Genomic DNA, 141,821 nt, shown 5'->3' on the forward strand with positions numbered 1-141,821 from the left:
GAATCAGACAAATGGTTAAACAAATGGCCGGAACAGCTGAGCAATTAACAGCCAGCTAATAAATCACGAGACTCTATCCTCCCTAACTGAAATGCCTAATTGCAGATGGTTTAAATCACCAGTCAGGGAGGTAGGTAACGAAAACTCATTAGATCCAGACCAATCTAAGATAGAGGCAAAAGTTCTGACCAGAGAACAACCCCAAAGCACATTATACCATCATTATAATGACAATTGACACCACAAACAGAAAGGCCCCCATGCCAGGGGGATGACCGCCATAACACTTTTGAATGGGCCATTTTAGGAACAAGACCCTCTCCCAACCAGAAGGCGGGGTGAGAACTTGGTACCACAAAACTCAGCAACAACCTCCCACCCGCCCCACCACCACTTTGGAAACACTTAAGATCCCAAGAATTCACTGACCACGTGTGCAACTCACTAGTGACTTGGCCCACGTTCACTCACATGGAAGCTTTTGCTTTTTTCACAGCAGCGCCTGCACCCTGGCGTCCTTTTCTCTACCTGAATAAAACATGCTTTTTCTCCGACTAATCCTCGAAATTTTCCTGGAAAAGTAAAGAAACTGGAGGTCACCTGACATGAGAAAGGTCCTGGACCAGACTGTTCCCAGGCAGGGCCAGTAATAGTACTTACTATATTACTATCCTCATTTTACAAGTGAAGAAATTGGCTTACCTAGAAGTGATTCAGTCTACGGAAAACTCACCTCCACGTGTTTAACCTCTACTCTCAATACTTCACTACTACACCTTTTCACTCTGACACCAGTTGTCTGGGTCTTCCACACATCAAGCAATTCATTGATACCAGCTGGTTGTCCTACAATTTAAATTCTGACACTATCTAACTGGAGATATAGTGTCAGATCCACCTGGAGATAGTAGGTCAGTCTCACAAGTCCCCTCCCCACCCTGTCTCCACTTCAGATGCCAATCACAAGTCCAGGTTGTTACCTGCCTTCTGACCTACTGTCTATAAATTGGAGGTTCCCATGACCCCCCCTTGAGTTAAATGAATTTGTTAGTGTGGCTCACGGGACTCAGAAAAAACATTTTACTTATTAATTTACCAGTTTAGTATAAAAGAATATAATCCAGGAGCAGCCAGATGGAAGAAATGCATAGGGCAAGTTTTGTGGGAAGTCTGTCTGGAAACACCATTCTCCCCAAATCTCTATGTGTTCACCAATCTAGAAGTCCACCAAGCCCTGTTCTTTGAGATTTTATGGAGGCTTCACTACATAGGCTGGATTGATGAAATTACTGGCCATTGGTGATAGACCTAACATCCACTTCCTCTCCTCTTCCCTCTCCTCCCCAGAGGTGAGGGGTGAGACGGAAAGTTCCAGCCCTCTAATTACGTGCTTGGATTCTCCAGCAACCAGCCCCCATTCTTAGGAGTTTTCCAAAAGTCACCGCATTAACATAAACTCAGGTGTAGCTGAAAGGGGCTCGTTATGAATAAATAACAAGACAGTCCTTTAACCTTTATGGCTCTGGAGCTATTTCAGGGACCAAGGACAAAAGACCAAATACTGTAACAAAAGACATTCCCATTGCTCTTAGGAAATTCCAAAGGTTTTAGGAGCTCTATGCCAGAAACAAGATGAAGACCAAATATATATTTATCACAGATAATATCACACTCATTTTAGGCAAAAATAAGGGGTTGACTTTCAGGTCAGAGCCCACCCAACCTCTTGGCCACATGCAGGCTCCATGGTTCTGAGGTTTAGCAGTCTGTCATGCAGAGATTCCAAGTGCTGTTGTAACCAGACAACCAAGGGGTCTGGGCTGCCTATCACTACTTGAGCCAATTAAGCAGAGACAGGGTTGGATCATATCTGAGCGTTTATTCCAATACTGCCAGCAGCATGGGAGAGCAGCAGGTCATCCACAAAAATCTGCCCTGCACCCCACCATAAAACAGCTGTTAAAGGACAAAGATTACGTGGGGAAGTAGGAATCACAGGAATGGGAAAGTGGGCATGGGATCATCTTTACAGGTTACAAGTCATGCAGGCTGGGGTCGGGGGATGTCACAGAGGGCATGCGCCCCGGGCCCAGATTACAGGTAATAGGGGCTGGGGTTGTAAAGAGCAGGTGCCTCCTGGATTAGATTGTTTTGGCCACGAGGTTGTAAATCTTTCCATAATGATAGGCGGTTCTCGGGAAAGGAGGATGGACTGCATTCCGATGTTAGCTCCAATGTCCCAGGGCTTACAACTCTCAGCCAGGTTAGAATGTGCTTTCTCGAATCAGAACAGAACCATCATGGTTAACAGAGCATGGTTAATATTTCTTATTGTTAGAATTAGTTTCTAATATTCTATTTTTGCTCCTAACACCATCACTGCCATGACAGCAGCCCAGGACTGAAGGCTGCGGAGCCCCAGACAAGGAGGTCCCGTAGATGCACTTGCTGCTTGCCACCAGTAGAGATCCTTTTCCCGGAGGGCACCTTCCACCTGCTCAGGAGAGGGGCTGAGGATGCTAGGTGGGGGCTAAAGAGAGGTGTAGCTTTTGAGGGAAGCCACCACCAGGCTCAGCTCTGTTCAGTACATGCTGTGCGTCACTCCCCACAGCCCCTCCATTCTTAACACTGTGGACGAAAAGGGGCCACATATTAAACCTGACAAGCTCAGGGGAGGCCTGCAAGGCGGCCTTACAAACTCAGAGACCCAAAGGAGCCAGACAGATGCTTTAAAATTAAAACTTTTAACTAAAAGCAGTTCATGGCGGGTAGTGAGTCCTAAGGCAGTATTTTTCCCTAACAAAAGTCAATCTTTACCTTAATAGAGCCTGTCTATTGTCTTTTTGCATCTATGATAACATACCTTTGGAATGTTAAAGTAATTTCCTTTTTCTGGTCCCCTCAAAGCGCTGTCACCCTCTGCAGAGACCACAAATCCCCTCATTATTATTGTTATCATGTTAATTGTTGACTGTTAACTATACTGTATTCACCTGTGTAAAAGACATTTTACTTTTTATCCAATCCCAGAGGTTCCCTCCCCTTTACCTCCCCAACCCACTTTTCGTGTAACCCACTTACGGTTTCTCTCCCCTTTTTAAAAAAATTCTCACTGAGAACATGTTTCTATTGACTTTTTAGAGAGAGAGAGGGAGGATGTGAAAGAGAGAGAGAAACATCAATGTGAGAAAGAAACATCAGTTGGTTGCCTTCTGTACTCGTCGACTGGGGATCAAACCCATAATTTAGGTATGTGCCCTGACCAAGAATCAAACCAGCAACTTTTCTGTGTACGGGATGATGCTACAATGAACTGAGCCACTGGGCCAGGGCTACGTCTTCTCTCTCTCTCTCTCTCTTTTTTTTTTATTAATTTCAGAAAGAAGAAGGGAGAGGGAGAGAGGGATAAAAACATCAGTGATGAGAGAGAATCATTGACTGGCTGCCTCCTGCATGCTCACTACTGGGATTGAGCCTGGGCATGTGCCCTGACGGAAATCGAACCATGACCTCTTGGTTCATGGGTTGATGCTCAACCACTGAGCTACACCATCCTGGCTACGTCGTCTCTTTTGATTGTAATGTATAAAATAAGGTTCAAAACTGCCATTCTCTGGAGTATTTCCTCAATCCGTTGAGTTTTTGCTTCCTGGCAATTGTTGTCAGTTTGGCTCAAATAAACTCACAAAAATTCTCTACAGGTTTTAATGTTTCTTATATTGACAAGCCCAAGTGGTAACAATCTCCTTCTTTAAACTTTCAATGTTTTCCATTTCATTTTGAATAACATTCAAATTCAGTCCTTTGACGATTAAGGTTTTACCTGATCTGGCTTTTCTGATCCTATCTCCTACTATTCCAGCCTTCATTCAGCCATATGGACTTCCTTCAGTCTTTCAAACTTTACCAAGCACATTAAAAATAATATATTTCTGTTGGTTTCAGAGAGGAATGGAGAGGGAGAGATAGATAGAAACATCTATATGAGAGAGAGTCATTGATCAGCTGCCTCCTGCAGGCCCCACACTGGGGATTGAGCCCACAACTGGGGCATGTGCCCCATGATCGGGAATCGATCTGTGACCTCCTGGTTCATAGGACAATGCTCAGTCACTGAGCCACACCCGCTGGGCTACCAAGCACATTTTTTGCTTCAGAATCTTTCTCTTCCTTCTGTCCCCAGGTCTCTGCATATCTGTTAAATCCTTCATATGTGTTAAATTAATTAAGGAGGCCTTGCCCTAGCTCAGTGGTCGGCAAACTCATTAGTCAACAGAGCGGCAAACCGAGGCTCGCAAGCCACATGTGGCTCGTGAGCTGCAGTTTACCGACCACTGCCCTAGCTGACTTGGCTCAGTGGATAGAGGTTCAACCTGTGGACTGAAGGTTCCCAGGTTTGATTCCAGGCAAGAGCACATGCCTGGGTTTCAGGCTTGATCCCCAGTAGGGGACCGCAGGAGGCAGCCAATCAATGATTCTCTCTCATCATTGATGTTTCTATCTCTCCCTCTCCCTTCCTCTCTGAAATCAATAACGATATATTAAAAAAAAAAAAAAAAAGAAAGAAAGAAAGAAAAGAAAGAGAGAAAAAAAAGGAAGGAGGCCTTTAGACTGAGGTGGCTCTAATGTGTGGCTGCCTACAGAAGCAAACCAAAATCTAAGCCTGTAGGGCAAGTACTCACAAACCACCAATTAAGCTTCAAAGTATAGCCAATCAAATAATTTCCTTTCTTTGCTTCCACAGGTTCCCTATACTTCTCCTCTCCTCCCCCAACGTCCTGTCTGCAGAGTGCTCCTACTTCTGGTTTGGCGCTAGTGAGAAGGCTAAAAAGCGCTAATTCCAATGTAACCCTGATATTTGGAGGCTAGTGATCTGAATCCATGCCAGCAAGCTCAGTGTACATTCCCAATAACCTATAATTAAGTCACTACCTCTTTCCCAGATACTGGTCTTACAGAACTTGTTACTGTGAACAGTGCACTGCCCCGGAGGGAGGGTTATTAATGCTGGCGCCAGGCCAGACCATCAGATGTGGCCTGGAGACCTCCAACACCTGGGGGCCTTCTTGCAAGGCCCCCAAAAAGGACCGGAAGCATAATCCATATTTGCAGGACAAAGACCACAGGGAGATATAAAGGAAAGCCCCAGGCATGTTTCTTCACTCAGATTTGGAAAGCTGTTCCCTGAGTCCCCGGAGTATTAAACAGTGTCCCTCCTTTTCTTTGAAGCATCCTTGGTTTTTCTTTGGTCTTCTGCAACACTAGATCCCACACAAGCAAAAGTATGGGTACACCTCGGAGATGTTGCAGGTTCAATTCCAGACTACTGCAGTAAAGCAAGTACCACAATAAAACGAGTTGTTATTGAAAGGTTCGGGTTGGGCCGGGATCGCAAAGAACGGACTCAAGGCTCAGTGTAATCAAAGTAATATTTATTCCAGGCACCTGGGTGCAGGTGGTCTGACTTGAGAAAGAGACAGCGATGAATTGGGGAGGGAGCAGGCTTTTTATGTGCTCAGAGAGAGCTGCAGATGGGGCTTCAGCTTCACCCAGGTATCAGGACCATGCCCCCCATCATAGTTTTATTTATTTATTTTTAAATATATTGATTTTTTTACAGAGAGGAAGGGAGAGGGAGAGAGAGAGTTAGAAACATCCATGAGAGAGAAACATGGATCAACTGCCTCCTGCACACCCCCTACTGGGGATGTGCCCACAACCAAGGTACATGCCCTTGACCTGAATCGAACCTGGGGCCTTTCAGTCCACAGGCTGACTCTCCATCCACTGAGCCAAACAGGTTAGGCCTGTGGTCGGCAAACTGCGGCTCGCGAGCCACATGCGGCTCTTTGGCCCCTTGAGTGTGGCTCTTCCACAAAAATACCATGGCCTGGGCGAGTCTATTTTGAAGAAGTGGCGTTAGAAGAAGTTTAAGTTTAAAAAATTTGGCTCTCAAAAGAAATTTCAATCGTTGTACTGTTGATATTTGGCTCTGTTGACTAATGAGTTTGCCAACCACTGCCTTAGGGAAAAACACTTAAAAAACATTTTAATAATGTACGTCTTTAACCTGAAGTCAAAACTTCTGGGTAAGGGTAATGCCTTACAGCAGTGGTCGGCAAACTCATTAGTCAACTGAGTGGCAAAATGCGGCTAAGAGAACGAGCTTTCCCTTTGATATTTGTTAGATTTTGTAAGGCTCAAACCTAAACCTCAACACCTGTAAAACACAATAAAGCAAAGCACAATAAAACAATCACACCTGTAATCCCGCTTCATGGACCCCCTCCTGCCTCTCTTCCCAATCCTGTCTTATTTATAGTCTTCCTCTCTACATAGCTTTGTTTGTATATTTGTTTTCTATCTCTCATGCTAAATGTAAACTCCAAGAGAATGTTATTATTTGGCCTCAGGGTATTATTATTACTAATTTTCAAAATGTTTGTGATTTAATTACTTTATCTAAAAATCAGCAGTCTGTTTATGAGTTGGAAATTTGCCCCTCTTGTCCTTTTCTATTCTGGGCTCTAACTGCATACATGGGGACCCTTGACCTCTAACTTCTGGTTTGGATTGAAACTCTGAGAGGCACCAGTAGGAGAGCAAAAGGAGGAGGGAGAAGAGGTGAGCACATTTGCTCCCCAGCTCCCTCCTGACTGGGTTGCCACAGACTATGTCCTTTTACCGACCCAAAAGCCATAGCTCCTTTAAGTGGCCACTCCCTCCAGGGTTCGGTAACTACTCTCTCCCTACCCTTTTAGGCCCAGGAGAAGTAAGGGCTTCCTGCTATTGCTAGTCCCAGGTTATTGAACCATCCCTAACCCTGCTTTCCCTTCATTCTACCCATTCCTTCGTAAACAGCCTCTTTTTTAATATCTCCTTGTTTATCCTGTTTGAACTAGCCCAGTTTTCTCCTGCTTGGATCCTGAGAACCAAAGTTTTGCCACCCTGAGGCTGCCTTTTGGGGATATTGATTTTAAGCTGGTTATTCAGAAACACATTCAGAAAGAACCTTTGACCCTCCCACTTCTTGCCTAAGGGATTCAGATGGAAAGATCCTACTCCAGGCAGGGAAATCTTGGGAGGTTCTCCTTAGCTTGAATAGCCTAATTTGGATGAAGTATGGTAAATAGGAGGGCTTCAGGCAGGGACCTGTTCTAGTTAGTTACCCCATGTGTTCCATTGTTTCTGGGTTACCTAGCAAGAATTTGCCTGCCCTGTGTGTTCTGTTCTTCCTCAGCTACTTGTAATGGCCCATTTTCACTTTTGAAATCTAATACCTTGTTCCTGCCCACCCCCCGCCCACACACACACATTTCTCCTTTGTCCAAAAATGTCATTTATACCTTATATTGCCTCAGTGTTTTTGGAATTTTCATGTTTATGTGAATTCCCTATGCACATGTATTAACATTTTATTTTCTCCTGTTCATCTGTCTCTGTTAATTTGATTAGCCCAGCTAGAAGAATTTAGAAAATGGGAGGAAAAGTATTAATTTTTTTAGCCCTCACAATAGCCTAGAACTAAATTAAATCAAGGGGTTAGCCAATGGAAAACTTTAACAATGCACAAAATTCCATTGTAAATGGACCACAGCTGTTTTATTACTCGGCTGTAAAAAAGAAAGAAATTTTACCCCTTGCAATAGCATGGATGGACCTGGAGAGCATTATGCTAAGTGAAATAAGCCAGTCAGAGAAAGACAAGTACCATATGATTTCACTCATATGAGGCATCTAATGAACAAAATGAACTAATTAATAAGCAAAATGGAGACAGACTCATAGAGAACAGGCTGATAGTTGTGGGGGTGGGGCTGGGGAGAGGTGGAGGGATTGAGCACAAAAGAAAAAAAGAGAAAGAACTCATGGACATGGACAACAGTATGGTGATTGCCTGGGGAAGGGGTTGGGGGGAGGTGGAGAAGGGTATAGTGGGGATAAATTTTGATGGATGGCAAACTTGACTTGGGTTGGTGAACATACAATACAATTTACAGATAACATATTGTAGCATTTTGCACCTGAAGCCTGTATGTATAATTTTGTTAACCAGTGTCACCAATATAAATTTAATAAAAAGGGAAAAAACTTAGGGTAAGGTAAGTGGGGCTGGCATCAGTTTTAGGACAAGGAATTGGGAGGGGACATTGTCAGTTGGAAACAGGGAGAAATGGGCAGGGCTTGAAAAAACAAATAAATTAAATTAAGTTAAAAAAACAAATGCACAGGTATTCATGAGCATGGGCACTGTTGTTTCCAATTTAGAGTAAAACATAATATGAGATATAAAAACATTAAATAAAAAGAGCATGTGTTATTTTCACGTTGGCATGACTTAAGGGCACTCCACTTGGAAAGAACCTGTACATAGTAAATTATTGAGTAGTGGCTCATCTGGCTTACCTTTATCCTGTTATCTTCAGCCCTCTTTAGAGTTATAACCTAAAGTTCAGGATCGGGCCTAAACAGGCAGTCGGACATCCCTCTCACAATCCAGGACTGCTGGCTCCCAACTGCTCGCCTGCCTGCCTTCCTGATTGCCCTTAACTGCTTCTGCCTGCCAGCCTGATCACCCCCTAACCACTCCTCTGCCAGCCTGATTGCCCCTAACTGCCCTCCCTGCAGGCTTGATCACCCCCAACTGCCCTCCCTTGCAGGCCTGGTCCCTCCCAACTGCCCTCCCCTGCTGGCCTGATTGCCCACAGCTGCTGTGGAGCCTTGGGCCTTCTTTTGGAGGCTCTGGGGCTCTCTGAACCAGATGCAGTTTGTTAGGTTTTAGATTGCAAAAGGCCAGGCCATTCATATGCAAAAGCCTCTGTGCACAGCTTGGATGGGGTGGAGTCTCAGGGCGGAACAAATAGCAATGGCTGCCCGTCAGCCCTGCCCCAGAGAGGCCCCTGGGTCTCTGTGTCCCATGGCACCGTGCAGGAACAATGATTGCTGCAAGCAACTCTGAGAGAAAGCCGCCCTCGCCTTCTGGCCTGATGCCAGACAGTCCAGTTTCTCTCCGTATGAGTCTGGGTCCCCAGAGTCTCGCCCAGAACTGGAGTTCAGAGCAGTCGGGAGCTTGTTTCTCCCTCCCGATTGAAAAAGCCAGCCGTGTACCCAGTTGCCAGCCCCTTTCATGCGCGCCTCCGTACCTCCACACTTCCACACTTCTGCACCTCCTACCGGACTCAATGCGCTTTTCTCTTTCCTTCTAGTTGTAGAATTTCTACTCAGCCAGCCTTCCCGTTGTTCTAGATGATATTCATTTTGTCTTTTAGTTGTAGTTTTGATGTGGTTTGTGTGTGGCAGCAAGTTCAGGTGTTTACCTATGCCGCCATCTTGGTAGTCCTCTAGTCCCCTCTTTGCCAGAAGTCTTTTCTGAAAGAAAATAAACTTTTTCTGAAAGTTTTTCAAACTGCAAAATTAAGATGTTGGAATAAATTATAGCTAAGATATCCATTAGCTCTAAATCTTTGATATCTATATTTTGTATTTGTGAAGATAGTGAAGTTTTTATTTTAAAAATGTGGAGTCAGCAATATACATAGCCATGCTTAAGAATTCAGGTCTGCATCCTAATTGCTTGGTTTCAAATCCCAGCTCTACAACTGATTAGCCACATGGGCTTGGGGATGTGTCTTAATCTCATTGCATCTCCGTTTCCTCATCTGGAAAATGGGCAATAATGGTAAAAATACCTACCAATCAGGGTTGCTTTGAGGATTAAATAAGTTAGAACTTTGTAAAATGTTTACTGTGTGCAAGGCATTATTCTAACCACTCAATAAATGTCAATCATTGATGTTTCTATCTCTCTCCCTCTCCTTCCCTCTCTGAAATCAATTAAATATATATATATATATATATAAATACATATATATACATATATACATATATACATATATACATATATATACACATATATACATACATATATATATACATATATATATATACACATACATATATATGGTTGCCTTCTGATGCCCTCTACTGGGGATTGAGCCTGCATGTGCCCTGACTGGGAATTGAACTGTCACCTGATTCATAGGTCAATGCTCAACCAATGAGCAACACCAGCTGTGCTTATTATTCTTGTACTAGAGGCCTGGCGCACGAAATTAGTGCACAGGTACAGTCCCTAGGCCTGGCCTGTGATCAGGGCCATCTTCCCCGGCTGCTCGCAGCCGGCCCCGCCCCTAGCCACCACCCACCCCCAGTTCCCCGTTCGTCATCAGGTGATAGGAGCCTGCTGGCCCGGGGGAGGAACCGAGAGATTGGCTGTTTCACCCGCTCGCTGGCCCCACCCCTGCTGCAGGTTGCCCTCTGTGTGTCGGGTGAGTGGTGGGGTGGGGGCCTCAGCCTGGTACCACCTGTGTCCCCTGCCACCCACCCCCAGTTTCCCGTTTGCCATCAAGCGATCAGAGCCTGCTGGCTGGGGGAAGGGACCAACAGGTGGTCAGTGCACCTCATAGTGACTGGTTGAGCAGTCGTTCTGGTCATTCTGCCATTAGGGTCAATTTGCATATTACCCTTTTATTATATAGGATAACCTATCCAGAGGAACAAACTATAATAAAGTTTTCTTTATTTGGTGCCAGGGTAGAAAATGGAGAAGGTTCTGAGCTAGAGGAAACTACAGTAAAGTGGGCACAGCAAGCAAAATGAGAAAGGAAAAATGATATTCTGCCCTTAGCCTTGCCCTGTCCACAAGTCACTTGCCATGTACCAGAAGAGACTTTCACTCTTTATTTTTATTGATTTCAGAGAGGAAGTGAGAGGGAGAGATAGAAACATCAATGATGAGAGAGAATCATTGATTGGCTGCCTCCTGCATGCCCCCTACTGGGGATCAAGCCACAACCTGGGCATGTGCCCTTGACCGGAATCGAACCTGGGACCCTTCAGTCCGCAGGCCGATGCTCCATCCACTGAGCCAAACCAGCTAGGGTGAGACTTTCACTCTTAATAACCTTGCATTCCAAGATAAACCATGAATAACAGGAACTTCCTAAAAGCCTTGACTAACAGGAAATCCTAAAAGCTTTCTTCCCAAGATAAGCCACAAAAAATAATAACATCCTGTTTTCCTTACCAAAAGACAGGAACATCTTGTTCTTACCCAATCTGAACTGTCAACTGCCATATCTGGGCTATAAATATCTGTCATATCATGTGATCTACAAATTCTTCTTATCCTATTTGATGAGCCACTACTTTTGAAAATCTGGTTCCCTTTCACAGCTAGTAAAAATGTCTCCCTGTATGCATATTATCACTGAATTTTATTTTGATGGAGAGTTCCTGAGCAGTCAGTAGCTAGACCTGACTTTCTTTGTGAAGTCCTGAGCTTGGATGCACCAAGAGCCATCTTCATGGGTAGGCCACTTGTGTAGTTGCACAGGGCCCTGCCTTGTTTTTTTTTTGTGTGTGTGTGGTTTTTTTTTTTAATATGTTTTTATTGAATTTTAGAGAGGGAAGAAGAGAGACGGATAGAGACAGAAACATCAATGAGAAACATCATCATTTTAAAATGTTTTCTCGGAGAAACCAAGATGGCGGCATAGGTAAGCATCTAAACTGCTGCCCCACACAACAATTTCAAACTACAACTAAAAGATAGAACGGACACCATCCAGAACCACAGGAAAGCTGGCTGAGTGGAAATTCTACAACTAGAAGGAAAGAGGAAATCTCAGGGAGAAGGAGCGGCAAAGAGCAGAGGTACGGAGACACGCGCGCACAGAGAGGAAGGGCGGTGGAGTGCCTGGCTGGCTTTCTCTGGCGGAAGGGGGAAAGAAGCCCCCGACTGCACTGAACCCCAGTTCCGACTGCAGTGAACCTCAGTTCCGGGCGAAACCCTGTGGACCCAGGCTCATACAGGAGGAGTTTGGACTGTCAGGTAGAGAGAAAGGCACACGGAGACTCAGAGACTTGGGAGCCGCGGCGGCAGGGGCAGGGGTCTGGAGGCATGAGTGCACACAAAGACTGACTGTGGAGGTTGCCACGGGCTATCCCTGGCAGAGGGGAGTCAGAGGCTCCTGACTGCACTGAACCGCAGATCCGGGCGAGCCCCTGGGGACCCACGCTCTTACCAGGGAAATCTGGACTATAAGGAGGAAACTCAGGAAACTCGGGAACCTTGGAAGGCAGAGGTCTGGAGACCCGCCCAAGGGCAGGGCTGACGGGAAGCCAAAACTGTCTGCCCCGCCCTGAGACTCCACCCCTTCCAAGCTGAGCACAGAGGCTTTTGCAATCTGGCAAGGCTAATCCTATAAGGCTGTCTCCAGCACCGAACTTCTCCCAGCATAGACACAGCTGATCCTCACAGCCAACTGGCCTGCAGGTCAATTCCTCCCCGTGATACCAACAACAATCAAGACTTAACTACAACAAGGCTGTACACACAGTCCACAAAGGGGTGCACCAAGAGTGTCCACCTCAGGTTAACTGGGGAGGCTGACCCACTGGGCCATATAGGAAACCTAGCACACAAAGCTACTCTACCAACTCAGCAAAGCAGTGAAAAATGGGGAGACGAAGAAACAGATCACAAACGAAAGAAATGGAGGAAAACAAACGACTGGATATAGAATTCAAAACCACGGTTATAAGGCTCTTCAAGAATATCCTAGAAAAGGCCGATAAATACAACGAGACCCTCGAAGATATGAAAAAGGACCAACTAGAAATTAAATATACACTGACTGAAATAAAAAATATTATACAGAGACCCAACAGCAAACTAGAGGAATGCAAGAATCAAGTCAAAGATTTGAAATACAAAGAAGCAAAAAACACTCAACCGGAAAAGCAAAAAAAAGAAAAAAGAATTCAAAAAGTTGAAGATAGTGTAAGAAGCCTCTGGGACAACTTTAAGCGTACCAACATCAGAATTATGGGGGTGCCAGAAGAAGAGAGAGAGCAAGATACTGAAAACCTATTGGAAGAAATAATGACAGAAAACTTCCCCCACCTGGTGAAAGAAATAGACTTACAAGTCCAGGAAGCGCACAGAACCCCAAACAAAAGGAATCCAAAGAGGACCACACCAAGACACATCATAATTAAAATGCCAAGAGCAAAAGACAAAGAGAGAATATTAAAAGCAGCAAGAGAAAAACAGTTAATTACCTACAAGGGAGCACCCATACGACTGTCAGCTGATTTCTCAACAGAAACTATGCAGGCCAGACGGGAGTGGCAAGAAATATTCCAAGTGATGAATAGCAAGAACCTACAACCAAGACTACTCTACCCAGCAAAGCTATTATTCAGAATGGAAGGTCAGTTAAAGAGCTTCACAGATAAGAAAAAGCTAAAGGAGTTCATCACCACCAAACCAGTATTATATGAAATGCTGAAAGGTATTCTTTAAGATGAGGAAGAAGAAAAAAGTAAAGATAAAAATTATGAACAACAAATACATATCTATCAACAAGTGAACCTAAAAATCAAGTGAATTAAAAATTTGAGGAACAGAATAAACTGGTGAATATAATAAAATCAGGGGCATAGAAAGGGAGTGGACTGATAATTCTCAGGGGGAAAGGGGAATGGGGGGTGCAAGAAGAGACTGGACAAAAATCGTACACCTATGGATGAGGACAGTGTGGGGGGAGGTAAGGGCAAAGGGTGGGGTGGGAACCAGGTGGAGGGGAGCTATGGGGGGAAAAAGGAGAAACAATTGTAATTATCTGAACAATAAAGATTTATTAAATTTAAAAAAAAAATGAGAAACATCATCAACCGGCTGCCTCCTGCACACCCCTTATTGGGAATCCAGCCAAATGGGCACTTAACAGGTAGGCAGAGGGCTAGGGTCTTCAAAGGGCTTAATGATATGCAAAAGGACTGGGGTCTCAAAGGGCTGCCATTCTGGTTTCTGCAACAAGATTGTTAATCTTTTCATGATAATACAGTAGGTCCTCGGGTTACATCAGAGATCTGTTTCTATGGAGCACCTTTGTCACTCACATGGAGCACATACACAACAGTAATGAAGTGAAACAGTAAAAAAAATTTAAAAGAAAGATAGCAATTCCTGACCTTTACTTGTGGTAAATAATAAAAAACATAAAGCACGTATGTGCATATATTGAAATGATGGAACTTTTTTTTATATAAATAAATGGGAGATGGTGATGTAACCACAAAACAACGTACGTGGACTGTCTGTAGGCAGCTCCAAATGGGGAGGATGGGCTGTATTTCCGGGTGAGCTGCCAGGTCCCCTGTGCTTTCTTTATTCAGAACACAATAATCACGGTTAACAGAGCATGATGAATATTTCTTACAATTAGCTGCTCCCCAATATTCTATTTCTGCCCCTATCATATTGTCTTTGGCTGCATTTGAGATAAAAGTTGAGTAGTTGTGACTAAGCCAGTATGACCTACAAACTCTAAAATATTTACTATCTGGCCTTTTATAGAAAAAGTTTGCCAACCCCTGCTCTACACTTACCTCTCAGCATTCTCCATGTTGCCATCCCAAACTATCTGAAGTCCCTAACAGATCACCCTTTTCTCTTTGACCTGCTCAGCACACCCCTCCACGGATGCTGTCATAGAACTAACTCCATCTTAGCATTTAACTGTTACTTTGATTGTCCTTTTACTTGTCTGGTGCAAGTGTTCACTGCTGAATCCTCAGCCACCAGCACAACCCCTGCCCTCCTTCCGTGCTTCATAAACATGTTGTGATGAACGAGCAGCATCCTGAAGAGATGACAAGACTGGGTTCCAACTTTCAAGAGCTTACAAAGCTAGGACAGTAATATAAACAATAAATTAACCTACAAGGAAGAATGAAAAGGCACTAAAAAGTAGCATGTACTCTGCAGCATATCCAAGGAGAGATCATTCCACCTGGGGGAAGGTGTTCCTTCTTTATGAGAAACGAGTGAAGAAACAAAATGGAATCACCATGGTCAAGTTGCTAAATTTTAAAATCAAGTAGGCTGAGATATGACAAAGCAATTCTGTTCTTGCTTTAACTAGCTTGGGAACTTAAATTTTTGAACTTTTCAGATGTGCCTGGAGATATATATATATATATATATATATATATATATATATATATATATTGTTAATGATAGAATATCCAGTCTAAGAAAAAGTTTTTTTGAACCAAATAAGACAATTGCCGGGAAGCAAAATCCCAACAGATTGAGAAAACACCCCAGAGAATAGCACTTTTGCAGCTTATTTTATACATTAGACTCAAAGGAAAAGCCGTAAGGAAGGTTACAGGAAATTCATCTGTAGTACATTAGGGAGGCAGGAGAAAGCAAAGTGGGGGAAGTCTCTGAGATTAGATAAGAAGCAAAATGTACAGACACATACTTCTTTTACATTGGTTGGGTACAGGATGGTTAATAATGAACATTTACAGCTCATAGAGATGGTGAAAAGGAATTTTTGGACTGGAACCCCGATTCTTTGTTCGTCGGAGTCGAAGAATGAATCCACAGACAGAGGGTAGTATAGCAAAGGTGGAGATTTATTGAAGAACAAGTACAGACTCCCATATAGGGAGAGGGAAAGAGCCCCACAGAATGGACTCCCACGTGGGGAGGGGAAAGGGTCCCACTGACTTCCTGTTTCCATGGTTTATAAAGGCTACAGTTCCTATGATCTGACATACCCTCTGATAGGTCAATATTTCCTTTCCAATTGGTTACTATAGTGACTCCTGAGGCCCTCCTCCCTCATAGTCCTTCCATTCCTTCTCGGCTTTCTTCCTCCTTCTTCATTTTGTAAATATAGACCTTATTTGGCTACCTCCAGTTTTCTTGTCTTATGGAAATGTAACTGTGCCTGGCTTCCTTGTTTTATGGAAATGTACCTTCTCCCGATCTTTGCCCTATATTTTTTCCATGGACCCCAATTCTAAAAATTCCTTAAGCCTGCCTATATCCCCCCTAAAATTCCTGTTTCAATGGTATGCAGGGGAATAAGATAACCATGAGAGGTTCTGTGGTCTCATGCTCTGGTGCCTGGGGTGGTGCCTACAAAGGGGTCTGGAAAAACAAACTACTCTGACATTTCAAAGGTATGTTATCTTAGATGCACAAAGACAATAGACAATTCAAAAGGTAAAGACTGACCTTTGTCAAGGAAGCTACAGGCCTACAATGTGACTACCCGCCATGACCCGCTTTTCGTTAGGAATTTTTAAGTTCAGACCACCATGTGCGGTTGGCTACCTTCAGATTCTGTGTTTGTGAGGCCCGCAGGCCTCCCCTGAGCTTGTCTACGTTCAAACCCTCTGAAGAACAGGAAAGAATGTTTAGTCTCAGATCACCTGACATCTGGCTGATTACCATCTTGAACTAATCCAAATGCTGAGAATGCAGCATTGATTTTTCTCAGGAATGTGGCTTTTTATTATAAAAACTCTCAGCTTAAGATTGAAATAACTTGGCACAGTGACTGGTGGTTACTAGACTTAGTGTGGTGATCACATCATAAGATACATAAACGTCCCATCACTATCGTATGCCAACTATACTTTAATTTAAATAGTAATAATAAAAAAAGACACCTCTTAGCTTCTCTTCTTCGCAACACTATGGGTAGTCCCTAGTTTTGCTTCTGACCGGAACATCCTAAGATCCTTTAATAATGATTTGTCATTTATTTCTAGTCAAAGCCTCAGGACTGTGCTGGGTGGACATTTAGAATCCTTTATATTAACATAAAACCTCTACCTCCGTGATGAAATTCTTACGGAGCTTTTTTGGTTGTTGTTAGCATGTAATGCTCTCATCTGTAAAATAAGTCTCAATAATTCCAACTTCACAGGATTAATAAACACGGTTAATTATTGGAGGCACAGAGCGCAGTGCGCACATCACAGAAAGTGCTCGGTAAACCGCAGTTATCCCCGGATCCTCTAAAATGCTCCGTTTAACGGTAATGGAGCCCGTCTCCAAAGAGCTCTCCAGACTCTGCACCGCTAAATGTATGTCGCAGCATCAAATGCATCGCAGTAGTAAGCGCAGCAACCGCTCAGCGACGCGCGGCTAGAGGTGCACCGCGCTGGGCTGCGCGTGGGACTGCATCTCCCCGGGAAACCGCCAGGAGCTGGAGCCCGCGAGGTGGAAGAACTACAACTCCCATGGTGCTTCACGCGATCTTAGGGCTAGTCTATATTTTATCGCCCCAGCCCCTGCCGCAAAACTCTCAAAGACTACGCCCCAAGGGTTCTCCTCGCCTAGTCCGTCCCGAGTGTGGTCCTGTCGCAGGCTTCGGAAGACGCCGTGTGACGTCACGAGGTCCTACGTTTGTGTGGGGAGCAGGAGTTGAAGGACGGTCTCTGGCTGGGCTCGGGCGGCTCTGGGACCGCGGAAGAGGCTCTCGAGGGACCGCCGCGATGCTCCACCCGGAGCCGGTCAGTCAGCTCCTGGATCTGTGAGTCCACTCGGTCCCCGCCTCTTCCTCGCCCCGACCCAGCACCTCCCCCGCCCGGCCCGGTTCTGCGCTGCTCTCCCTCCCGCCCCCTTCCCACCACCGGACCCACGTAGAGGCCCCGCTGGTGTTTCTCCACTGGGTTCCTGATTTGTCTCTTCGTCGGTGGCAGTTGTGCCCAGTGGGCCGCTGGGCAGGGTGGCGCTCCGTCCGCTGCCCGGGACGTCCCCAGATGGGTGTCCGAATTCTCCGTCAGCCTTGACCGCTCCAGCCCGGGTTCCCGGCAGGGGCCTGTTTGGGACGAGGCTGGGAGCACTGGTAGAACAAAACACTGGCCGGGGCTGCCCGACGCCCTCCGCGCGGCTCCGCCCGGTTCCTGAGCCTGGGACGCAGTGGATTCTCGGGGCAGGATGACCCGCGCAGCGGCCGGCGCTGCCCGTCACCCGCTGTGTGGCCGGGGGCGAGTGACAGGCTCTCTCTGCGCCGAGTTCTTGATCTACAAAATTCTGTAACAGTGCCTGTCTCATGGGATTGTAGTGAGCAATGAACTTAACGCATGTAAAGGCCTTATTGCTCACTACAATAAGCCTCACTACAAGCCGTAGAAGGATGCGTAGTGTCAAAAGACATGTCAGAGAGCTTTACTTGATATGAGTATTTTATTTCAGAGGCCTGTGGTTAGGGAATCGGACACGAAGGAGTCCTGGTGCCCGTCGCTACCAGAGTCAAATAGGTAGAGACGAGGTTGAATCTTTGTGGTGCTTTTTATTATTCAGATGGCCAGCGATCTGAGAGAGTGACAGGTGTAATACCCCTAAACGACCGCTCTGACGTTTCATTTCAAGCCAGCGCTTATATACGGATAGGGGGTGGGGGTGGGGGGGAATTAAAACTAGTGAGTCCCCAGGGTCTGCTTCCTGTCATTGTCGCTGCAAAGATTAGCCCCGGAACGCTGTCTGCCTTTAGATAGGTGCTATCCTCAATCTGCGCTTAAAATGTATCTTTTCCGTGAGGAGCTCGTCTGGGCTTCAAGGCTGCCTTATCTTTAGGCCCTGTTCTTCTTGTAACAGGTCTAGTTTCCCAGGGTGTGTAAGAAAAATGTCTTTTCTGTGTGAATAGCTGTAAAACAACTGTTCTATTTATATTAAATGCACCTCCCCTATCCGTTAGGATGGCTTATAAAGTGAGAGTGATTAGTTAAAAGTGACTATCTTATACGATTTTAGGAAGACCATTTAAGTTGATTATCAAAGGCAAGAAACTAGAGGCCCAATGCACGAAATTCGTGCAAGAATAAGCCTTTCTTCCCTCAGCTGCCAGCACTGGCTTCCCTTCGGCACCCGGACGGGGCTGGCTTCCCTCCAGCCCCAGCTTTGTCAGGAAGGACATCCGGAAGACTTCCGGTCTAATTAGCATATTATCCTTTTATTATTATAGATAAGCAATCAGATATTTAATAGGCATTTCTATGGAACAAAAAAAGACAAAGAATCATAGTTGGAGCAATTATAAACTCAGTTTCTGAGTCTGGAGAGCAGCCAGTCAAGAATATGTCTGGATTTGAGCTTGAATCTTTATTTATTTATTTATTTATTTATTTATTTATTTATTTATTTATAAATATATTTTTATTGATTTCAGAGAGGAAGGGAGAAGGAGAGAGAGATAGAAACATCAATGATGAGAGGGAATCACTGATCGGCTGCCTCCTGCACTCCCCCTACTGGGGATCAAGCCTACAACCCGGGCATGTGCCCTTGGCTGGAATCGAACCTGAGACCCTTCAGTCCACAGGCTGATGCTCTATCCACTGGGCCAAACCAGCCAGGGCTGAGCTTGAATCTTTAGATGGTGGAATGAGGGTGGCAGTTTTAATCTGATGGATTTTCCTGGCTTGCAGTTTGAATGTCCTTGGTGATATCATTAGGTGTTCTGGTGACCTTTCTGAGTGGCCCACAGAGAAGTAGGTATGAATATTGTCTTCATGATCTGTTGTGGTCTCAGCTCTGCCATTATTGTGTGAAAGCAGCTATAGACAAAACATACATGACTGGACATGGCTGTGTTCCAAGAGAACTTTATTTATAAATGCAGGCAACAGGCCAGATTTGGCTGATGGGCCATAGTTTTCCTACCCCTGGTCTAATGTAAGGGTAACAGCTTTCATTCACACATTGCCGTGATCAGCCCATACTGCAGCCTATCTTCCAAAGTTCTGATTCAGCTGGACAGCTACTGACACGCAGTGAACACCATCAGCTTTCAACTGAGCAGAACCATCACTGAACCAGGCCCAGACACTTAGGGAAACTTCTGTGAACCAAGGGTCCCATTGAGCTAATGGCTTTGCTTCAGGTGGTCTGAGTGGCACATAACGTATCGCCCAAAGCTGTCACTTTTCCACAAAAAACAAAGATCCCTCTAGAGCCAGGCCAAATGTGATTTTTAAAAAAATTATAGTTGACATACATCATATTTGTCTCAGGTGTACAACACAGTGACTCGACACCTGTGTATCTTACAAAGTGACCACCGTGATAAATCTAGTAACCATTTGTCACTGTACAAAGTTCTTACTATAGCATTGACTGTATTCTCTATCCCTGTACATTATATCACTGTGACTTATTTATTTTATAACTAGAAGTTTGTACCTCTCAATCCCCTTCACCGTTTTTTCCTTCTCTTCTGGTAACTATCAGTTCGCTATATCTCTGAGTCTGTTTCTGTTTTATTTTGTTTATTCACTTTTTGTTTTATAAATTCCACTTATAAGTGAAATAATATAGTTTTTGTACTTCTCTGTCTGACTTATTTCACTTAGCATAATACCCTCTAGGTCCATCCATGTTGTTGCATGGCTAAGTAATACCTTTTTTATCCATTGATCTATCAATGGACACCTAGGTTACTTTCAGATCTTAGCTATTGTAAATAATGCTGCAATGAACATAGGGGGCATATATCTTTTCAAAATAGTGTTACTGTTTCTTTGTATAACTACCCTGAAGTGAAATTGCTGGGTTATATAGTAGTTTTATTTTTCATTTTTTAAGGACCTTCCATACTGTTTTCCATAGTGGCTGTACCAGTTTATCAATTTGAATATACCATTTCCATATGGTCAGCAAGGCCTTTGGGTCCTTCTCTTATAACTTATAACTTTAATTTACAAGAGTCCAAGTTGATCCATTCCAAAATAAGAATGTCAGACCATACAGTCAGTCACAAGGTCTCATGCTCAGGCATTCAGTTTCAACACGAGCTTATGAGCAGGTTAATAGCTGCTTAAAAAAAAAAAAAAAAAGAGTATGTGGTGGCAGCTGCATCAGGCAGGTAGTGATGTTGTACAGGTATGCCTCACTATTGTGTTTCATAATTTTTACACATCAAAGGTTTGTGGTAACTCTGGGTCAGGCAAGTCTATCGGTGCCATTTTTCCAATAGCATTTCCTCACATGGTATTTCTGTGTCACATTTTGTTCATTCTCCCAATATTACAAACTTTATTATTATTATTATTATTATTATTATTATTATTATTATGGTGATCTGTGGTCAGTGATATTTGATGTTACTATTGTAATTGTTTTGGGGCCCTGCAAACCACATCCATTTAAGAAGGCAAATTTAATTGATAAATGTGTATGGTCTGACTGCTCCACTGACTGGCTATTCCCCTGTTTCTTTCCTTTTCCTCAGGCCTCCCTGTTTCTTGATATCCAACAGTATTGACATCAGGCCACTTAATAACCCTACAATGGCCTCTAAGTATTGAAGTAAAAGGAAGAGTCACAGGTTTCTTTAAGTAAAAAACTAGAAATGATTAAACTTAGTGAAAAAAGCATGTCAAAAGCCAGGATAGGTCAAAAGATAGGTCTCTTGCTCCAAACAACCAAGTTATGAATACAAAGGAAAAGTTCTTGAATAAAATGTAAAGTGCTACTCCAGTGAATATATGAATGATAAGAGATGAAACAGCCTTATTGATGATATGAAGAAAGTTTTAGTGGTCTGGATAGAAGATCAAACTAGCCACCACATTCACCTATGCCAAAGCCATTAATCCAGAGCAAGGCTCTAACTCTCTTCAATTCTATGAAGGCTGACAGGTGAGAAATCTGCAGAAGAAAAGTTTGAAGCTAGCAGAGGTTGGTTCAGGAGGTTTCAGGAAAGAAACCAAATTCATAACAGAAAAATGCAAGGTAACTAGCAGCAAGTGCTTATGTAGAAGCTACAACAAGTTATCCAGAAGATCTAGCTAAGGTAATTAATGAAGGTGGCTACACTAAACAACAGGTTTTCAATGTAGACAAAACAGCCTTCTATTGGAAGAAGGTGCCACCTAGAACTTTCATAGCTGCAGAATAAAAGGCAATGCCTGACTTCAAAACTTCAAAGGATAGGCTGACTCTCTTACTAGGGGCTAATGCAACTGGTGATTCCAAGTTGAAGCCAATGCTCATTTACCATTCCAAAAATTTTAGGGTCCTTAAGGATTATGTTCAGTTTACTCTGCCTGTGCTCTATAACCAGAACAAGAAAGCCTGGATGACAGCATATCTGTTTACAGTGGGGTTTACTGAATATTTTAAGCCCTCTATTGAGACCTATTGCTCAGAAAAAAAGATTCCTTTAAAAATATTACTGCTCACTGACAATGTACCTGGTCACCCAAAAGCTCTGATGGAGATGTACATGAGATTAATATTTTAAACCCTGCTAACACAACATCCATTCTGCAGCCTATGGGTCAGTAGTAATTCTGACTCTCAAGTCTTATTTAAGCAATGCATTTTGTAAGGCTATAGCAGCCATGGATAGTGATGGTAGATTATAGTGATGGATCTGGGCAAATTAAATTGAAAACCTTCTGGAAATGATTCACCATTCTAGATGTCATTCATGATTCATGGGAAGAAGTAAAAATATCAACATTAACAGGCATTTGGAAGAAGTTGATGGATGACTTCAAGGGGTTCAAGTGGAGGAAGTCACTGCAGGTGGGGTGGAAATAGGAAAAGAACTAGAATTTTAAGTGGAGCCTGAATACATGACTGAATTGCTGCAATCTCATTAAAAAACTTCAGCAGATGAGGAGTTACTTCTTTTATGGATGAGCAGAGGACGTGGTTTCTTGAGATGGAATTGAGTTCTGGTGAAGATTTTTTGACAACAAAGGATTCAGAATATTACATAAACTTAGTTAAAGCAGCAGCAGGGTTTGAAAGGATTGACTCCAATTATTTTTTCACTCCAATTTTAAAAAGTTTTACAGTGGATAAAATGCTATTAAATGGCCCTGGCCAGTGTGGCTCAGTTGGTTGGGTGTTGCCCCGTGCACCAAGACGTTGCTGGTTCGATTCTTGGTAAATTCTTTTTTTTGTTAATACTCACCCAAGGAAATTTTTCCATTGATTTTTAGAGAGAGTAGAAGGGAAGGGGGAGAGACAGAGAGGAGCATCGATGTGAGAGAGACCCTTGATTGGTTGCCTCCTGCATATGCCCAGCCTAGGACCCATTAGTTCACAGGCCGATGCTCTATCCACTGAGCCAAACCGACTAAGGCATAAAACTGTACTTGATGCTTTAAAGAATTTCTTACGATATTGAATAAAATAAGGTATAGAAAAATGAGTATAGAATGCTGACATTTTAGGAAACTATGATCCTCCTCTCACCCTTTAAGTATAAGTGTGAGTATGTGCATGTCTATACAAGCACAGAGAAAAATATGAAAGAATGTACACTAATTTAGCATGAAGAATTAAACTAGTGAAAGAGGGAAGGATAAGAGGGAAAGACAGAGGCTACCCAAAGAGGAAAAGAAAAAATAGATTGCACTAAAAAAAACTCAAGTGAATGACCACATTTATTCATGAATGTAACATTATGTATATGTGGGAGTATGTGTAGGCAGAAATTAAATAAGATTTATATTTATTTGTTTAAAGTATGGGTTCCTCATATAGTTGGAATTTCACATGGGTCTTGGTGGTTGCCTGCTCTGATAACTCGAAGCATATACAACTCTGGCACTAAGTTTGTTTTCTATATAATTTGTACTATTTGTGGAATCTTTGTGGTTATAGTTTCTCTAATGATTTCATTATCTGCATAATTTTTAAGAAAAATAGTGAAAACAAGCTTGATGGATTAACAGATAAAACTTTTCAATTAGTAGGCCCTGGTTTAATGCTTACTTAGGAATATGGGACTGAAATCTTGTATCTTAGGAATTAGAGAGACTGACTTAGAAAAAACACTATTTTTGGCCATTTCAAATGCATTTTAGTAAATGAGGTGTGCAAGAGAAAAAGTTAAAAATCACTGCAGTTAAAAATCACTTTTCTAAGATGAAGAAAAACTTGCCCATCACTGAGCACAGACTAAGCTTTGGAATCTTGTGAAGCTTAAGCTGTAAATATTAGTATAAGATATACATTCTCTTCAACAGTGTTGTAATAGCTATGTATGGAGCCGGGGGAGTATTGGAAATATTGGGGGGGACACTTTGTAAAGTATGTAATTATCTAACCACTTTGCTATACACTTGAAATCAATACAAAATAATGTTAAATGTAAACTGTAATTGAAAAATAAAATTTTAAAATATTATCTCTTTATGAAAGGACTAAGTGCTAATAAACAGCATTAAATAAATGTTAAGACTCAGTACTGGTACAGTATAATTTACTATATCACATTTGTATTTCAGATGCCTTTGGTGCTTCACGAAGAATATTTCCAGATATATCACAGACATTAAACCTTTGCCTCCCAACATAAAAGATAGATTGATTAGAATGATGAGCCTGCAGGGACAGATAACAGATTCAAATATAAGTGAGGTAAGAGTATATACAACTATAAAGCAAGCATATTATATTTTACTGTTTGGATATGGTTTTAGATTTCTGGAGCAATGGTATATAGTAGGATTAATAATACTTTTAAGATATAATAAAGCATCAGTGTTCTTTTTTTCTCCAGAAAACCAGAATGTTCATGTGTAATAGTTCTAAAAAATCTCTCCTACCATTTTTCAGTTACTTCCCTTGTCTTCATAGTACCAGCACCTTGATCTCCATGTTTTTTAAAAGTTTTAAACTTTTTGATCAATTATACCATAATAAAGCTGGAAAGAGTAAAACATTAAATGCAGGGTAAATAAATAAGTAAGTGGTAAAAAAAAAAAAAAAAAAAAAAAAGATCCACACTAAGAAATATGTTACATCGTGACTCTAGTACACAAACCACACTTACCTGTGACAGTACAGCAGGCCCTCCAATAACATCATTTAGTTATAATGTTGATGAGATGCGATAGGAACTTAACTCTTGTTTATATCAATTAGCCTATAAAATTGATTTCAGTGTATGTCATTTGGCTTAAAGTCACAGGACCTATCAATACCGTGTGCATTACACTTGGATATTCTCTATTTTATTCTGTTATCTCTTATTTCCTTTAAAAATGTTGACCACAGCCTACTAAATTGATTTTATCCATTCATGGATAACAACCAGCAGTTAAAGGTCACTGTTCTAAACTCTTCTCATTTCTCTTCTGGATACCCCACTCCTCCTAATTTATACTTACTCCCCTCCCTACAACTAAGCTAAAATTGACTGTTCCTTAAGGTAGTAAATATAGTAAGGGTCTACAACCTGAATTAAAATTCTAGCATTGCCACTCTTTCTGACATTGAGCCTCAGGTGTGTGTGTGTGTGTGTGTGTGTGTGTGTGTGTGTGTGTGTGTGTGTGTGTGTGTGTTTGGGTGGGGGAGGGGGGTCTTTTTAAGAGAACTTTACTTTGCCCAGCCGGCATGGCTCAGTGGTTGAGAATCAGCCTATGAACCAGGTTGTGGGCTTGATCCCTGGTGTGGGGCATGCAGGAGGCAGCCAATCAATGATTCTCTCTCATCATTGATGTTTCCATCTCTCTCTCCCTCTCTCTTCCTCTCTGAAATCAATAAAAATATATTTAAACAAAAAAGAGAACTTTATTATTATTTTAATTAGGGAAGAAAAGAGAAAGAGGAAAAGAAAGAAGGCAGATAAGAACCAAAACAGGAAAGATACTGAAAAAAAAAGTTCCCCTCCCCTACCTTCCTTCCCCAGGGCAGTTTTCCAAAGTCCCTTATGTGTTTGTGTATGTGTGTGTGTGTGTGTGTGTGTGTGTGTGTGGTGGGAGTGGGGGGGTGGGGGGGCAGGGGGGCGGTAAGTGAGACTTTCTGGGGTTGTAACCATCATCACTGTGTACAGAGACTAGAACTACAGTAGTCCCTCTATCTGTGGAGAATACATTCCAAGATTCCCAATGGATGCCTGAAACTGTGGATAGTACTGAAACTTGTATATACCATGTTTTGCCATATATGTATATACCTTTTCACATAAAGGGAGCACTTTATGGCTTCTCTTTGGCATATCTGATTGGCCAGCTACACTATTCTTGGGTTTGGGGCCATTATTAAGTAAAATAAGGGTTACTTGAACCAAGCACTGCAACACCATGGCAATCATTTTGATCACTGAGGTGGCTACCAAGTAACTAACGGGCAGGTAGTGTATACAGTGTGGATAACGCTCGACAAAGGGATGATTCACATCCCAGGCAGGATGGAGTAGGACAGTGCAGGGTTTCATCATGCTACTTAGGACGGCGCACAACTTAAAACTTAGGAATTCTTTATTTCTGGAATTTTCCATTTAATATTTTTGGACCATGGAAGACCACGGGTACCTGCAACTATGGCAAGTGAAACTGCAGATATGGGGCACTACTGTACAAATTGATGTCTTTACCACACATTCTCCCCCCAGCCTGTGATCAAAAGGAAGCAAACTCTGATGTTAGCACTCCAGCATACGACTGGGACTTCACATTGTAACTGTGCTTCAGTGTGTCTTAGTATTTCTTCTGCATCAACCTGATGTACTTTTAATGCTTTATTTTCTTTGTGTTAGCTTGCATTTGAACAAAGACATTTTCGTGTTGTAGTCTACTTGACTCTATGGAGGTAGAATAACATCAAGTTCTTACCGTTGATGGTTCTGTGGGATATATAATTTATGTGTGGCTCTCAGATGAAACATTATGACTCTACAGAAAACTGGTGAGATTCCTCTCTTCCCCACCATCCCCATTTTGTTCTATTCCTTTCATCTATATTTCACTGACTTACATTTTTATGGCAGTCTTTAATATACAGTTAAACTTAATTTCACCTGAATAAAAATGGGCTAAGGAGATGAATGAGAGAGTAAAAACAAAAGTATGATTTTCCTTGGTGCTCTCCACTATTCCCCATCCTTGTAAGAGTCCTGCTCATGAAACTAGATCTAACTTTTATTGCAAAGTTGCACATATCTTTGGATAGCTCTTTTTGAAATAGTTTCTGAATCTTTTTATAGTTCCTGGAGGGAGAAGGTCTTTGTTAACATGGCACTGTGAAATAAAAACAGCAAAATGGGGTTGATATTGTCAAGAGAGCAATCTAAAATGGAGCCAGAGGCTTCCAGGAAGCTGAACTAACACAACCCCTCCATATGAAGTTGAACTTTTGAAGTGGGCTAAACCACAAATGGCTGCATCCTGCTACAGTTTCTGGAACTGGCTCTGTATCACTGAACTCCCTATTAAGAAATAAAATTTTCATTTAAGGAAAGACATCAGCAATCAATTATGCATAGCACAGTATAAGTTCGCTTGCCAATACCAGTCATAGCTCTTTCAAAACAATTTGCATAATCCCTTTGAAGTCCCCCTTTTTCAGTGTTTATAAACTCTCTCTCTTTCTTTCCCCCTTGGAACACAATTGGGTTTCTACCCAAATCTGTGTGTCCAGAATTGCAATTTCTAAAGACTCCAAGTAAAGTTTCTGTTTGCTTTGCAGTTCTTGGTCAAAATTAATTGACATTACATGGTGTCAAAAAGTGGGATTCAGAGTGACTTACCTCTCCTTTCAGTGCCTACATGGATTTGAGTAAGGTACCAAAAAGAGCCCACTGCACTCTGTCGTCTTCCCAGTGGACCCGGATCATTGTAGCAAGTCCTCCTAGATCAGAATCTCCCACCTTGGTTGAGGTTCAGGCTCTATTTGGGCCTTCTCTCTTACGGGCTTCCCCCCCACCCCCCCGCCCATGGGATATAAAGTGCCTATCTAGTGAGGGCTTATTTTTTGAAAAAATGGGAAGTTCAGCTGCTGAATACCTGCCTTCTGGAACTTGTGCTGAAGCTGTGTATGAAATTACAGGCCCTCCGCATCTTACAAAGTTCTGTCTTGCTGGACCATAATTACCTGGGATAATTTACAGTTAAACTGGCCAAGTTGGGGCATTTTTAAATCCCTAATTTAGTCTATTTGCATGGTAAATTGGGAAAGGCTCCAAAACTAAGCACCCTTATAGGACAGCAATTTTCTTTTTTTTTTTTTTTTTTTTTTTTTTTTTTTAATATATTTTATTGATATTTTACAGAGAGGGATAGAGAGTTAGAAACATCCATGAGAGAGAAACATCCATCAGCTGCCTCCTGCACACCTCCCACTGGGGATGTGCCTGCAACCAAGGCACATGCCCTTGACCGGAATTGAACCCGGGACCCTTCAGTAGGACAGCAATTTTCAACGAGTGCACCACAGAATTTTTAAAACATGCAATACCTGATTAATCAGGGGCCCTTACCACTTTCCCCTTAGATTATCAAATAAAAAGATGACAACAGCCAATACAACAATAGCTTTGGGTATGAATGAATCAAAATTATACCTATTATTTTAGTCAGATTGGCAAAAAAATATATATTTTGGTGTGCTGCAGAATTTTAGTAATTAGTTTATATGTGCTATGAGATGAAAAAGGTTGAAAATCGCTATTATAGGAAGTAATGAGACCTCCAAACATACAGGTGATTCAAAAAATGCTTCTCTTCAAAACTTAAATTCTAAATCAACAATGCAAATTCTGAGTTATCTCAGAGACTTACTAAACTTAAAGAAACTTTTAGATGTTCTTCTAATGTCTCATCTACACTGTGTGCTCCTTTGCTGCCTGCCTTTCCTTTCCCTCTTTATCCTTCACTCGCTGATCTCCCTTTTCATAATGATGAAACTGAGTCTCCATTAGATGCACCCCCTGCTCCTACCACCCCATTTAAAGTTAAGCCATTGGATGAGTTGGCCCAGGATGACAGATCTTTATTTCTTATATCCCATGGACTAAAGCTGAGCTCCATACCATTACTAAAATTTTTTCTTATCCCAAAGAAAGCCCCATTGGGTTTGCTAGAGAATTTCTGCTTACTATCCAAACATATGAGCCAGGGTTCTGTGACCTATGCCAGCTTATCCACATGCTAGTAGGAGAAGGACATACTAGAGAATGGATAAACAAGGTGGATGAAAAGACCTTATGAACGACTTCCCCCATCTAGGATAAGAGGCCATGCATGAAGTCTCAAAGCTGGCTAAACAACTTCATGAAAAGATACCGATGCTTTTCCTCGAGTTGCTGATTGAAAGAAAAATTTTAAATGTGTTAAAAAACACGATGAAATGGTTTTTTATCATTATGATAGATTTGAAAAAGTTTTACGCAATACTCCAGCATAGATGAAGCCAATGAAGATACCTCAGTGCTTTTATATTCATCTTTTGTTTGTTTTTTAATTTTTATTTTAGAGAGGGAGAGAGAGAGAGAAACATCGATGATGAGAGAGAATCATTAATCTGCTGCCTCCTGCACACCCCACATGGGACCGAGTCCGCAACCCGGGCATGTGCCCTGACCAGGAATCGAACCCGTGACCTCTGGGTTCATAGGTTGATGCTCAACCACTGAGCCATGCTGACCAAGCAAAAGTGGTTTTTAATTATTGTAAAAAGCCTAGTTATTGGAAAAAAGATTGTTTGGAGCTCAAAAGGCCTATAGCCCATAGAATTTGTGAATCCCCATCAGGGATTCAATCAAAGTTTTCTTGGCAGTAGTGCTGCTCTAATGATCAAAGAAGGGTTTTCCCCATGCTCTTAACTGATTCCTTAGGAAAAATTGATCTATTGGGAATGAAGAAACTAGGGCCGTGGTGGATATGGAAGCCACCTTATCAGTTTTTAACCCTACTAGCCTCCATTTCTCTTTCTTGGAGTACCGAAACCATGCAAATGGTGGAAGTTTCCAGTCGATCTATGACTGTCTCCCAATTCCTTCCAATTCCTTTTCAAGTTGGACCTTTTCAAGGAACTCATCAGTTTCTTTTAGTTTCTTCTGCCCCTATTCATCTCCTAGAACAAGATTTTCTTAAGCTCATAAAGCCCATATTTTCTTCTTTCAAAAGGGGGAAATATTCTTACATCTTAAGCTTCTAACTAACGACTTTCAAGAGGACTTGTCTATGGACTCATCCATAACTATGCCGGTTTTTTCAGTCACCTTAATTGACCCAAACCCTCTTTTAGATTCCATTCCAAGTGAACTTTGATCAAAAAATGCCACTGACATCAGTTGCATTGGTCAATTTCAAAATGGACTAACAGGATAATAAAAACTCAAAATGACACCCTGGCCGGTCACTCAGTTGATTAGGGCATTGTCCCAATATGCCAAGGTTGTGGGTTTGATCTCTAGTCAGGACACATACAAGAATCAACCAATGAGCCCTAGCTGGTTTGGCTCAGTGGATACAGTGTCTGCCTGCGGACTGAAGGGTCCCAGGTTCAGTTTCAGTCAAGGGCACATGCCCAGGTTGTGGGCTCCATCCCCGTGTGGGATGTGCAGGAGTCAGCTGATCAATGATTCTCTCTCATCATTGATATTTCTATCTCTCCCTCTCCCTTCCTCTCTGAAATCAGTAAAAATATATTTTAAAGAACACACAAAAGAATCACTGTTTAAAAAAAAGTATCAACCAATGAATAAGGGGAACAATAAATTGGTATTTCTCTCTAAAAAATCAATAAAATAGGGGAGAAACCAAGATGGCGGCATAGGTAAGCACCTAAACTGCTGCCTCTCACAACAATTTCAAAACTACAACTAAAAGACAAAACGGACATCATCCAGAACCACAGGAAAGCTGGCTGAGTGGAAATTCTACAACTAGAAGGAAAGAGAAAAGCTCACAGAGAATTGGAGGTACGGCAAAGGGTCTTTATGCGCGCAGAGAGGAAGGGCGGCTGAGAGCCTGGCTGACTTTCTCTGGCGGAAGGGGGACGGAAGCCCCCGACCGCACTGAACCCCAGTTCTGACTGCACTGAACCCCAGTTCCGGGCGAGCCCCTGGGGACCCTCGCTCTTACCGGGGCAGTCTGGACTCTCGGGCGGAGACTCGGGGGCCGGGGAAGGAGGAGGACTGAAAGCGTGCGTGCCAGTGCGCACAAAGGCTGCGGAGGTTGCCACAGGCTTTCCCTAGGGGAAGGGAGTCGGAGGTTCCTGAATCCACTGGGCCCCAGTTCTGACTGCACTGAACCCCGGTTCCAGGCGAGCCCCTGGGGACCCACGCTCTTGTGGGGGGAGTCTGGACTCTCGGGCGGAGACTCGGGAGCCGGGGAAGGCGGAGGACTGAAAGCGTGCGTGCCAGTGTGCACAAAGGCTGCGGAGGTTGCCACAGGCTTTCCCTAGTGGAAGGGAGTCGGAGGTTCCTGACTGCACTGAACCCCGGTTCCAGGCGAGCCCCTGGGGACCCACGCTCTTGTGGGGGGAGTCTGGACTCTCGGGCAGAGACTCAGAAGCCAGGGAAGGTGGAGGTCTGAAGGCGCACACGTGCATGCAAGGGTAAGGCTGACAGGAAGCCAAGACTGAGACTCCACCCCATCCAAGCTGAGCACAGAGGCTATTGCAATTTGGCAAGTCTAATCCTATAAGGCTGTCTCCAGCACCGAACTTCTCCCAGCATAGACACAGCTGATCCTTACAGCCAACTGGCCTGGAGGTCAATTCTTCCCAGTGATACCAACAACAATAAAGACTTAATTACAACAAGGCTGTACACACAGTCCACAAAGGGGTGCACCAAGAGTGTCCACCTCAGGTTAACTGGGGAGGCAGACCCACTGGGCCATATTGGAAACCTAGCACACAAATATACCGTACCAACTCAGGGAAGCAGTGAACATGCGGCGTCAAAGAATCAGATCACAAACGAAAGAAATGGAGGAAAACAAACGACTGGATATAGAATTCAAAACCACGGTTATAAGGCTTTTTAAGAATATCCTAGAAAAGGCCGATAAATATAACGAGACCCTCGAAGATATGAAAAAGGACCAACTAGAAATTAAACATACACTGACTGAAATAAAAAATATTATACAGAGACCCAAAAACAGACAAGAGGAACACAAAAATCAAGTCAAAGAATTGAAATACAAAGAAGCAAAAAACACTCAACCGAAAAAGCAAAAAGCAAACAAAAAAATCCAAAAAGTTGAAGATAGTGTAAGAAGACTCTGGGACAACTTCAAGCGTACCAACATCAGAATTATGGGGGTGCCAGAAGAAGAGAGAGAGCAAGATACTGAAAACCTATTTGAAGAAATAATGATCGAAAACTTTCCCCACCTGGTGAAAGAAATAAACTTACAAGTCCAGGAAGCGCACAGAACCCCAAACAAAAGGAATCCAAAGAGGACCACACCAAGACACATCATAATTAAAATGCCAAGAGCAAAAGACAAAGAGAGAATATTAAAAGCAGCAAGAGAAAAACAGTTAATTACCTACAAGGGAGCACCCATACGACTGTCAGCTGATTTCTCAACAGAAACTATGCAGGCCAGACGGGAGTGGCAAGAAATTTTCAATGTGATGAATAGCAAGAACCTACAACCAAGATTACTCTACCCAGCAAAGCTTTCATTCAGAATTGAAGGGCAGATAAAGAGCTTCACAGATAAGAAAAAGCTAAAGGAGTTCATCACCACCAAACCAGTATTATATGAAATGCTGAAAGGTATTCTTTAAGAAGAGGAAGAAGAAAAAAGTAAAGAGAAAAATTATGAACAACAAATACATACCTATCAACAAGTGAACCTAAAAACCAAGTGAATTAAAAACCTGAGGAACAGAATAATCTGGTGAATATAATAGAATCAGGGGCATAGAAAGGGAGTGGACTGATAATTCTCAGAGGGAAAGGGGTATGGGGGGTTCATGAAGTGACTGGACAAAAATCACACACCTATGGATGAGGACAGTGGGGGGGGAGGTAAGGGCAGAAGGTGGGGTGGGAACTGGGTGGAGGGGAGCTATGAGGGGGAAAAGGAGAAATAATTGTAATCTGAATAAAGATTTATTTAAAAAAAATAAAAAATCAATAAAATAAAATTTAAAAACCTCAAAATGGCAAAACTTATAGAGACTTTTAATATTCCTTGGCATAACGCTCTCCTTTGATATTGTTCAACCTAAGGTCTACTCCCTTCGGCAAACATAGACTGTCTCATTTTGAAATTATTATTGGCAGACCCATAAAATTAGGTCAATGAATGTATGCATCAGCCAAAAGGAGACCTGGTCTACTGTAGGAACTTATAGGGCTCTTAAGAATAACAACTCATAAAGCAAAATTTCCATAGTGTGCTCCCAGGAGAAGATCTACAACATCATTATCTCCAACTCAGGGATTATGTCTATTGAAAATGCCATCTCTATAAAGATGCCCTTCACACCCAGTGGAAAGGAGCATATCAGGTTAGTAATGCAGCACAATTTTTACTAATTCTTGTGCTGCTGAACTTAAGGGTATTGACTCATGGATTCATGTTACTTATTTAAAAAAAACATCCACACCTGAGTGGTCCTCTCAGCCTATTGGAGATCTTAAGCTGAAAATTCTTAAATAATCCAAAACCACAACTAGAATTTTCATTCTGGATTGAAACAGATGTAGATACTCTTCCAAGACCCTGGACCAGGCCTTGAAAGCTTACAAAATCTAACTGGACATATGGATTATTTAACCTTCCTGTAGCCAAATCTATCTGTAAGGTCTTCCGTACCTACAAGGGAATACCCATAAATACAATCTTGACTTACAACTTGTCTAACTATTTTGAAAATATAAATGGTTCAGGCAGAATACTGGGTTTGCCCCTTTAAAAATGTACAACTTCAGTCTTTTGCATGATTCAGATGACCATGAGTTCACACGTTGATGAGGCTTAAGTGACTACAATGTTACTTCTTACAATGTCTCTCTAATATGGGGAAATTCAGGAAATAATACCACTCAAACCTGAAAATCATATATCCTTTCACTCTTGGGGTCAAGATAAAAAAAAAAAAATCTGGTATTTGGTGGAAAATAACTAGGAACAACCAAATCCATGAGAATCTTTCAATTCTGACACAAATATGTAGAAACCTCAGTTGCTCTTTTAATTATTCTTATGTATGATGACTTTAATGTCTTCTGCATTAATGACTATTATGATTATCCAACATACAAAGGATATGCAGTCCCTGTCTCAGAAATAGAACTTAATTCTCCCCTCAGATCTGGGTTGAAGGGCCTAATTACATGCTCTCACTTGAGGGCACTGGATGTTTCTTATGTGGGACCCAATATATGTCACCTTGCCAACTCAATGGTGAAGTGGATATGATATTGTTATGTTAGTACCTGATGCTGTCACCAGGAAGATGCTGTCTTCATTTTTCTGCCATTATCCCCAATCTAGGCTCTTTTGTCTATAAACTTAGACCAAAACAAACCAAATAGAACTGGGATTTGGGGTACTCTCTCCCCCTGAAACCCATAATAGATAAGTGAGGCTTTGGGCATTCCTGTGCTAGAGCTTTCTTCCCTTAGTTTGGAGTAGCTGAGTTAGAAACCTATCAGAAACTTTTATATTTTTGTAGCACAATGTAGAACACTACTGTAATTGCCCTTGAAAAACAACAAGAAATGATTGACAGTCTGGGGAGGTAGTACTACAAAACCAGGGCCCTAGATGTCTTAGCCACCCCACAAGGTGGTACTTGTGGGCTATTGGGAGAAGAATGTTGTTTCTATGTCAGCAAATCAGGTGAAGTGATACAACAGCTTGAGGTTCTGAAAAAATATGTAAAATCCTCAAATAGGCAGAACATTACCCTATAAACTGAGATTAGACAGACTTATCTAGTGGCCTGCAGGAATAGGAGCCTGGATTTGTTCTATATTTCAGGCCTTGACCATATTGGTTTTGTGATTATACTGTTCACTACCTTAATTAGGTATCTTTTTGGGTGCCTTGAACAATAACTAATAGCTACTACCAGAATAATAGTAGCCCAATGCCCAGAGATGTTACAACAAATAAATCCTGACCAAGACCACCTCTACAAAGAACTTTTAATCTGAAGAATATGTGACTTAGCTCAGTTTCCAATTAGCCTCCTTGTTGCTCAAATGTGGCCATAAACTCTTCTATTGTACACTCAGGAAACTACTTTTTCTCCTATATGGGACATGACATACCAGGATCCATGTTGCTTTTTCAATGATGGACCAGGGATGCTTCCTAATGATTGATCATTGATACTTTATAAGGAAAAATCTCGATCTAAAGAGGAAACTGGTGAAAGAAAAATAGCAAAATGGAGTTGATATTGTCAAGAGAGCCATCTAAAGGTCTCTAGGAAGCTGAGCTAACACCCCCCCCCCCCCACACACACACACACACACGTGAAAAGGAACGTTTGAACTGGGCTAAACCACAAATGGAACTGGCTCTGCATCACTGAACTCTCTATTAAGAAATAAAATTTTCACCTAGCAAAAGACAAGGCAACAATCATGTATACAGTAGATGGCATAGTGTAAGTCTGCTTAACAGCACCAATCACAGCTCTTTTAAAACAACTGTGTCACCCCTTTGGCAGTGCCACTCTTTCTGTCTTCATAAATTCTCTCTTTTCCCCTCAGAACACAGTTGAATTTCTACTCAAATTTGTAGTACCAGAATTGCAATTCCTAAGGACCCCAAATAAAACTTTTTTGCTTTGCAGTTCTTGGTCAAATCACTAAAGTTAGAAACCAAGAAGAAAAAGATCTATGTATTTGATTACATCAAAATATGATCTTCTTTATGACAAAAAGAAAAAAAAGCAAAGTCACATAACTAGGAAAAATATTTGCAATATGTATGAAATTCTATTATTTTTTAACATAAAGAATCCCCACAAACCAATAAGAAAAATCAAAACAAATTCTAAAATAGAAGAATCATAAAATACTCAAAGGAAAGAAATATAAATCACTAATAGCAAGTAAAAGGATATTTAAACTCATTAGAAATAAAAGTCATACAGTTTGTCTTTCAGTTTGGCAGAAACTTAAAATAGTAATACCCAGTGTTGGCAATATGTGGGGAACTGTCACTTTTATCTTCTGCTGATGAGAGTGGAAATGATAAAAGCCTTTTAGGAGGACAGTTTAGCACTATCAAAAGTCCTAAAATTTTGCTTACCATTGATGCAACAATTTTACTTCTGGTATGTTTTTAATCTGAGATATAATTAATATATAATGTCATGTAAATTTAAAGTGTGAAACACGTGCTGATTTGATACACTTATTTATTGCAAAATGAGTTCCACAATAGGGTTAGTTAGTATTTCTATCACCTCACATAATTTGCCTCTGGTATTAATCTCAAGGAAATAATAATCAGGAAAGCATACAAGTATGCTCATCATAACCTAAAAAGTCAACAATCATATACAGCACTAGAGGCCTGGTGCACAAAATTCGTGCACGGGAAGGGGGTCCCCTCAGCTCGGCCTGCACACTCTCCAATCTGGGACCCCTCAGAACTCTGGCTCCTAACCGCTTACCTGCCTGCCGGCCTGATCCCCCTAACTGCTCTTCCCTGCTGGCCTGATCCCCCTAACTGCTCTCCCCTGCTGGCCTGATCCCCCTAACTGCTCTCCCCTGACAGCCTGTTCCCCCTAAATGCTCTCCCCTACTAGCCTGATCCCCCTAACTGCTCTTCCCTGCCTGCCTGATCACCTCTAACCTCCTCTACCTTGGCCCCGCCAACATGGCTTTGTCCGGAAGGACATCTGGAAGGTCGTCCGGAAGATGTTCAGTCTAATTAGCATATTACCCTTTTATTAGTATAGATGCCACCTTGTCCTAAAAATGCAGGTTGTCCCCAGGTTTTCCTATCGTGGAAGGGGAGCCCGCAGTAGCATCCTGGGTTCTGACCAGAGCTTATGCGCTTGTGCTTTATCTCAGCGGATGTGATTCCTAGAAGAAGACTCTTGGATGTACCTTGAACATTTCTATTGAATTTGCCAAATCATCCTCCAAAAATGTTGAACCACTTTAAACTCCCACCAGCAACCATGCGTGTGCCCTCTGTCCCACCTTGATGCCAATATCATTGATTTCTCCCTAGAAGCTTCCCTCCCATCAGCTGGGACTGCTTGGTACTTGAGCCAACCTCATTGTTCAGCTGGGGACTTGATTTCCCGAGATAGAATTATGGAGGAGGAAAATAGTTTTCCTCTACCTCTCTAAGTTCTTAGTGGAAGCCCCTGTAATGAAAGACAGATCACCAAGAGAAAAACAAAAGTTCATTAACATTTGTACCTCGTGTATATGTGGGAGATCCCAGGGAAAAATGAGTAACTCCCCAGGGTGGCTTAGAATGCAGATTTAAATACCTTCTTTCTAGGGAAAGGGGACAGGAGATGAAGGCCTCTTAGAGGAGAGTAAATGATTTTTAGGAAAGATGAATGGGGGAAGGGGGAGAATAGTTTGTAACAAAGTTTGTGTGTGATGTCAACTTCTACTCCCCTGTCTTGTGACAGGAGTCAGTCTTTTCTTCCTGATGACACTTCTCCCGTCAAGGGGACTTATGACATTTAATCTCCTTTTGGGGGGGTCTGATTTTAGGCAGATCAGGAGACTTCAGTGAAAGCCTCTGCATGAATTTGCTGTTTTTCAAGCATCTGCAGCTCAAGATTATCAATATAACAACACAGCATATGTTGGGGTGGCATGTTCTCTGACCTTCAGAATAAACCCAACAAAAGCTTGTTTCCTCTCTTAGATGATTTGCCACAGTAGCGTTATTCCCTGGAGACGGTATTCTGACCAGACCTTCCTGAGAGTGGTCATAACATACCCTGTGCTTGTAGAAAGGTGTGGGCCACTTCACTAAATAAACCAGGGTCAGTTTTCTCATCTTGTGGAAAGAGAGATAAATTTATGATAGTTTATCTCCCTTTCCACAGGTTTCTTGCAGGTTTGTGTCTCCGATCCGGCCCCCAGCAGCCCCAGCGCCGTGGTGGCAGGCCTTAGGGCTGCTGGGTGCCAGGCCTGCAGGTTTGTGTCTCCAATCCGGCCCCCAGCAGCCCCAGCATCGCCTGACCGCTATGGGCATCACCATCTTTGTTGGGTTAATTTGCATACTCACTCCTGATTGGCTGGTAGTGTAGCGGAGTGATGGTCAATTTGCATGTTTCTATTTTATTAGTGTAGATATATAAACAAAGTAACTTTATTGCTTCCTAAATCAGCCTAAATGTTCAACTTAGCATTTTGCCATATAAGATGCATTTAATGAGCTATGGAATAGTATGCAACCATAATTATTTTTGTAAAAAGTGCTCATAAGTATATATGATCTGAGCTCATTTTTCCTCAAAGGCTTTTTTTTTTTTACTCAAAAAACATGAAAACTACTCTTATGTTTTTCTTTGGGTATTGGTACTATGGGTAACTTTAGTTGTAGTGGTTAGAAACATGGCCTTTGGAATTAGGAAGAACTGGTTTCCAAACCTAGCTCTGCTCCTTTTTTGCTTGTGTAGTTTGTGTTGCTGTTTAAGCTCTGAATGCCTCAATTCCCTCGTTAATAAAAGGGCAATGACCAGTCTCTCAAGGGTATGTGTATATGTGGGTGTGTGTGAGAGAGAACAAGAGACAGAATATTAAGTGACAATGTATACAGCACACTTAGTACCCTTCCTGGTAAGAGTCCAATAAATAGAAATACTTATTCTTATCATTTGTATAATTTTTCTAAATTGTCTGAATGTTTCACAATAATAACACATTACTTTTATATTCAGAAAAGTAAAGCCATTTCTATTTTGGAAAAAAGTAAAGGAAAATATTTCCGGAGAGAGAGCTCACAATGCTTTGAAATGAATCTGCTATTTGTTGCCCTCACGTGAATATTCAGTAATACTGGATATGTTTGTACTAGGTCCCAAAAATAAGAATGAAGGAGGTAAATGTTCCAGATAAGCAGTATTAGTACTCTATAAGTATTTGGTATGTGAGAGACGCATAGCTAGAATGTCTAATAACAGGCTGGAACTACTGTAAGAGAATAAGCATCTCCACCATGCGGATTCTGCTTCTCAGGTCTAGTGGGACTTTGTACCCACCCCTGTATTCTCAGCAGTACTTTTTGTTCCTATGAAGACATTAGAAGCACTAGAAGGTGCGCCTCCAGTGGAAAATAGGCTTGTTTTTTTTCTCCTGCTTTATGTATCTATCTTCACACAGACATGGTCTGTATTCCTTGCTGTATTTTCCATCCTCCAGTTGTCTGTTATGACCCCCAAAACACTGAATATGGAATAGACGTTTATATTTGTAGGAAAAATTTGTTTTTCAAAATCATGTACTTGTTCCAGATTTTACATCCTGAAGTCCAGACTCTAGATCTACAGAGCTGTGATATTTCAGATACTGCTCTGCTGCACCTGGGTAACTGCAGAAAACTGAAGAAATTAAATTTAAATTCCTCAAAAGAAAACAGAGTTTCTATAACTACAGAAGGTATGTTTATTAACATTGAATGAATTGGCAGATTAATATTCACCATCTGGTATAATTTAGGAACAAAAAAGGGGGGAAATATGTCAAAAGAAAGTATGAAACTATGTTTATCAACAAAAATATTCAAACTAAGATAAAGAATCCAAATTAGAATTCTTGCTTATACGCAGTGCTGAAAGATAAGGAACACACTGGGCAAGTCACTATTTGAGAAATTTTAAAATAAACATGGGTGGATACCTCTATATTTTAAATATTTTGCCTGATACAGTAGAAGAAGAAATGACCAGTTCATACTTTGTTAAGGCTTTTTGGATGCAATATTACAACAGAAAATTAAATTATCATAAGTTTAAACTTACCAGGCAACTCTCCTATCAGTCTGTACAATGCATAGCTTTTAACTATAGCCAGACAACTGCATTTTTCAGTGTCATTATTACATGAATTAGTGGATTTTTCAGAGAGATGAATTGGTGGATTTTTATAATTTTTTTCAAAATAGGATTTTTTACCTTTTTCTTTCCTATAAGAAAGAGGGACTTATTTGGTTAAGTTTCTGGAAAATTTTGTGGGTTGATTATTTTGTTGACTATATTTTGCTATCATCTCAGTTAGCAAGTTAGGATTATCACAATATTGCAAAGAAGCATAAGTTTTTAAATGTTTATACAAATAATGACTCATTAAAAAGAACTTTTATTCTGTACAATGATGAATAAAAGAAAAGTTCTTTCTTAAGATATGAAAACAATAAAAATGACCTATACATACATTTACCATCTTTTATTTTGTGTATTTTGCCCATAAAGTTATCTTTTCACAGTGGACTGAAGGGCCCAAGATCCTGAAGTACTCTTTTATTTATGTGGCACATTATCATGTACCAGTCTCCAGTGTGTATTTGCATCAGTTTAATTAGTAAGATTGGTCCAGGCTAACAGAGAAGGAGCGTGGTGGTAGAAAAGGGCAGAGTCAAAGAGGGGGAGAGGGAATGCATAGACAGGTATGATTCCTAAGGATAAGCATAGAAACATTACTTAAGACATTTGGGCAATTTAACTTTGATTTTTCTTCAGAGGCCACAAGAAAATTGACTTTATTACTTTAAAACTTTTGTTTTAACAAAAAGGAGAATCATGTACTATTTAATTACTTAATATGGTTCTGAATGGCTTGGATATATCCTAAAAGCAAATCCGCTCTCTAATCATAAACAATAAAAGCTGACCATTAATGGCAGATATTCTGAAGAATATACTACAGGCTGTGTAGAGAATTCCTGAAACAGTCCAAAGACTTTTAAGTAATGGCAGCGTCACTGATAAATAAGTATATCCTCACAGATGAACTATTTTGAAAGGGCTGTCATACAAGTAGATATATCATATAGTACTAGTGATCAGTTAAATGAAAATCATTCATATTTCTCATCTATATACCATTTATAGCTCATTGATACATAATTGTGTTTTCCCCAGGAATAAAAGCTGTGGCTTCATCTTGTGCATACCTGCATGAAGCTTCTTTGAAAAGATGCTGCAGTCTCACTGATGAAGGAGTCCTTGCTCTTGCGCGCAATTGCCGGCTGCTAAAGGTCATTGATTTAGGTGGCTGCTTAGGTATTACTGATGTGTCCTTACATGCATTAGGAGAAAACTGCTTTTTCCTGCAGTCTGTCGATTTTTCAGCTACGCAGGTAAATGAAATATAGACTTGAAATATAGAGGTTGCATGTGTTTTCCCAATGTACTTTCAGTGACTCATTAGAAGAGCATAATTACTTTTATTGAAATTGTTGACTACTTCATGCTTTGGTGGTTAAATAATTGCAGTATAATTTGGCACATTCTGCTCAGTTATTTTAAGTAAGGGTGGAGGGTATATGTAGCTAAAACACATATTTGCTGAATGGGAGGCAGTAAAGTTATATCTAAATGATTAACAATTTTTAGAAAATTTTACTTTGTCCCATTTATGTGCTGTGTTGCTTTTTCTCTTTGCTTAGGTATCTGACAATGGTGTGATTGCGCTTGTTAGTGGACCTTGTGCCAAGAAATTAGAGGTAACGTAAAAATATCTATAAAGATGATGCTAATAAACTGCTTATATCCTCAGAAATTATTTTTTCAACCTAGCAGACAACCATTTTCAATTAGGTATTTCCATGAATTTTTGGGTTCTCTAACTCTTTCTTCCCAGAGTAAAGAAAAATTGGTAAAGTAGGAGATAAAGTGTATTTTAAAATAAAAACCTATTGCCCTGGCCAGTGTGGTTCATTTGGTTAGGCGTTGTCCCATGCACCAAAAGGTTGCTGGTTTGATTCCCATTCAGGGAACATGCCCAGGTTGTGGGTTGAATCTCTAGTAGGGGACATGCAGGAGGCAGCCGCCAATGCATATTACGCTCTTACATTGATGTTTCTATCTCCCTCCCTCTCTCTTCCTTTCTAAAAAAGTCAATAAAAAATCTTTAAAAAAACAAACAAACACCCATTTTACTTCTAATGAAACATCTTACTTTCCAGAAGTTTTAGCTTCTAACATATTTAAGGATAGTCTTATTTTAGATGAAGACTGAAAATTTATCAATATAAACTAATAGTCTTTAGAATTTTCATATCTGACTGATATTTCTACCAGGACTACTTATTCTCTTGCCTTCATATTTTTCTGGATCTTTGAAGGGATCCATAAAGGACACCACCATGGCATAAAATTATTTGTAGCTGAAGATTTTTGAGAACCAACCAATGTGAAAAAAAATAAAAAATAAAAGCTTTGAACTACCACCCTCCTCCCATCTGCCTGAAAGCAGAGCTTCTAAAGGGATTCACTTGCCATCAAACCCCCTTCAAGGAAGACTTCCCATACTGCAGAGGTCACTCCTATCACTGGAGAAGTCAGATGAGAAATTGCATAAACAAAAATTGTCACAAGACTATCATACCTCTTGTTTTTCTCGAAGTGTCCTTTCTTCCCCCACCCCTGCCCTTCCCTTATTAAGATGGTATATAAACTCTAAATTCTAGCCTTTTCTTTTTTTTCTTTTTTCTTTTTTTTGAGCCACTTTGTCTGTAAATATGAGCATGCCTCTGAATAAACTTTGTCTTTTTTCTCTCTTGCTAATCTGTGTTTTGTCAGTTTAATTTTCAGGCCTCCAAAAATAGAATGTAACAGGAACAAAGAAAAGGTTTCACCTCCCCAGTAACCACATTGTACAGCCATTTAAAAAGATCTTGGATTAGTGTTCAGTCTTTGGATTCAATAACCTGTTTCTAAATATATTTAGAAGCCTTTTGTCCTAGGATTTGGGGATCTTCTTTCCCAGTTTATAGTTTTTTTAAGTTTTTGTTTTTTATTTTATTGATTTTAGAGAGGAGAGGGAGAGAAAGATATAAACATCAATGATGAGAGAGAATCATCAGTTGACTGCCTCTTGTTCACTCCTTACTAGGGATAGAGCCCACAGCCAAGGCATGTGCCCTGTCCAGGAATCGAACTGTGACCTCCTGGTTCATAGGTCAATGCTCAACCACTGAACCACACTGGCTCATAGGTCAATGCTCAACCACTGAACCACACTTTAAAAAAATTATATATCTAAATTTCCTCCCTCACTTATTCCTGCTTTCTTCCTTCAGAGGTAACCAGTATTCTGAAGATCCCTGTGTATATTTCCTTGTGTATTTGGGTACTTTATCTTTCTCTCTCTGTAATATTGTTTTAAAATTTTACATGGTAGTTTCATAATGTATGTGCTCTTTTAACAGTTTGCTTTTGTATTCAAATTTATTTTTTAAAGTTTTCAAGTTTTATTGAGGTATAATTTACATACAATAAAATTCACCCATTTTAAGTATACAGTTTGATGAATTTTGGTAATTGTTATACATCCCTGTAACCATAATTAAGATTATAACATTTTTGCCCTAGCTGGTTTGGCTCAGTGGATAGAGCGTCATCCTGTGGACTGAAGGGTCCCAGGTTTGATTCTGGTCAAGGGCATGCTCAGGTTGTGGGCTCAATCTGCAGTAGAGGGCATGCAGGAGGCAGCCGATGAATGATTCTCTCTCAGCATTGTTGTTTCTATCTCTTTCTCCTCCCTTCCTCTCTGAAAGCAATCCTATATAATAAAAGCCTAATATGCTAAGTGTCCAGTCGACTAGTCAGCTGTTCAACCAATCAAAGCGTAATATGCTAATGATATGCTAAGGCCGCTCAAACGCTCACTATGACATGCACTGACCACCAGGGGGCAGACATTTGACCAGTCGACCAGTTGCTATGATGTGCACTGGCCACCAGGGGTTAGATGCTCCAACCAGTAGGTTAGCTTGCTGCTGGGGTCTGGCCAATCGGGACTGAGCAAGACAGGCCAGACACGCTCTGGAGCCCTCCTGTAGTCCCTCCAGGGCTGGCCAACTTCCCACGTCCCTCCCCAGCCCCGATCATGCACCAGTGGGGTCCCTTGGCCTGGCCTTCACCTTGTCGCAATCTGGGACCCCTCGGGGGATATCAGAGAGCCGATTTCAGCCCGATCTGGCAGGCCAGCCCGAGGGACCCTGATGATGCACGAATTCATGCACTGGGCCTCTAGTAAAAATATATTTTTTAAAAAGATTAGAACATTTGCGTCACTGTAGTCAGCCTCCTGCCATAGCCCTTCCCCCAAGCAACCACTGATTTACTTTGTCATTATAGTTTAACCTTTTCCAGAATTTTATATAATCAAGAAGTATATAGTCTTTTGGGTTTTTTACTCCCTTCTTTTACTTCTTTCACTTAGCATAATGATTTTGAGATTCACCCATCCTGTTGATTGCATTAATATTTCATTCCTTCTAATTTTTTTCTAAGTAGTATTCTGTGTCTCGATATGACACAATTTGTTTTTACATTGACCATTTGGTGGACATTTGGGTTGTTTCAATTTGCACTATTATAAATACTGCTGTGGACATTTGCATACAAGTCTTTTTTAAAAAATAAATCTTTATTGTTCAGATTATTACAGTTGTTACTCTTTTTTCCCCCCATAGCTCCTCTCCACCCAGTTCTCACCCCACCCTCTGCCCTTACCCCCTCCCACTGTCCTCATCCATAGGTGTACGATTTTTGTCCAGTCTCTTCCCGCAGCCCCCACACCCCTTTCCCCCCGAGAATTGTCAGTCCACTCCCTTTCTATGCCCCTGATTCTATTGTATTCACCAGTTTATTCTGTTCATCAGATTTTTTATTCCCTTGATTTTTAGATTCACTTGTTGATAGACATGTATTTGTTGTTCATAATTTTTATCTTTACCTTTTTCTTCTTCCTCCTCTTCTTATAGAATACCTTTCAGCATTGTATATAATACTGGTTTGGTGTTGATGAACTCCTTTAGCTTTTTCTTATCTGTGAAGCTCTTTATCTGCCCTTCAATTCTGAATGATAGCTTTGCTGGGTAGAGTAATCTTGGTTGTAGGTTCTTGCTATTCATCACTTTGAATATTTCTTGCCACTCCCTTCTGGCCTGCATAGTTTCTGTTGAAAAATCAGCTGGCAATCATATGGGTACTCCCTTATAGGTAACTAACTGTTTTTCTCTTGCAGCTTTTAATTTTCTCTCTTTGTCTTTTGCTCTTGAAACTTTAATTATGATGTGTCTTGGTGTGGTCCTCTTTGGATTCCTTTTGTTTGGGGTTCTGTGCACTTCCTGGACTTGTAAGTCTATTTCTTTCACCAGGTAGGGGAAGTTTTCGGTCATTATTTCTTCAAGTAGGTTTTCAGTATCTTGCTCTCTCTCTTCTTCTGGCACCTCCATAATTCGGATGTTGGTACACTTGAAGTTGTCCCAGAGGCTCCTTACACTATCTTCATATTTTTGGATTCTTTTTTCTTTTTGCTTTTCCGGTTGGGTGTTTTTTGCTTCTTTGTATTTCAAATCTTTGATTTGATTCTTGCGATCCTCTAGTCTGCTGTTGGATCTCTGTATATTATTTTTTATTTCAGTCAGTGTATGCTTAATTTCTAGTTGGACCTTTTTCATATCCTCGAGGGTCTCACTAAATTTATCGGCAGTTTCTAGAAAATTCTTGAAAAACCTTATAACCATGCTTTTGAACTCTATATCCTCCATTTCTTTCATTTGTGACCTGTTTCTTTGTCTCCGCATTTTGGCTGCTTCCCTGTGTTAATAGAGTGGCTTTGTGTGCTAGGTGTCCTATAGGGCCCAGTGGCTCAGCCTCCCCAGTTACCTGAGGTGAACACTCTTGGTGCACCCCTTTGTGGGCTGTGTGCACAGTCTTGTTGTAGTTAAGCCTTGATTGTTGTTGGTATCACTGGGAGGAATTGACCTCCAGGCCAATTGGTTGTGAGGATCAGCTGTGTCTATGATGGGAGAACTTCTGTGCTGGAGACACCCTTATGAGGCAAGACTTGCTTCAGTGGGGCTTTGATGCTCACTGAGTCTTCCCCCTGAGTGTGTCCCTTATGGATCTGAGGAGTTGTAATCTGGATGGTCCCACTCTGACCACTGCGTACACTGGCTCTTGGATCTCCAAGGAGGTGCTAATTTAGCCTCTGCCTCAGGCCACCCAGCAGGAGCTATGGAGAGATCTGCAGATTCCTCTTCTTTGTTTGGGTTTTGGAGGTGCCCAGATGAGGCCCAGCTGTGAAGCAGTGCAAGCTACTGTGGGGCCTTGGGCCTTCTTTTGGATGTTCTGGGTCTCTCTGACTCAGCTGCAGTTTGTTAGGTAAGTTTAGATTTCAAAGGACCAGGCCATTCATATGCAAAAGCCTCTGTGCACAGCTTGGGTGGGGCGGGGTCTCAGGGCGGAGCAAACAGCCATGGCTGACCGTCAGCCCTGCCCTAAGAGGCCCCCAGGTCTCAGTGTCCCTTGGTAATTGCTGCAAGCACCTCTGAGAGAAAACCACCCTCAAGTTCCGTCCGATGCCAGACAGTCCAGTTCCTCCCTGTATGAGTCTGGGTCCCCAGAGTCTCACCCGGAACTGGAGTTTAGAGCAGTCAGGAGCTTGCATCTCCCTCCTGATTGAGAAAGATAGCCGCGTACTCAGTTGCCAGTCCTCTCCGCGCGCGCACCTCCGTACCTCTGCACTTTACTTTCGCACTTCCTCTGAGTCTCAATGTGCTTTTCTCTTCCCTTCTAGTTGTAGAATTTCCACTCAGCCAGCCTTCCTGTGGTTCTGGATGATGTCTGTTTTGTCTTTTAGTTGTAGTTTTGAAGTGGTTGTGCGAGGCAGCAATTTCAGGTATTTACCTATGCCGCCATCTTGGTTTCTCCTCCTGCATTACAAGTCTTTATGTAGACACATGTTTTTCTTTTTCTTGGGTAAACACCTGAGAATGGAACTATTGGGTCATATAGTACACACATGGTTAGCTTTGTAAGATACTACCATACTTTTTTCCAAAGAGTCTGAACTAACATTATGTTTGAGATGTATGTCTGTTAATGGTATTTTTATCTTATTCTATTATATTAATGAACCACCATTTATTTACCCAGTCACCACTTCTTTACCATTATAAATAATATTGCAGTGGGCATATTTATAAATTGTTTCCTTGTACACATGTACAAGAGTTTCTCTCTATAAAATGGACATCAGCAGTTGGAATTGCTGGGTTCTAGGGTATACTCATCTTTAGCTTTGATAGATACTGCCAAATAGCTTTATAAAATGGTTGGGCATTTAACTTAAAAAGCTGCTATACCTTACAAGTTACTGCAGACTTACATAGTTCTTTCTATAAGACTTTTTCTTACAAGTTGACATTTGGTTCTTTTTGTATCAGAGTATGGCCCAAGCTTTTTCATACTGTTATTATAAACCTATTTTTTTCTTTTGATTACCCTTCATTTTTAAATAGGAGATTCATATGGGACATTGTGTGAATCTGACTGATGAGTCTGTAGAAGCTGTCCTTACTCGCTGTCCTCAGATACATATATTACTGTTCCATGGATGCCCCCTGATAACAGGTTGGTATGATAGACTGCTTGGACTCAAATCCTGCTTTCATCTTTTAATAAGTGTGTGACCTGGAGTAAATTATTTTACCCATTCCGTTATTCCGTGTCCTCATCTGTAACATGGGTATAATGACAGTACCTACCTCAAAAACTTGGTCACGATGATTATCTGACAACACTTTACATGGTGCTAATATAAGGACTCAGTAAATGTTAGTCATGGTGGTGGTGATAAGTGTTAATGGTAATTGTTATGAGGATGAGAATGGTGGTAGTGGCCATGATACTAAACAATGCTTTAGACAATAAAAGAACTTATAATATCACATCTATCAACTATGCTAAATGACCTGTTATCTATACTTTCATCAGGCTGTAGCCATTGAGGTTCAGAATAATTTGTAATGTGATACTTGACTGAAGAAGAACAAAGTAGTCACAACCCATTTGGCCTGTATAAGAGCCACGATACCACCATGCTTCTGAAAACGCAGCACCTCACCTCTTTTGTATTATCCAGACCCATGCTACCCTTCCCTCTGGCCATCACCATACTGTTGTCTGTGTCTATGCGTTATACATATATGTTCTTTGGCTAATCCCTTCACCTTCTTTCATTCATCCAGTCCCGCCCCCTCTGACAGCTGTCAGTCTGTTTCATGTATCCATGCCCCTGTTTCTATTTTGTTCGTTAGATTCTACATAGGAGTGAGATCATAAGATACTTGTCTTTCTTTGACTGACTTATTACACTTAGCAAAATACTCTCCAGGTCCCTCCATACTGTCTCAAATGGTAAGAGATCCTTCTTTTTTACAGCTGCATAGTACTCCATTGTGTAAATGTACCACAGCTTTTTATTCACTCATCTACTGATGGGGCACCTGGGTTGTTTACAGATCTTGGCTATTGTAAATAACACTGCTATGAACATCGAGGTACATATATTCTTTCAAATTGGTGTTTTGGGATTCTTAGGATATATTCCCAGAAATGGGATCGCTGGGTCAAAAGGCAGTTCTATTTTTAATTTTTTGAGGAAAGTCCATACTGTTTTCTGCAGTGGCTGCACTAGGATTCCCTTTTCTCCACATCCTCACCAGCACTATTGTTTGTTGAGTTATAGATGGTTGCCATTCTGGCAGGTGTGATATCTCATTATGGCTTTCATTTCCTTTTCTCTGATGTTTGTGACATTGAGCATTTTTTCATATGTCTATTGGCCATCTGTCCTCTTCGGAAGTGTTTATTTAGGTCCTTTGCCCATTTTTTAAATTTGATTGTTTGTCTTCATGGTGTTAAGTATGTAAGTTCTTTATATAATTTGGAAATTAACCCCTTATTAGATGTATTATTGGTAAATACATTCTCCCATACAGTGTGTTCCCTTTTCATTTTGTTGATCATTTCTTTTGCTATGCAAAAGCTTTTTAGTTTGATGTAATCTCATTTATTTACTTTTTCCTTTGTTTTCTTTGCCCTAGGAGACATATTGGCAAAAATATTGCTATGAGAGATGTGTGAGATTTTACTGCCTATGTTTTCTGCTAGCATTTTTATGGTTTCTTATTTTTAAATCTTTAATCCATTTTGAGTTTATTCTTATGTATGGTGTGAGTTGGTGGACTAATTTCATTTTTTTGCATGTACCTGTCCTATTTTTCTAGCACCATTTATTGAAGAGACTGTCTTTACCCCATTGTATGCTCTTGCCTCCTTTGTCAAACATTAATTGACCATATAGGCATTGGTTGATTTCTGGGCTCCCTGTTCTGTTCCATTGATCTATATACCTGTTCTTATGCCAGTACCAGGCTGCTTTGATTACAATGGCCTTGTAGTATAGCTTGATATCTAGTATTGCGATACTTCCAACTTTGTTCTTCTTTCTAAGGAAAAGGATATAAATATAAATTTTTAGAATATTTGTTCTAGATATGTGAAATACACCATTGGTATTTTAATAGGAATTGCATTGAACTATTGATTGCTTTGGGTAGTAGGGATGGTAACTGATTCCAACATTTACCTCCTGAATTACTGTTATATCAATGAGCTAAAGAGGGCCTTTATATATTGGCCCGATATTGTTTACTTCTTCATAGCCGGCTGCTACTATTAGCTCAAAAGGCCTCTGGCACCAAACTCAAATTTTTACTCATCCAATTGTTTCAAATATTACCTAAATAAGTAGATTTAAATTTATTCATATAGAGCTGTCTGCTTTGCATACCCTGAAAAACTGTACTCAACATTTACTACTTACAGATAAGATAAAACCCAGGGCCTCAAGCCACTCTTTTTTTGTTGTTAATCCTCACCTGAGGATATTTTTTAAATTTGATTATAAAAAAATATATATATTTTTTATTGATTTCAGAGAGGATGGGAGAGGGAGAGAGAGAAAGAAACATCAATGATGAGAGAAAATCATTGATCGGCTGCCCCCTGCACATCCCACACTAGAGATTGAGACCTCAACCCCGGCATGTGCCCTTGACCAGAATCAAACCAATCAAACCCAGGACCTTTCAGTCTGCAGGTCAGTGCTCTACCTACTGAGCCAAACCGGCTAGGGCTTCCATTGATTTTTTTAGGAAGAACGAGAGAGAGAGAGAGAGAGAGAGAGAGAGAGAGAGAGAAACATCGATGTGAGAGAGTCACGGATTGTTTGCCTCCTGCATGCTCACCAACCAGGAGCATGCTCTTGACCAGGAATAGAACCTGGGACCCTTTAGTGGGCGGGCTGGTACTCTCACCACTGAGCACGTCATCCAGGGCCCTAAGCCACTCTTGATCTTGGGGCTCTCTAACTCCAAGACTCCTTATCTGCTGCTCAGTGACATCATGACACATAAACCCTCTCCTCAGGCCTATGGGAATTCCCTTATCCTACTCTCCTACTCCCCTTTTGCATATATGCACACACCCCTTTGAAGGGGCTCATGTTGTGAGGGACTTCCTTTGCATGCGTATCTATCCAAGTGTGGCTCAAATAAAGCTTATAGTGTCCTACTGCCACCTTGTGGTCACGTATTTTTCCTTGCTTTATCCCTAAATTCCTTGAATTCACTAACTACAGATAACATGGTATGGTGTTCTAGAAGGCACCAGAGGTATAGCATAAAACAAAAAATGTTTATATGTCAAAAAAAGTTTGCAAAATGCAACACTCCACTATAATAAATATTAATTTATCAAAGGTTCTGGAAAATATAGCTAAGAAACATTTTTTTTATCCAAGCGTTTCTTAAAATTCTCTTAGCAGAGAATACTACGTATATTATTTTTCTGATTGCTGACTTCATAGAATAGAAAAATGTAATACTGAAATGGTATCTGCCCATTGTTTTTAATAATAGTGCCAAGATTAAAACTAAAATCTCAAGATGTAGTGAAATGAGCCCCTCTCCCATATCCTACCATCTCTCCAGACATTGAATAATTTATCTTTTATGGACCTCAACTTTCCCTTATGTGTAACTGTCAAGTCATACAATTAAGGAATCTGATAAAAATGCCAGAGTTTATACACAATGATTTTTTTTTTTAATCCTTACCTGAGGATATTTTTCCATTGATTTTCAGAGAGAGTGGAAGAGAGAGAGAAAGACAGAGAGAAACATCGATTGGTTGCCTCCGGCATGCGCCTGGGCCAGGGTCCAAGCCCGGGCTGGGGAGGAGTCTGCAACCTAGGTACATGCTTTTGACAGGAATCAAACCAGGGAGCCTTTGGTCCACAGGCCAATCCTCTAACCACTGAGCCAAACCGGCTAAGGTCACAATGATTTTTATTGATGAAGTTTCTTAAAGAGAAAAAGCTGAAGTTTTTCAACCACCCAGATCATCTGTCCTCTTCCTCCTTTCCCATCACCACTGCTACATGTATATTTTTGCTACCATCAATGAATAAAAATAGATAAGGGAACAGAGCCTTGGCTAGGTGGCTCAGTTGGTTAGAGTGTCATTCAGTACATTCAGGCAAATATAATCACCTTATATTTAATTTTTACTTTTTTTCTCTAAAGAAGATAAATACCTTTTTCCCCCTGAAAAATGTTTTTTCTTCTTTCATGACATGTTATATAACATGTCTGCCCCCCCCTTTTTAGATTTATTCCCAAGTACTTTATTTTCTCTGATAATATTTTTATCATGTTTCCCCTTACATATATTCATGTGATTGCTCACATATGATATTTAAGACAATACAATTTATATTCTATAAAAAGAATATATATATATGTGTGTGTGGACTAATTTCATATATATATATATATATATATATATATATATATATATGGACTAATTTCATATATATACACACACACACACACACACACACACACACACATGTTTGTACAGTTCTAATATTAAGTTATCCTCACAGCAACTTGATCCCCATATTGGCAGTGCCCACTGTAGTTAGCCATCAGGTTACCTGAATTAACAGGCTTATCTTCTCTATTATATTTGTAAATATTTATTAAATTTCCTAACCTTACTGTCAGACTATAAGAGAACTCCATGTTATAAATTAGATCTTGAAACTGTTAGAAGCACTCTGATTTTATTTCTGCCAAAGAGAAAAAAACTAAGCTGCTATTTTAAAATATTGTAAATCAGGAAAAGAATTTTTAAACTTATTAAGCTTTAATTTAATTATATCTGCAGTGATTATCACCAAGTGCAACTCATATACTTTTGTTAATCTCCTACAGTGTACAGGTATTTCAGTTTCTCTTAACTACTTAAACATATTTCATAATATTCATAGGCACTTAGGTTTAGATTTTAGAAGGGCAATAAAGCAATTAGATAGTACCAGTGTCTTTATGTTTACATTGAAACGGAGAAAATCCAACAGGAAATCTGCTTTAAATTGGAATTGTAGTGATATCTGAGGATTTGTTTCAGCATGGTTACTTTACAAGCAAGTTCCCTAGATTCCTAGATGATAACATTGTCAAGATTTACCACAAGGAGGCAAAACAAAAGTATTTTAAGACCCAAGTAGTTTGCTTCCGTTTCTCTGTTACCTCATCCTTATTTATTCATTCATTATTAATCCAACACAACAGGACTTCTTTATGAAGCATTAGAACTCTAATCATTGTTGTAAAAATGTGCCCAGCCTCACTTTTTCCACTGCGTATTCTACAAACATGTCTAAATTACATTTTCCTTGATCATTTGAAAAAGTTAGTTTATTAATTTATATTTCCCTTTGTTTCTTTCTCTTGGTGCTTCAAAAGCCCTTGCCATGAAACTCTTTCAAAAATTGGTCTCCAGCCCAGCCAGTGTGGTTCAGTGGTTGAACATCAACCTATGAACAAGGAGGTCACGGTTGGATTCCTGGATTCCTGGTCAGGGCACATGCCTGGTCAGGGCACATGCCTGGGGGGGTGGGGGGCGGGGGGCGTCTGAAGCAGCCGATCAGTGATTCTCTCTCATCATTGATGTTTCTATCTCTCTCTTCCGCTCCCTTCCTCTCTGAATTCAATAAAAAGTATATCTTTTTTTAAAAAGTTGTCTCCATCTATGTTAGTCATAGATTTTTAGAGAGGTGGTAAAAGGTTCCTTATAAGTGATGTAAACAATTCTCTTGTCTTAAAGATAAGGGAACGGAGCCCTGGCTGGGTGGCTCAGTTGGTTGGAGTGTCGTCCAGTACACCGAAAAGGTTGTGGGTTCCATTCCCCATCAGGGCACATACATAGGTTTCAGGGTCAATCACCGATCAGGGCGCATATGGGTTGCAACCAATTGATGTTTCTCTCTCACATCAATGTTTATATCTCTATCCCTTCCTCTCTCTCTAAAAATCAATAAAAACATATCCTTGGGTGAGGATTACAAAAAAAAAAAAAAAAAAAAATGGAACTGGAAGTCAAAACCTAAGTCACCTGATCCACAATCTCTAATTCTTTCCCCAATAGAGCAGTTTCCTAAACCCTACAGTGATCTTCCTATGGTATAATAAACTAACAGACATTGAATATTCCTACTAGTCAAACTCACAGTCCTAAATACTCTGTTTTTTCATGGAGAAAAGCTGTCTGAGGAGAGTGAGTAATGTAATACTGCCATCTACCGTAGCATCAAAATATTTTAATTACATAAAATTACATCATATGCTTACTATTGGAGGGACAGTATCTTCCTATTTATGTTCAATAATAAATTCCTACAGAAGAGTGATGTAAATAGAGTCAAAAGGCAATTACATACAATATTTGATAACATATTCATAACTAATAAAAATACCAAAATACGTAATCCTAGAAACACCAGCTAAAATGAAATTCTTCTTTTCCGAGTTTATTCTTTTTCAAAATTGTATTGGTTCTTCTGGGTCCGTTGAATTCCCATATAAATATTAGGATCATCTTGTCAAATTTTTTTAAAGGGAGGATTTTGGAGAGATTGCACTGAATCTGTAGACTTGGGGGGTATTGCTATCTTAATATTAAGTCTTCTGATACATGAACATGGATGTCTTTCCATTTATTTAAATCTAATTTTTTCAACAATGTTTTCTAATTTTTAGAGTATAAGTTTTGCACTTTTCAAATTTATTTATAAATATTTTTTCTTTTTTGATAATATAAATGGAATTATTTTCATTACATTCTTGTATTCATTTCTGGTGTGTAGAAACATATTTGAATTTTATATATTGATCTTTTATCCTGCAGCCTTGCTGACCTCATTTATTACTTCTAATCTTTTAGAGGATTCCTTAGGACATTTTATACCCAATATTACATAATCTAAAAATATAGTTTTACTTCTTCCTTTCCAACATAAATGCCTTTAGTTCCTTTTTTCTTCCCTAATTTCCAGGGCTGGAACCTCCAGTCCAATGTTGAATAGAAGCGGCAAGGGCAGACATCCTTGTCTTTTTCCTCTTTTCAGGGGAAAGACATTCAGTGTTTCACCATTAAGTATATTAGCTGTGGGTTTTCCGTAGGGGCCCTTTATCACGTTGAGGAAGTTCCTTTCTATTCCTAGATTGTTGAATGGTTTTATCATGAGTATTGGATTTTTCAAATGCTTTTTCTGTGTCTATTGAGATGATTATGTGAGTTTTGTCCTTTATTCTATAGATATGCCACTACCCAGAGATGTGCATGTTCTAATGCCCAGAACCTATATGTATGTTATGTTATATAAGGTTGCAGATGGAATGGAATTTAAAAGTTATTTATCAGGCCTCGCTGGTGTGGCTCAGTGGTTGAGAGTTGACCTATGAACCAGGAGGTCACGGTTCAATTGCCAGTCAGGGCATATGCCTCAGTTGCAGGCTTGATCCCCAGTGTGGGATGTGCAGGAGGCAGCTGATCAATGATTCTCTCTCATTATTGATGTTTCTCTCTTTCCCTCTCTCTCCCTTCCTCTCTAAAATCAATAAAAATATATTTCAAAAAAATTAATAAAAGTTGTTTATCAGTTGACCTTAAAATAGAGAAATTATCTCTGACTATCCAGTTGGGCCCAATATAATCATAAATCATTACAAGTACAGGAGGGAGGCAAAAATAGGGAATCATCGAGATGAGAGCTGTCCAATGCTGTTCACTTTAAATATGGGAGAATGCAAGGAATGTGGTGGCCTCTACAAGCAGGAAAGTCAAGGAGGTGGGTTTGTCCCTAGAGTCTCCAAAAAGAAATGCTGACCTGCTAAAACCTGATCTTAGCCCAGTGAGACCCATTTTGGAATTCTGATCTCTAAAACTGCAATAATAAATTTGTGGTGTTTTAAGCCATTAAGGTTGAGGTAACTTATTACAACAACAATAGGAAATTAATGCAATGTATTATATGAATTAATTTTCAGATGTTAAATCAGTCTTGTATAGCTGAGATCAGTCCCAATAGATGATGGCATATAGTCCTTTTTATATGTTGTTATATTCGGTTTGCTCGTGTTTTGTTGAGGACTTTTGAGTACACATTTATAAAAGGTAGGTGTGTGTGTGTGTGTGTGTGTGTGTGTGTGTGTGTGTGTGATATCTTTGGCTTTGGTGTCAAGGTAATACTGGCCTCAGAATGAGTTGGGAAGTGGTATTTCCTCTTCTATTAGTATAGCCACTCTATCTTCATTATAGTTGTGTGCATGGTATATCTGTCCATCCTTTTACTGTCAACCAATTAGAAACCTGTCTTTAATCTAGATTTCCTATATAATGTCAAGTTGTCCTGTTCCAGTAACTGTTCCGTCCCCTAACCTTTTACCTGTTGGCTTTCTTTAATCCTGTTCACTCCTTTGTAAATAGTTGCTTCATTAAACCCTGTTCAAACACCCCACTTTAGTGCATCATCTATTTCCTGCCAAGAGCTTAAGAAAGACTATACACAGGTTAATGGTAAAATTACACCATTATTCTTTGGTTGGTGAAATTACAGAGAAAACAATATATGCCTGATTTTTAGAAGTATTACTATGATATGTGCACTGCAGCTAATAATTGTGAGGGTTACCATTAATTAAATGTATTGTTAGTTGTAGATTATCCTTAAATATCATCTTATTTAATCCTTTAAATAACCCTATTGTTACAGAAGACCGGAAAAAAACCAAGCCATGCTCAGAGAAAGGGAGTTACATTTTATTAAGTGCAGGGCCAGAGAAAAATGTGTCTTTCAAATTCTGGGCCACCCCACATGGAGGAAACCTTTTCTATTTATACTTTCCCTAGCTCTTTTGTCTCCCAAATTTGGAATGAGACTTCCGGGCCTTCTGGGAAAGAAGGCCTACGTGCTGGGAAGGGGCCATGAGACCATATTCAAGGCCTGGCCTGGTGTCAGCACTGACAACTCTGTCTGGGGCATAGTCCATGGCCTCTCTGGAATGGGAGTAGTCTTATTTTCCTTATTATTTAAGCAAGCAAGCGTTTACAGAAGCCAAAATAGCAGGGTTAATATTTCAAACAGCAGTTTTTATATAAGATGGATGCTTCACTGTGAGATATAATAATTATCATCATCCTCAGTTTATACATAAAGACACATGAAATATCTCTGATTACTGTGAATTAATGTATTGTCAATGTTTTCTTTTGTAGATCATTCACGAGAAGTCTTGGAGCAATTAGTAGGCCCAAACAAATTAAAGCAAGTAACATGGACTGCTTATTGATGCTTATCCAAGTTATGCTCTTCATACTGTCAGGAAATGATGGTCTTAGAGATTGGCTTTCCAACATGTAATATGGTTTGTGACTTATCAGACTCTTAAATGCTTTAATAGTGCTATCATTCTTTGTTTGTTTAATGAGTCATTGTCTTAGAATTTTAATCCTAGCATGCCCTTCTGATAGATTTGGGGGTAGGAGGAGAGAGCACTGTGTTTGTTTCTTAAATAACAAAGATTTTAAATTACCTGTTTTCCCTGGAGATTTCCTTTTCCTACCTAAATATTTGAGCTGTTGTAAAAGAAATGTACCAATGTGGATAAATTTTAAGTAAAGGTATTTCTAAAAGTATAACTACCTTTCTAGCTATTTTCTGGCTCCTGCCTTCCTGAAATATTTAAATGCCCATTGGCCAAAAGCTAAGCTGAACACTGACCTATAAATTCTGTATAGAATTTAATATTTCAATGAAACAAAGAAACATAACAGTTAATGTCATACACCTTAGCCATTCAGCATATGAATGTTACTGAGGCCCTTGCCCAGTCACTTATTTCATTGATTTTTATGGCTATTTTCTCTGAAAATAGTTCCCAGACCCAATTCCAACATGGGGTGGGGAGATAGAATCAGATTCTATTCTGTTCTGGAGGTAGAAACAGATTCTACAGGTCAAGGGTCCAGTCCTACAAGACTGCCCTCCTTCTGTCCCTGCCCACCCAACACACTTCAGACACCAGTTGCAAGTCCAGGTTGTTACTTGTGTTTGATCAACTGGCTACAAATTGGAGGTACCAAGGATCCCTTCCTTGAGTTAGATTAGTTTCCTAGAAGGATCACAGAACTCAGGAAAACGTGTTTACTCACTAAATTACCAGTTTGTTATAAAGAATATTAAAGGATAAGAATCAACATCCTGGTGAAGAGATACACAGAGAGGTCACAAAAAAAGGAGCCTTCTATCCTCACAGAGCTCAGGCCCAGAGTGGTGGCAGGTGGAAGGCTTCTGGAAGCTCACCACACCGCTCCTTGTGGGTTTTTATGGAGGCCTCATTACGTAGGCAGGGTTGATTTATTCACTGGCCATTTGTGATTGATTCAACCTCTAGTCTAGTCCCTCTCACCTCCCCAGAAAATAGGGTGGAACTGAAAATTTCAATCTTGTATTCATGGTTGGTTCGGGACAACCAGCCCCCATTCTTAGGTGTTTTTCAAAAGTCACCTTAATTAACATCACATGAATAACAAGACACCCTTTCACCTTTATGGCTCTGGGTTCAGGAACTGAGGACAAGAGACCAAATTTATAATAAAAGATGCTCCATTGCTCTTATTGTTTAGAAAATTCCAAAAGTTGGGGAGCTGTGAGCCAGGAACTACGGATGAAGACCAAATACATTGGAGAAATATATTTTGGTCATCTGAATGATCAAATATATATATTTATTTATAGAATATATATACACACACACATATAAGAGATATGTAGGTATCTCCTATAAATCATATTACATTTCCCAAATATGTGCTCTCCAGTTATGAATTTTCTTCCTTAAAACTGCATTCAGGAATATGTAAGAATGAGTAAATACAAGCCATCATTACAGAGGTTGTATTTTGAAGCTCTCTTGGTTTCACATTATAACGTAAACAGTACAGGTCTTACTTTTCAAAAGAAAAGTAGTACTCATCTATAATCACAAAATTCTCTGAAGTATGCTATGCTTACCTACCCCAAATTCAGCATATTCCTTGTACCGTAAGCCTCTCAGTGGTACTTCTTAAAGATTTCCTACTTTAACTTTGATGCAGTAAAAAACAAGGAAAGTAACATCAAAATTACAACTAAACTACAGAACAACCATCATTCAGAACTGCCTGAAACTGCGCACAGACTTACTCAGACTCACTCCCTCTGAGCTCCAGCACTGGGGCAGCAGCTCGAAAGGCACTAGAGACATAAGGGGGGTCTGGTATCAGGGTGGGAACTTGGGGGGACAGCTTTCTCCCAGACAAAAGTGCTGGCAGAGGCCCTTGTTTCTTTGATGAGCCCTCCCCCCACAGACCCAGCACCGTATCTGAGTTTTCTGTGTGTGTGTGTGTCCCCCTCCCTGACCCCCAACCCCAGTTATTCCCTGCAGACCTGCCCCACCCAACTTTCAGGCTCACCCAAGCTGTTTCCAGTGCCTTTTCCATAGGAATGGCCTGTCTTGGTTCATGCTTCAGATTTTCCTAAAATCTCTCAAACAAGCAGCATCTGGCCTCAATGAGTTTCATACCTCTTTTTAAATGGTCATAGGCCTGACACTAGCAGCACCTGGCCTTGGTTCACAGGTTGGCCTCACATGGGTAACTCCAAGCCCAGCACAAGTAACTGCCATCTGCAGATCACTTTGTAGCTTATGTCAGGTGGCCCCAGGCAGAACACAGGACTGACCTTGGACTGTACCTCCCTGGAGGCCCCAGAGCCAGCATACAGCTTCAAACCATGTCAAAGCACTAGCACACAACCATCTCCACAATGACACACTCAAGGGATGGACTTAGCAGGCACCAGAGCCTCCTGAAGCAAGTCTTGTTCTGTGGGGTAGTCCCCTGCATAGCTGATCCTCCACGGTGTTCAGTGGTCAGTGTTTGCAGCCAGTCATTGCAGCTGATGAGCTTGGAGTGTATTTCCCTCCCACTTAGGTGCCAACAGCACTCAAGGCTCAAGTTCAAGAGGAAGGTTCACATGGGGGCGGGGGTGCACCTCAAGCACCCAGCTTGGGTGATTGGGGAGTCTGCGCCACTGGATCCTACAGAACACCTACTGCATAGGTCTACTCTACCAAGCCCATGAGGGGTAGCAACTGTCCCTAATACATAGAAACCAACACAGGGAGGCTGCCAAAATGAGGAGACAAAAAAACCACAAACATGTCCCAAATGAAAAAAGAACAAAACTCCAAAAAATAAACAAGATGGAGACAAGCAATCTACTAGATGCAGAGTTCAAGACACTGGTTATAAGGATGCTCAATGAATGTAGGGGAAGAGTAGATGAACTTAGTGAGAACTTCAACAAAGAGATAGGAAACATAAAAATGGAGCTAAAAAACAAAAAAGAACCAGGCTATATTTTATACTTGACATGTAGCATATACAGTAGTGGTGTTTACCACAGTTTTAAATTAGAGAATATGAAATACAGTACATATAATTAGTACAAAATTAGAAGATCCAAAAGTAAAAACTAGGTCTTCTTCCCACCCTAGTCTACCAGCTATCTTGTACCCTTTCAGAAGGCAACCATTTTTACCAGTTTCTTATTTATCTTTCCAGGGATAGTCTATATATATATTGCAAGCAAATATGTATTTTATACACATATATACATATGTAAGTATTGTCAAACTCAGAAAGTGTCTGGAGGCTTTCCTAGAAAAAAAAATGACAAATATTTATTCAAGGGTCCTAGAGTTTGCATACTGGAAACACAGCTAGGCAAAAACCCCGAATTATATTCTGAAGAAAAAAAGTTAAGAGTTCTTATAGTAAAAGTCACATCCTTGAGAATGATGAACCCTGCATTCTTAGCTATAGGATTGGTCCAGGACGGTTATTAGCTAGATGTCAGTGGTCTGGATGCTGGATGCCAGGGTGTCTAGAGGATGGGCACCAGGAGGTCTGGCCATATCCTGAGTCCTTGGGGGGTAGTCAGAGGGTTATCCAAAGGTAAATAAATGTCCAGGCATTGATATAGGATGGGAAAATTCAAAAGTTTAAGTTCCTAGGCTAGTTAAGACAAGAATTATTGTCTCACCTTATGCCTCACCTTCATACTGTTAAAGTGACTCCATTTTGTATTTTTCCTATCTTCATTCTTTTTTTTAAACCACTTAAATTTTTTTAAAATATATTTTATTGATATTTTACAGAGAGGAAGGGAGAGGGATAGAGAGCTAGAAACATCGATGAGAGAGAAACATCGATCAGCTGCCTCCTGCACACCTCCCACTGGGGATGTGCCTGCAACCAAGGTACATGCCCTTGACCGGAATCGAACCCGGGACCCTTCAGTCCACAGGCTGATGCTCTATCCACTGAGCCAAACCAGTTAGGCTGCATAGTGGTATTCTATACACATTCTCCTTCACATTGTTCCTCTCTCATATCATAGGTTTTTTTAAAAAATATATAAGATTCTAAAAACCTGGGATGTGTAGTGGTGGCATAACCAATTTCTAACTAACCTTAGTAAGCCATGAAGAGGCATATGGTGTCTGTACAGAGTATGTTGGAAATTCTAAAATCTTTTATCTTCAAGTACAGAAACCGACTCAGCTACAATATCTAATTATCTCCCCAATTTACTTGTTGCTACCATTGGGCACTGCCTTCTATAATTATATTCCTACTAAAGGCCCAGCGCACGAAATCGCTCGAGACCTAGACCCGGCACACCGCGGGACCCAGCATCAAGTTCCGCCAGTGCCGCGGTACCCATCAATGTACCTCCTGGTGACCGGTCTTTGATTGTTACGGCATTATGACCACTGGGTTTTTATTATATAGATAGCAGTAAAACTAGAAAAAAAATTACAGATAAAGAATTGTATATTTGGCGTAATACAGAACTAGTTACATGACAAAAGTCTAAATCTTCATATTTTGAAAATAAGATTTGCCATTTCACAGGAACTGCATTCTTCAAACTGGAAAGTCTTCTAGGGTTGAACCCAAACATAGGTCAATCCATACTTGGAAGCATTTTGACAATTCAAGGCTGGAAATCCCACACTGCGCTTGTTGTCAGTCCATTGTTTTCCTGCCTAGTAGGTTCTGGAAGTGAATATTCTACCACTTTGTGCAGCTGATGCTGAATGCTGTGTCCTCTGAACTGGGGCCGGCCAGGGTCACCGATCAGTACTTGAGTTTTGTGAGTCCAAAAGCAATCCTTCAGCCATCGATGAAGACTATCTGCAAGGTCTTCATCATAAAACATATCTCCAAGCACAACAAGGTCCCACTTATCTTGTTCCAAATCCAAAATGTTTTTGGTTAAAATGGGAAAAGGTTTCAGTTGGTTCAATTCACAATTTAGTGTGATAGCCATTCCTGCAACTTTAGAAAAAAACATGATGAATTGGTAATACACTAGACTGTTTGAATTCCCTATTGATTAATTTAGTTTATAGTATCTCTTCACAATGTTTTCTCCCTTTAAAAAATCCTTTTTAAATATATTTTTATTGATTTTTTTTAGAAAGAGAGGAAGGGAAAAGGAAAGAGAAACATTGATGTGAGAGTGAAACATCTATTGGCTGCCTCCTGCATGCTCCTACCAGGAATTGAGCCTGCAACCCAGGCATGTGCCCTGACCAAGAATCAAACTGGCAACCTTTTGGTACACAGGATGACCCAACCAACTGAGCCACACTGGCCAGGGAAAAGGTGTGTGTGTGTGTGTGTGTGTGTGTGTGTGTGTGTGTGTTTTAATTGCTTTAAAGAGGAAAGGAGAGTGAGTGAGAGAGAGAAAGAGAAACATTCTATCAGTTGCCTCCTGCATGCGCCCTGACCAGGGATCAAAGCTGCAACCTGGGTATGTGCCCTGACTGGGAATCAAACAGGCCACCCTTCAGAGTACAGGATGAAACTCCAACCAACTGAGCTATACCGGCCAGATTTCCTTTTTTTGTTGAAAGATGTTTTTAGGTAAGAAAGCCTAAAGTTTATGCCAATGTAAGCTGTTTATTGTGATTTTCAAATATATGAATGGATATCCTGAATACAAAACAAACAAAAATACACCTGGAAATGTTGGAGTTTAAGCAACATTTATTGATCTCAATAACTACAAAGTCTGGTTTGTTACAGGAGACAGGGAAACAAGCCTTGGGCTTGAGCAAGATGGCAAGTTAAAACTGAGCCCCCTGTATAAAATAAGGATCTTCAAGGACTAGATCCTCAGTGAAAGGGAAGACTAGAAGAAAATCAGATAAAATTAATACTTATGTCTGGTATAGGCTATCATATTGAGGCATCATAGATATTTATCCTGGAAGGGAAAAAACAGGATGAGCTTTACCGATTTTTAAATATGAAATCCTTACTAGGATCTATGTCGTTGGCCAAGATCCTTGATGCCCCACTCATCTTAGCAGCGATAGCCGTAGCTCCGCATCCACTCCCGAGATCTAACACAGATTTTCCTCTGACAACATCAGGATTATCCAAAAGATACCTAAGTTAGAAAAAATGGGGAAAGCATGGGAGAAATTCAGTAGAGCTGTTCAAAAAGAAAATAATTTCTTTGGGTTCAATGAACAAAGAAATAATAGAACTTAGCAGAAGAATTTGGTCTGATCTTGGCAAGTTTGGCCTGACCAAAGTAAGACAAAATGTCAATCTTAAGAGCTGGACAAAGGTGGCAGAGAGCGGACCTAGTCATTTGATTACTCTTCAGCATATGTAAAGAACAGTACCACACAGTTACTAATCAGCTGCTTCAAGTCAACTGTTTAAAAGTTTTGAACACTTACTGTGATACAGAAATGATCAAGAACTAAGAATCCAGACTGACAAAATACTACTATAATCAGGACTCAGTACACTAGAGCCAAAATCCACCATCTCCTTTTCATTGTTCATCAGCGTGGTTTTTCCTACTGCTTGAATTGTCTTATAATGACCATCAAAGTCCAGTTCAACCAAAGAATTTGGACCAGGGCTAAGTAGTTACCAAACAATTGAAGATGAGTGGGGAACACTGAAATAATGAATTTCAATGGACACTTGATCTTAGTATTAGAATAATGAAGAATAGCAGGGACTATGGCAAAGTAGAGGTGTGCATGCCATGTCTAAAGGGACAGCTGCTACCCATCTTCAGGTAATTGTTGCCACACAGAAATCCCATGTTATCAGAGATGATTCCTGTTTTTCAAATTAATGCATATTTTTACATGAAATCTCTCAGGTTTTAAAAGTTAGCAACTGATTTTTAAAAAGAAGTGTGTTGAGAAGCCAGAGCTGGTGTATTGATTTAAAAATATGCAGAGTGCCAAAACCGGTTTGGCTCAGCGAATAGAGCGTCGGCCTGCGGACTGAAAGGTCCCAGGTTCGATTCCGGTCAAGGGCACGTAACTTGGTTGCGGGCACATCCCCAGTGGGAGGTGTGCAGGAGGCAGCTGATCGATGTTTCTCGCTCATCGATGTTTCTAACTCTCTATCCCTCTTCCTTCCTCTCTGTAAAAAATCAATAAAATATATTTTAAAAAAAATAAAAAATAAAAAAAATAAATAAAAATATGCAGAGTATGGGCCGGTGAATGAAGAGACCCAAGCCATCCACACCAGAGCAGCAGGTGGCTAGCTCCCTCTGCGGGAAGGTGGAAACACGGGTCATTTTGATTGAAGGTGGTTTCAATACACCCACAAAGGAAACAGAATCACAGGATTTATACTTCCAGATCCCAGAAGCAAGGAGGTACAATAAGCTGAGGGGAGGGCAGTCTTCTGTTCCAGGTCACAAGCTGGAGATAGAGAGGGCAATACATAGGTGAATTGGGCAGAGGTCACTAACTTTTCGAGGACTTAACTCTAAGTGGTTATTCTAAAAGGTTACCTGGGAAAAGCAAATCGGGAACTTATAGCAGGCATCCTAAACTCAGACCCTTATAAAAATGCCCAGATTCAGTGTAAGCAGGGTTATCACACTGTAAAACACGTAGGCAGCAACTCTACTCATCACAGTAAGTAAAAGCGAAACAAAACACATCTGTGGGTCACCAGTTTGTATTCTCTGATTCATACAGTCTCTTAAGGATCTGACTGTATATTTGGAGTTGATAAACAATAACTTTAATAGAAAACAGTCACTTATAATGCCACTACTTTTTAAATATGATGTGAGCAGTAAAGCTTGGAAATTTGGCAACACAACAATCAGAAAATTGAAATTGTTTGATACCACCTGGAAAGCTTTCCATCCTCAGTATTCTCCCAAAAGCTATGTTTGCATTTTGCTTTTCATTTAAGACTACATATAACATTAACTCTGTTTGGCCATACCATTCATGTGAAAGAGAAGTCCTTATCCTTTTTGTTTTCCAGCTCTGTAACCTCAAGGTATAAACAGACAAAAACATTTACCAATCCAAGAGCAAAGGCTGGATGGAAAGCTGAAAGTTCTAGTCTTTGTTTCAGCGGCTGTGTTTTAAAAAAAGCATAGTGTGAATGTGAGCAAATTTCCTAAAGAGCTCTGCAGTGTGGAGAGGTGGAAGGAGGGGCCTTACAATGCAGATTCAAGTCGAGAGTTCACCTGAGATGTCAATAAACCAGCCTTGGGCAAACTACGGGCCGGATCCAGCTGTTCTATCCGGTTCTCTTGCTCCCCTCCGCTCCTTTACTTTGAATTTATATTAGTTTACACAAACCATCCATGCTTTTGTTCCGGCCCTCTGGTCCAGTTTAAGAACCCATTGTGGCCCTCGAGTCAAAAAGTTTGCCCACCCCTGCAATAAACCCCTAGCGAAGAGGGAGTCCTTGAGCAGCCCATTCACTCACGTCTCCTTTCCTTAGGACACTGAAGAGGCAATGATGGAGGGGTGTGAGGCTTCAGGAGCAACAATGACAGGGTTAGTCTGGGAGAGCTGAAGGACTGGGGCCTTAGGTTCTATCTGGGACCCCTGCACTGGCCATACATTATGAACCATGAACCTGAGAACAGTGTAAGGTCTGGATATTTATAGCTACCTCTGGTCTTGATGGCTGACCCTAGGACTTCTCTTGGGAAAAGAACTGTATTTGGGGAAATACCTTGATAAGCTTGGAGTAGAAGGTAAAACTATGTAACAAAGCAACCAAAAAAAAAAAAAGCTTAACCTGCTCGAAATTAAGAATGTGGGTTTTTCTCTGTGTGTGATGGGAGGGAGGGAGCGGGTGAGGGGAGGGGGAAATGCAGAGTTGAAATGGCTGAAAAAAGAAAGGACTGTTGCAAACTTAAAGGTTCTCATTTCAGTTAGGGCAGTACCTAGACAGGGCTTGGCCTCCTGGCCAGTAGATTGCCCAGTAAGGATCGCTGTGGGGCCACAGGTCAGCTCTTTCCCACCAAAACTTGCATCTGGGGGTCAAAAGCCGCAACCGGATTTCAGGGGTGAGGCTGCCACAGCTGGTGACTTCAGTGTTCTCCTCCAAGAAGGCTTTCATCTCAGGGTCCAGAAAGCTCCCATTCCCTCTCCAGGGACAGTGGCCCCAGGGAAACAAGGAAAGACCGCTGCTTCTCACGGCCTTCTGAAAGACACCACAGGGGTTCACTGGAAACAGAGCCAACGTCCTCCAACCTGGGCTCAAAGCCATCAGTCCTTTTCCAAACCACAGGTTCTGTCACCGCCGCTGGTAAGAGCTGCTCCTCAGGGGCAAAGTATAAGGATCTGGCTGCCAACTTGATCCCAACTGGAATCTCTACACTTCTAAAAACAGAAATAATACTGAAAATTCCAAGGCTCACCGACACTTCCATATCCTATTATGTAGTAAGAAAATATTACCAGTGTAGGCTCTGTAAGCTCTGTAGCAGATGATCCACAAGTACAAGTTCATTTTATTTTATTTTTTTAATGTATTGATTTTGAGAGAGAGAGAGGAAGGGAGAGAGAGCAAGAGAGAAACTGATTTGTTGTTCTACTTATTTATGCATTCGTTGGTTGATTCTTACATGCTCTGACTGGGGATGGAACCTGCAGCCTTGGCATATGGGGCGACACTCTAACCCACTGGGCAGTACACGTTCATTTAGATGAAAGCATTGGTACATCAATTTAGGAAAACCCGATCTTTTAAAAGCATGCCTTTTCACAACAGAATCATTTTAGTAATTTCAAATGACAAATGTACAAGCATTTGATTTTGAGAGAAATCTTCAGGAACAATGCCTGTTACATAAAATAAGATATACCTTTAAAGTTCTTTCATACATAACCTAGCCAGTTTAGCTCAGTGGACAGAGCATCGGCCTGTGGACTGAAGGGTCCTGGGTTCGATTACGGTCAAGGGCACGAACCTTGGTTGCAGGCTCCTCCCTGGCCTAGGCCCTGGTCGGGGCTCATGCAAGAGGCAACCAATCCATGTGTTTCTCTCACATTGATATTTCTCTCTGTCTTTCCCTCTCTCTTCCACTCTCTCTAAAAATCAATGGAAAAATATCCTTGAGTGAGGATTAAGAAAGAAAGAAAGAAAAGAAAGAACGAAAGAAAGAGTAATTAAAAAAAACACACAAAAAACCCTAGCTGCTTTGGCTCAGTGGATAGAGTGTCAGCCTGTGGACTGAAGGGTCCCTGGTTCAATTCAGGTCAAGGGCACATGCCTGGGTTACAGGCTTGATCCCCAGTAGGGGGAGTATGCAGAAGGCAGCCAATCAATGATTCTCTCTCATCATTGATGTTTCTATCTCTCTCTCCCCCTTCCTCTCTGAAATCAATAAAAATATATTTTAAAAAAATAATAAAGTTCTTTCATACATTTAATCACCTTTAAGCAGGCACTGTGCTTGGCAACTCTGAACAAAATAAAAGTCTAAGAACCTTACATTCTAGGTGGGATAAGCCTAATGAACAGGCAAACACAGTCTTGCCTTTATGAAGTCTAGCCAAGAGTTATGGAGGCTAATGAAGCATAATTTTCTATAGGCAGAGGTGTACAAATTATACTGACCACACTATTTCAATAATGATTGTCATAGCATAAAACATCTATGTAAACAGATTCAGGTCTTTTTCCCTAAAAAAAAAAAAAAACTAAAAAAAAAACAAAAAACATTAAGGATTTCATTGTAATAAAAGAATATCAACTCCCAAATCTCTTTGCATACATATGTGATGATTCATCGTTACCAAGCCTGGGTTGAAAAGACTTGTTCCAAAAGAAAACCACCTTGAAAAGAAAAAGTAGGAATGAGAAAGGGCAGTTTTATTTTTTTCAACTTATTTCATTAAAAATTTATTTTTAGATCTCATGAGTAAATTTCAAAATAGCAATACAGAAAATGTTAATATTTCTTTCTACTCAACATTCTATCTTTGTTTTGCTTTCTATAAATATACTAGATTAAAACAACAATACTCTTACACCTAAGTTCAATGCTGAGTACTTTCAATTATCTATTTTGAGCACATAATAATGCAGAGACAATTAATTTTCTTGAGCATGTTATTTCCAGTCAGAGCTTAGCAATTACTTTAGCTTCACATTATTCTGTCACAAATGATAACCCAATGGCCTAAGTAGCTAAAATCATAAAGCTATTTTAAGCCAAGTCAATGGTATGTATAAAATTAATATAAAATAACAATTATACTGGTTCACATTTGTTTTGCACCTACTAGAAATGTGCCAAAATACTAAGATTTATTAAAGAATGAGGACCTTGGGCAAAGGGGAAAGAGGAGTCATATAATCAAAAATTATTAGAAAAACATCATAGGTAAAAAGAAATCTGCCTACAATTTAACCAAATCAAGAAGGAAAGGGGAGTACATAATTAGGGTTGATGTCATTCAGGAAAATACGTTTACCATTCCACCACAAGCCTGTTCACTGCAAGAGCTCAGCATCAGGCTCTCCACTCTATTCTTCTCCCACTAACTTTCTTTACATGGAACATAAACCTACATTTATGATAACAACAGAACACTACACTGCTATTTAATCTGATAGCAAACAATAGGAAAACAATGAAAAGGTTAGGGCTGGACTGACTTTTGGCTATCTCAATACCCCTGAAAAATAGGGGCAAAATGAGTCATTAAGAAACAGTATTCAAAGAGCACTGTATTATGTAATGTGATTTATAAAACAGGTAAAATTCTCTGTCAATGGAAAAAGCCATATTTGAAAATGAGGAATGTTTTGATCCTGAATTTTTACCAAAATGGTACCCCAAGCCACGTACGTTGGAACAAATTACAAACTCACACTTAACTTGCATCACCTCAGTTTAATAATCCAATACATGACAAAAAAAGACAAACAATGAAACAGCACCATATAGCACATCAGCTTTGTTTGGCTCCCTCTGGACAAAATCTTCAGTTTTTCCATAGTTCTACCTAGAAATCCAGTTGTAGAATCAAATTGTGAATCCATTTCAGCTAATAATTTGAGTTTTAACTTCCTGGCCTATCTCAATGGAAAGATTATAGCCCTTACTTTGCGTCTCAGACTTTCAGTGTTTATTTTCTTCTTCACGGGCACTATATCCACTATTAGCACGGCCATAGTTCCCATAGTTGCCAGAAGGTACACCTTCCCCCAGGCCTGCGCGGCTCATCCTGGCAGAAGACAGAGGGAAAAGGCAGGCGGAGGGGAGGCAGGAAGGGGCCAGGGGTCACCGGACCTGTCTTAGGGACCAGGGCCCGGCGAATCACCAACTTCTTCCCCGGTAGCGCCACGACAGAAAGAGCAGTTTTTAACACAAATTATACACATAGTTGTTTGGGACCTCTGCTCTGTTCTGCAAAAATGTTTTAAATAGTCTAATATTCACCCAAGTCAGCCATTTTCAACTGGCGTACCTCAAGAATTTTTAAAGCATGCAATACCTGACCTCTTTTCCTTAGATTGTCAAATTTAAAAAATGACAACAGCCAACACAAAAATAGCAGTCTGGTGTGAATGAATCAAAATTATACCTATTTTTTGGTCAGACTGGCAAAACATTTTTTCTTTTTCTTTTTTTTTTTTTGTGCCTAAAACTTCTAGTAATTAGCTTATATGTGCCAGGAGATGAAAAAGGTCGAAAGTCGCCGACCTAAGTATTCAGGGCAGGGCCGCAACTCAAATGCCTACCAGGAGCCTGGCTGGCGCTGAATGAGGGGTGCAGGCGGAGTGTGGGGTGACAGAGGGGCTGTGGCCAAGTGGAGACGGCTTCCCAACCCTGGTCCACAGAGGGCAGCAAGCCTTGCCAGGTCTCCCATTTCTCAAATAACCCAGATATTTATGCACAAGCTCCCCCTGTTAAACGTTTGCGATTAATTAGGATGGCAGACCACCAGGCAGGACAAAATGCCTGTGGGGCCTCCAGCCGGCGAATTGAGGCTACACTTCCGAGGGGGGAGCTAGACCTAAGGATCTATCCGGGGAGGCGCTCGCGGCCTGAGGTCCCGTTGGACTAATTCTGTTCCGAAGGGTCGGGTTAGCCCTTGAAGGGCACCAGCCCAAGGTTTCCAGAGAGCAAATGAGAGACGGTTTTGGCGTGGACACCTGCCCCTCCCACCCCAGCACCGATCGGTTAGGAATTTGTGCTCAGGTGGACGACACTTACAGCACGAGGACTAACTGATCGGGAGGTACGACGCGTTCACAAGGGCAAGTTCCCAAAGTGTTTGTGACCACGTGTGTCCCTCCAGGGAGGGCAGCGCAGTCTTCCCCGCCGCCTCACCTGGCTTTGCCCACCGCGCCCTGGAAGCTAGCGCGCAGGGCACGTCTGTCACTCGCCGTGGCGCGTCTTTTCCTGCACTTTTCCCGGCGGCGCGCGGGCCCCGCGACGGCGACCCGGGCGGCGGTGACCCCGGTGTGGGCGCCGCCCTCCTTCCCAGCAGCGCTTCCGCTCACCGGCCCTGCGCTTTCTTAAAGGGGCAGGAGGGGCGAAACCAGAGGGCGCCCTGACCTCGCGTTGGAAGTAAGGGAACGCCAAGTTCTGATTTCTAAAATATTCGTTATGAAGCCATTTAGGATACTGTGTGCCAATCACACTTCTGGGCGCCAGAGTGGCTTGCAAAATAGAGTATGCACCCTTGATGATGCTTACAATGAACTGCGTTTAAACCATGATGGTAATGTTAATAAATGTATGATCTAAATCTGTTTGCAATGTAAATCAGTCAAGTTCTGGACCCAGATGTCTATTTCCCAACAGGGCTCAGGTATCCCACTGGCCCCTGAATTCAGCACATTCCAAAATTAACTCACCATCTCACCTGATAACAAGTAAAACTTGCTTCGTGCCAGCCAAAGGGGGGACAATTTGTCCCAAACCAAGAACTAGGCAGCCACCTGTCGCTTGGGTTCTGCTTCTTACTTGGTAGTTTCAGAAATGAACTGGCAGCCACCTGTCGCTTGGGTTCTCCGCTTCTGCCTCTAGATGGGGTCTCTGCTTCCCCTGCAAACAGAATGAAACTACTATGCCTATTAACAGTCCCAGGTGCATTCTGATCATCTGCTTCTTGGATGGCATATGTATTAGGGATAGGCTACACACGTGGTATTTCAGAGTATTCTGCTCTCCATTTCCTTTATAATTACCAGTTTGGTGTTTTTATGACTGTGAGTAAAACTGTTTATGACTGTTCATTAATTTAGTAGCTGCTTTTTTAAAAAAATTGCTGCTGATGTAAATCTTTGTTTTCTCAACCATAAGTCCTCATTTCCATATATTCACCAACTAGAGGCAGAGTACACTAAATTCATGCACTGGTAGGGCAGCTGCGGCTGCCTCCCCGGTACTCCCTCCCCCCCCCCCCCCCCCCCCCGCTGCTGCCGCCGCCCCCCTCCCCTGCCACTGCTGGCTCCCAGGTGCTGAGGGAGCCAGGCAGTGGCCCCACCCCTGCCACTGCTGCTGCTGGTTCCCCTGCTATCAGATCTGTGGGTCAATCGGCCCCGCCAGGCAACCAGTGGCTCGCACCCACGTTGGCCTGGTGCCACCCACTCACCTGCTCCACCATCCCACCCTGGTCCCCACTCTCATCAGGACCCATAGGGGCCAGCAGTGCCTCCACTGCTGCCAGCGCCCAGTCGCCAATGCCTGCCTTAGTCCGCGCCGCCCCCTGGTGGTCTGCACACGTCATAGCAAGTGGTCAAACTCCCTGCAGAACTCCTGATCGAGGGGACAATTTGCATATTAGGCTTTTATTATATAGATTCTCTTGCAAGCAATAAACTGTAATACATATTCAAGATCAATCTGCCTAAGAATTGTTTTTAACCAGCTTGTGTTCTATCCCAGTAAATGGCAGGAACATTGAGTTATTGCCCAAGAAACCAGAGAGAGGAGGCAGGTCTAACAATTCAACAAAAGAGTATTTCCAATAAAAGTTTTGGTGCTCATCACTGAAGATGAATTTAATAATGTGAAGACACCTTATCTAAAACTTGGAACTAGACTAAAAAGATTGCTAGATATCCTTCTCCCTCCTTTCTAGTTTTTTCATTGATTCACTGTCAATCTCCCCTCCCCCCGCCACACACACACTCTGTGCCATTGTCTTATTTCCTCCTTGTGAGAGCTTGCCTGAATTCCTGTATCTGGTCTCCCTCTTCAATCCTGCCTTCCTAACACATGCTTCTTTTTTTTTTTTAATATATATTTTATTGATTTTTTACAGAGAGGAATGGAGAGGGAGAGGAATAGAGAGTTAGAAACATCAATGAGAGAGAAACATCGATTCAGCTGCCTCCTACACACTCCCCACTGGGGATGTGCCCGCAACCAAGGTACATGCCCTTGACCGGAATCGAACCCGGGACCCTTCAGTCCGCAGGCCGACGCTCTATCCACTGAGCCAAACTGGCCAGGGCTCTAACACATGCTTTATACTGAAGCTCAAATGTTGTGTGTGTGTTTCTGAATTTACATTTTTACAGTTCAAAAAGGGCCTGACATTCCTACAGTCCCAAATAAGCCGTGAAAAAGACACCTGGGATTCTGTTGTTTAGTGTTGGTGTATTGCTGTTTTTAATTGAAATAAAATTTTAATTGCTTTTATCAAAATTGACCTAAATGCAATGAAGCAGACTTATTACCTGATCATTTGAGCTATCTTCTGACCTTGTGATTGTGGGGGTCCAAGAGGAATCACCCCAAGTCCCTCTGTGGTATGCATATTGTTTTGAGCTAAAGGCAACTTTAGCCACAGGCTCAAGAGAAACTTCTTAATTGCTGAAGAATTTGAATTAGGGGCCTTGCCCATAAGAGATTATCATAGATAACTTCCTTTGACTTATCTATAGGGCAGGCAAACTATTTACTAAAGGCCTGCTGTTCTTATCCTCCTGCAATGACCTTTTGAAGCCCCCAAGGCCCCTTACCTCATCCCTACTTCAGGATGTCATGTATTCACGTTTCCTTTCTATGACTGGACCTCTCATGCATGTGGGGTCTCTGATTCTCTTCTGTATGCGGGGTTCCTGTTCTTTTTTTTGTTTGTTTGTTAATCCTCACCAGAGGATATTTTTCCACTGATTTTCAGAGAGAGTGGAAGGGAGGGGGAGAGACAGAGAGAGAGAGAAACATCGATGTGGATGTGAGAGAGACACATTGATTGGTTGCCTCCCGCACACACTCTGACCAGGGCCAGGGATCCAGCCTGCAGCCGAGATAACATGCCTTGACCAGAATCAAACCCAGGACCCTTCAGTTCTCGGGCCAAGACTCTATCCACTGAGCAAACCGGCCAGGGCCCATTCTTACGTGTGTATTAGATTTGGTTATTTCCTTTTGCTAAACTGGCTCACGTCTATTTGATGATTAGACCAGCTGGAAGGACCTTGAGGGTAGAGGAAAGCTTGTTCCCTTCCCCACATGATTTTTGCCTTTAAACATCAGCCTATATTTTTGTTCAGAGAGCCAGTTCTCTGATAACTGATCTCTCTTGCAAGTGCAAGTAAAAATTTTATTTCATACTCAACTTTTTCTTTAAAGGTTTTTTTGGAGGAGGGGACAAGTTATTCAATTATACTTATTAGCCGTATAACCTCAAGTACATTATTAAACCTTCCTACTTTGGCATAAGAATTATTTTGAACTGAAGACATTTGAGTTCCTGAAATCTCTTATCTGCCTAAAACAGGGCCTCCCAAAAGAATTCAGTTGTCGTAACCCTTCTGTCCAGGAGCAACTCTTATCTTGTTGACTTGAAAAGTAGGTACCACACCCAAACAGACATCTTCACAGGACTATCTCCCATCTATTCTCCTAAGGAAGAACTTATCGTTTTCTCCATTTATCTTTTCAAAAAGTCATTCCCATAAATGCCTTTTCTCCTCTTCCCCATTACCTACTAAGTTAGGTATATAAGCCAAATTCTGACTACCCCTTTGAATTACTCATCACTAAATCTTCTGTATGTATGTGTGTTGCCTGTGAAAATTCTGGTTTTTCCCTCATAAATCTGTCTTTTGTCAGTTTAATTCACATGTCCCAGACACTGAACATAAGAGGGTAGAGGAAACTTTTTCCTCCCCCTACACTAAAAATCAATTTTCTTGTCTGTAAAATAGTGATGATGATGATGATGATGTATTGGAGAATTTAATGAGACAAAAGTAAAATGCCTAGCACAGTTCCTGGCAGACAGCACATGCTTGATAAGTGCACTATTGTTGTGATTATCATGATTGGAATTATGGAGATATTGTTGGTTAAGGAGCAAGACTGGAGGCTGAAGATCAGGTTTTCAACTGAGAGGATCAGATTTGAGTTTGGGAAAAATATTTTAAGCTGCAGATAGCAAATAGTTTAAAGAGAGGCAGGACTGAAGACAGGGAGACCACCAGTTCAAGGATACTGTGGTAATCCAAGCAAGGAACAATGAGGATCAGAACAGTTACCAGGGAACCCCTGGGTGGGCGCAGGCTGCCTGTTGCAATGTCCACTAATGGAGGCAGGGTTGAATCATGTAAGGCGTTTTTGAGAAGGCCAGCCAACCAAGAAGATAGGGAGCTTACAAACATCCAAAACCTGTCTTACAGCAGGTGCAGGGGACAGGATTATATAGGAAAAATGGACTGGGGTGAGGCTGGGAACAGAATGAGATTACATGCAGTCCTGGAGGTCAGCAGAATCCAACCATTGTTCTTGCTTGTCAGGCGATGAGATGATGGCTTGGCTCCTGGTGGGGTTGGCCTGATCATGTTTAATGGTCCTGCTTGCTTGCTGGGTACAGTAGACATGGTCTGAAGCAGAATCACCTCCTCAAACACTTTGTTGCAGGTGTACCAGCCTGAGAAAGGAAACTTAGGAAAGAAAAACTTAACCCTCTGTTCCCATATAAGAAACTTAACCCTCAACCCTCTGTTTCCATACATATATGTACTTTAGGATTTCAAAATATGATTATTTTTTTCAGATTAATCCAGGTGCTCTATCTATCAGATTGTAAGTCCCCCTCTATTAGAACGAAGGCAATTGCAGTCCAGATGGAAAGAACTGGACACATCTGTAAATGATGCAGGAGAAGCTACCAGCAGGCATTGGAGACTGATTAAATATGCTTGCTTAACTGCAATGATAGACAACCTAAGGGCAAGATGTCAGTTTTTGCCGAGACCGGTTTGGCTCAGTGGATAGAGCGTCGGCCTGCAGACTGAAGGGTCCCGGGTTCGGTTCCGGTCAAGGGCGTGTACCTTGGTTGCGGGCACATCCCCAGTGGGGAGTGTGCGGGAGGCAGCTGATCGATGTCTCTCTCTCATCGATGTTTCTAGCTCTCTGTCCCTCTCCCTTCCTCTCTGTAAAATATCAATAAAATTAAAAAAAAAAAAAAAAGATGTCAGTTTTTCTTTTTCAACTTTACCTACCTGTGCTCTTAACCGCCATGCTATCTGATTATGTTCCGCCTTGCTTAAAATCCTCCCTAGCTCCCCAGGCCTTCAATATCAGAGCCAAATTCCTAATCACAGTTTCCCAGGCTCTTAGTGATCATTGCCTACTTACCCATCTTGCCTTGTTTCAAAACCCTCCTCTCTCCCCTACAATTTACTTTTTTTTTTTTTTTTGCACAGGACCTGTTCTGTCACCCAGTCCTTGCTTAAGACAGACAGTTGCCACCACCTCTCATACACACCCTTCCTCATTGCCCCTAACCGCCTTCTTATCCTTCAGGACATAGCTCAGGCTTCAGGTCCTCTGCAAAGCCTTCTCCAACCCACAAAATGGTCTTGACATTTTCTTAGTGTCCTATGGGTGTCTTCAACAAGGATATCAGGCAGAACTATCATTGCCTGACTCCTGGACTGGCTTAGAGACAGACCATCTCATTGTATCTTCTGACTTCATTGGACACTCAATGAATTATGTTAAATGAAAGAAAAAGCACATGAATGAATAAATTGACAAGTATCACACATCAGTGTCTCATTTAAAAACTTTAACAGCTTTACTGAGGGTTTAATTGACATACAATGAACTTCACAAATTTAAAGTGTACAATTTAATGTTTTAAAAAAAACATTATTGAAGAGGCACTGGGACCAAGGCCGGGCTGCCCTGGGACTGACAGTCTGGAACGTGTAAACCATTTGCTCCTAAGTGTCCTTGGTTAGGGATGATAAGCCTTGTGATTTATTAGCCGGCTGTAAATTGCTCAAATTGTCTGGCCTTGTCTAATTATTTTGTCTCAGATTCCCTTATTCCACTTGTCAAGGAATTTCCCTAGTTTCTCACTGCCCTGCCTCCTTAGTAGGCATGAAGCAATGTCTCATTCTCATCATGGTTTTAGTATGCATTTCCCCAATGACTACAACATTTGGGCATTTTTACGTGGGCTCTTTTGCCATCCATCCATCTTTTATTTGAATTGTGTCTCATTTTAAATCCAAATTGTTGCATTATTTTTCTGATCTTACATAATTCAGGTACTTTAAAAAAGTAAGGGCTTTGCTTTTCCTAAGTGCTGGGAGAAAAAACAACAAACTAATGGGAATTATCTGGAATGATGAAAAAAAAGTTTCCTTACCACTTTTGGAGAATATTACTTATAAATATAATGTAATTTATAAATGGTTATAAATATAAATCCTAAATAAAATTGTTAATATATTTCTGATAATAGTGCCACTTCAGTTAGTTTTCAAATCAGCATTGAGAGGCAAACAACGGATAAATTGTACCCAAGCAAGTGTGACTTGCCCCTGCAACCTCAGAATGTGTTTATCCTCAGATTTTTTTTTCAATTAAAAAAAAATTTAAAAAAATATATATTGACTTCAGAGAGGGAGATAGAAACATCAATGATGAGAGAGAATCATGGATCAGATGCCTCCTGCAAGCCCCCTGCTGGGGATTAAGCCTGCAACCCAGGCAAGGGCCCTGACCAGGAATTGAACTCTGACCTCCTGTTTCATAGGTCAACGCTCTGCCACTGAGCCACACCAGTGGGGCTGTCCTCAGACTTTTGAATCAAGTTTGAAGTTTTGTGTTTTCTAGAGCTGCAGCTTCCTTCTAGCTTTTTCTTTTCATCAAACTGCCCTTGCAACAAATCTGTAGTGCCATGTCTGAGTGAACTTGTAGGTTTCCTATTTTTGATTTCTTATCTGCTATTTACAGCTGAGTTCCTCACTAGGCGATTACACGTCTCCAAGTCAGGCCTGAAAATCCTGATTTCTGGCCCCTTCAGACCAGTTTGCTATAAAAGCCATTGAGCTCCCACAAACTAAAGCTATACTGCCATCTAGTGATATTTTAGCTTACCATTGTCCAGGTGTGTCTGTAAAATGGTTAAAAAAAAAAAAAGAAAAAAGTGAAACTGTGAAATAGACTTAGTTATGTGTAAAGAGCAAAGACTTACCCACCGTGTTACCACGCACTCCCATGCTTGTTTTTGTTTGTTTGTTTTAACTTCTTTTATTTGTTTGTTAATCCTCATCCGAGGATATTTTCTCTATGGATTTTCAGAGAGTGGAAAGGAGAGACAGAGAGAAAAAAACATAGATGTGAGAGAAACACATCAATTTGTTGTGAGAGAAACACATCAATTTGCTGCCTCCCACCCAATCCCTGACTGAGGCAAGGATCGAACCTGCAACCCAGGTATGTGCCCTTAACTGGAATTGAACCTGGGACCTTTCAGTCTGTGGGCTGATGCTCTAGCCACTGAGCCAAACTGGCTAGGGCCTGGCCTGCTTGTTTGTTTTTTTTTTTTAAAAAATGTATATATTTAAAGTTACTATTTACATTCAATATTATTTTGTACTAGAGGCCCGGTGCACGAAATTCGTGCCCGGGGGTGTGTGTCCCTCAGCCCAGCCTGCACCCTCTCCAATATGGGACCCCTTGAGGGATGTCCGACTGCACGGTGGGATCGGGCCTAAACGGGCAGTCGGACATCCCTCTCACAATCCAGGACTGCTGACTCCCAAGTTCTTGCCTGCCTGCCTTCCTGATTGCCCCTAACCGCTTCTGCCTGCCAGCCTGATCACCCCTAACTGCCCTCCCCTGCAGGCCTGGTCACCCCCAACTACCCTCCCCTGCAGGCTTGATCGCGCCCAACTGCCCTCCCTTGCAGGCCTGGTCCCTCCCAACTGCCCTCCCTTGCTGGCCATCTTGTGGTGGTCATCTTGTGTCCACATGGGGGCAGGATCTTTGACCACATGGGGGCAGCCATCTTGTGTGTTGGAGTAATGGTCAATTTGCATATTACTCTTTTATTAGATAGGATTGGTTTCAGGTGTACAGTGGATGCTTGTTTTTAATATATGGTGTAAATACTTATCATTGATAATAGTTAAAGCCTAATGTTTAAGAAAGATTTGGTATCATTTGTGACATATTCTGTCTGTCTCTGTCTCCTTCTCTCTCTCTCTCTACCTTTACCATTTATCCAGAATCTGCCCACTGCTCACCACCTGCACTGCTTCCCTCCAGTACAAGACCACCTCAGCCTGGATCATTGCAATAATCTCCTAACTGACCTCTCGATTTCTATCCCTGCTCACCTGTGGTCTATTCACAGCAGAAAAGCCAGAGGGATCCTTTTACAAGGAAGCAGGTCATGTCCATCCTCCACTGAAAAACCTCCAGTTGCATCCATCGCGCCTTTCCATCACATCTCCGACTTCTACTCCCACTACTCCTGACAACAAGTTTTCACACATTCTGGGCCCCCGTCATGTTGTTTCACAAACACATCTGGCTGTTTCCTGCTTCGGAGTCTTTTACGAATGTTCTTCCCTCAGACACGTGCACGACTAACCCCGTCTCCCCTTTAATTTTGTCAAATGCTTTTTCTGCGTCAATTGAGATGACCATGTGGTATTTGTCCCTTTATACTGTTCTTACACTGATGAATTTTCGTATGTTGACTCATCCTTGCCTCCCAGGAATAATTCCACTGAATCATGATATAACCCTTTTGATATGCTGCTGAACGTGGTTTTCTAGTATTTCATTGCAGACTTTTACCCCTCATCTCCTTTAAGTCTTTGTTCAAATGCTACCATCTCAACGAGGTCTAACCATCTCATTTACTAGTAAAGTCACAGCCCTTCCTTTCCCCACCTTCCTTTCCTCCATAGACATTCATCACTTGTTTTGCCTATTGAACTCTCATGAGGACAGGGACTTGCCATGAGGAGAGGGATTTGTTTCCTTCCCCCCCTCCTCCCTAATTCACATACACAGAAATGCACAAATCTTAAGTGATTTGTCACATGAGAGGTTTTGGGTTTTTTTAATGTTTTTATTGATTTCAGAGAGAGAGAGAAAGGGACAAGGATAGAGAGATAAAAACATCGATAACAGAGAAACATCAATTGGCTGACTCCTACACGCCTCCTACTGGGGACTGAACCTGCAATCTGGGCATGTGCTCTGACCAGGAATCGGACCAGTGACCTCTTGGTTCATAGATCAATACTCAACCACTGAGCCACACCAATGCAGCAAAAAAGTGAGAACTTTTAATAAAATTTATGTAACTGATTAGAAATGATTCTTGGGTTTTTATTTTCTCCATGAGCACTTACTTAATATGCTCAGAAGTCTTAAAGTATAATGACTGATAAGTGCATGAACTTTCATATGAACTATTAACTTATTTAATAAAGAAAAATTAGTCTGGGGATAGAGATATTAACTATAAGGATCTCTGTGGTTAGAAATTCTGTCTGTGGTTGTGGGGAAATTTTTATGCTTCAGTGGAAAACTATGCATTGTTTAACATTCTCCCCCAAACCCCCAGGTCCTCTGATCTCTGGGAACTGTTTTTACAAGTTTGTAAATTGTAGCTAGCTAACAGCAATCCTAAATAAATCCTGACTATCGGCATGCAAATTCCTTCTCTCCTGCTCTGTAGCAAACAATGCTACTTTGGCCTCCATTTGCTGATTCATTACAATATTCCTGATCTATGAATGAATCTGTTGGCATCCCCTTTGAACTGGTTGTAGCAGCTGACCAGTTTGCAAAGAAAATTCAGAGAGCTCCGCTTGATAGGAATATTTTATTGATCAAGAAACAAACTTCACAAACTGGGAGACTTCAAAACCACAAGCAGTAAGCAGCTCAGCTTCAGCAGTTACAGCTCCGTATGTAAAGCATGCATGAGGAAGTGCCCTGTTTTCTGTTGTGATTGGTTACTAGAAGCTCACATTCCTAAGAGGAGCAGCATCACTAAGCTTCCTTGTTTGTGGCTGATTGGCTAGGAAGCTGCATAGTCATGCTGACTTGAAAAAAGCTTAAGGGGTTTTTTTTGTTTAAGGTCAGCGTGAGCATTTGGGGGAGATCAGGACAGTTGAAGTTTTGGTTATGTGGCTATGGATGGTTGGCTCAAGGGTATACTCAAACTGTGGCCTTCATTTTGGTTTTTCTTTAACACATGATTTTTAAAAAATCTTTAACATGTTTTTTTTTTTCATATCTACATGGGAGTAATGATTTTACCCTTAATTATCCTTTAATTGAATAATTGGTCAATCAATTAAAGAAGTAGTTAACCATACCAGAAGGCTTATTAATTAAGTGCTAAGTGGTACACTTAGGTGTATTATTAACAGAAAGAGGATCTTTAGTAAGAGGTGTGGGTTAGTATAGCCAGAATTCGTTTTATTGTCCTCCCTCTCCCCAACATACACATACTTACCGATTGATCAAGCTGGTCAGATTGTGAATAGATAATTGAGGTGATATTTGATCAGAAACTTGGTCTTCAATAGTCATGGCCTCATGTCTTTTAATAATTTTTAAAATTGATTTCAAGGAGGAAGGGAGAGGGAGAGAGAGAAATATCAACTATGGGAGAGACTCATTGATTGCTGTCTTCTGCACGCCCCACACTGGGGATCAAGCCCACAACCTGGGCAAATGCCCTTTTTGGGAATCAAACAGTGACCTCCTGGTTCATGGGTCGACACTCAACCACTGAGCCATGCAGGCCAGGCTGCCCCCAAACCTTGCTTACTCCCACTTCAGTTTTCTTTCCAAAGCAGCGCTTTATCTTTGCCTATTTCCAATTTTCTCATCAGCAAAAACTGTTGTTCAAATGCAATATTACCCAGAACTCAAGAGGGCGTCACCACAGGTGCCCTTGCCTCCCGCTGGAGGGAGCCCGCGCTTGTCCTACACTGGGAACCAGATTCGAAACACCTGCACCTCTCAGTACCGCAAGACAGTGTCCCTCAAACCCTCGCCTAGGATCTGGGTAAAAGTCGGGTGGGATCATGGTGGTGCCCGAGAGTCTGCATTTCTGACAAGCGCCCAGGGAAGGCAGTGCAGTCAGTGGGTACCATCTGAAGAGAGTTTCCGCATTACACAAGCACACCCCTCACTACATGTTCAGGTGCAGAATCTTCAGAGCGAAAGGCGGGAGCTGTCATTTAAAAAGATCCAAGCGCCAGTTCTGTGTACGAAGTTCTAGGGCAGTGTATTCCCAACTCCCTGATGAGAAGAACTTAAGCCACTTAATTAAATTCCAGCTCCCAGGTAGTGACTGGAAGATGCTGATTTAGTAGTTTGGGGATGCAACCCTGAAATCTATTTTACAAGGAACATATGACTAGCAGCCCCAAGGTTTGGCAGACAACGGCCCTTAAACACAATTTGACAGCCATTCTATTCCACATTCCGGCTCTAAGATGTCTTCATTCTTGCATTCATTGGACCTCAGTGTTAGCTTTTGCACAATCTCCTCCAGGACTTGAGCAACTGCTCTGCTTCTTTATCTTCATCTTCATCCAACTTTCAGGTGACTCTGAAAGGTCCCCGCCCCAGGCAACTGTGACCAAGTTAAGTTCCTCTGGTCATTTTACAAGTTATCATTTATTCTTTCAACTTTCTCTGAGGGCTGAGGACACTTAGGGCCGCTGAGGTCGTGAGCGACAGAGCCTTGGAGAGTTCCTTCATCACTCTTTAGGTGAATTGGGTTCCTCTATCACTACCCAAGTTGGCGGATTTTTCCAGAAGCAGAGAACTAAGTTTCTTCAGAGCAGTTGTTTTACAGCAAGAGAAGGCCTCTGCCCAGCCAGAAAACAAGGAGTAGTAAAAACATATTAACAACCCCACGAGGAAGAAACCCAATTAAATCCCTTTGCAGAGACTTTAAAAAGGACATAAAAATGTTGGCTCCTATCAATGTTTTATCTTTATCGTTTTCCCAGGACTGCAGTTCAGACGGTTCAGATGGATGGATCGCAGTCCAGAGATATCCTCTGGACTCTGAAGAAAGGTGTTTCACAAAGGCTTGTTAAAGACGTTGACATAATAAAAAATATTTACTTGGTCTTTGTCCTTGCGTCAGGGCGTGCCTGCACCCCATCTGGCAAAACTGGGGCCAACAGTGATGTGGCTGTGAGGCAGGATAGTAAGAAGCTAGGAAAATGCCTGGGCAGGGGGAATGGGGAAACTGAGACAAGAAAATTAACCAAGGCCAAACTGTTTGGGGAGCTTGCAGCCAGCTCGTAAACAACAAGCCATTATCTTCCCCAGCCTAGGACAATTGAGAGCCACAGGCTCAATCCCTCTTCTCACTGAAGAATGCGGGAAGGGAAGGGGGAGAGAGGGGGAATCTTAATGCCCCTTCTCTCTCTGACCGGAGAAAACATAGTGTAAATCACCCTGGAACTGCTAAGGCAGCAAGGGGGAAGGAAAGAAGAGGGAGGTTAAAAGCTTGTCTCGCCGAAACCGGTTTGGCTCAGTGGATGGAGCGTCGGCCTGCGGACTGGGGGGTCCCAGGTTCGATTCCGGTCAGGGGCATGTGCCTTGGTTGCGGGCGCGTCCCCAGTGGGGGGTGTGCGGGAGGCAGCTGATCGATGTTTCTCTCTCGTCGATGTTTCTAACTCTCTATCCCTTTCCCTTCTCTCTGTAACAAATCAATAAAATATATTTAAAAAAAAAAAAAGCTTGTCTCACTAAACAAAGAAGTCAGCCCTTTGGGGAAAGGAAAAAAAGTTGGGGGATGGGAGGGAGCAGTTTTATTTCACTCCCTAAACGGAGAAGGCAGCAGTCTTGGGCCTTGGCAAGATACAATTACCAGGTGCTTCTCATAATTCTGGGAAAGCCATAGCAAATAAACAGGGAGACCTTCAGAGGTGCCCGATGTTAGGCCTGTAGGGCAGTACAATCCTGAATGGCCATGTGTAGGTTTCCCCCCACGGGAGAACAAAGGGCCAGGAAAAACTTGCTGGACACCAGGAGGCAGACCATACAGGGAATGGAAACTTCCTGGAGGCACCTGATCGCACACCTGCATTCCATCCGCATTCCAAGCTCACCAGCCCAGCCCCCAGACCCACTGCCCACAAAACTTACCCGCCAAGGACTGCAAAGGAGGATGACACTCAGCTCCTGGGGCCGCCCTCATCCTCCCTGTGTCCCCTGGCTCGGAGCTGTGCAGCCCTTCCCTTCGTTTGTTTTTCCAAACGGATTTTATTTTATTTATTTTATTTATTTAAGTACATTTTTATTGATTTCAGAGAGGAAGGGAGAGGGAGAGAGAGATAGAAACATCAGTGATAAAAGAGAATCATGGATTGGCTGCCTCCTGCACGCCCCCTACTGGGGATCGAGCCCACAACCAGGGCATGTGCCCTTTTTTTTTTTTTAATATATCTTATTGATTTTTTACAGAGAGGAAGGGAAGGGAGAGGGATAGAGAGTTAGAAACATCGATGAGAGAGAAACATCGATCAGCCGCCTCCTGCACACCTCCTACTGGGGGTGTGCCTGCAACCAAGGTACATGCCCTTGACCGGAATCGAACCCAGGACCCTTCAGTCCGCAGGCCGATGCTCTATCCACTGAGCCAAACCAGCTAGGGCTCAAATACGTTTTAACCTACCTACCTATTTTAATCTATATAAGATTTCACTTAACCTAGAATATCTATAATAATAAAAATGTAATATGCTAATTAGACCAGACAACCTTCCAGATGACCTTCTGACGAAGCCAGGGCTGTGAGGGAAGCCCGGGTCCCGGGTGCCAGAGGGAAGCCAGTGCCTGCAGCCGGAGGAAGGAAGGCCTACTCTTGCATGAATTTCATGCATCAGGCCTCTAGTTCTAATTATAAAGCACTCTCCATAGAGGGATGAACACTGACCCTATCCCCCCTTACCCACCATTCCCATGTTACAGTTAGAACCTATAACCACTCGTAGGGTCTTGCTTCTCTCCACAGTTGCAAAGACTTAACATACACAGGAAGAACATTAAACTAGAGTAATGTTCCCAAGTTCCTGACATAATCTTTGGGATTCAGGAAGGAAAAATCAGAATTCCCAAGAATTCCAGAAGCATTAAGTTCCTTTTAAAAATACTGCCAACATTCTTTCTACTCTTTATTCATTGTTATGGATATCTGAAACAAATTTGTTTAGTGATGAATAAATATTAAGTTTGGAAATAGTACAAACAACTGTAGCCTATAGAGAATAGTCAGACCCTGAGAAACCATGAATGAACATTTGTAAGTAGTATTTGAATAATGTAACATGCAGATATAGCAGCAAGATTAACAGCCCTATCAGAAATCACAGAGAAATTGCCAACTTGAGCATTTATCTTGCTCCCCAAATGTGTTATTTCTTATAACACTGCACACAGGACTTGCACAAGGTAGAGCATGCATGTAAGCGTGTTGATATTTATTTTATCAATACGTTTGGGGCCATGAATACGCAGCTATAAAACAGAACAGCTGCAGTCAACACTGACTGATTAGATGGTGACCGCTTCTCTCTAAGTGCTGATGTCAACCTTCAGCTCCATGTGTCAGCGAAACGTGGAAAGGGATTCCGGCACAGACACAGTTAAGTGGGGGCAAATGCAATAACTCCTGCCTCAGGACCAGCAGCAGCTCACCCTCATGGCTTCCCAGGCCCCTGCCTGCTGGGGCTGAACTTGGAAGAGCCCTTTGCCTTTTATCTTCTTCCCAGTATTAACTAGCTTCTGCTTCCTTTCTGAGACCTCCGGAATTCCGAATGCTGCTTCCCTGTCATGATCTCTAGCTGCTTCTTCGCACACCCATTTCCCTGCCTCTCATACTGCCTACCGCCTGCTTGACTCCCAGACCTGAGACTGCCAGCCCCCACTCCTGTGAATGCCCTGGTGACACGCGGACGCTGATAAGCTCATCTTACCTAGGTGGGCCTTAAAGAGAAATACATCTATAAAAATAAAAATAACTTAAACCCATAGAGATAAAATACTTCATAGATCATCTCAGTCTCATGGCATCTCTGAGAGGCTAAGAAGATGGCAGAAATTACTTTCTCCACCTGAAGGTGAGAAAAACGGATGCATATGCAAAGTGCGATAAATGTATCAACATTTAGTAAGGCTGGACTGGGACCAGTGTTTCTATTTTATTCTTCGGATAGATCTGTGAGTGCCCGCTGGGTGCCAGGCCTCTAATGCAGCTCTGAGGTCACTGCTCCATATTCCCCAGGAGGGAGTGCACTTACATTAGCAGGGAAGAGCAGCTTTCTGCCAGTGAGGTTATTGCAAACTGATATCCATAGCAAGAGGTTACCGAGGAAGAGGCTGTGCTGGTGGTATGCTGTTTAGAAAGCATTCATCATGTCTGGGTACTCTCATTAATTGTTTCTTAATAATTGATGCTAAGAGCTAATCCATCCACTTTCACAGCCCAGAGAGAAATGCATGGGGCACAAGGCAGAGGCCGCCGGGAAGTGCGTTCCAGTTTACAAAGTGCTTTCACTGTCATGTCTTCTAATATAATGCTGTGAAGGAGCGGGGCCAGGATGACCCTCAGCACACAGATGAAACCCGGGCGGGGGCGGAAAATGAGCTCCGAGGACTAGTCAGCTCTTTCACTCTTGATACATTCAAACTGAGTTTGGAGAACCCATGTGGGGGTCAGGAATGTGGCAAGAAAGTGACTTTGATAGAATATTTAATTTTAGCCCTAACTGGTTTGGCTCAGTGGATAGAGCATCGGCCTGTGGACTGAAGGGTCCCCGGTTTGATTCCAGTCAAGGGCATGTGCTTTGGTTGCAGGCACATCCCCAGTTGGGGGTGTGCAGGAGGCAGCTGATCAATGTTTCTCTCTATCCTTAAAAAAAAAAAAAAAAAAGTAAATTAAAAAAGAATATTTAATTTTACCCAAATGACAAACTAAGATAAATCTTGTGCTGTCATTGAGCAATCCACCCGTTTTATTTTGTTATTTTTATTGATTTCAGAGAGGGAGAGAAAGACAGAAACATCAGTGATGAGAGAGAATCATTGATCGGTTGCCTCCTGCACGCCCTACACTGGGGATGGAGCCCACAATCTGGGCATGCGCGCTGACTGGGAATCAAACCATGACCTCCTGGTTCATAGGTCGAAGTTCAACCACTGAGCCACGCCGCCAGCTGGGTCCCAGTTTTTGACAACGCATACAGGCTGAGACTGGCTGCCTCTGTAGCTTCAAGCTAGCAGCTCCTCTCACTGCGTTCCTGTTGTTTATTCCCAACAGCCCAGGTTCAGCTGCACCAAGTTGCTGTCTCATGAGCCACCACTGAATGCTACATGGAGTGCATGCCGTGCACGCAGCTCCTGTGCTTAGCGAACCAAAAAGCAGCTGGGGGGATATAAGCTTGCCAACGAGAGGCAGTACAATACAGTGGCTGAGAGTTTGGGACCCTGGATGCAGCTTGAGTTCAAAATCTGGCTTTGTAATTTGCCAGGGGTGCAACTTGAACCCTTTCGTTACCTCCTCTGTGATTCCGGCTCCTCGTTTGTAAATGGGTAAACATTGGCACCAGCCTCAAACGTTGTGAAGATGAGGGGTGGCAGAATATGTCACCCCAAACAGGCCCCTGGGACATAAGGATTATTTTGAGCTAAGGCATTTACAAACACGGCAGGTGCAAGAAGGGTGCTCCGAATCTACACCTTTTCTTCCTAAAAAGCAGGAGATAAAACCCCCATCTGGAAAAAACAACCCAGGAGGAAGGTGTCCTTCCTACACCAAGATGAAAGCAACCTTCTTATCATATAGGGCAGGAAACTGAAAGGTGAGAGAACTTTGTACAAACGGACCTTGATAAAATAATCCGTATCTTCCTCTATCTGGCCTTTCCCACCATTGCCTCTCCTTGTTCAACCCAGTATAAAAGCACGTAGGTCTGGCCACTTCTTTGGGTCTTCATTTCCTTATGAGGGCTTCCGTGTCACATGAAACTTTCATTACATAAATGTGTATGCTTTTCTCCCGTTAATCTGTTTTATGTCAATTTAATCCTCAGGCCCAGATGAAAGGCTGAAGGTAAATGTAAAACGTTGCTTCCTGTATGAGGATTAAGTAAGATAACAATGTACCTGAAACACATCAATACAGAGAAATGTTTATCAATACCTTCTACATATATGTGCATTAGTATGAATGTAAATGCAAAAAAAAAATCTGGAAGAACACAAAACTGACAATAGTGGTTATTCTAGGGGAGTGAGATTTGGAGGGAGGGATTGGGAATGATGGGTAACTATCCCATTTACTGTTCACTTCTGGATTTTATATTTTTACAATAAGAATGTATTGATCAATGTAGTATTTGTGGAATTTTAACAGTGATGTATAGATATGGATGGTCATTGCAGCACTCTTAGAAAATATCCCATTATAGTAGTATATTAAAAATACCTATCATTTCATAAAGTAATACAAGATTTGTACTTTTTTTTTAGAAATCAACTTTATTTTTGTTTGTTTGTTTGTTTGTTTTATTAATCCTTACCTGAGGATTTTAGAGAGAGTATAAGGGAGTGAGAGAGACACACAGAGAGAAACATCTATGTGAGAGAGACCCATCGATTGGTTGTGTCCCGAAGGTGCCCCACCCAAGGCCACGGACAAGTTTGCAACCGAGGTATGTGCTCTTGACCAGAATCGAACCCCAGACCCTTCAGTTTATGGCCAATGCTCTATCCACTGAGCCACAGCTCCTAGGGTCAGGTTTTGTATTTTCTAGAAAAAAGATACAAATCTGATTTTTAAGATCATATTGGTTTTGCCACGGGAAATTGTTGCTCTAGGAAATGACTAGAGCAGTGTCATAGAAACACACTAATGTGCTCTCACCGCATCATCCTAGAAATCTCAGGTGCTGTAATTATAACAGGAGGTACGTGCACGGCAATGCTATCTATTTTCATTACCACGCTGCCCCGTAGACTGGTTATTGCCTTTAGCCTGGGGCAGTCATACCATGTATATCTGAGTTTCCACATCATAAACGTACATTCACGTGACCAAAAAGAAGTCCCCAATGTGTGCTGCCGTTAATATTCCATCAGGGCCACAGCCCTAAGTTATGTAGGATGTGTCAATGGATAAGAAAAGGAAGTTACAACTAAAATAAACTTGTAAATTTAGAGTTTATGTTCGGCCCACTGGTGATGAATTTTTTTCTGACTTTTGTGGTTAGTGTTTGGGAATATTAAGAAGAACGATACTTGAGCTGTTTGAACAGTTTTACCCTTCATTTCAAGGGCATAAACGTTGGGAGGAGGAGCCAGAGTACAGAGCTTCTGGAGTTTTTATTCCCACAGATAGAACCTAATTTTCCCATCAGAGGTCTCCACTGACCCCTCTCCTCCAGGGTCAGGTGTACTGACAAACCATGGGGTGCGTTAAGGCGGAGGCTTGAGGTTCCCCAGCCGGTGACATTGAGTTGAAGATAATTTGGACATCTCTTCAGTATGGTAGACCATTTACACTACCCCAAAAGGAAAAAAGCCGTTTCCAGGGAAAGGTGGGAGCTGGAGAGGAGGGGGAGGGAGTGGATAAGAAGGGAGGGGCTGAGTGTTAAGCAAAAAGGGGCTAACAACCCCAGGATGTGGTCTTTCCAGAATCAGCCCCGGTAGAAGCTCCTGCTGTTACAATATATAACCACCAGGTGGCGCATAAGAAAGCATCACATTTAAATCTGAACTACAGGCTTGTGTTAGCTCACCAGTCCGCTGGGTCAAATACAGAAAGCGTGACTATACACCCTCGGGAACTGCGCGGCATCCCGAGAAGAGGAAATTAGACGGGGCTTATCATAGGATAGGGTTCCTGTTGGATGGTTTTGAAAAGGTTCGGCGGAGTGAGGATTGCTCTGAATTGGATGCTGTCAGAAAGTGGGCGTCATTTGGAGACAATTTTTACTGAGGAGCGGGCAGGAATGGGATAAAGAAGCAGCAGTTGGCCCTCCTAACCGGTTTGGCTCAGTGGATAGAGCTTTGGCCTGCGGACTGAAGGGTCCCCGGTTCGATTCTGGTGAAGGGCATGTACCTTGGTTGCGGCCACATCCCCAGTAGGGGGTGCGCAGGAGCAGCTGATCGATGTTTCTAACTCTCTATCCTTCTCCCTTCCTATCTGTAAAAAAATTAATAAAATATATATTAAAAAAAGAAGCAGTTGCTCAGGTTAGCCAGGAGAGGGAGATGTTTGGTCATCTCTGAGGGTCACACAGTGTTCTTGTTCTTGGGCTAAGACAGGAATGACAAGTGGTCTCTTCTAAGTCTCGCTCCGTGGCGGCCAGAGTGAGCTCACTCGGCTTTTCTTTCCTTTAAAACATATTTTTACTGATTTCAGAGAGGAAGGGAGAGGAAGAGAGAGATAGAAACATCAATGATGAGAGAGAATCATTGATCGGCTGCCTCCTGCACACCCCCTACTAGGGATTGAACCCGCAACCCGGGCATGTGCCCTTGACCAGAATTGAACCCAGGACCCTTCAATCCGCAGGCCAACGCTCTGTCCACTGAGCCACACCGACTAGGGCTCACTAGGCGTTTCTGTTCTGTGAAGTGGCTTGTGTTTGTGCCAGACCAGTTCCAGGCTGACAGCTGTCAGAACTCTTACTCGTTCTCCCCTGCTTCCTATCCACAAGTAGGAGGAGCAAGCACGAGAGGGAGCACCCCAGGAAGCCACCCTCAGGAAAGCCCTAGCATGGTGATTAGATTCCCACGCTGTGACCTTGGCCTGGCCGGACCGGACTTTGCATCCCAGCTCTGCCTCTCACTGGCTATGTGGCTTTGAGTAAGGTATTTACCTTCTCTGTGTCTGCTTCCTCATTCTTAAAACAGAGCTAAAACCATGGAAACTGGGAAAATGAAGTGACATAACATATGTAAACCACTTAAAACAGTGCCTGTCGCATAATAAGCATTTCACTCAGGCCCTCTACCCTGTTCACCCTTTGTCAGAAGTCACCTTGTCTTGGCAAACCACAACACTCCGGAAACCCAGCCCTGGGTTTGAATGATCAAACAATATTTGATTCCAATAAAACTTGTTTTGATAGAAGGAGCTCAGAAAAGGAGCTGATGGGTTGTCTTTCATTTCTGGTTTGTCAAATTTTCTAAAAAATATATATTTTTATTGATTTCCGAGAGGAAGGGAGAGGGAGAGAGATACAGAAACATCAATGAGGAGAGAATAATTGATCAGCTGCCTCCTTGCACACCCCACACTGGGGTTCGAGCCTGCAATTCAGATATGTGCCCTGACCGGGAAGGGAACCATGACCTCCTGGTTCGTAGGTCAACACTCAACCACTGAACCACACCGCTAGGGAAAGATTGCCAAACTTTAAAAAAAAAACATTCCAGACTTGGTAAGAAGAGACTTGCATTCAAAAGGATTATCACAAGGGGGGAGGGGAGCTATCGCAACAGGAGAAAGCTGTGACCTGAAGGTCTGCAAGCACCTCAAGAGTTAGGCAGAAAGTTTTCCTGTTGTAGACAAGAGTACGCAAGGCTTGGGAGACTCAGACCTGGGCAAGGGGGATGCACAAGGGGCATGATCAACAGTGGATCAGAGAAGGCCTGCCCCTGAGGCCCAGCTGTTCTCAGAAGGGGCTGGGTGCTGACTCGGGCTGAGGGAAGGGTGGGTCCAAGCTCAGGGGCTGGACGAGGAAGGACAGAAATTTAATCAAAGTTGAGTTAACAGCATATTGTGGGAACTGATCAGAGGGCAAGCAGTTCAGTTAATCATTTATGAAGCAAAGAAAAGGATTTGAGGGTCTGCGTCTAGCGCTAGCCTCACACCGGTAAACTCGGGTGGGTGTTACCTAAACCACCTGGGAAAGGTGCGGCCTTGCAGGAAGCCCTTTTCCAGCACACCAGGGGTTGGGGGATTCAGCCCGGTTACTATTTTCCAGGATCCCTGGGCTCAGGTAAGAGTCCACATTGTCCGGTTGCAAAGTGCATGTTTTCTGTTTCTCAAATTGTTGTTTTTCCGATAAAGGATGAGATTTGGGCTTTAACGTGACCTGAGAGGTTCTGGGATCTCGTACGGAGGCGCAGGTCCTGAGGGAGCGGGGCTGGGGCTTGTTTGCAGCCCCGTTGGCAAACCGGACTGGAGGGCACATACTGTGTAGCTCTCGCATTTCTTCTGACTTACACGTGAACCAAGGAGAAATCAAACTTAAAACGAAGCAACGTGCCTGGCTCGTGTGGCTCAGTGGTTGAATGTCAGCCCATGAACCAAGAGGTCAACAGATCGATTCCCAGTCAGGGCACATGCCCAGGTTACAGGCTTGATCCCCGTAGTGGCGGGGGAGGGGGGGGGGAGGGGGTGGTGTGGTGCAGGAGGCAGCCAATTGAGGTTCCTATCTCTCTACCCCCTCTCCCTCTCTCTCTCCCTAAAATCAATAAAAATGTATTTTAAAAAATAAATATAATGAAGCAACATCGGCACAAATGCTGAGACCACACTTTAGTTCAACCCCTTTGACAGCCTCACTCTTTCTGGGATGCAAGAGCTCAGCCCCGAAACGCTGCTCACGGGCCTGCTTCCCCTGCAGAGTTCCTGCTGTCTCCCGCAGGAGGCTGGACGGCTTCCTGTGTTGCTTACTTTGCTTCCCTTCAAAGAATTCAGATGCTTTGCTGGCGTGTCAGGGCTTTCTAAACCAGTTTGCACATGTAACACCGCCCTCTTTCCTTTGTCCCTCTCCTTTTCATAGCCTCCTGTCCTGTAATTCCTGCCTGCTAACTGTCCTGGGAAGCCAGCCTGGATCTGAACTTGACCCTGAGCAATAGCCTCGGGTCCTCAAGCCTGTTCCCTCCCCTCGATGGACATCTGTAGTAAATGTTCCTGCCCGATTCTGAGCCATCCATCAAGCTTTGCTTTGCTTTCCTTTTCTAGAGCCGAGGGAATAAGGCTGTCAGGTTTAAGCTGATGAGCTGAACCAATTCTGAGGACTGGTGGGAAGGCTCAGAATCCTAGAGGGAAACCAGGAGCAACAGTTTGACAACCACAACTGGGAAATGGGTGCTGTGTGTCCTTCCTGCCCTCCCCGCACCCCCCCCAGCCCCTTTCCTCTTTGCTGAAGAGGCTCCTCTCTCCCCAATCCAATGCCCTCTCCCATTCTTACAGATAAAACCAAAAACTGCCTGTTGGGGGAAGAAAGGATGTGAATCATCAAATCCTCTAACTAGAGGGAACTTGAGTGAGTTTCTACTCCAACTCCTTCGTTTTGTTAAATATTGTCACAAAGAAAGAAAGAAAGAGAGAGAGATAGAGAGAGAGAGAGAGAGGGAGGGAGGGAGGGAGGGAGGGAGGAAGGAAGGAAGGAAGGAAGGAAGGAAGGAAGGAAGGAAGGAAGGAAGGAAGAAAAAAAGAAAGAAAGAAGAAATACTGTCCCTCCACATTTGGAAATCCAGCTCTAGCCATTTTCCTTTACATCTTGGAAGCTTCTAGCTATGCATTTCCCCAGGAGCGGAAGGAAAGTAGTAACTTTTCACCTGTTGGCCTCCTTCCTTCCCCTAAAGGCTGCGGCTTCTGGAAGAGAAGGGTATTGTGTGGCACCTCTGAGGAGAAACGACAAAACATTTAGAAATATCATTGTATCCAGGGCAAAAAAAGAAAGGCAGAGTATGAGCTTCAGGTATGGCTGTAACACTCTTAGAGGGAGGCACTGATTACACTGGGGTGGGAATGAGCAGAAGACTTGGTCAAACAAGGTTGTGTACTGCTACTCTCAAAGACACCATCATGTCTGCAGAGGACTCCGGCAAAGAGCAGGAGAAGACAGGAGGGTGTGATGTTTGCAGCTCCATCTTGGACGGAGCACTCCTACTTCCCCTGCCGCCTCTCAGTCACTGTGCTCTCGATGACACTCAGCACCAGGGATGGAACAAGTGGCCCAGCCTAAGCCAATCAGCACATTCTCCTCCCCCAGGCCACTGTGATTGGTTCAGAAATTAGTGCAAGATCCAAGATGGTCCAATGGTTGGATCCCAGGACTTGTGTGGCAGCTCCCTGGAAGAATGTCTCTCTCCCTCTCATTGAACTTGAACCTAACAGACAGTGAGGCTGGAGCTGCTGCTTCTTTTTTTAAAAATATGTTTTTTATTGATTTTAGACAGAGAGGAAGAGAAACATCAATGAGAGAGAAACATTCATCTGCTGCCTTCTGCATGTCCCCTAAAGGGGATCAAGTCCGCACCTAGGCATGTGCCCTGACTGGGAACCAGCCATCTTTTGGTGCAAGGGACAATGCTCAACCAACTGAGCCACACCGGCCAGGGCCAGAGCTGCTTCTTCAACCAACTACTCGGAGCCAGAGAACAGAACCAGCACGCCGAGGAAGGCAGAGTCAGCTAAGAAATAGAAATCTCTTTCTCTTTCACATTGTTTGAGCCCTGAGTCAGTCCTCTCCTGAAATGAGTTCTCAATTCTGTGTGCCAATAAATTCCCATTCACCTCAATCCAATTTGAATTAGTTTTTATCACTGGATACTCAGAGTCCTACCTGAGAGAATAAATATTACTACTACACTAGAGGCCCAGTGCATGAATTTGTGCACTAGTGGGGTCCCTTGGGCTGGCCTGGAGGATTGGGCTGAAACTGGCTCTCTGACATACCCCGAGGGGTCCCGGATTGTGAGAGAGCACAGGCCAGGCCGAGGGACCCCACCAGTGCACAATCAGGGCCGGGTAAGGACAAAGGAGGTTGGTCAGCCGGGGAGGGGCCACGAGAGGGCTCCAGGGTATGTCTGGCCCGTCTCGCTCAGTTCAGATCGGCTGGACCCCAGCAACAAGCTAACCTACCAGTCGGAGTGTCTGCCCCCTGGTGGTCAGTGCACATCATAGTGAGTGGTTGAGTGGCCTTAGCATATCATTAGCATATTATGCTTTGATAGGTTGAATGGCTGACTGGGTGACTGAACACTTAGCATATTGGGCTTTTATTATATAGGATAATAGGAGCACAAAAAGGTTTTGGAATCAATTTATGAATCAAGTGAAGGGGTTCAGAACAGGCCACCCCAAGATGAGCCACTTAAGTATGTGGATTATTTTGAGCTGAAGGTGATCAAGACCCTGTGGGTTCAAGAGAAACTTTTACCCCTCCCTTAAAGAATTTATATTTGGGACCTTGCCCACAATAAGAGTTATCAGTAGAAATAACTTTTATGACCTATCTATAGGGCAGGGCACACTTCTAATTACACCAACCTGTCAATGACCCTCCTCTCTGAAACCTCAAGGTGACTTAGCTCAGCCTGTCATATACACCTCATGTTACCTTTGTGTCTCTGACCCTCTCATGTATATGGGGTTCCAGTACATGCACGTGAGTTAAATTTGATTCTTTTCTCTTGTTAATCTGTCACCTGTCAATTTGATTATTAGACCAGCTGGAAGAACCTAGAAGGGGAGAGGAAAATTTCTTCCTCCTCACGAGCATCTGCTTTTAATGTACCATGCAGGTATCCACACACATTTCAGTCCTTGGCTCCTTTCTTCAAGTGAGTTCAAAGAGCTTCATGCATTTCAATTCAAAGTAGGTGAGTAGTAGATATTATTTCTGCTTGAAGATGAGCAGAGTTAAAGTTCCAACTAGAAATATGAAGAAGGAAGAAGGAAGCAAACTAGAGATAATGAGGATAAAAAAAGTTGGTGGAGGACTTCCAAAATGAGTCATTACCTTCTCAGAAGAGAGGCAAAATAAAAATCCCTCCAAGGAGTTGGATGCTATTGATCTCTCTTAAGTGAAGAAATTTAGAAACAGTCCAGAAAGCAAAATCCTTATAAGGCTTGCATCTCGAAAAGCATAGACTTTTAAGACACTGCAAATTGTATGAACTGATTCAATCCCATTAGAATTGCTTTTGCCAGCATTTGTGGGAAATTTTTCATTTTTGACTCATGTTTCAAATACTTATTACTAAGTAACTATCACAAAACCTGGTGGTTTAATAAATTTATTTTTGCATGTGGTCTTGTGGCTAAAAAATTTTGGGAGGGCTGCACTGGGCCATTTGTCCACCTGGCTTCATGTGGGCAGCCAGGTCGAGATGATACACTTCCAAGTGGCATCTTTGCTCACATGTCTGGTATCGCAGAGCTTCTGGTACTTTCTTGTTCTCCACCTGGGGCCTCAGACCTCAGGGCATCTTCGTGTGCTCGGTATTTCTCACAGCACAGTGGTCTCAGGATAGCAGTCCTTTCTTGAAGCAAGAAATAGATGCTATCAGGCCAATTAAAGGTTCTACCTGAAACAGTGCCTATTGCCACACACTACTGGTCAGATCAGTCACAGAGCGCACACAGGTTCAAGGGGGAGTGTAAAGGTCGTGTTGCAGAAGAGCAATGAGATTGGAAGAGAAGCTGTTATGGTCATCTTTAGAACATATAATCTGCCACAGCCCATAATCTTTTCCTTAGGAATTTATGGCATGGAAATAATGCCAAAGAAGGTATAACACAGAGAAGTTCATTACAGCTTTTGTAACATCACCCACAAAAAAAGTGGAAGCAACCTACATGTCTACTAATAGATAAAGGACCAAGTAAATTACCACATAATAACACACATGTTCCAACTAGAAATATGAAGCCACTATAATTAAGAAGATTATGAAGCAACATGAACAAATGTTGCTATAAAAGGAGAAAGGGCAACATTAAAAAGCATGTGCACTCGATGATAATTACCTGAAAACCTGCCTGCATCTGGACAAAGTCTGGAAGGAAATATACAGAAATGAAAATAATTGCATTAAAGTGGTAAGATTATGAATGCCTTCCATTTCCCTCTTTATTGTTAGAGCTTCACACACAAAAAAAGTGAAAATTAGATGAAAGTAAGAGAACTGTAGCTTTGTCAGTGCTCAGAACCTGGCAAGAACATGCACTGAAGAAACACAGGGGAGAAAAGGGAACCCATAGTTCTCCCTATAATTCACTCAGATTCAGACAGACTGCCAGGTCAGGGGGTCCACAGATATTCTCATCCATAATTCACCTTCTGCTTTGACCCCCTCATCTTTGGAATGTTGATTTTCATGGAAACAATAATTGTTGTATTAGTCTTTCTCTGTGCTTGAGGCTGTTCATGATATAACACTGAAAAAACTTTAGGAAACATAAGGTGATATTTTAATCTTTTTCAAAATGAGTCCATCTTCTCCATGGTTTCTAAAATTGTCTTTGGCCATTTGGCCTGGGAATTTACCCTAGAATGCTGTAGTGAGAACTAGATGAACTCTAGGCCCCCTGTTCACAGCCTCCATTTGCCTGGGAACTCTGTTTTGTAGGTGAAGAAGCTGTGGGGTCTGAAATAGTCTATCCCAGTGGTCGGCAAACTCATTAGTCAACAGAGCCAAATATCAACAGTACAACGATTGAAATTTCTTCTGAGAGCCAAATTTTAAATATATATATATATATATATATTTTTTATTGATTTTTTACAGAGAGGAAGGAAGAGTGATAGTCAGAAACATCGATGAGAGAGAAACATCGATCAGCTGCCTCTTGCACACCTCCTACTGGGGATGTGCCCGCAACCAAGTTACATGCCCTTGACTGGAATCGAACCCGGGACCTTTCAGTCCGCAGGCTGATGCTCTATCCACTGAGCCAAACCGGTTTTGGCTGAGAGCCAAATTTTTTAAACTTAAACTTTTTCTAACGCCACTTCTTCAAAATAGACTCACCCAGGCCATGGTATTTTGTGGAAGAGCCACACTCAAGGGACCAAAGAGCCGCATGTGGCTCGCAAGCCGTGGTTTGCCGACCACTGGTCTATCCTAATTAAACAGCAAGCAGAATTCCTGAAATAGCCTTGTATTTAACCTGGGTCCCAAGACCAAGGACCAGCCCTCATGGGACTATGACGCTCCTCGCTATGGGTGACCTTCAGCCCTTCACCGTCAAACCCAACCTTTGAACAGCATTGCTTTCTAATATTACTTTAACTTGTTAGTCATTATTGTGTCTTTTTTTTTTTTGCAGGAGTTTTAAAAAGTTATTAAGGAAGGTGAAAGAAAGTTCAATAAAGCTCAAAGTCTTAAGAAATTCTGATTAAATAATTGCAAAAATAATTTTTTTTTTTAAAAAAGAGCTATTTGGTTAGTTGGCATGACCACTGGTTGTGTTTATACAGTTAATGATTGGAGAAAACCTGGAGGAGGGAAGGGTTTAGATAATGTCTGGTAAATTATTTTGATTTAGTTCAATTGCCTTTTTGCAAGTTAAAAAAAAAAAGAGTATATCTACTCTTTATAAATGCAACCACTGATGTTATTAGAATTACTGTTTCTGCCCAGCCAGAGTGGCTCAGTAGTTGGGCATCAACCCATGAACCAGGAGGTGATGGTTCATTTCCCAGTCAGGGCATATGCCCAAGTTGCGGGCTTGATCCCCAATGTGCAGCCTGCAGGAGGCAGCCAATCAATGATTCTCTTTCATCATTGATGTTTCTATCTCTCCTTCTCCCCTCCTCTCTGAAATAAAAAAAATAAAAAAAGAATTAATGTTTTCATATTTCCCCCCTTGAAATTAGTTTTTATTTAACAAAGGCTTACCTACTAGTCATTATGTGGCCTTTCCTGTACTTTGTAGGTATTAACAAACTTAATTCTCATTCATAGGTACTATTATCACCAGTCTCGTTTTCCAGATGAGGAGATGGGAGAACAAAGAAGTCAAGAAACTTGTGTAATATCGCCAGCTAGTAAGCAGCCTAGTCAGGACTCGAACCCAAGCAGTCAGGCCCCAGAGTCCTGTACTTAACCACTAGACTGTGCTCCCTGGGTTAGCACGCCATTAGCATTCCATTAGATATAGCCACAAAGAGTCTTTTTAATTTATTAGCTCAGTGACATTTATTTCTGCCTTTGATCTGAGTTTGTTTTTCTGCTCTTCCACAAAGAGTCTTTAATAAAATACTGCCATATCTATGTATACGCTTTTTGATCAAGTGGCAGCAAACAGTCCAATACTCAAAGTAATTCATAAGCTTTCTCTGACCTTGTTCATATCACTCTACATTAAAAAGGAGTTCCATAATTTGCAACACAGCCAAAACCTTTAGAGGATTTCCTCCCTCTCCAGCTACCAGACAGTCAGGATAACAAGCGGTAAAGTATACTGAGCCTTTGCATGGTGTGCTTGTCCATTTCATTGGTTGCCTCCTGGGGACCCATACCCATGGAACACTCCTGTTGGTCTTCATGCCCTCCCCCCTCCCCGCCGCCCGCGCCCCCGCCCCCGCCCCCGCCCCCTTGAATCTGGGCTGGCCCTGTTGACCAGTAGAATATGGTAGAAATGATGCTGTGCTTATTCCAGGCTCATGTCTTGAAAGGACAGTAGCTTCTACTTTTTTCTCTTGGAAGCCCTTTGCTGCCATGTAAGAAATCCAGCTGCCTTGCTGTGGAGACCATGCAGGGGCCATGTAGAGAGGGAGAGGGCCCAGCCCAAATAACCATTTTTTTTTAAATCACTGTTTTGGGATAGTGTGTAATGCAGCAACAGAACACCGGGGCACCAGGTGACTTTGCCTTTTTTAATGCACTCACTCCAAAATATGTACTGAATATCTACTGTGCGCCTATTCTAGGAACTGGATATGTGCTGAAAGTTAACGATTAGCCAAATAAGTAAACAATGTTTACTCTGAATAAAATACAGCTAGTTAAAGAGCGCTTGATGCCAGCGGCTATTTTAGATCAGGGGGTCAAGAAAGGCCCTTCTCAGGATGTTCCATTCAAGTTGAGATCTGAATGATCTAGAACAGTGGTTCTCAACCTTCCTAATGCCGTGAGACTTTAATACAGTTCCTCATGTTGTGGTGACCCCCAACCATAAAATTATTTTCATTGCTACTTCATAACTGTAATTTTGCTACTGTTATGGATCGTAATGTAAATATCTGATATGCAGGATGTATTTTCATTGTTACAAATTGAACATAATTAAAGCATAGTGATTAATCACAAAAACAATATGTAATTATATATTGTGAAATATTTATTTCTAATTTCAAATAAATGAAATTTTGTCTTGAAGCATGGTGTAGCATGGGTAATAGTCTTAATATAACAACAGTAAACTACATTGCTACATTTTGCGACAGTATTTGTAAAAAGCCAACGTCAGTGGGAAGGTTGAGATTGCTTCTTTCTCACCAGATCAGAAATTCTCGGGGCAGTCTTTGCAAGAGCACAACGAAGGTCATCTTCCACAACAAGTCTACTTCTGTATTTAGACTTGATAACCAACAAGCTGGAAAACCCTGTTTCACAAAGATATGTTGTTGGAAATGGAAGAAGAAGGCACAACACAGTCTCAGACAGAACAGGATATGACTGCAAACACTTGATCTAGAATTTTGTAACTGGCATTGTAGAGAAATCAGTTCTCGCTGCATCGCTTAAGTTCAATGAACTCCTCTTGTGCTGTCTCAGGAACATCTTCAACTTTGACTGTGAATGGGCTTCTGGCAAGTGCAAATGAGGTGTCAGGTAGATTTGGAAAGTACGATGAAATTTCGTCTGTGAGCATGTGCAAGTGTTCTTTCACAGAAATTATCATCGTAATCCTTTCGTCTGGTTCAATGTCATGTTCCTCAAAGAAAGCAGGTAAGGTAGGCAACATGTAAATTTTATTTTCGTCCAATTTTTTTTGCCAAAGCTGAAGTTTCATTTGCAATGATCAAATCTTTTCAGACAAATCGAGGCATGTTGCATTTGGTCCTTGCAGTGATAAATTTAACTCATTCAAGATGGCAAAGATATCAACCAAGTAAGCTATTTTCTGCAGCTCACTTTTATCGCTGAAAAGTGCTTCGAACTGCGGTCTTGCTTTCTGATTAAAAAACGTTTTGAGTTCATCACGAAGCTCAAAAACACATTTTAAAACTTTTCCTCTCGACAACCATCTCACTCCAGAGTGAAATAGCAGAGCATTGTTCGGCGCATCCAACTCATTGCACAGTTGCGAAAACAGTCGACTGTTTAAAGTGCTCGCCTTTACAAAATTGACAGAACTTATGACGCTTTTCATTACTTCTTGTAACTCTTGTGGCAGCGTCTTCGTTGCTAATATTTGCCAATGAATCATACAGTGAGTTCCGATGACTTTTGGTGACTCATTCAGTACCAAACGTTGAAATCCAGATCGACATCCTAGCATAGCTGGAGCACCATCTGTGCAAACACCACAAACCTTTTCCCAAGAGATCTTTTTTTTTTTATTATTTTTTAAAAATAAATCTTTATTCAGATTATTACAATTATTTCTCCTTTTTCCCCCCATAGCTCCCCTCCACCCATTTCCCACCCCACCTTCTGCCCTTACCTCCCCCCCACTGTCCTCATCCATAGGTGTATGATTTTTGTCCATTCTCTTCATGAACCCCCCATACCCCTTTCCCCCTAAGAATTATCAGTCCACTCCCTTTCTATGCCCCTGATTCTATTATATTCACCAGATTATTCTGTTCCTCAGGTTTTTAATTCACTTGATTTTTAGGTTCGCTTGTTGATAGATATGTATTTGTTGTTCATAATTTTTCTCTTTACTTTTTTCTTCTTCCTCTTCTTTAAGAATACCTTTCAGCATTTCATATAATACTGGTTTGGTGGTGATGAACTCCTTCAGCTTTTTCTTATCTGTGAAGCTCTTTATCTGACCTTCAATTCTGAATGATAGCTTTGCTGGGTAGAGTAATCTTGGTTGTAGGTTCTTGCTACTCATCACATTGAAAATTTCTTGCCACTCCCGTCTGGCCTGCATAGTTTCTGTTGAGAAGTCAGCTGACAGTCGTATGGGTGCTCCCTTGTAGGTAATTAACTGTTTTTCTCTTGCTGCTTTTAATATTCTCTCTTTGTCTTTTGCTCTTGGCATTTTAATTATGATGTGTCTTGGTGTGGTCCTCTTTGGATTCCTTTTGTTTGGGGTTCTGTGCGCTTCCTGGACTTGTAAGTCTATTTCTTTCACCAGGTGGGGGAAGTTTTCGGTCATTATTTCTTCCAATAGGTTTTCAGTATCTTGCTCTCTCTCTTCTTCTGGCACCCCCATAATTCTGATGTTGGTACGCTTGAAGTTGTCCCAGAGGCTTCTTACATTATCTTCAACTTTTTGGATTTTTTTTTTTTGCTTTTTGCTTTTTCGGTTGAGTGTTTTTTGCTTCTTTGTATTTCAATTCTTTGACTTGATTCTTGTGTTCCTCTATTCTGTTTCTGGGTCTCTGTATAATAATTTTTATTTCAGTCAGTGTATGTTTAATTTCTAGTTGGTCCTTTTTCATATCTTCGAGGGTCTCGTTATATTTATCGGCCTTTTCTAGGATATTCTTAAAAAGTCTTATAACCGTGGTTTTGAATTCTATATCCAGTCTTTTGTTTTCCTCCATTTCTTTCGTTTGTGATCTGATTCTTTGACCCCGCATTTTCACTGATTCCCTGAGTTGGTAAGGTAGATATTTGTGCTAGGTTTCCAATATGGCCCAGTGGGTCTGCTTCCCCAGTTAACCTGAGGTGGACACTCTTGGTGCACCCCTTTGTGGACTGTGTGTACAGCCTTGTTGTAATTAAGTCTTTATTGTTGTTGGTATCACTGGGAAGAATTGACCTCCGGGCCAGTTGGCTGTAAGGATCAGCTGTGTCTATGCTGGGAGAAGTTCGGTGCTGGAGACAGCTTATAGGATTAGACTTGCCAAATTGCAATAGCCTCTGTGCTCAGCTTGGATGGGGCGGAGTCTCAGTCTTGGCTTCCTGTCAGCCTTGCCCTTGCGCGCATGTGCGCTTTCAGTCCTCCGCCTTCCCCAGCTCGAGTCTCCGCCTGAGAGTCCAGACTCCCCCCACAAGAGCGTGGGTCCCCAGGGGCTCGCCTGGAACTGGGGTTCACTGCAGTCAGAACTGGGGCTCAGTGCAGTCAGGATCCTCTGACTCCCTTCCACTAGGGAAAGCCTGTGGCAACCTCCGCAGCCTTTGTGCGCACTGGCCCGCGTGCGCCTTCAGACTTCTGCCTTTCCCAGCTCGAGTCTCCGCCCGAGAGTCCAGACTCCCCCCGTAAGAGTGTGGGTCCCCAGGGGTTCGCCCGGAACTGGGGTTCAGTGCAGTCAGAACTGGGGTTCAGTGCGGTCGGAGGCTTCCTTCCCCCTTCCGCCAGAGAAAGTCAGCCAGGCTCTCAGCCGCCCTTCCTCTCTGCACGCACAAAGCCCCTTTGCCGTACCTCCAATTCTCTGTGAGCTTTTCTCTTTCCTTCTAGTTGTAGAATTTTCACTCAGCCAGCTTTCCTGTGGTTCTGGATGGTGTCCGTTCTGTCTTTTAGTTGTAGTTTTGAAATTGTTGTGCGAGGCAGCAGTTTAGGTGTTTACCTATGCCGCCATCTTGGTTTCTCCTTCCCAAGAGATCTTATGCTCTTTCAGAAATGAACCAACTGTGTCAAATACATCACATGCAGTAGTTGTCGTTTCAAGAGGTTTGCAAAAAAGAAACTCACCTTTAAAGTCGCCATCATTAATATACCTCACGTAAACCAGTAACTGTGAACAGTGTGCAACGTCTATAGGTTCATCAAGCTGGATACTAAATATTAGAAGTGGAGCAGATTTAATTTCCTGGATTACCTGATCAAGAATATCAGCAGACATGTCATCTATTCTTCTGTGGACACTGTCGTTAGATAAGGAAATTGCACTCAGTTTGGTAACAAATTCATCTCTGATCATAACTCGAACAATGTCTTTGGCCGTTGGCAACAGTAAATCCTCAGCAATGGTGTGAGGTTTCATAGCTCTGGTGATTCTGAGTGCCACCAAATATGAAGCTTCAATGGCTGCTACGTTTTGTTTGTGGTATTTGCCACCAGTGTCAAGTCTGGCTTTCTTGAGTCCATCAGCTTTGCTTCTAAAATAGTTGGTATCCTTGCCGGCAAAGCTCAGATGCTTGCTATCAAAATGGTGTTTTAGTTTGTTCGGCTTCATAGATTTGGCTGATAGAACTTCACAACAAATAACACATTGCGGTTTCTCAATTCCTGCTGTAATTATTGAGGTAAAACCATACTTTAAAAAATCCTCACTATATTTTCTTTTCTTAACGTTCTTCTCTACACGACCCATTGTCATGGGATGGTTTGCTAATGAAAATAATATATAACAATAGCTTTAATAATACAAAAGATGATACATGGCATAGTTCAGTCAATACAGTTCATTAAAGTTTCCTATGATTTACCATTCTCTGTGTTGTTTTTTTTACATATCTGTTACTATCACAAGGGGGCAGTATTCACATCAACCACAGCTGAATATAAAAAGACCGATCAGCATCCAGATTAAGTTCCCATGGTACAGATTTTTTTTTTTTGCAGTAGTTGATGATTTTACAGTACATGATTTTACATTTACCCAGTAATTATAATTCATGAAGTATCATTTTACCTCCAATACTGCTGCTTTCAACACAGTAGCTGCTTTTAACAGAGTAGCTGCTTTCAACACAGCAGCTGCTTTCTACACAGTAGCTGCTCTCTACACATGTGTGACTGGTCCGCATAAGTACATTATGGCACCAACCCTGTCACTTACACCTGTATTTGTATGGGGTGTATGTGATGGGGTTGGCGCAATGATGTCATCACGCCGGGTACTCGTATGTGGGCGTATCTGCATGTGGGCGGACCCACCTGGAGATGGATAGAGGAGCGGTGTCTCGGTTCCTAAGACCATCGAAAATATGTGTTTTCCAGTGGTCTTAGGCAACACCTGTGAAAGGGTCATTCGACCCCCAAAGGGGTCTCGACCCACAGGTTGAGAACCGCTGATCTAGAAGGAGCCAGTGACCCACCCCAGGATTAGAAGGCAGCAAATTCCGCCGAAACCGGTTTGGCTCAGTGGACAGAGCGTCGGCCTGTGGACTGAAAGGTCCCGGGTTCGATTCCGGTCAAGGGCATGTACCTTGGTTGCAGGCACATCCCCAGTGGGAGGTGTGCAGGAGGCAGCTGATCGATGTTTCTCTCTCATCGATGTTTCTAGCTCTCTATCCCTCTCCCTTCTTCTCTGTGAAATATCAATAAAATATATTAAAAAAAAAAAAAAAAAAAAAAGAAGGCAGCAAATTCCAAACATAGCTGACAAGTTAAAAGGCTCTGAGGTGGGAGGGGCTTGGCATGTCTGAAAAGCAGAAGCCAGGGGTGGACCACACTGAGTGAGGGGTAGGGTGGTGAGGAAATGCAGTCACAGAGGTTGCCAGGCACTCAATCATGTTTGGGCCGTGGTGGAGTTTGGATTTCATTCTGTGTGTAATGGGAAACCATCGGGGTGTTTTACACAATGGAGTGATAATGGGAGCTCTTAAAAAGATGGTTCTGGAAGGTGTGGAATAAGAACTACAGGGGCAGCAGGCCACCCTGGTGGGAAGTTCTCACCCATCAGGGACGTTAGTTAGGCAATAGTCCAGGAAGTGAGTGGCTCAGACTAGGGACGTGGACTTGTCAGCTTGGTGGTTCTTCAGAGTTAAACATGGAGTAGTCACATGGCCCTGCAGTTCTACCCCTGGCTGTATACCCAAGAGAATTGAAAACATGTGTCCACACAACAACTGTACACTCATGCTCATAGCGACCTTACTGATAATAGCCATGTTAACGTAAAAAACCATTGAAACCTGTAAATAATTTTTGTGAGTTTATTTGAGCCAAACTGTCGACATATGCCGGGAAGCAGAACCTCAATGAATTGAGATAATGCTCTGGAGAATGGCAGGTTACATCTGTATTTATACATTGCAATCAAATGAAAGGGAAGTAGGTGGGTTACATGAAAGTCACTGGTGATAGATTAAGGAGGTGGGATAAAGCAAAGTGGGGAAACCTCTGGGATAGGATAAAAAGTGAAATGATGGACATGTGCTTCCTTTACATAGATGAATACAGGATAGTTTAACATAGTGAACAGTTGATGATTAACTTGATAACAATAACAATGAGGGAATGTCCTGGTGCCATTTGTTGTGCCCTGGGGGGTCTGGAAAAAAAATGGGAAGGTACAAGTTACCCAGACATTTCGCAGATATGTTATCTTAGAGGCAAAAAGACCAATGGGCTCAGTAAAGATCTAAGTTGATCTTTGTCAGGGAAAATACTGGCCTAGGACGTGACTACCCACTATAACCTGTTTGTAGTCAAATATTTAATTTTCAGACCATCCTTTGGGGTTACTTTAGGTCTCTGAGTTTGCAAGACTGCCACGCAGGCCTCCCTGAGCTTGTCAGGTTAGCATGTGGCCCCTTTCGTTCAAAGCCAAAGGGAGTAAACAACCCAAATGCCCATCAACTGATGAAGAAATAAAATGTGATATATCCATACAATGGAATATTATTCAGCCATACCACAAATGAAGTACGCTACACCATGGATGAATTTTGAAAATATTATGCTAAGTAAAAGAAGCCAGGCAGAAAAGACCACATCTTGTATGGTTCCGTTTTTATGGAGTGTCCAGAATTGGCAACTCCATAAAATAAGAAAATTGATTCGTGGTTACCAGGTGCTGGTTTGAGGGGGATGGGTAATGACTGGTAATGGAGTGAGGAAAATGTTCTGGAATTAGGCGATGGTGATTTTGATCTTAAAAGGATAAAGTTTTTGGTATGTAAAGGAGATCTCAGTTTTTATAAAATGTTAAAAATTGTGGTCTGGGAACCTCTGAGACATTCTAGTGTGTCTGCATGGTCAAAATTATGTTCCTACTGTCACTGGGACCTTACCTGCCTTCCTTATTCTCATTCTTTCATGAGTATACAGTAGAGTTGTCCAGAGGCTACATGATATGTGATACTGCAGCAGATTGAATGCAGATGTAGTTACGAAAATCTAAACTTTTTTTTTTTTTTTAAAGCCAGACATTAAAGAGATTGGCAAAAAGTAAAAAGAAAATAAAGGGAAAGAAAAGAAAGCAATGCCACTCTTCTCACTAAACTTTTTGGGGAAAATGTGGAATATGGTTACTTTAAAACACATATATTATTTATATTAATACTAGAGGCCCGGTGCATGAAATTTGTGCACGGGGGTGGGGTAGAGGGGAGGTCCCCCTCAGCCCAGCCTGCACCCTCTCACAATCCGGGACCACTGGCTCCTAACTGCTCACCTGCCGGCCTGGTCGCCCCTAACTGCCCCCCCTCTGCTGGCCTGGTTGCCCCTTACTGCCTCCCTCTGCTGGCCTGGTCGCCCCCAACTGCCCCCCCTGTGGGCCTGGTTGCCCCACGCAACCTGCTGTTCAGTCGTTTGGTCGTCCCTCACTAACCCCCCTGCCAGCCTGGTCGCCCCACGCAGACCTCTGCTCAGTCATTTGGCTGCCCCTCACTAATACCCCTGCCGGCCTAGTCGCCCCACACAGCCTGTTCGGTCATCCGTTTGGTTGCGATGGTTGCTTAGGCTTTTATTATTATAGATGCTCTGCACTTATTATTTTTTAATGAATAAATATTTTAAATTTGTTTCCACTCTGGTTTTTAATACTAATGATAAATATTAATGTAACCCACATAAACAAAGGTCTTTGGGGTCCACAATAGTTTCAAAGAGTGTAAAGGGACCCTAAAACCAAAGTCTGAGGACTGCTAAACTAGGCTGAAGACAATGGTAGTGGTGTAAAGTGGTTGGATTTAAGATATATTTGAATGTTGGCCCCTTTGCTGGGATTAGATGTTAGTGACAAGAGAAAGAAAAAATCAAGAATGACTTCTTGTTTGGGGCCTCAGCAAGCATGAATGGTGGTGTCATGAGCTGTTAGGGGAAGAACTGTGTGAGGAGGAGAATTGGTAGAGAAAATCAAGTTCCATATCAGAAATGTAGACATTTAGACATTGAAAGATGATCTCATTCAACCTTTCCACCAATTCAATGAGTTAGATGTTATTTCTTTTGAGTTTGATATTATTAATATTTCCTCTTACAGTTTGCCTAGAACACTGGCAATGGCTTCTGATCTAAACCAGGCCTGACTAAAGTCCCCGTTCATCTCAATAGACCTCAATTAAATTCACCTAAATTCCCAAACAAGAGGAAATAATGAAGGGACTTAGGTAAAAGTGTTACTTAAAATATTTAGCAATCTGCCAAAACCGGTTTGGCTCAGTGGATAGAGCATCGGCCTGCGGACTGAAAGGTTCCAGGTTTGAGTCCGGTCAAGGGCACGTAACTTGGTTGCGGGCACATCCCCAGTGGGGGGTGTGCAGGAGGCAGCTGATCGATGTTTCTAACTCTCTATCCCTCTTCCTTCCTCTCTGTAAAAAATCAATAAAATATATTTAAAAAAGAAAATACTGGCCTCTACAAAACCCAAATTAAAAAAAAAAATATTTAGTAATCATTTTGGAATCTTGTGGAGGCCACAGTTCCCACAGTAGCCACAAGGTTGTCTGTGGGATGGCAGGCTGGCCAGCCAGGGTGAGGGGACCAAATGGGCACCAAGCAGCACCCACCAAGGTGCCAGCAGACGTGCCCACTAGAGCCCAGGACCCCTGTAGCCCAGGGCCAGGGAAGCCAGGGGTTGGTGAGGGAAGAAAGTGGGTGGAAGCACCAGTCCCCACCATATAAGAAGAAGTTTACTATTTTAACACTCAGTGCAACAATAGCAGTACACACCAGCTGAAAGTGAGCCATGGCATTAGGAAAGAGGATGTCAAAATAGTTCTCTTTCTACCCTGGATTCAGATAAATTATTTTCAAAAGCAGAGAGGTTGGATTTCAGTTTTGCTCTGTTTCTTATCAAGCAAACAATTAACTTGCTTCATTTCTAGTCCTTGGATACAATCAGTCAACCAACCAATCTATCGAATATGGGAATGTGATTTATAAGAGACATTCATTTTAGCCTTGGCTGATGGGGCTCAGTTTGTTGGAGCATCACCCTGTACACCGAAGGGTTGTGGGTTCGATTCCCGGTCAGGGTGCCTATAGGAAGGAGGCAGCTAATCAATGTTTCTTTCTCACATCGATGTCTCTCTCTCTCTCTCTCTCCCTCTGCCCTTCCTCTTTCTCTAAAATTAACAACAACAACAAAATACTAGTATTCTTGGGTGAGGATTAAAAAAAGGTATATTCATTTTAACATACTTTCATCACAAAACAGTACATGGAAATAGTTAAACTACAGTATTTTCTGGTGAAATGATCCTATCTAATAAAGAGGGAATATGCTAATTGACCCTCACGCCATCCCAAAGATGGCGGCGCCCACAGCCAATAAGGAGGGAATATGCTAATTGACTGTCACGCCCTCAAAGATGGCGGCGCCCACAGCCACAAGATGGTGGCGCCCAGTCCCCTTAGCCCCGCCGGGGCGGCAGGCGTGTGGCAAGGCTGGGCCCGCCCCCAGGCGGGCCCAGTTGCTCTGCGTGCCTGCCTCCAGAGTCCCCCAGTCCCCTCAGCCCCCCAGCCACCCAGGGCCGCCCGAGGCTCAGGTAACCAGGGCTGCCTGAGGCTTGCGCTGCCAGCAGTGGCAGCAGCAGAGGTGTGATGGGGCGTCACCTTTCCCTGATCACCAGGTCACCTCCCGCCCCTGAGGGCTCCCAGACTGTGAGAGGGGGCAGGCTGGGCTGAAGGACCCCTCCTCCAGTGCATGAATTTTCATGCACCAGGCCTCTAGTATGTTATAATATCTGACAATTTATTTTAAACAATCTAGTGTGAAGGAGGGGTGGAGACAATCCATATATATAAAAGGCTAATATGCAAAGTGTCCCCTTGGGAGTTCCACTGGGAGACCGGGAGTTTGATTGCTTGCTATGATGTACACTGACCACCAGGGTGTGGCATGGAACAAAGGAAGACCCCAGCCAGCAACTGGAAGGCCCTGATCAGCCCTGATTGCCGGCCAGACCTAGGGACCCTACCCATGCACAAATTTCGTGCACCAGACCTCTAGTAGAGTTATAAATGAAACAAGATTGGCCATATGTTGCTAAATGTTGAATCCAGGTAACAGATGCATGGGTATTCATTAATCTATTCTTTCCACTTTCTGTGTGTTTGGAAATTTTCATAACAAAAGTTTAAGAAAAGAGTTCAATATTTATCCAATGTTTGGAGACTATGGCTGCTGTTCAGAAAAGCATACACAGGATACAATGCTGTAAATTGTTTTTTATATTTCATTTGCTTTAGTTTTTTTGTTTTGTTTTATTTTTGTTAATCCTCACCTGAGGATATTTTTTCCATTGATATTATTTTTTAGAGAGAGTGGATGGGAGGGAGAGAGGGAGGGAGGGAGAGAGAGAGAGTGAGAGAGAGAGAGAAAGACATCTATTGGTTGCCTCCCATATACATCCTGACCAGGGCTGGGGAATCAAACCTGCAACACAGGTACATGCCCTTGACCAGAAATTGAACCCGAGACCCTTCAGTGCGAGGGCTGATGCTCTAACCACTGAGCACATCAACCAGGGTTGTTTGGTTTTTTAAAAGGATTTTGTGAAATTATACATTTCAAGATAAATATAAATAGTAGTATGTATTTATCTATAACCTCCTTTATAGTAGCTTCTGTGTGCCTCATGTATTTCTAATTATAGCAATGAGAGTAAATAATTACCCCTGATTTGGTCTCAACACTCAACTGCTGTCACATTAATTGCTACCTTTGTGTAGCTACTGCCTGCTGGTAGTTAGTGGTAACATTTGAAAGTACATTTCTAGATAAGACAGACATTTTAGTGTCTAGTTCAGATATTAACTTAGCAAGCTTTCCATTTTTAGTAATTTATTTTTTTGGGGTGAGGTATCAAACCTTAATTCTGTTATTGGCTTAGTTCTTTTTTTTCTTTTTTTATCATTTTTTAATTTTTTATTGATTAAGGTATTACATGTGTACATATCTTCCTATTGCCCCCACCCCCCACCCCATTGGCTTAGTTCTTTATTATAATCTGGCCATATTTGCCTTAGAGGAGTCTCCAAAATTCACTTTTTACCCAATAATGTTGAAAAGGTGGTCCTACCATATTTAACATTTCTAGCTATAAATTTACACACACACACACACACACACACACACACACACACACACACACACACACGGTGTCTGAAAAAAATGTATACACACTTTAAATACAGTGTTTATTAAAATACATTTTCTTTTCATAATGTAATAGAATCTATAGCTATCAGCTGTTAAAGTGTGTATACATTTTTTTTGGGGGGGGGACACACTGTATCTATTAATATTTTTTTCACTGCTTCCTCCCCTGTGCCCCATGTGAGGCCATAACAAGAGGTTGGCTGGCTGCAAACCAGGAAGAGAGCCCTCACCAGACAACCCATCTGTGGGCTCCTTGGTTGTGGACTTTTCAGCCTTCAGAAATGTGAGGAGTAAATTTCTATTGTTTAAGCCACCCAGTCTATGGTGCTACAGCAGCCTGAACTGAGACAGGAAGTTTGGTGTTTTAGAAGCCTAGAGTGTCAACAATTCTGTGAAGTGATAAAGAGTTAAACTTAACTAAAGTTAAGGACAGAGCAGCTGAATACAGAGTCGTGGTTATTTTATCCATCTCAAACCTTGAAGAAATGGGCGTATAAATTTAGCATGGTTGTTCCATGCTCCTGGCTCTTCACTACTAGATAATGTTCTTTCCTACACTTAGTTAATAACATGCACATCTAAATTTAAGCCTCTTGTGTTGCCTTGGATTCTGTTACTTTAAATAGGCACCCACCAGATTATAATTTTTAATCGTTTGAAGATTGTTGGAGTCTGATATTATTTTTTTTCCTGCCCCCTCCCCCCCAAAAAATCACAATGGGCAAGCTGGAATTTAGAAACAATTATTTGGCATAGTACAATTAAATTGGCTTTTCTCCCAGCATTTTTTTTTTTTACTAGCTTTAATTATTGTTAGATTCTGAAGTTCAAGGAAATAGTCATAGGAGAAGAATTCTTTAAACAAAAAAGAAAGCGTCCATAGTTTCCCTAAAACATAAAAGGTACTTTTCATAGGGTATTCCAAAAACTACTATGTAAGCTGAAATTGCTCCCCAAAAAAGGATGCCTATGGAGGGATATTGCAGGCATACAGTAAGAATTGTTAAATAATGAATGATCATATAAACTTGGGAGACAGTTGCTTAGAAGCGAGCTAAGATGAATAAATATCCTAAAATTTCCTTTGAAGAGTTCAAGCCTAATTTAATAATGGGATTACATCTAAATGGCTGAACTTAAAATAATTGCCTCATGAATGGTATTATCGATTATGCTTGAAAAGCACAGAGGATCTGTGCTCTATTTTTAGTTTAAATGAAAGCTCTTTGTTGAGGAAGCTGAGGGATTCATTTACTCGATCAATTTTCTGAGAAAGTAAACCGCGTGATGTGTGAATGTAAAGGAAGAGGGAAACAGACTCTGACTTCCCGAAGCTCTCAGTTGCACAAGCTGGAAAGAAGAGGTTTGCATACCTGAATTAATTAACATTGCAATACTAACTTTTGTAGGACTAATGACAAGTGCCTCTGAATCAGAGTGGGAGAGAATAAATGAGTAAGATTTCTGTGATTTAAAGGAGGTGTTAGAAATTGTATCTAATATTTTTTACTTGTTTGAAGGTCATTGGAATCTGATATTAATTTTTCTAAAACTGAGAATTCAGGTTCAAATTCTGCCATGTGGCTAAGATCTAAAGACGCTGCATTGCCCAGCCAGTGTGGTTCAAGGGTTGAGCGTTGACCTATGAATCAGGAGGTCATACATGGTTCAATTCCCAGTCAGGGCACATGCTGGGTTGTGAGCTGGATCTCCAGTGTGGGGCATGCAGGAGGCAGCTGATTGATGATTCTCTCTCATCATTGATTTTTCTATCTCTCTCTCTTCCTCTCCCTTCCTCTCTGAAATTAAAAAAAATATGTATTTTTAAAAAGGTGGCTGCATACAAAATATACTCAGATCAAGATTGATAGTTTTATTTACTTGGCTATCCCATTCAGTGCTTTCAACCATAAGGTTTTTGAATGAAATTGAGAAAGATTACAAATTTATGACATGAAATCAAGTTCATCACTGAATAGCCAAATTAAATGTTTTTGATGATTGAAAATTATACATATATAAACATATATATTTGGCTCCATCTCAATATTTATAGTTTCTTATATTTTTGAGACTACTTGGGGTCTATAAATATGCAGCACGATTTATCTATAGGACTTTTAGTCAGAATTGTTAAATAATGAATGATCGTGTGTATGTGTACATATACATATATGAATATGTGTATAGTCATTTGAATTAATGTCAAGAATCTATATATGTAAAAGCCTAAGCGACTGGTACAACCAAACAACTGGAACCACTGGAACGACCAGCTGACCATTTGCTATGATGCGCACTGACCACCAGGGGGCAGATGCTCAATGCAGGAGCTTCCCCCTGGTGGTCAGTGCACTCCCACAGCCAACCTCCCAAGGCCCCTCCCCCAGGCTGGCCTCCTCTGGCCCCTTCCCCCAGCCAGCCCAGCCCCGATGGGCCCTAATCGCTGGCCAGGCGGAGGGAACCCCACCTGTGCACAAATTCGTGCACTGGGTCTCTAGTAAGTCAATAAAATAGTCACAAGTTTGAGTTATTTATATAATAACCATGATTCACAAAGTTGATAATCTTTTCTCACAGGAAAATACATACTTAAAAAAGAAAAGCTTTGAATTACAAAAAGTAATAGATGCCTGTTGTACAAATTTTTTAAAATACAGAAATATGAAAAATAAAAAGTAGAAGCCTTTCATTTTTAAGCATAAACATATGTATACATTTTTTAACACAAACAATAGAATCATATTATGGGTTTTTCTTTCTTGACTTTTTTTTTTAATGTATTTTTATTGATTTCAGAGAGAAAGGGAGAGGGAGAGAGAGATAGAAACATCAATGAGAGAGAATCATTGATTGGCTGCCTCCTGCACTCCCCCTATTGGGGACCGAGCCTGCAACCCGGGTATGTGCCCTTGACCGGACTCAGACCTGGGATCCTTTAGTTCGACAATCTATGCACTGAGCCAAACCAGCTAGGGCCTTTCTTGACTTTTCTATTCAACTTTATTAGATACAATTTTTCCATCAATGCCTCCTCCTTCTTACCATTGCATTGCATAGATATACCAGAATTTATACAACTGTTTCTTCTTGGTAGAAATAAGATAGTCACCACTTTTTAATTATCATGAACCATGTTTCAGGGAACATCACTGTACACATATCCCTCACTTGTTTATTTCCGTAGGAGAGACTCTGAGATGCAGAACTAACAAATCAAAGGGTATGAGTGTTCTAAATTCTGATAGAAAAGTTGCATTTTAATAGCTATTCTTATATTTCTGATCTTGGTTTAGTGAGAAGGAACCCAGCCAACCAGGAAAATGACTTCTACAGAAGATTGCTAAGATTTCTTTCTCATCTTATGGCTCTGATCCCCGGAGGGGAGCCTGCCTTAGCTGCCTGAGGCCCTAGTGCCATGGTCGGCAAACTGCGGCTTGCGAGCCACATGCTGCTCTTTGGCCCCTTGAGCAGCATGTGGCTCGCACAAGATACCACGGTCTGGGCGAGTCTATTTTTTTTTTTTTAATATATTTTATTGATTTTTTACAGAGAGGAAGGGAGAGGGATAGAGAATTAGAAACATCGATCAGTTGCCTCCTGCACACCCCTTACTGGGGATGTGCCTGCAACCAAGGTACATGTCCCTGACCGGAATCAAACCTGGGACCTTTCAGTCCGCAGGCCGACGCTCTATCCACTGAGCCAAACCGGTTAGGGCGAGGGCGAGTCTATTTTGAAGAAGTGGCGTTAGAAGAAGTTTAAGTTTAAAAAATTTGGCTCTCAAAAGAAATTTCAGTAGTTGTACTGTTGATATTTGGCTCTGTTGACTAATGAGTTTGCCGACCACTGCCCTAGTGGCATGTTATTGTCATTTCCTTAAAAAGAGATAGCTCTGGGATTTCTTCCCTAGAATATGGAATTATATATTTCTTTCCTTTTACATTTAGAATATATTTTGTTAAATGGAAGGGAATTTAGAGATCAACCTTCTTATACTAGAGGTGTACTTTCAGTACCAAGTAAAAAAAAAGATAACTCCAACTGGCTGAAACAATAAATGGAATGTATTGGCTCACATTAACCGACAAATTCTAGATATCAGCAGGCTTCTTGTGTGACTTGGTCAGAGTTTATGATATAATCTGCTTTTTAGAGTTTCTCTTGGCTCTGTCCTGTTCTACAAATTGGCTTCATTCTTGGCCGGGCTTTCTTTCTAGGGCTACCAACAATTCTCAGGACCGTATATTAACTTGTTGATATCCAGTGTAGGAAGAGGGATTTTCTTTCTCCAAGCATAATACAAAAATCTTGAGCCTCACACTAATTAGACCAGTCTAGGACAATTGTCCATCCCTAAATCAATAACTCTTACAAGGGACATAGGTTCCCAAAGCTTCACCCTAGAGCCGTGGCCGGCAAACTGCGGCTCGCGAGCCACATGTGGCTCTTTGGCCCCTTGAGTGTGGCTCTTCCACAAAATACCACGGCCTGGGTGAGTCTATTTTGAAGAAGTGGCGTTAGAAGAAGTTTAAGTTTAAAAAATTTGGCTCTCAAAAGAAATTTCAGTCGTTGTACTGTTGATATTTGGCTCTGTTGACTAATGAGTTTGCCGACCACTGCCCTAGAGCAAGGAGTAAGGCCAATATCAAACAACATATATGCTTCACAATGAAGGAGGAGGGGAATTGATTCAGATTAAACCACTGCCTCTTAGGGAGGGACTTCCTTTCTTCCTGCCTCCTGCTTCCATGCAGTAGGGACTTCCCCTACTGCAGCACTCTGGGCTGCTCCTTCACCTCTTACCCCTTCCTTGACTATGGATGGCAAAGTCTGACATTTAAGGTCCTCATTTCTCCGTGGATGAATCTACTCTTATTAAAGTTTGCAAGCATTGAAGATTCAGCTGTTTTCCTTTGACCTGGAGCTTGTATGGGGCAGCAATCCTATCTAATAAAGAGGGAATATGCAAATTGACCATCACTCCATCACAAAGATGGCTGCACCCACAGCTGAGGCCAAGTTCCCATAAGGAGCCTTAACGAGCAATCAGCAGGGACCTGAGGCTACACCCTCCCCCACCCCCGTGGGACTTGACAGGGGACCTCAGGCCATGGCCCCTGCCCTGGTGTCAGGCCAGGAGACCTCAGGCTGCACCCCCCACCCCAGTGCCAGGCCAGGGGACCTGAGGCTTCACCCCCCTGCCTGGCTGGGCTTGACAGGGGACCTCAGGCCATGACCTCCACCCAGCAGGGCTTGACGGGGGACCTCAAGGTGCACCCCCAATGCTGGGTCGGGGGAACTCAGGCCGCGCCCCCGCCCAGCGGAGCTTGACGGGGGACCTGAGGCTGCGCCATCCTGCTGGTGGGGCTTGATGGGGGACCTCAGGCCATGCCCTCCACCCAGTGGGGCTTGGCAGGGGATCTCAGGTCATGTCCCCCACCTGGCGGGGCTTCACGGAGGACCTCAAGGCACGTCCCCCACCCCAGTCTGGGCTGGGGGACCTCAGGCCATGCCCCCCGTCCTGGCACTGGGCCAGGGGACCTAAGGCTATGCCCCCTGCCCGGCAGGGCTTGACAAGGGTGGGACTGCCCAGGTCTGGATCTAGCCCAATGGGGGCAGGGCGGCTGGGTCTGGGTCTCATGCGATTTTGAGGTGCATATGGGTAGGCGGGGACTTTACTCTGAGTCCCGTGGTGCACCCCAGACTCTGACAGGAGGAAGGTTTTCATATACATTTTACTAATTTTCTTTCATCTCTGACACTTCTATTATAGAGAAAGGGCAAATAGCAATATTAAATTATTTTCTCTAATCCCCTTTTAATGTGTACGAATTTCGTGCACTGGGCCACTAGTATAAGATAAATGTGGATGTTCTGCAGTCTCAAATATCCCTTTCTGTGTGCTGTGCTGGGCCTGGCCTGAGGGAGAGGGGGATTGAAGGGACGTGGAATAATGCAGGAAATCGTTATGTCCACTGAAATAATTTCTCTCTTCTAATCAGCTTTATTAGTAGAGTCTGTATTTTGTTCCCCATCTCTTGGTGTTCTGTCTTACTTCTGAACTGGCTCTCACTTAGGATAGAGAGAAGAAATGGCTTATTGGCCTTTTAAAACCCAACACTACACTGTTTCAGGTTCTGGCCTCTTTAGGGCTTTTCCTTCCCATACATAGATGACCTGAATATGATTTTCCAGGTCTCTCCTTGCCCTGTTTCCTGCTTCAAATCTAGATCTTCTACCAAATCTAGCCCCCATTTTTCCTAGTTAGAATTTGTCATTGTGCCTAGGTTACTGAAATTGGGTCCTATCTTATATGCACACATCACTGTCCTTTGATGAGCCCTAAGCCTTACGTATCTTAGGTCCAACTTTGGTAACCTACCTAGGTCTCCAGTTCCTTTCTCAGACCGGGCCCTGGCCAGTTCCCCTCTGTGTCAGTTTCCTAGGGCTGGGGCAACAAATTACCACAAACCTGGTGGCTTAAAAGAACAGAAAGGTATTTCCTTAGTTCTGGAGGCCAGAAGATCAAAATCAAGGTGTCCGAAGGAACAGCATGGATGGAACTGGAGAGCATTATGCTAAGTGAAATAAGCCAGTCAGAGAAAGATAAATAGCACATGATCTCATTCATTTGTGGAATATAATGAACAACATAAACTGATGAACAAAAACAGATCCAGAGACAGAGAAGCATCGATCAGACCGTCAAACCTCAGAGGGAAGGTAGGGGACGGTGGGGGTAAGCGGGAGAGATCAACCAAAGGACTTGTATGCATGCATATAAGCCTAACCAATGGACACAGACACCAGGGGGGTGAGGGCATGAGTGGAAGGGGGCAGTGGGGGGATAAAGACACATATGTAATACCTTAATCAATAAAGAAAAATAAATAAAATAAAATAAAAATACTTAAAAAAAAAAAAGAAAGAAAGAAAAGGTATCCGCAGAGTTGGTTCCTTCTCGGGGCCGTGAGGGAGACTCCATTCCATAGCTCTCACCTAGTGTCTGGTGTCTGCAGGCAACTTTTGGCAATCCTTGGCTTGTAGGAACATCACTCCAGTCTCTGCCTCTGTCTTCTCATGACCTTCCCCTCTGTGTGTCTCTGTGTCTCAAATCTCTCTTTCTCTTATCAGGACACCAGGATTGGATTTAGGGCCCATCCTAAATCTAGAGGACCTCATTTTGAAATATTTAACTTTATTATAACAATAAAGACCCTATTTCCAAATAAGGTTACATTCACAAGTGCCAGGAATTAGGTCTGGGACATATCTTTTGGGAGGACACAATTTAATCCTTCACTTAAAAAACAAATTAATTTCAGAGACAGGAAGGGAGAGGGAGAGAGAGATAGAAACATCAATGAGAGAGAATCATTGATCAGTTGCTTCCTGCACGCCCTCTACTGGGGATCAAGCCCACAACCGGGCATGTGCCCTGACCGGAAATCGAACCGGGACCTCCTGGTTCATGGGTCAACACTCGATCACTGAGCCACACTGGCCAAGCACAACCTTTCACTTCTTAATCCAACTGTGGAAGCTGTGACTCCTATGACTTCCCGAGGCTGACTTCTTGCCCAGCCTTCTGAAGGCTACCTGCATTAGATCCTCTCTTCTGCCATCTTTTGCAACAAATAAATCTTATGACCCCTTTTGATGACGTCTAGACACCTTCTGAGATTATGGCCCACCTTGGATGCCAAGTTTGACCGCCAAATATAACCTCTGCTATTGGCACCAGCACAAATTCTGGGTTATCCTCACCCCCACTTCCCAGTTTATCACACTTTATTGAGTGGGTCCAGGGCTAGGGTTTGATAGCCCCACTGGCCCTGTCTGATTATAATTGATCATGTCCTGCTGTATTCTGAGGTGCTACCCAAGAAGCACTGGACCTTTTGGAATTTTCATTAAGAATTTCAAATATTTATAGTAATATCCAAGCACTGGTTTTCTAATCACATAATTTCTGCTAAAAGTCAAATAATGAGATATTGTATGTTAAACTATTTAGCTCAATGCCGGGCTCCTGGAAACAATACCTTACATGTAGTGTATGCTTTCTGTCTGCCAGGCACTATGCTGAGCACATTATCTGTATTGTCTCCTTTGAACTTCACAATGACCCTAGTGTGATCCCCATTGTACAAATAAGGAGCTTAAAGCTTAGTAACATTTAGCAGATTGTCTTATGGGTAAGAAGAGAGATTTGAACCCAGGCAGTGTGACCTTGGACACAGACCAAACACCCTCAAAACATGCCAGCTGAAAAAATGAAGATGGAACAAGTTTTTTAAATAAGAATTTGGATCAGTTCTGTCAATCAACCAAAATGAGTAGAATTTTAGGAACTGTAAAGTTTTGAAACATAAAATGCCATTAAAAATTGACATAATTTTTGCTTTTTTTCTTTCTAAGTAGATTTCATTGAGCTCTAATTTACAGATATTAAAATGCACCCATTCTACGAACGTAATTGAATGGGTTTTGACAAATATGTGTACCTGTGATATCACCATTTTTTCATACTGCAGAGAGTTCACTTTTACAGTTGATTTCCTACCCCTCCGCAGCCCCAGGCTGCCACTGATCTGCTTTCTGCCTGCTCTGGAACTTCACATAAATGGAGTAACACAATATGGACTCTTTTGCATCCAGCATCTTCTTGTTCAGCATATTTTTTTGACACAGTCATCACCTGGTTGAATGTATCAGAAGTTCATTCTTCTTTACTGCTGAGTAGTATTCTAGGGTATAAGCATACAAATTTATTCATTTACCTGAGGATGGACATCTAGGTTATATACCAGGAGAGAGAAACCATTCATTTGAACAGGAAAATTTAATAGTATCAGTAAGTAGTGAAATGTGGTTAATGATTTAAAGGGGTAAAAGAGGATCTAGAAGTAGCAAGTAGGATGAGGGAGAGGGAACTCTGAAGGAGCCAAGGACTTAGGGGAGGATGCCCTGCCCCTCACAGGCTCTGGTTCAGACCTCTTTGAAAAGAGCGTGGCTGTCACAGGAATGCACAGCCTGCTTATCTGTGATGAAGAAACTTGCCAAAGGATACAGGCTGGACCTAGCCCACAGGTGGCCCAGGGTTCCCAGGTAATAAGGGCAACTTGGAGCTGGTCTCTAGTAGCAGCCTGAGGGGGGAAGAACAAGGCCTGGGACTGCGGCTGGAACTGGCCAGTGAGAGCTGTGGAGGGGAGTGCTACTAGGACCTAGGTGTTAGTCACTGGGCTGAGTAAAAACATGGGAGAAGGACTGGCACCCAGAAGGGAAATGCCTTCCTGCTGATATCACCTTGTAGCGTTCCTGCAGTATCCTCAATCTGACAAAGCCTGACATTGTGCCAGTGGGCAGAGAAGAAATGCTTGCAGGCTCCAGCTCCAGCGTCACACAGCAGGGCAAGGAAAGGTGGATTTGAATCTGCAAGACAATAACTTGATAACTAGCATAGGTGATTTCTGGTTTGGGGTTATGCACAAAACTGCTATGAACATTTGTGGGAACAAGTCTTTTCGTGGTCATATGTTTCAATTTCTCTTGGGAAAAGCATACGAGTGGAATTTGCCTGGACATATGGTAACTTTATAAGAAACTACCAAATTGCTTTCCAAGTTGTATCACTTTGCATTCCAACCAGGAATATATGCATCTTTCCCAACACTTGATACTGTCAGTCTTAAATTCCAGCCATCCTAGAGCACAGGAAGTGGTATCTTTTGGTGATTTTGTCATCCCTGATGTGATTTAGTCATTCCTGATCTTTATCTGTTGAAACAGTGACTGATGTTGGGCATTGTTACCTATGCTTCTTGGCCATTTGTAAATTTTCATTTGTGAAGTGTTTGTTCAAATATTTTGCCCATTTAAAGATGGGGTTGACTTATTGAGTTGTAAGAGTTCTTTAAGCATTCTGTAGAAAAGTTTCTTGTCAGATATATGTATTACAAACATTGTAATATTAAGAGTTTTGAATGCAAAATACAATCTACCAATAGGAGAAAAAGAAGTTTTTTAAGATAGTTTTTAAACATTGTTTTAAAAAATGCTGACGAATGTGATGCCTTATTTACTTTCAAATACTTAAGTAAAAAACAAATAGATAAAACAAAAATGACAAAATGTTAATATTAAAATTAGGTGATGGGTATGTAGGTGTTTGTTATTTTAGACTTTTTGTATATTTGAAATTTTTTCATTATACGAAGAAAAAAATCAAACCCAAAGTGAATCTCTGACGCTATAAGCAGCATATAGGGGAAAGATTAGTCAAGCCAAGTAGAGATTTCATATGTTTATAGACATTAGGATTGAAAGGGCCTTTAAGATATCCTATTATCCAGTCATTTATGCTTTGCTCCTGGTTCACTAACAACATGTATGTCACCTGGATCGGGCCTAAACGGGCAGTCGGACATCCCTCAAGGGGTCCCGGATTGGAGACGGTGCAGGCTGGGCTGAGGGAGACCCCCCCAAGCACGAATTTCATGCACTGGGCCTCTATAATAATAAAAGGGTAATATGCTAATTAGACTGGACAGCCAAACGAAATTCCAGACGGCCTTCCGGACGAAGCCGTGGGGGCGGGGGCCGAGGCAGAGGCAGTTAGGGGTAATCAGGCAGGCAGGCAGAGTGGAGAGGGGTGATCAGGCAGGCAGGCAGATGAGTGGTTAGGAGCCAGCAGTCCTGGATTGCGAGAGGGATGTCCAACTGCCAGTTTAGGCCTGATCACACATCGGGCCTAAACTGGCATTTGGACATCCCCTGAGGGGTCCCAGATTGCAAGAGGGTGCAGGCTGGGCTGAGAGGATCCCCTTCCCCTCGTGCATGAATTTCATGCACCGGTCCTCTAGTAAGAGTATAAGAAAGTGAGTCAACCCTATTTACCCGGCTCTTCATGATCTGGCTCCAACTGAACTACTGTTCTCTACCCACTTTTTATACCCCAGTCATTTCTGTGCCTGGAATGTCTTCCTTTCTATATCTACCTGACAAAATCTTATTCCTCTTGTAAGGCCCATCACAAATATTAGCACTTTCATAATATTTAACTGGATTTCTTAACAAGATTTGACATCTCTGCTCACTAAATCCCATATCACTTTCTGAACTTGTCATGTGGAATATACCACATTTTATTTTTATCATCTCTTTTTGGTATTTTAATTATTTCTGAAAAGTATTTTCCTTCCTACTAGACTACAAATTCCTGAAGAAGAGGGATCATATCTTATTAGTTTCAGGTGCTCAAAGCATAACACAATGACTTATACAGGAGATTTTTGGGGAGATAATGTTGGATTTATTGTATAAGATAGAAACAGATTTATGTGAAATTGTGAGTCATCTGTTTTGTACCAAACTCTTCTTGGCATAAACTGACCCTTTTTCTGAAACTATGATAAGGGAATATGATTATTGATTTTCCAAATAACTTTTTATTGCAATAAGATTTTCCCAGAAAGTTAAAACCCTGGCAGAAAAAAATGTCACTCAAGATTTTCTTCAATTGGAATTGTGACTATTTGGCATGTTTTGTGTTATTTACAGGTTAAAGTTGGGATTATGGCCTCCACTGCAATAAATTCTCAATTCAATTCAGGCAGCAAATGCACAAGGAACAACAGCAGAATGCCAGACAACGTTCCAAGCATCTGAACAGCGATCTGCTACCTTTGAAGGATTGTAGTAAAACCTCAGATGGAGGGCACGACTTACACTTGGACTAGCTGAGCTCTGCCAGCAGTCGCGGCCTACGGGAAACAGAAGAGTAGAAATTGATAGCACTGCTAATCTGGTAGCTTACGGTGGCTGACTACAAGGAAAGTGTGGTCCCATGAACGTCTGGGGCTCTAAAGAGTTACTTTAGCAATCCCTCTTCTCCTGTTTGTGTGCATGTGTGGATGGCATGGTGGAGCTGAAGACTGGGGTTGACAAGGGGTTGTCTTAACGTGGGAACAGGATATGATCTCTCTCCTCCTCAATACAATTTAAATATTTTGGAAGATTTATTTCAAGTCATTTGTGTTCACTACACTAATTTATCTCTGTTGTTATTTTGGAGGAAAACATGTGTGCAATGACGTGTAGTTAATTCTTGATTATCCTTTCAACTGTTCATTGCAGTTTACCGCAGATTATACCTATACAGTGTTATTCTGAAGTGATAATTAGAAATGTACGCAGATATTTTCAAATTAGTGTGAAATCCTGCAATGTGTGACTATCTTCTTGAAATCTTTAGGAAAGTTTTGTCTATTTTAATGAGATTTATAGGTCATACTTCAATACATTCTGTTTGTTTGGGCTTTGTTCTAGTTCATCATCTTAAAAACATTAACGTAGGGCTTTCAAGCTCATAAAGCAGTTACTTTTCAAATGAACAAAAGTAACATATCTCTTGGCTAGTGCAAACAGTAAATTAGTTTTTTGTTGCTCTTTGTTTGATTAGTCTAGAATTTAACAAACATTCTGTAAGAAGCTATAACAAAAATAGGAGAAACACATAAACTAACCTTTTTTCCTAAAACTATGTTAAGGGAATATGATTATTGATTTTCCAAATAACTTTTTATTGCGATAAGATTTTCCCAGAAAGTTAAAACCCTGGCAGAAGAAAGTTAAAACGCTGGCTCCTAACAGCCTGGCCTGCACCCTCTTGCAATCCAGGACCCCTCCGGGGATGTCCGACTGCCAGTTTTGGACCGATGTGGGATCAGGCCTAAACTGGCAGTGGGACATTCCTCTCACAATCTGGGACCACTGGCTCCTAACCGGTTCTGCCTCCGTCACTCCCTCCCCTTCTTCTTCTTCAATTCCTTTATTTGTGTTAATCCTCACCCGAGGATATTTTTCCATTGATTTTTTTTTTTTAGAGAGAGTGGGAGGGGGAGAGACACACAGAGAGAAATATTGACATGAGAGAGACACATCAATTGGTTGCTTCCTGTATGAGCCTCAAGCCAGGGCTGTGGATCAGGTCTGCAACTGAGGTACATGCCATTGACGGAAATCGAACCTGAGACCCTTCAGTCCGTGGGCTGATGCTCTAACCACTAAGCAAAACTGGCTAGGGCTCCCCTTCTTTTTATTTATTTTTTATTTGTTGATTTTAGAGAGAGAGGAAGGAAGAGAGAAACATCGTTTTGTTGTTCCATTTAGTTATCCATTCATTGGTTGATCTTTTATGTGCCCTGACCAGGGATCAAACCTGCAATCTTGGTGTATCTGGACAATGCTCTAACCAACTGAGTTACCTGACCAGGCACTCCCTCCCCTTTGCTTTACACATTTTAGTGCCCTCTATATGAGGAAAAGCAATAATTGTATAACAAATTAGCATATGTTTATAAATAAGTTACAGATATTAAAGTTTGTGTATTTTCCTAGTAGCATGTTACTACCTAGATAATCACCCTTCTATCATCTATAATAAGAAAAGCTAATTAGACCGGACAGCTGAATGACCTTCCGATGTCCTTCTGGACAAAGCCACCACAGCAGGGGCCAAGGCAGAGGCAGTTAGGAGCAATCAGGCAGGCAGGTGAGCAGTTAGGGGCAATCAGGCAGGCAGGCAGAGTGGTTAGGGGTGATCAGGCAGGCGATTGGTGAGGGGCGATCAGGCAGGCAGGTGAGCAGTTAGGGGCAATCAGGCAGGCAGGCAGAGTGGTTAGGGGTGATCAGGCAGGCGATTGGTGAGGGGCGATCAGGCAGGCAGGTGAGCAGTTAGGGGCAATCAGGCAGGCAGGTGAGCAGTTAGAACCCAATAGTCCTGGATTGGGCGAGGGATGTCTGACTGCCAGTTTAGGCACGATCCCGCAGGGATCCCTGCAGGATCGGGCCTAAACCGGCAGTTGGACATCCCCCGAAGGGCCACTGATTGTGAGAAGGTGCAGGCTGGGTTGAGGGACCCCCCTCCCCTCCGTGCATGAATTTCGTGCACCGGGCCTGTAGTTCATTCAATAAATATAAATTGAGGGGCTATGTGGGACCAGGGTTCTACTAGATATTAGAAACATGAGGAAGCAGAGAGCATGGCTCCTGCTCTGTGACGCTTACAATCCAGCTAAGAAGACACAGGAAAAGTCATTACAGGTGTTTTGAAGGGAAAGGGCAGAGTGCAGTAGAAGATAAAGGTCAATTATCCAGGCTGGCTCACCCTGATTTCTTGATTTTTCTTCCATTTCAAATTGAAGAGAGAAAAATGAGGATAGAAGCTACAGTAAATGATGGTATCTTTCAGGAAGAACATTATTGCGTCAAGTAATTGAGGTTCGTTCTCTCAGTCCACTTCCCTGGAAGGTTTGCTTGTGTGTTCATGATACCCGCCCCCCACATCCCACCCAACCTTACAGCCAAATCCTGAAAGAAGAGATGACAATGTGGAGATGATATCCATTCAGTTTTTCACCTTTTAAAGGAGTAAGAACTGGTTGACGAGCTCCTTCTGAAGAATGGATAATCAGAGGGAAAGAGCAAGGTAGAAAGCCATGGCCGCCTGAGGAGCGGAGTTCAGGGTCGAATTCCTGTTGCCTTATCAGTCTCTGATTGTACCTGCAGTGAGAGCCGATAATATGAAATGAGTGCAGAGCAGGGAAACTGGAGCGCCTAGGCTATTTTACACTGACCTGGAAAATGTCCGGATAGGTTAGGGAATTGGTGGGGCGGGGAGGAGAAGTTGGCCATAGTAGTTCTTTTAGAGGTCTCAATGCTTTGTGGTTATTGAGTTGTCCGCCCCTCCACCCGCCAAGCCTCCCGCAGAGCGTCACCAATTCACTGAGGAAGGATGGCTTGCGAATGAGGGTGAGGGAGATTCAGGGCGAGGATCTTAACATGAGATAGGCATCTGCCCATGTCACAGTTTAAAAGATAAGGATGGTCCAGACCATTGTGGGGCAATGATCTCAGAGTGGCTCTTAACCTTGCCCAAAGCTGCATTAAAAAATTAGTCTAGCATCCCTTTAGAAGGCAGAATCCCGCGCTTGGGCTAACCTACTCTGTTGGTTGGCGGAGCGCAGGAGGCGCTAGTGTGTGTGTGGTTGCCCCCCGCGCCGCAAGCCCGGCTGGCAGCACGCACCCCGCCCGCGCCCTGCGCTTTCCCGGAGCCCGCGGGGCGCGTGCGCGCACGGCCGAAACGCGTGCTCCTCGCGCGCGCCCTCTTTGGCGTCTCCCTCCGCCAACCCCACGCGCCGGCCCTAGGCGCCCGCCCTCCTCGCGCTCCCACAGCGGGAGCGGGGCTCAGCTGACCTACGGGCGCCAGACGCCGGGCTCACGGCTGGCCGGCGCAGCTGCGGCGGAACGAGCCTCTCCCGCGGACACTCCCCCTGCGCCCCTCCCCCACCCGGACCGGCATCGACATCGGGACTGACTGAGCGCTTCTCCAGCGCCCCGAGAGGAGCGAGGCTGCGGTGACGAGCGGCGGCTGCGCGGTCATGGGCGCGCCGGTATCGCCCTAGGACAGGCGCGCGGAGACAGCAGCCGGAGCGGCAGCGAGCCTACCGAACGGCGGCGGCAGGCGCAGCGGGGCCGGGATGAGCGGGAGCGGCGCAGCGCCCGGCCCGGGCTCCTCCCCGGCTGCTTGCCGCTTCGCGCACTACTTCGTGCTGTGCGGGATCGACGCGGACAGCGGGCTGGAGCCCGACGAGCTGGCGGGTAAGGCCGGGCTGTGGCGGCGCCGCGGGAGACGCGCGGGAGGCGGGGTGCGGGCTCCAGACAAAGTCAGATGCCGGCAGCTCCCGCTCCCCGGCCGGACGGGCGCTCGGGCGGCGATTTACTGACATTGTAATGTATTTCGCGTGCTGGGTGCGTTCCTGAGCCCGCGGGCTTGTCTACGGGGCGCGGGGTTAATAACGGGAGCGGGGGCAGGGGCAGGGGCGGAGGGGGCCCGGAGGACACGGCTCATACCCTCACGCCGGTCCCCTCGCCTGCAGCTGCAAGCGAAGGCGGCCAGTGAGTCACCGGGCACGGTAACTCCCCGGCCTTGCTGCGATCCCGCGTATCCCCCTCCCACCCTCTGTGCCCGGCCGCGAAGTTTCAGCCCCGGCACGTGACGCGGCGCTCGGCCCCCCTGGGGGAGGGGGCGTGGGAGATGGCTGGGCTGGCGGGCGAGCGCCGGCGGGAGGCTGGTTGGACTTCATCCCAGCCTGTTCCCGGTTCTGCGATGACAGTCAGCCACCTTCTGGAATCCTGTCGATTTGGCAGCGTCACGGAGCTGGCGAGGACCTTTGAACGCTCGGGACCGGCACGACGCTCTGTTGACACTGCGTCTCCTGCTCCCGAGTTTCAGTAGTTGGATGTTTCCCCCTGTGTCGGGCGCACCGTGTGCTACTGCCGGGGTTTTCCTGGAACGGCTCCGTGCCTCCTCTTGACTCATTTGATGGCGCAGTGCGGGGCTGAGCTGGGGAACTGACGCTGGGAAAAGGCGCCCTTAAAGGATGGATGGTGGGTGGGTGCGGAGGGGGGTAACCGGTGCGCAGTATCGACAGGAGGCTGGGGAGAAGCGACTGACTTCATTTTTCACGACTCTTTCTTTCTGCTTGCTTTCTTGGATCTGAAGCTTGATTTTTTTTTTTTTTTTAATGGATGAGACAAGTGACATCTACCGCCTGAACTTTATCTGTGTCAGTGTTAAACGCTTAGGTCATACATAGCCTTTCAGAACAGCTTCCTTTGGATATAGCATTCCAATGTGGTGTGTGTGTGTGTGTGTGTTCGTTCTATTTTTCTTTTTGGGTGGGTGGGAGCCAGGAATAATGCACTAAATAATAAACAATAGTAAACAAAACTGTTCAGCCTTAAGATACAGCACCCATCAACCCACGTCTTAGCTAAGTGAGCATCTTTTTAAGTCATTTTCACAGCAAAACGTTTTCAACAAAAACTCTTAAGTCCAGTTTTAGTTAAAAAAATTTTTTTTAAAAGAGGATGAGTACCAGTTTTTCTGTATGTATAATTAGGTAACATGTTGTTTCTTCAAGATTTCAGGTATATACTAAAAATGTCTTTGTTCAGGGATACAAAGTTAGAAAAAAATGTCTGCAGAGGTATTTGGAGAGATTCCTCTTTTGGGATTGGTGAAAGGATTATTTTATTTTCTAGAATCCCTTCTTCCCTAAACATACTAAACGTTTGTGGCACAAGGTCACTTGGAGGCCTTCTGTCAGTGGTGACTGATAAAAGGAAAAAGCCTGTAATTTTTTTTTCTTTCTCTGTCTCAAGTCTGTATGCCTAGTAAAGCTTAAACAACACCTGTAGGTGTGGCTTGGGACTCTTTAGGCATAGTGCTAAGATTTCAACAAAATTAAACAGTAAAAAAATAATTTTAATTAATTTTCAGACACAAACTGGCTTTTCCTTTTGTAATACTATGCATAAGTGTGGGTGATTGAGATTTCTGTTCCTTATAATACTTGGTGTTTTGAAGTAACAATTTTGCCTGATAACATTGCAGTATCAAATAGTTGAATGAAAGGATTTTGAAAGCCTTCAGGTGTAGATTTTTTTTCTAGGTGTGTCCTAGGTATGGGAGACAGCTGTGAACAAAGCAGTCAAAAGTCCTTGCCATTATAGTGCTTACATTCCAGTGTAAAAAACAATGAAAATACATAGTTTGCCAGATGTTAATGCTTGCTATGGGGAAAAATAAAGCAGAGACACAAGACTAGGCTAGTGCCAGCAGAATGGTGGGGTGGTGGGGTTGCAGTTTTAAATAAGGTGGTACAGAAGGCCTTATGGATAAGTTGGCATTTGACAAAAACCCTGAAGGATTCAAGGAAGCAAGCCACAGGGATTTTCTTGGGGAACAGCATTACACGCAGAGGAAACAGAACCTTCAAATGGAGATAATCAAGCAGGCAAAGACACCTTTCAGGGGTCTAAATTTATATTTAGATATAAAGTCATGATATTGGGGTAACATCACCCAGGGAGTGAGAGAAGATAGAAAAGAGTCTCAAGGATTGAGTCCTGGAGACAAGCCAGCATTTAGAGGTGGGGAGGATGAAGAGGGGACATTACTAAGGAGATTAAGAAGTGTGCCCAGTGAGATGAGAGGAAAGCAGAGAATGTAGTATCATGTTCCCAATTAATAATCTTGACTATTTCCACAGAGCTGCATCAGGGGATGAGGAAACAGGGCTAGTGAGTTAGGAAAATTAGCCATGAGGTTGTTTCTGTTTTGCTGCTTTAATTTCAAAGTTAATGACAGTTAAGTTTCTATTTTACTTTTTTTGGAACTGATCTATTTTTTCATACTCTTTCTTAGCAAGTTGTTACTCTGCCTGTAGAAGGTCTTAATTAACTACCTTTAAACATAAATTTTACCAATTGCTTTATGGACTTTTTTGTAATGTATGCATGTTGCTAGAATTTATACTCCTCAGGTGGTGGGACATTGAAGACAAATTAAGGGCAGTCCTGGGCGATGCAGCTCAGTTGGTTGGTCACCGTTGCATGCACAGAGAGGTTTCGGTTTGATTCCAGGTCAGGGTACATGCCTGGGTTTCAGGCTTGAGCTCTGGTAGTAGGCTTGCAGGAGGCAGCTGATGTTTCTCTCTCTCCCTCTCCCTTAAAAAAAAAATCAATAAAAATATTTAAAAAGAAATTCAGGACACAAAACATATGATGAAATAATAAAAATAAAATAGACTAAGACCTATTAAAATAGACTAAGACCAATAAAGTTATCAGGACTTTAAATTGTATTTTAGATATTCCTCCTAATAAAGCCCAGCTTTACCAACAATGGAAAAGATTTCTTTAATCTCAAATAGGTCTTTTAACAGCTGAAAATAATTTGAATATGTAAATCAAAATATTTTTTAATGGAGGACCTAGAAATTTTCTTGGGAGATAACCTGCAACAGAGGTATGTGCCCATGACTGGGATTCGAACTCACGACCTTTCCGTGCACGGGGCCCACACTTTAACCACTTGGCAGCACTTTCCAGGGCTCACACTGATGCTTTACTGCCTACAGAAGAAAGGTTAAATAGGAGTACGTTGTTGGAATTGGTTGATGTGAAGGAAGGCAGATGTCATTCTGAAATTTTCTTTTATGGCTCATTTCCTCTAAGATCTAACTATGGGAATTTATGTGGCTTGATTTACAGCAACAAGTCTTTTAGGCAATGGAAAAATGGACATACTTAGACTTTTGTTTAGGTAACATAAATATGCAAGTCTTCAAGAGGAAAGGGTCTTTGCCTCTCACTTTCATAGTGCCTTATACACAGTACACAGTGTTTAATAAGTGAATGAATATAATTTTTACATATGAGTCAACAAATTGTGTGGTGACAAAAATACTCTTAAAGCATTCCCATGGTAGCCTGGATTCAGTCCTGCGGATATTGAAGTCTGGTGGGTGGGATTCCTGCCACAGGCCTTTGTTTAGCTCTCTTCCTTGGTGCCTCTCTCTACTTATTTTTAGCTTTGGTGATCGTGGGTGTGGTTTCCAGAAGAGCTTAGAGACAGTGGAGACCATGGTCTAAATTCAGATACAAAATGTAGTTGAGACTGATGGAGTATCATTATGCATTGAAGAAACCAAGGCTGAGAAGTTAAGGGCCTTCTCAGAGATCACATGACCAGCAGCGGACACCAGAGTGGAGCCCACTTGTTCTACTACACTATGCTCCATAGTTATTTTATATCAACTCAGAAAAACGATGAGTTTGGAGTTCAGCAAGAATTTCAGGCTTACCCTTATTCCAGACTGAATGTCAGTCACGATTGTTTTTTAAAAATGATGGCAGGTGTACAGGCCTGGGTAGGGTAGGAGTGGCCCTGATCTGACCACCATAGGCAATGCCTCAGTTGTTAGCTTTGTTGACATCCTTGGGCCCAATAGATGATGTTTGGGAGTTTGGAAGGCCTGGCCTAGTAATTGGGGTTTGGAGGAGTAATGCAAACATCAGCCTCTATTCTAATGAGACCAAAGAAAATTCAAGTCTAGTTGCTGTGGTCTAGTGATCGCTTGATTTTTAAAATTCACTGGTAATAAAACTCTTTATGTTGAAACTAGAGGCCCAATGCATGAAATTCTTGCAAGAGTAGGCCTTCCTTCTCCCAGCACCTGGCACTGGTTTCCCTCTGGCACCCGGGACCCAGGCTTCCCTCTCAGCCCTGGCTTCATCCGGAAGAATGTTTCGTGGGACGTCTGGTCTAATTAGCATGTTACGCTTCTATTGTTATAGATTGGACCAAAGTGAGTACAGCTAAACTCCCTGTGATAACCCCAGGGCTCAGGCTTATGCTCCATTTGTTGATACAGAACAGACCAGAGAAGATGAGATGATAGGGAGGGGAAGGGTGGGGTGGGTGGAGGGGGAACCAGTGTCTTTGGAGGAGGAGAAAATAGAGGAAGGGTAAGAAAGAGGATGGGGAGAGAGAAAGGAAGCTGGAAGAGTGCAAGTATTATATCTGCTGCTAAGGTGTGATGGCAGACTGTTCAGACATTGCTGGTATTTCTACTGCAGGTCACAGGCACTCTTGGAGTAATAAAAATAAATGTCCAGAATACACTGCATTGGTAGTCATAATTTCCATGAAGATCCATTCAGAAGAAAACATTCCCCTCTTTTATAATTTACTGGAGGATAGAGACAGCTCCTACATAAGGTACTTTAGGAAACAAGTGCCATATGTCCAGATCTTTAACATTTTTGATTGATAATGACCTAATGTTTTCAGTAAAGCTGTAACTAGCCATTACACTTTGGATTAATTATTCAGTGTAAAATGCTTATGGTGTGCCAGTTTGTGGGATATATTGGTGAGTCACCATTCTGTAAGAATCTGCAGTGAAATGATAATAAAATAACATTTATTCAGTACTTTCTACATGCCAAGCACTGAGCTAGATGCTTGGTAGTTATTACCTCATTTAATCTTGAAAACACCCATAGGAGGTGGCACTATTTTATTTGTTTAACAGATGAGGAAACTGAGGCTAGGGAGTTTAAGTTTTCACCCAGGTTCATATAATAAATGAGATACCTGGACTGCAAACTGTCTGATGTGATCCATCGTGCCCATAACTGCTACAGTTGCTGCCTCTGTAAGAATATACATTGGATAACCTTATAATCAAATGAGGTTATCTTTCAGCTTCTCTATACAGGATAGATAGTTAAGAAGGAGACTATGACCTGACCTCACTTGTCTCCTCTTAAGACTAGCACTAATGGCCCTGGCTGGTGTGCACGCTCAGTTGGTTGGGCATCATCCCAGGCACTAAAAGGTAGCTGTTTTGATTCCTCGTCAGGGCACGTGCCTGGGTTATTCACAGAAAGAGAAATGAAAAAAGCAATCCCATTTATCATTGCACCAAAAAAATTAAGATACCTAGGAATAAACTTAACTAAGGACGTAAAAGACCTGTACTCTGAAAACTACAGGACATTGAAAAAAGAGATAGAGGAAGACATAAACAAATGGAAGAACATACCATGTTCATGGATTGGTAGAATCAACATCATTAAAATGTCCATACTACCTAAAGCAATCTACAGATTCAATGCAATCCCCATTAAAATACCAATGGCATATTTCAAAGATCTAGAACAAACTCTCCAAAAATTCATCTGGAATAAAAAAAAGACCCCGAATAGCCACAGCTATCCTGAGAAAGAAAAACAAAGTTGGAGAGATCACAATACCAGACATCAAGCTATATTACCAAGCCACGGTTCTCAAAACTGCCTGGTACTAGCACAAGAACAGACATACAGACCAATGGAATAGAACAGAGAACCCAGAAATTGACCTAAGCCATTATACTCAATTAATATTTGATAAAGGAGGCAAGAGCATACAATGGCATCAAAACAGTCTCTTTAATAAATGGTGCTGAGAAATTTAGTCAGATACATGCAAAAAAATGAAACCAGATCACCAACTTACACCATACAAAAAACAAACTCAAAATGGCTAAAGGACTTGAATGTAAGAAGGGAAACCATAAAAATCCTACAAGACTCCATAGGCAGCAAAATTGCAGACATATGTCGTAGCAAATCTTTACAGACACAGATCCTAGGGCAAGAGAGACTAAGGAGAAAATAAATGGGACTACATCAAAATAAAAAGCTTTTGCACAGCAAAAGAAACCATCAACAAAACAACAAGAAAGCCCACTGCATGGGAGAACATATTTCTAATGTTATCTCCGATAAGGGTTTAATCTCCAGCATTTACAGGGATCTCATACAACTTAACAAAAGGAAGATAAGCAGTCCAATAAAAAAAATGGGCAAAGGACCTAAATAGAAACTTTTTGAAAGAGGACATTCAGAAAGCCAAGAGATATATGAAAACATGCTCAAAGTCACTAACCATCAGAGAGATGCAAATCAAAACAACAATGAGGTACCACCTTACACCTGTCAGAATGGCTATCATCAACAAATCAACAAATGAAGTGCTGGCAAAGATGCAGAGAAAAAGGAACCCTCGTGCACTGCTGGTGGGAATGCAGACTGGTGCAGCCACTGTGGAGAACAGTATGTAGTTTCCTCAAAAATTTAAAAATGGAACTGCCATTTGACCCAGTAATCCCACTTCTAGGAATATATCCCAAGAAACTAGAAATGCCAATCAGAAAGGATATGTACACCCCTATGTTCATAGCAGCACCATTTACAATAGCCAAGATTTGGAAACAGCCTAAATGCCCATCAGCGGATGAATGGATTAGAAAACTGTGGTACATCTACATAATGGAATACTATGCTGCTGTAAAAAAGAAGGAACTCTTACCATTTGCAGCAGCATGGATGGACCTGGAGAGCATTATGTTAAGTGAAATAAGCCAGGCAATGAAAGAAAAATACCACATGATCTCACTCATTTATGGAAAATAAAGAACATTATAACCTGTTGAACAAAAAGATACAGAGGCAGAGAAGCATCGAACAGACTGTCAAATTACAGTGGGAAGGCTGGGGAGGGTTGAGGCGGGGGAAGGTAAGAGATCAACTGAAGGACTTGTATGCATGCATGCATATAAGCACAACCAATGGATGAAAGACCCTGGTGGGGGCGGGGCGGTGGTGAGGGCATGTGCTGGGGGGTAGGGGAGGCCGGGGGAAGGTCCATGGGGAAAAAAAGGAGACATATGTACTACTTATTTGTAATACTTTAATAAAAACAAACAAACAAAAAAAGAAAACTTTACCCTGTATCTTAGTTTGTTCAGGCTGCCTGCCACCCATAGATTGGGTGGCTTATGAACAATAGAAATTTATTTCCGACTGTTCTGGAGCCTGGGAAGTTTAAGATCAAGGTCCCCACAGATTCACTGTCTGGAAAGGGCCCTCTTCCTGGTTCATAGATGGCCTTTCTACGTGGAAGGAGTGAGGGTGATCTCTGGGGTTTCTTTTATAAGGGCACAAATCCCATTCTCGAGGGCTCTACCCTAAGCACCTCCCAAAGGCCCCACCTCTGAATACTATCACATTGGTGATTAAGTTTAACATATGAATTGGGGGTGGGGGCGGGAGGGGAAGCACACATATTTAGTCTAACACCCTGGTTTACAAAGCTCTTCATGACCTGGTCTCTGCCTACCTTTCCATTTCCAACCTTTTCTGACTGGATCACTTTCCAGCTACGTTGGATTTCTTATAGGTCCTTAAACACATCACGCTGCTTCCTGTCTCATGGCCTGTTCATCTTTTCTCTCCCTGGAATCCTCTTTTCCTAGACCAGCATCTGTAAAATATGAGATGAATTTGCAATTTAAAATTTTCTGGTAGCCACATCTAAAAAGGTAAAAAGAAACAGATGGTATTAATTTTAGTGATTTATTTATGCATGTAGGATATTATATCAACATTTAATCAACATAAAACTTATTAATGAGATACTTGATTTTTTTTTTCTTACTATATATTAAAAATCCAGCATATCTCAGTTTGGACTAGCCGCATTTCAAATGTTCAGTAGCCACATGTGACTAGGCTACTGGCTACCCTGTTGGACAGTGCAGCCCTATATCTTTGCAAGTTGGTCTTCTTATTTAGGTCTCTGCATGCATGTTACTTCCTAGGAGTGACCCTCCCAGACCATCCTGTATAATGTCCTTCCTTTCCCTGCCTGCCCCATTCTTGCCAGTCACCCTGCTTCATAGCACTTACTGGTACCTGACAATATATTATAAATGCATTTTTTTTTTTTTTTAAATATATTTTATTGATTGTTTACAGAGAGGAAGGGAGAGGGACAGAGAGTTAGAAACATCGATGAGAGAGAAACATCGATCAGCTGCCTCCTGCACACCCCCCACTGGGGATGTCCCCGCAACAGAGGTACATGCCCTTGACCGGAATCGAACCTGGGACCCTTCAGTCCCCAGGCCGACGCTCTATCCACTGAGCCAAACCGGTCAGGGCTATAAATGCATTTCTTTACTTTGCTTTTTAATGTCAATCTTCCCAATGGATTGTTGGATCCTAAAGGGCAGGACCTTAGTCTCTCTTGTTTAACATTGTACACCCAGTGAAAAATAATGTGGAAAGGTAGTCTCATTCTGAAAATTTTTGGAATCTCTGGCTAAAAGGTTATTAGATGGTGTCATCTTAAAAAGCCAAATAGTGCCTGGCCCATAATAGGGACTCAAATAGGTTGTTTGGCTAAGTGAATGAGATAATTAGAAATGGACACAAATATAACTTTTCCTTCTGCTAGTGACAATAAAAGTTAGTATGTTTATGTGTGGGTTTTTTAACCTCTAAAAATGAGAAGCTCGAGATTGATGAAAAAGCAAAAGTGTGGATGAATGATTAACTTTTTAAAAAGGTATATAACAGCTTTGTGGTGAGCTACTAAAATTCTGTCTGTAATATTTATGAGCCTCTTCCTTCTCTCTTGAAATAAACTGCGATAAATAAAATTAATAACTTTTTTTTTCTTTATCAGCTTTATGCAAGCAAGCATGTAGGTATCAGCAAAGCTTTGATATTTTTAAAGCAAATGGCATGTTTTATTTATTTATAAACTAGTGCCAAGGGATGAGCACATAAATGGTGGGTAGTGTTTATGGAAATTCAGGAAGTGTTTGTGTTAAAGAGCGCTCAGAGATGCATTTGTGGTTTTAGAGGAATATCTTAGGAAGTTGCATTCACAGTTTCCGTCTTCATGGGCATCTACCTCAGTTTGGGGCGTGGTCAGCCAGTACAGTTCTCTTTGTTTCTATAAAGTTTAATTCTTTATATGTGTTTTTCCATTTATATATTGTCTTCATTGTACCTTGTGTAATGTTCTGTTCCGCCTTAGGTTTGGCTTTTTAAGATGACACCATCTAATGACCTTTTAGCCAGAGATTCCAAAAATTTTCAGTATGAGACTATCTTTTCCACATTATTTTTCAAACAAAATACAAAGATGGTTGGCTGAGTGTAAGGAGATAAGAATGTGAATTCTAGGAATAAAAATAGAAGTATTTTATATGCTGCTGGGACAGCACATCCAGAGGATAGAGGAACATGAAACATTAGTTTTCTCAGACATCCCTGCACCTTTCCCAAGAACCCATGACATTTATTAACTATCCTAAATTAATACTCTTAAGTATTTTAATTCACATGGACTTCTTGAATTAATACCTTTTATTGTATACATCACTGGTACAGAAAGCTATTTTTCTTAAAAATATGTATTTTTTAATCCTCACCGGAGGATATTTTTCCATTGATTTTAGAGAGAGTGGAAGAGAGAGAGAGAGAGAGAGAGAGAGAAACATATCAATTGGTTACCTCCTGCATGCGCCCTGAAGAGGGCCTGGGCTGGAGAGGAGCCTGCAACCAAGGTATGTGCCCTTGTCCGGACTTGAACCCGGGACCCTTTGGTCTGCAGGCTGACGCTCTATCCACTGAGCCAAACTGGCTAGGGCTCAAATAATGCTTTCTTTAAATGACTTTCAAAATTATGTATTAACACTGTTTAGTTAGAGGTAGCTCCAGGAGATCACCTTTATATGATGAAGCTGCATAAGTAGCGAACATTTATTGTGTCATGAATTGTGGTTGGTGATTTATAAACATTATCTTTCATCCTCACAATAATTTGAAGGTATTATTTTCTTCATTTTAAAGATGAGAAGGCTGAGGTTCAGTGAGGTGTTGCCCAAACTCACAGAGACAATAAAGGCCACAGCTGGTACTGCATTCCAAGCTGACTCCATAGAGGCCCTTACCTGCTGCTCCTCCATGCACTCCAGACCAGCTGTCCTCAACTGCTGGGTGGTGGTGACACAGTAGTGGGCCTGCCATTTATGAGCTGGGTCACAAGTAATTATTAATAATAGTTGAATACTAAGGTTGTAAATGATACACATTTTTAAACAAGTGGAATGGCTTCAAGGTCTTCCCATTAATGATGTCACTTTCACTTAGTTTGGTTCCTATGTGCTTTTATTGGCTGTAAAAGGAAGAGGTGGTGCCCAGCTGGTGTGGCTCAGTGGTTGAGCATTGACCCATGAACCAGGTGGTCATGGTTCGATTCCCAGTCAGGGCACATGCCTGGGTTGTGGGCTCAATCCCCAGTAGGGAGCATGCAGGAGGCAGCCAATCAATGATTGTCTCTCATTGATGATGTTTTTATCTCTCTCTCCCTTTCTCTCTCTGAGATCAATTACACACACACACACACACTAGAGGCCCGATGCACAAAGATTCGTGCAAGAATGGGCCTTCCTTCCCATGGCTGCCGGCACTGCCTTTGCTCCGGCACCGCCTTTCCGCTCTGCCCCGGAGCAGCCTTTCCGCCTTCCCATGCTGCCCAGAGGCCTGGAGTGGCTGGGGTGGTGCGGAACGCCTGGGTTGTCACCATGGCGATGATGCAAGCTTCCTGCCCCGCCCCTGGCCGCTTGCGCCTGCATATGCAAATTAACCCACCATCTTTGTTGGGTTAATTTGCATACTCCTGATTGGCTGGTGGGTGTCGCGAAGGTACGGTCAATTAGCATGTTACTATTTTATTAGGTAGGTAGATATATATACATATATACATACATATACATACACATACATACACACACACACACATGCACACACGCATATATATACACTGAGTGGCCAGATGATTATGATCTCTGAACACATAATAATCTGGCCACTCAGTGTATATCCTATATAATAAAAGGCTAATATGCAAATTGTCCCCTCGACCCGGAGTTCGACCAGCAGGCAGGCCGGCCAACCGCCCATGTCCCCTCCCCCTGGCCAGGCTGGCTGGACCCTACCCATGCACGAATTTGTGCACTCGGCCTCTAATACACACACACACACACACACACACACACACACACACACACTCTGAGTGGCCAGATTATTATGCATTCAGAGATTATCATAATCTGGCCACTCAGTGTATATATACACACTAGAGGCCCGATGCATGAAATTTGTGCAAGAGTAGGCCCTTGCAGCCCTGGCTGTCTTGACCCTCGTAGCTGTGACTGCCTTGGGGCCCCGCGGCCCTGCCCCCTGCCCACTGGTCGGTCTGGAAGGTGGTCTAGAAGGCCGTTCTGCCAGTCCGGTCTAATTAGCATATTAGCTCTTTATTATATAGGATATGTATATGAAAGAGAAAGAGGTGGCATTATATGCACCACACCAGTAATTGTAGATAGCCCATACATGATGGGAAGTCTATCTTGTTAAGGCTACTGCTAAGCTATTGTTATTGATGAGCTATGAGTAGTTTTCACATGTTCATATTTTATTAGGAATATCACCACAAAAGTAGTCCATATGCTTCCCTACCCCATATGTGTTTTTAAAAATTTGTTCATAATTTGAGGACATACATGGGGTGGGGGTTTCAACACTAATGCTTATCTAGACTGTTCCTAGATACTGTTTCTCAATTATAAAATGTGATGATGTTTTGGAAAGAGCTTATAAACTAGAGAGTGCAATAAAAATATGAGGTAGAATTTTAGAGCTGTGAGGATGAGCATGCTGAATCCTTAGATACAGTGTGGACCTCTAGGTTTTATACTGTGAAACCCAGTTTAAAGATTTTTTTTTTTAAAGTAGATTTTATTTTTTTAAATGATTTTTCTTATTTATTTTTTATTCTCATCCCTGTATATGTTCACTGATTTTACTTTATTTTGTAAAATATATTTTATTGTGTTGTTTTTTTTTTTTACAGAGAGGAAGGGAGAGGGATAGAGAGTTAGAAACATTGATCAGCTGCCTCCTGCACACTCCCTACTGGGTATGTGCCTGCAACCAAGGTACATGACCTTGACTGGAATCGAACCTGGGACCTTTCAGTCCTTAGGCCAACGCTCTAGCCACTGAGCCAAACTGGTTAGGGCTATATGTTTACTGATTTTAGAGAGAGGAAGGGACGGGGAGACAGAGAGAGAGAGAGAGAGAGAGAGAGAGAGAGAGAGGAGAGAGAGAGAATGAGCAAGAAACATTGATGTGAGAGGGAAACATCAATGGGTCGCCTTTAGTGAACCCCCAACCTGGACTGATACCACAACCGAGGTATGTGCCCTGACTGGGAATTGAACCCACGACATTACCATGTACTGGACTATGCTTCACCCTACTGAGCCACATCAGTTGGGCAGTGGTCAGCAAACTCATTAGTCAACAGAGCCAAATATCAACAGTACGATGATTGAAATTTCTTTTGAGAGCCACATTTTTTAAACTTAAACTTCTTCTAACGCCACTTCTTCAAAATAGACTCACCCAGGCTGTGGTATTTTGTGGAAGAGCCACACTCAAGGGGCCAAAGAGCCGCATGTGGCTCGCGAGCTGCAGTTTGCCGACCAGGGAGCTAGGGCAAGGCAAAGGTATTTTTGAATAGTCTGTTTTTAGATCTCAGAGGCCTAGTGATGTAAATCCACTTATTTTGTGTAATTTTCCTCCTGCCCGTGCCTGGAGAATCCAGGTTTCTGCTTTGAAGACCATGTTTTCTTGCCCTGCCTGGTTTCCTCTTTTCAAGTACAACACACTTTTTACTGTCATTTAAGTAGCACAGAAAATTATTCTATAGTCTGAAGAAACATTAGTGTAAAAGTGTCAAGAAGATTAAGCTTCTGATAGTCTTTATTCCTCAGTACAGCTTGACACAAGTGTGCTCAGACCAGGCTTTTGTATGTTTTTTCCTCATTCCTTCTTCAAAGATCACCCCTCCTTGTACCTTCGTCCTCATGAAGCCACCTCCTATTTGCTCTTTTGGCTGTCTCTTTTCTGTGGAAACCTGTAGAAGAAGTAATCTTTTGGCAAAAATTTCCAGTGATATTAAAACCTCATAGTAAAGGAAGTCTAATGTTTAATTGAATCTCCAGTTCCCTTCATCCCCAGCAGAAACTGGGAAGAGTTTCTTATTTCTCATAGCTTTTCAGGTTTCATATTTTCTGTTTCTAATATCCATTCAGTTTCCTTCCTTGTGAGAAAACAGGAACATTCTGATTTAGAGCAACAATATTCTTCCAATATATTAAATTTATGTCACTTATTTTTTGTTTTCTGTAGGTTGGGACTAAAATAGCAAGGAGGGATTGTTTCCCTCTAGGCAGATGAGACATGAGTTGTTTTCAGGGGTCTGAGCATCTTGAACTGAATGTCCTCCCTGTCATAAGAACCAGCCCCAGCGTATCAACTGGAATTCCGTAAGGATGAGACAGGGACTGTCATAAGAAGCGTGTGAGCAGTAGGAATTTAGGATTGGCTATAGGTTTAAAGCTTCCCGGACCACAGTGTTTTGTTTGATTTTTCTGGGTTCATGTCTCTTCAGTTTAAGGAAATTTCAATGGCTGGGGTAGAAAGATAACAGGTTGTTTAAAAAGGTTTCCCATCTACTGTCTCAAGTGTATTCTTTTTTTTTTTAAATAAATAAACTTTTGTCTGGATTTCAAAATATTGTGGCTCAGCTCCAGGGAAATGAGCTGTGGTACTTGACTTCATTTGCTTTGTGCCATTGTTCACGAGAACAATGACTGATTTCCACAGGTTATTAAAACACAAGCGTTGGTACCACTGAGGTGATTATGCCAAAATAGGTTATTTTGTTTAGTTGTTCTCACTCCTGTCTGGCAGTGCTTATTTTTCCATTGGCAGCCCTGGCAACGGTCTGATTTTATATAAATACTTGAAAGCTGCGTGTGCTTGAATGTAAAATCTTGTGTATCCCTCATAGTGAAGGACCGACAGGTCTCATTCACTGTGAACTACTTGTAAACCTCTTGTCCCTGGCGGAAGAGGCTAGTGGGGAGAGTGTCCAAGGGTGGGTGTGTGGAAGGTGGTGGAAAACCACACATTAAAACCACACTTGTTATTCCAACATCCTCGTTTCCTGATCTGTCAATCTCTCTTGCCCTCTCTTCTATTTGGCAAACAGCATTTTATGGTTAGACTGGGAGAAATGGTACAGAGATATCCATATAAATGTCCTAGACCAGTGGTCGGCAAACTCATTAGTCAACAGAGCCAAATATCAACAGTACAACGATTGAAATTTCTTTTGAGAGCCAAATTTTTTAAACTTCTTCTAACGCCACTTCTTCAAAATAGACTCGCCCAGGCCGTGGTATTTTGTGGAAGAGCCACACTCAAGGGGCCAAAGAGCCGCAGTTTGCCGACCATTGTCCTAGACGGTGGAGTCCTCACAGAGTTAATTGCCCATTATAGAGTCATTATAGAGTCCCCTGCACAAATGTTGTGCCTACTGAAAGTTGAACAAAATTGCATTCACCCTTGCCTGGAATGAAATCTCGAAGCAGGAGCAAGAATTTAGCTTTTTTGACTGTGGCCATAAGGCCAACCAGTAGACATAATTTGTTGAATCACGGGGGGGGGGGGGGGGGGGGGAAGAGGCCTTGATGTGAGATGCGTGTTGACACGTATGCACATTTAGTATTTATTTCTGTGCCCCATTGAACTCTGTTGAATAGATCAGTCTATTTTGTTGAAAGGCAGTCTTTGAGGGACAGCGGAAACATTGGTGTGTGTGCCTCTTTTTTTTTTTTTTTTCAAATGTAGGGGAAAGAAAGTAAGTTCTTTAATACTTGCTCTTAAAAATAAGAAATTTTGGGGGTAAAATTTAGATTTGCTTGGGGCATAAAGGAGAGTGTAAATGGTTGTATTATTTTAGTAAACACAACTGAATAGTTTTTGAATGTCTTCTGAAATAATGAGATATAGTCTCCTCTCAAGTGTGGGAACTATTTTGCACCCTGTTCCCTGACCTCTACCTTTTGACCCCACTGCTTTGTGTTGAGATTATGGGCCTTTCAGTTTTTCTCCAGTCTGCCCAGGTTTCCTTACACAGCCACATAAAAGCTTTAAGCTTCCTTAAAAGATGTTCTTAGAATTGAGAACATTCAGATTTAATGGTGGGCATGACTTTTGTAAATTTTCTTCTATAAACTTTTTTATTAATACTGTCCAAAGTATCTATATATTTTCTAATAGGAGCTTCCAAGTTTTGTGGGTGTGTGTATGACTAAATATATTTTTTCTTTGGAGTGAAACATCATATAGTAATGTTTCTTATTTAGGGAGAGGCTAAAAATGAGAGCTTCCAGGATAAGGGAGCTCAGAGAGACCGAACTGTTTATTCCCCATTGTTGTCTCTGCAGGTATGAGAAGTTAAAATCTGGTTCAGAGGGTGTCATGCCAGAGCAGCAAACCGAATACTGTTTGCAAAGAGAATCAACACTTTAACCTGCTGATCTTATAACAAACAGTTTTTTAGACACCTTATCAGATGCCTAAAATAGGGGAGGAAATGAACTAATTTGCTACTTGTTAGTAATTTATATAATTTATATGAGTGATTTTTTTTAATGGTTTTATTATTTATTTATTTTTTGGAAAGGGGAATATTAGTGTCAAAATGAGGGTTTGGAGATTATGTATCTTATTTTTTTTTTGCATACTGCCTTCAAGTTTATCTAGAAAACTAAGCCTTGGCTCTGTTTCAGACCTTTTATTATTATTATTTTTTATTATTTTTTTAAATATATTTTATTGA

The 141,821-nt window shown here is 42.2% G+C and overlaps 3 protein-coding genes across 7 annotated transcripts in view; 2 read left to right on the forward strand and 1 right to left on the reverse strand.

The window, feature by feature from the left end:
* Positions 1–17,209: 17,209 nt before the first annotated feature.
* Positions 17,210–57,264, forward strand: AMN1 (antagonist of mitotic exit network 1 homolog). Of its 2 annotated transcripts, none has more exons than XM_080661771.1 (7): positions 17,210–17,388; positions 24,124–24,256; positions 39,044–39,188; positions 40,670–40,887; positions 41,197–41,253; positions 47,065–47,176; positions 56,234–57,264. In XM_080661771.1, exons 2-7 carry the CDS (start codon positions 24,212–24,214, stop codon positions 56,305–56,307), a joined length of 651 nt encoding a protein of 216 aa, XP_080517897.1. In that variant the 5' UTR covers positions 17,210–17,388; positions 24,124–24,211; the 3' UTR covers positions 56,308–57,264. The 2 variants fall into 2 exon arrangements, with proteins under 2 accessions (XP_080517897.1, XP_080517898.1); XM_080661772.1 differs by having other exon boundaries at positions 17,242–17,408.
* A 2,142-nt stretch (positions 57,265–59,406) lies between these two features.
* On the reverse strand, positions 59,407–69,877 carry ETFBKMT (electron transfer flavoprotein subunit beta lysine methyltransferase). Of its 4 annotated transcripts, XM_080661773.1 has the most exons (5): positions 69,720–69,826; positions 68,489–68,610; positions 65,316–65,575; positions 62,395–62,525; positions 59,407–61,405 (listed from the first exon to the last, which is right to left on the reverse strand). In XM_080661773.1, exons 2-5 carry the CDS (start codon positions 68,564–68,566, stop codon positions 61,062–61,064), a joined length of 813 nt encoding a protein of 270 aa, XP_080517899.1. In that variant the 5' UTR covers positions 68,567–68,610; positions 69,720–69,826; the 3' UTR covers positions 59,407–61,061. The 4 variants fall into 4 exon arrangements, with proteins under 4 accessions (XP_080517899.1, XP_080517900.1, XP_080517901.1 ...); XM_080661774.1 differs by lacking the exon at positions 68,489–68,610 and having other exon boundaries at positions 69,720–69,877; XM_080661775.1 differs by lacking the exon at positions 68,489–68,610 and having other exon boundaries at positions 65,316–65,572; positions 69,720–69,841.
* A 55,320-nt stretch (positions 69,878–125,197) lies between these two features.
* DENND5B (DENN domain containing 5B) overlaps positions 125,198–141,821 on the forward strand; it is a 184,159-nt gene continuing 167,535 nt past the window's right edge. The window contains exon 1 of the mRNA XM_080659118.1: positions 125,198–125,470. Within this exon, the coding sequence (XP_080515244.1) occupies positions 125,350–125,470 (121 nt within the window). The 5' untranslated portion in view covers positions 125,198–125,349. The remainder of the gene's footprint in view (positions 125,471–141,821) is intronic.

The sequence above is a fragment of the Plecotus auritus genome (assembly GCF_963455305.1).
Source record: "Plecotus auritus genome assembly, chromosome: 3".
Taxonomy (NCBI): domain Eukaryota; kingdom Metazoa; phylum Chordata; class Mammalia; order Chiroptera; family Vespertilionidae; genus Plecotus; species Plecotus auritus.

What these genes read in the sequence shown, in the direction of transcription:
- AMN1 (XM_080661772.1), top strand. Translation starts at nt 17,371, where the DNA reads ATGCTCCACCCGGAGCCGGTCAGTCAGCTCCTGGATCT. An exon ending in CAGATTCAAATATAAGTGAG is followed by an intron (nt 24,257 to 39,043) that starts GTAAGAGTATAT and finishes TACTTGTTCCAG; the next exon opens with ATTTTACATCCTGAAGTCCA. An exon ending in CTTGTGCCAAGAAATTAGAG is followed by an intron (nt 41,254 to 47,064) that starts GTAACGTAAAAA and finishes ATTTTTAAATAG; the next exon opens with GAGATTCATATGGGACATTG.
- ETFBKMT (XM_080661773.1), bottom strand. Translation starts at nt 68,566, where the DNA reads ATGGGAACTATGGCCGTGCTAATAGTGGATATAGTGCCCGTGAAGAAG. An exon ending in GGAGGCCAAGCCCTGTCTAG is followed by an intron (nt 62,526 to 65,315) that starts GTACTGCCCTAA and finishes TTTCTAACTTAG; the next exon opens with GTATCTTTTGGATAATCCTG. An exon ending in GGCCAACGACATAGATCCTA is followed by an intron (nt 61,406 to 62,394) that starts GTAAGGATTTCA and finishes TTTTTTCTAAAG; the next exon opens with TTGCAGGAATGGCTATCACA.